The sequence below is a fragment of the Aristolochia californica genome, unplaced genomic scaffold (assembly GCF_029961685.1).
Source record: "Aristolochia californica isolate CCGP_79_NKW_82.1479 unplaced genomic scaffold, dmAriCali1.0.hap1 SCAF_9, whole genome shotgun sequence".
NCBI lineage: Eukaryota > Viridiplantae > Streptophyta > Magnoliopsida > Piperales > Aristolochiaceae > Aristolochia > Aristolochia californica.
Window position 1 is genome coordinate 37,408,152 of NW_027182290.1, and position 140,008 is coordinate 37,548,159.

General features: G+C 38.3%; 17 protein-coding genes and 1 long non-coding RNA gene across 29 annotated transcripts in view; 7 read left to right on the forward strand and 11 right to left on the reverse strand.

Moving 5' to 3' along the window:
• Window positions 1–4,533: 4,533 nt before the first annotated feature.
• LOC137941078 (probable glycosyltransferase At5g03795) lies at window positions 4,534–10,630 on the reverse strand. The gene is made up of 5 exons (XM_068786329.1): window positions 10,097–10,630; window positions 8,006–9,025; window positions 7,782–7,912; window positions 5,868–6,213; window positions 4,534–5,695 (listed from the first exon to the last, which is right to left on the reverse strand). The coding sequence occupies exons 2-5, from the start codon at window positions 8,945–8,947 to the stop codon at window positions 5,030–5,032; spliced, it is 2,085 nt and encodes a 694-aa protein (XP_068642430.1). The 5' UTR covers window positions 8,948–9,025; window positions 10,097–10,630; the 3' UTR covers window positions 4,534–5,029.
• Window positions 6,370–16,401, reverse strand: LOC137941079 (sugar transport protein 14-like). Its single transcript, XM_068786330.1, has 5 exons — window positions 16,263–16,401; window positions 15,400–15,722; window positions 14,682–15,311; window positions 14,199–14,597; window positions 6,370–7,022 (listed from the first exon to the last, which is right to left on the reverse strand). Exons 1-5 carry the CDS (start codon window positions 16,399–16,401, stop codon window positions 6,921–6,923), a joined length of 1,593 nt encoding a protein of 530 aa, XP_068642431.1. The 3' UTR covers window positions 6,370–6,920.
• Window positions 16,402–23,141: 6,740 nt separating this feature from the next.
• Window positions 23,142–27,171, forward strand: LOC137940044 (uncharacterized). Its single transcript, XM_068784952.1, has 6 exons — window positions 23,142–23,194; window positions 23,297–23,465; window positions 26,330–26,452; window positions 26,537–26,707; window positions 26,818–26,877; window positions 26,981–27,171. Exons 1-6 carry the CDS (start codon window positions 23,145–23,147, stop codon window positions 27,086–27,088), a joined length of 681 nt encoding a protein of 226 aa, XP_068641053.1. The 5' UTR covers window positions 23,142–23,144; the 3' UTR covers window positions 27,089–27,171.
• A 528-nt stretch (window positions 27,172–27,699) lies between these two features.
• On the forward strand, window positions 27,700–31,568 carry LOC137941106 (protein NINJA homolog 1-like). Of its 2 annotated transcripts, none has more exons than XM_068786367.1 (3): window positions 27,700–27,860; window positions 28,969–30,003; window positions 30,897–31,568. In XM_068786367.1, exons 2-3 carry the CDS (start codon window positions 29,082–29,084, stop codon window positions 31,406–31,408), a joined length of 1,434 nt encoding a protein of 477 aa, XP_068642468.1. In that variant the 5' UTR covers window positions 27,700–27,860; window positions 28,969–29,081; the 3' UTR covers window positions 31,409–31,568. The 2 variants fall into 2 exon arrangements, with proteins under 2 accessions (XP_068642468.1, XP_068642469.1); XM_068786368.1 differs by having other exon boundaries at window positions 27,700–27,847.
• A 3,581-nt stretch (window positions 31,569–35,149) lies between these two features.
• Window positions 35,150–35,620, forward strand: LOC137940929 (lachrymatory-factor synthase-like). The gene has a single exon (XM_068786043.1). It carries the CDS (start codon window positions 35,150–35,152, stop codon window positions 35,618–35,620), a length of 471 nt encoding a protein of 156 aa, XP_068642144.1.
• Window positions 35,621–40,009: 4,389 nt separating this feature from the next.
• LOC137941472 (E3 ubiquitin-protein ligase ATL42-like) lies at window positions 40,010–41,392 on the reverse strand. Its single transcript, XM_068786906.1, has one exon. The coding sequence runs from the start codon at window positions 41,343–41,345 to the stop codon at window positions 40,050–40,052; it is 1,296 nt and encodes a 431-aa protein (XP_068643007.1). The 5' UTR covers window positions 41,346–41,392; the 3' UTR covers window positions 40,010–40,049.
• A 2,140-nt stretch (window positions 41,393–43,532) lies between these two features.
• LOC137940930 (ankyrin repeat-containing protein BDA1-like) lies at window positions 43,533–45,122 on the reverse strand. Its single transcript, XM_068786044.1, has 2 exons — window positions 44,559–45,122; window positions 43,533–44,348 (listed from the first exon to the last, which is right to left on the reverse strand). Exons 1-2 carry the CDS (start codon window positions 45,120–45,122, stop codon window positions 43,533–43,535), a joined length of 1,380 nt encoding a protein of 459 aa, XP_068642145.1.
• Window positions 45,123–47,567: 2,445 nt separating this feature from the next.
• Window positions 47,568–50,492, reverse strand: LOC137941492 (protein RTF1 homolog). The gene is made up of 2 exons (XM_068786932.1): window positions 50,354–50,492; window positions 47,568–49,734 (listed from the first exon to the last, which is right to left on the reverse strand). The coding sequence occupies exon 2, from the start codon at window positions 49,688–49,690 to the stop codon at window positions 47,693–47,695; it is 1,998 nt and encodes a 665-aa protein (XP_068643033.1). The 5' UTR covers window positions 49,691–49,734; window positions 50,354–50,492; the 3' UTR covers window positions 47,568–47,692.
• Window positions 50,493–52,545: 2,053 nt separating this feature from the next.
• Window positions 52,546–53,904, reverse strand: LOC137940167 (aquaporin TIP2-1). The gene is made up of 3 exons (XM_068785101.1): window positions 53,718–53,904; window positions 53,228–53,478; window positions 52,546–53,147 (listed from the first exon to the last, which is right to left on the reverse strand). Exons 1-3 carry the CDS (start codon window positions 53,842–53,844, stop codon window positions 52,779–52,781), a joined length of 747 nt encoding a protein of 248 aa, XP_068641202.1. The 5' UTR covers window positions 53,845–53,904; the 3' UTR covers window positions 52,546–52,778.
• A 3,640-nt stretch (window positions 53,905–57,544) lies between these two features.
• Window positions 57,545–60,836, reverse strand: LOC137942173 (uncharacterized). Its single transcript, XR_011110487.1, has 2 exons — window positions 60,554–60,836; window positions 57,545–57,795 (listed from the first exon to the last, which is right to left on the reverse strand). It is a non-coding gene; the product is annotated as an uncharacterized lncRNA (long non-coding RNA).
• A 1,699-nt stretch (window positions 60,837–62,535) lies between these two features.
• On the forward strand, window positions 62,536–64,055 carry LOC137942116 (protein JINGUBANG-like). The gene has a single exon (XM_068787801.1). The coding sequence runs from the start codon at window positions 62,577–62,579 to the stop codon at window positions 63,939–63,941; it is 1,365 nt and encodes a 454-aa protein (XP_068643902.1). The 5' UTR covers window positions 62,536–62,576; the 3' UTR covers window positions 63,942–64,055.
• Window positions 64,056–84,857: 20,802 nt separating this feature from the next.
• LOC137940931 (AUGMIN subunit 8-like) lies at window positions 84,858–85,461 on the forward strand. The gene is made up of 2 exons (XM_068786045.1): window positions 84,858–85,301; window positions 85,378–85,461. Exons 1-2 carry the CDS (start codon window positions 84,858–84,860, stop codon window positions 85,459–85,461), a joined length of 528 nt encoding a protein of 175 aa, XP_068642146.1.
• Window positions 85,462–89,606: 4,145 nt separating this feature from the next.
• LOC137942028 (protein JINGUBANG-like) lies at window positions 89,607–91,120 on the forward strand. The gene has a single exon (XM_068787700.1). It carries the CDS (start codon window positions 89,688–89,690, stop codon window positions 91,038–91,040), a length of 1,353 nt encoding a protein of 450 aa, XP_068643801.1. The 5' UTR covers window positions 89,607–89,687; the 3' UTR covers window positions 91,041–91,120.
• A 4,831-nt stretch (window positions 91,121–95,951) lies between these two features.
• On the reverse strand, window positions 95,952–107,829 carry LOC137941736 (protein phosphatase 2C and cyclic nucleotide-binding/kinase domain-containing protein-like). 7 transcript variants are annotated; one of them, XM_068787287.1, is made up of 16 exons: window positions 107,748–107,829; window positions 104,012–107,653; window positions 103,195–103,326; window positions 102,858–103,088; window positions 102,651–102,776; window positions 102,465–102,527; window positions 101,002–101,087; window positions 100,652–100,883; window positions 100,251–100,570; window positions 100,032–100,119; window positions 99,503–99,569; window positions 98,636–98,913; window positions 98,467–98,532; window positions 97,233–97,354; window positions 96,860–97,016; window positions 95,952–96,737 (listed from the first exon to the last, which is right to left on the reverse strand). In XM_068787287.1, the coding sequence occupies exons 2-16, from the start codon at window positions 105,032–105,034 to the stop codon at window positions 96,495–96,497; spliced, it is 3,234 nt and encodes a 1,077-aa protein (XP_068643388.1). In that variant the 5' UTR covers window positions 105,035–107,653; window positions 107,748–107,829; the 3' UTR covers window positions 95,952–96,494. The 7 variants fall into 7 exon arrangements, 6 of the variants coding, with proteins under 6 accessions (XP_068643388.1, XP_068643390.1, XP_068643389.1 ...); XM_068787289.1 differs by having other exon boundaries at window positions 104,012–107,265; window positions 107,350–107,821; XM_068787288.1 differs by having other exon boundaries at window positions 104,012–105,170; window positions 105,730–107,821.
• Window positions 107,830–107,913: 84 nt separating this feature from the next.
• LOC137941738 (uncharacterized) lies at window positions 107,914–118,439 on the reverse strand. 2 transcript variants are annotated; one of them, XM_068787293.1, is made up of 15 exons: window positions 118,308–118,439; window positions 117,607–117,670; window positions 117,038–117,185; window positions 114,910–115,056; window positions 114,668–114,792; window positions 112,061–112,098; window positions 111,832–111,911; window positions 111,592–111,659; window positions 111,137–111,452; window positions 110,632–110,744; window positions 110,492–110,557; window positions 110,289–110,379; window positions 109,344–109,411; window positions 108,387–108,424; window positions 107,914–108,285 (listed from the first exon to the last, which is right to left on the reverse strand). In XM_068787293.1, exons 1-15 carry the CDS (start codon window positions 118,331–118,333, stop codon window positions 108,096–108,098), a joined length of 1,578 nt encoding a protein of 525 aa, XP_068643394.1. In that variant the 5' UTR covers window positions 118,334–118,439; the 3' UTR covers window positions 107,914–108,095. The 2 variants fall into 2 exon arrangements, with proteins under 2 accessions (XP_068643394.1, XP_068643395.1); XM_068787294.1 differs by lacking the exon at window positions 117,607–117,670 and having other exon boundaries at window positions 118,308–118,436.
• A 2,975-nt stretch (window positions 118,440–121,414) lies between these two features.
• Window positions 121,415–123,482, forward strand: LOC137940932 (VAN3-binding protein-like). The gene is made up of 8 exons (XM_068786046.1): window positions 121,415–121,681; window positions 121,808–121,897; window positions 122,045–122,113; window positions 122,218–122,590; window positions 122,750–122,923; window positions 123,000–123,049; window positions 123,119–123,176; window positions 123,264–123,482. The coding sequence occupies exons 1-8, from the start codon at window positions 121,415–121,417 to the stop codon at window positions 123,467–123,469; spliced, it is 1,287 nt and encodes a 428-aa protein (XP_068642147.1). The 3' UTR covers window positions 123,470–123,482.
• A 212-nt stretch (window positions 123,483–123,694) lies between these two features.
• Window positions 123,695–128,838, reverse strand: LOC137941269 (probable lactoylglutathione lyase, chloroplastic). The gene is made up of 9 exons (XM_068786599.1): window positions 128,550–128,838; window positions 127,532–127,736; window positions 127,323–127,447; window positions 127,070–127,134; window positions 125,343–125,555; window positions 125,019–125,066; window positions 124,428–124,535; window positions 124,092–124,232; window positions 123,695–123,913 (listed from the first exon to the last, which is right to left on the reverse strand). Exons 1-9 carry the CDS (start codon window positions 128,719–128,721, stop codon window positions 123,872–123,874), a joined length of 1,119 nt encoding a protein of 372 aa, XP_068642700.1. The 5' UTR covers window positions 128,722–128,838; the 3' UTR covers window positions 123,695–123,871.
• Window positions 128,839–133,440: 4,602 nt separating this feature from the next.
• LOC137941720 (calcium-transporting ATPase 5, plasma membrane-type-like) overlaps window positions 133,441–140,008 on the reverse strand; it is a 20,656-nt gene continuing 14,088 nt past the window's right edge. For all 4 annotated transcript variants that reach the window (XM_068787259.1, XM_068787260.1, XM_068787258.1 and 1 more), the window contains 17 exons: window positions 138,975–139,112; window positions 138,664–138,726; window positions 138,481–138,579; window positions 138,225–138,335; window positions 137,878–138,048; window positions 137,709–137,768; window positions 136,860–137,024; window positions 136,265–136,381; window positions 136,083–136,181; window positions 135,848–135,985; window positions 135,637–135,737; window positions 135,510–135,555; window positions 135,297–135,431; window positions 134,163–134,270; window positions 133,974–134,065; window positions 133,786–133,892; window positions 133,441–133,697 (listed from right to left, as the gene is read on the reverse strand). In XM_068787259.1, the coding sequence (XP_068643360.1) occupies window positions 133,660–133,697; window positions 133,786–133,892; window positions 133,974–134,065; window positions 134,163–134,270; window positions 135,297–135,431; window positions 135,510–135,555; window positions 135,637–135,737; window positions 135,848–135,985; window positions 136,083–136,181; window positions 136,265–136,381; window positions 136,860–137,024; window positions 137,709–137,768; window positions 137,878–138,048; window positions 138,225–138,335; window positions 138,481–138,579; window positions 138,664–138,726; window positions 138,975–139,112 (1,788 nt within the window). In that variant the 3' untranslated portion in view covers window positions 133,441–133,659. The remainder of the gene's footprint in view (window positions 133,698–133,785; window positions 133,893–133,973; window positions 134,066–134,162; window positions 134,271–135,296; window positions 135,432–135,509; window positions 135,556–135,636; window positions 135,738–135,847; window positions 135,986–136,082; window positions 136,182–136,264; window positions 136,382–136,859; window positions 137,025–137,708; window positions 137,769–137,877; window positions 138,049–138,224; window positions 138,336–138,480; window positions 138,580–138,663; window positions 138,727–138,974; window positions 139,113–140,008) is intronic.

Below are 140,008 nucleotides of genomic sequence, written 5' to 3' on the forward strand. Positions count from 1 at the left end.
TAAAACCTAATAACTTAAATAAAAAGAGTTTGATATTATGAGATTTTTATGACATTGAAAGATTACATCAATCCAAGAGAGATTATACAAATTTGAAAGATTACTTCAATTAATAAAAAACAATTGTTTCCTGGAGGTGGCGCCACCTCCACTTTTTATTTTTGTGTCGATGCCTCCTTCTCTTTCTATTTTTCTTCTTCTTCTCTTATTCTTTTTTACTTATCTTCTTCTCTTGGTTCCTTGGGGTGTGGGTTTCTATCTTCCAAGTGTCCTGAGTATAACCTTGTCCTCAAGGTTGAAAGTCAAATAATCATAGAAGGAATTCATCCTGGAGTATTGAAAGTGGTGCCCCTTAGATTTTTTAGAAAAAAAAATCAAATTATCACTTCTACCCTTAAGGTAATGCCCACTTAGACTTTTTCAAAATAAATATCCTTCAAATTATAATTTGTATCTCTCCCTTAGTTTGGTGCATGTGTGCTTTTACATAAATTAGGTTTTATCATTTCACCCTTCATAGAAGATCAAGTTTGCCCTTGAAACTCTTGGTGTTGCGTTCAGAACAATGCAATAGAAAGAAGAAATTACTCTGGTTACTCGGAGACCCATTCGTCATTGAAGAGATTGCAGTCATTAAGCACTACTCATCCTCTCCTATTATTCCCGTAATTGGTACCCACCATAATTGATGTTTATCGTCTTATTTTGGCAAATAGTATCTTCTTTAGTAGATGATTCTTCATAACTTGGTTGATTGCTGCAACTTGGACCGACGAACCAACTCTATCTATCGAGTCCATATCTACCAAAGATTGCTCCGATAGCTCTTCACGATAGATCGCCTTTCAATCTTGCTATTCTATTTCTAGAAGTACTGAGCTGACTCTCATCTTCTTTGTTGCTTCATTGTTGTCATCTTGCACCCTATTGAGCTAACTGAATCAACTTTGGCTATCTTCAGAAGGTTGTGCGTTGATGCTTCAGGATGACGACTTATTGATTTCGAAAACTAATCTGTTGGATTAATTTATTTTGGAAAGTCTCTCGTTGGCTCGTCTCCATGTGTTAGCTCCATTGCCACTTACAAAAATCTGTTAGTTCATCGTTGTTAATGCTCGGGATTATGTGCTATTTTAGAAACTTGTTGTTTTCATTGTTGTCTCTGTTGCTATCTTCGAAAACTCCCATAATCTTTTGTTGATCTAGAATTGATCTTGGTTGTTGCTTTGGGAGGACAAAGGAGCTGGCTAATTGATCCCGTCGTGATGTCGTTTCTGGAGATTGAAAATATTGTGATCTTGCTCTGTTCGGAAGCGGGTGGCACGGGGAAGACAATGATAAAATACCAAACTTAGGTGGTTGATTTTAATCCAGTGGTTTTCATCCGCCAAACCGAACCGCGCTTGTTCTGACAGAGACCCGATACGAGCCGAGTTAATCGAGTGAACCAACGACCCATTTGGGTTAGCTGCTTCTGCTTCTGACCCGCTTGGGTTAACTCGGTTCGGGTCAACCTAACTCGGCCCACTTGTTTTCTGTCTCAATTATACTTGTTTGGGTTTCTAGTTCTATACCTATTTCTTCCGTGACTCAACTATATTGGTCTACTATTTGACTCGGTTCCTTGTCTCTGGCTGGATTATTATTTTGAAGTATTCACAACTTATTCCTTGGTTAGCATATTATTTAGTGCACAACCTTTTGATGGGCTCCCAACAAATTATTTTATAGGTCCTTGGATTTTTATTATTTGGTATGTGTTATTGGATCCAGACCCATTTTAGTTACTACTATTGTGTCTCTTTAGCTGAGACATTATTATTGAAGAATGACTTCTCAGTTGTTGGTTTTTGTCAACATTGGTAATTCTGATGATAAAGAAAGCACATGGTGGCCCTAGAATATTATCTGTCGAGTAATTACCCTTTACTCCCCTTAATTGACATTTATTACTCCTACCATTTGAGAGTCAATGTCCTGTGGAGAGACACGATGATGAAGAAGTTTTATTATACTTCTAAACACTGTGTATAGACCCACCACCTACAGAAAATAGGAGTGTGCCCAACATACAACATGAGTTATTTGACTGGAGTATGGAACGATATCTTACGACTAGGAGTGATTTTACTCTTATTTATATTATGTTACTTGGGCCTCTTGGAAGATACCACCAGCTTGAGGGGGAGTGTTGGAAGATATGGAGGACTGCCATTTTATACGGGAAGATCCTATACACCATTTGCAGTAAGTTGGGTGTTCATGATGTTCTTTCACCCCCAACTTAAGGGAGAGTGTTGGAAGATTGGCCCAAACCTAGGAAGATCCGCATATCCAAGTGTGTTAGAAGATGGGTTCAAGCCCATAAGACCAAGGAAGGTCCACACATCCAAGAGATGTAGAATATGAGTCCAAGGCCCACAAACCAAGGAGAAGGCCCACAAGTTCATACAATGATGGCAAGATGGTAAATAAAGAGTCATCTCATAGAGATGATATTTATGTAATTAATTTAAGTTTCAAGGATATTATTATAATAGTATAATTTTATCAATCTATAAATTGAGCTTTAGGAGAAGGGTTTAGATATAAGTCCATAACCTTTTATTCCTCCCATTTTCTCCCAATGGTTGTCACTCTATTTTTCTCTATGAGCTAAATCCATGGAGTCCTCAAAATCAACAATCTTCAATCTCCCAAGTTGTGCATTTCTTGTTAAGCTTGTTTTGTTTATGCTCTTATGTTATGCTAGTTGGTGCTTGTTGAGTTTGGGAGCCAAATTTTGATGCAACCAAACTTGTTTTAGAGTGATAATATTTTGGTCTTGAAAAATAGTGGGTAGTTGTACCAAATGGGAATGTGAGTGATACACAGGTGGTGTATGAGGGTGAAGGTTTGGTTGTTAGTATGAGCGAGAATTTTCTTATTAGTCATGGTAAGGGGTATAGTTTTAGAGAGCGAGTTGAGTTGGGGTTGAGTTGAGAAATAGGACATCATATGTGGTATGGTTTATGGAAGGAATAGGGTGAGTAGCTTGGTGAAAATGATTTGTCTGGGAAATGGAGGGAGAGACTAAGATGGATGGAGAATTTGAGGGAGTTGAGTGAGTTGTATGTGGTTAGGATATTTGGTGATTCATATGAGTTAGGGTGAAGATGAAAATAATGGGGGTTGTTTTATTAAGATGTAATGTGAATGATTGGATTCATGAGTTGGTTTAGACGTGCGTTGAATTGAGAATGAAAGTGAGAGTAAGAGTTTCCGCTATTGGGGCAATGAGATGTGTAGTAGTTGGGTATATGGGTAATGTTTGGAATTGATTAAGCTTTGTATGGTGAAATTGTAGATAGATAGGATGGAATTTCATGGTTGGATTAAAAATATGGATGCGATGGGTAAGAAGAGTGGAGCAATGGCTTGAGGAGGGTGAGTTGGGTAATATTTTGAAAAAGGAATGTGGGGAGGAGGAGATGATTCTGGTTGATTTGGAAAAATTTAGTGGTGGTGGACATGAAAACTTACCAACAATAGATTTTGTTGAAGTTTCATGATTCATTGCTCGGTGAGAAGGGGAAGCAGGTCGTTCAATCGACGATTCCATGAGGGACTCGAGCACGCTTTTAATATGTCCTTCTAGGCTAGTAATTTTTTGCACCAAACTTTCTTGACTGATTTCTTGGTCGATCAGAATTCCAAAAGGCGTATTGCAGAGTCGAAGGTCTTTGATTGGGTATATAATTTGTTATGTAAATATCTGAAATCAAACCAAATGGCGTATCTCTGTTTTGTATTTTTTTATGAAAAATTTGGAGATCTGATCAAGATTCTTGCTGCAATAGAGAGTCTTCAATGCGTCTGACATCGTCGTCCTTCTTCCTCTGCCTCCAACAGATCCGCTCTTTGTCGGTTCCTGGTCGATGTGGACTTCAACTTAAGAGTTGAAATTTGCAAGATCGACCAAGAACTACAGAGCCGTATTACAATTGTTGATGTCGTTTTTCATAAAAAAAAACCAATGTGCTTCAGCAGATGGTGGCCATCGTCTCGGAGTATACGCACACAGGATCGCAGAATGAGACGAAAAGAAAAACCTCCTTCAAACTCAGAACACCATACTGCCACAGCACTAATGGCATCCATGTCAAGATGATGACTTGCACACAACGCTCCAGAAAACTATTACCCAGGTGGAAGAGATATCTTAGTTACAATAACTCTCCTGCAAACGTTGCTATCATCGCCATTATCCGCTGTTAGAATAACGGGAGTCTATGAGCTAAGTCCCACAGAGATGAACAGTTGAGGCTGCTTTACCTCCTTCAACGACTGCTCCCCAACTCCATCGCCGGCCATGTCCCCGGCCACAAACTGAACCACACAGAAAAAATAAACAACAACAGAACCTCTACGGCTAGTTTAAAATTCAGGAAGAGGTGCCTAGTGCCTACAACTACTAGTGGCGGCACAGACATCTGTCATAGCCATTATACGCATGTCAAGCTGACCCACTGAGCCTCTGAGAATCATTCTCCATGAGAGCAAGTAAGCTGTGTTGAGGCTCGAGTCTCAACTATGTCCTGCTGACTGATGGAAAAAAAATTACAATGTCGTTCGTATAGTTTCTATTTTGTGCTAGACTGCTTCTGTTACATTCTCTACACTAGTAACAGTAAGAGTATGAAGTAAGCGGGAACGTAGAAATACTGAGTGTAAATGAAACATAACCCACAATTTACAGCTCAAAAAGGACGAATAATTTCAACTTGAAGCCTGTAATATACAACAAATGACTGATGCAAGGGGAAAGGCAGCTGACCAATGCACCAGTTCTCTTTTCAACTTCGCTCGTTCCAATTTTTTGTGATTGACTGTGACGAATAGGTGATTATTTAGCACATACAGTTTTCCTTCTTGGGTGCTTTACTTCTCCACCTTCTCGGGCTTGTAACTAACAGGAAAGACTTCTTCCAGGAGGAGACATGGCTGAGAAATCATTCTTCACTACTATCGGACTTATGATCCAAACCTTTCAAACCCTTATCTGATTCAATCTATTTAGCCAAATCGAGTGAAGAATCATATGGAATATGTCATACTTGACGGGAGGATTGTGCCAGAGGAAATGTCGTTGCAATTTCTTTACTCTCATTTGCATGGTGAGGTACCTTTCATGTGGTATAGACAGAAGTATGTCCCTCAAGTTGGGAATATCCTTTTCTGCAACAAAGACTGCAAATGCTTCCCAGTTTAAGACCTCAAAGAAAGGTGGCACAAAATTGTCTGAAATGATCACCGGAACACACTCATAGAAGATGGCTTCCACCACTCGTGGGCTGTTGACTTCGTAACCTCTGGGACAGATGCAGAACTTGCTGTTCTTCATGTAGTGGATGTAAGTCATTTTACTTCTAACACCACTAGGCATCGGCCCAAAAATCTTCATGTTCGGATCTTTGTTCTCCCAGTACTTTAGTAGGACTGGCCGAACCCATCCATGCATGTTCCCAGCAAAGAATGCAAGAAATTGTCTCTTGGAAGCAGGGTTGCCTCCAAGGTCTCTGAGTGGGTCCCGTGCAGATCGCACGTATGTCTCTGGAAGAGAAACATCTTTCCCAATTTTGAAGCCTTCATACAGATCTGCATTGCAAAGGGCTCTGATAGCACTCACCAGATGCGGCTTTGTTTCATATGGTGCCTAAGAGGGAAAAGGTGATCAGAAAAGCTGCTAGTCCTTCCCATAACATATTCATTACAGCATGCTGGTAGGCAAAACTTTTAAAAAATTACATGTTCCCAAATTCACGTAAAACAGATTTTTTTTAATCATTTTTCTGAAAGATGGTTTAAAAGATAAAAAATAAACTTACCCAGTCATGGCAAGCCACAAGAAAATGATCGGCCCCACCAGTTCTATACCAGAAAGGATATTTTGTAGCTATAGTGCTCGCATATTTCTTCAAATATTCTGCCATATCTTGTTTGATTAGTCCACGCTTGTGTAGAGCAAACTCTAGCAGGCGGGTGCTAAAAGGTAAGTAAAATAGGTGAGCTTTTCTAGGATCCTTCACAACAAAATTTTTATTTCTTTCCATCAACTTCATGAACCATCCCTCCGAGGCATAGATTCCTTTGAGTAGTGGAGTGTGGAATATTGGTTTTTCTCCATCTTTGTACACATAGACCTTGAGTATGCGTTCCATCAATTCATAGCTCCTGAAAGATGTAGAGCAGCATTGGAATTATATGCTAGTCAAACAAGTATTATGGCCTCTGTTAAAAATTTGAACTGGTTAGACTCATCTCTCTTGACAACCACAAAAAAGTAGTGTAAAAAGCATGTCCAGCATAGAAGATGAAAATTGAATAGGAGTAAACCAAAAAACTTTAAATTATGTAGCTTGAATTTCATAACTGATAGGAAAAAACGAAAAACTTCATTTCTCCATGTATAACTAATGCCAGCTGTTGTTAGTTGTGAAGTTGCCTCCACCTTCTACTGACAATATGCTATCTCAAACCACACTAATTTTGCATTGGCTTCCAAAACTAGTTCAGGAATCACAAAGCATCCAAATGGTACAAATAGGATTACAATTTTTCAATTCCATAGTAATTGCTTAGCAAATCCTTCTTTTTTTTTTTTTTTTCAAAACTCTTAGCAAATACAATTTCGGATTGTAAATTCCCCAAGCAAATGCTCATCAGGCTTTGTTAGATATAATACATTTAATCTTGGAAAAATTAAGTACCATGAAATGGAAAGCTTGATCTTCCAACTTCCAAGTTACCGAGGATTGTTTGCTGCAAAGAAGTACAACTCTAGGTGTTGTTTCAGATTACCCTATAATTTGATGGTAGATAGGAATAGGTCACTCTTTATTTTTTACTTTCACATATTTTCGAACTTGGGTTTAAAGTTTTTATTTCAAAAATGTAATTACAGGGCAATATTTGTGTAGTCGTATCAGAAATGGATCTAATAAGACGGTATGAGTCTCTACTTGACAGGGATTTGAAGGAACCTGATGATAATGCATTGAAAGGACATAGCATGCGTAACTCAGCTGTCTCATTAGAAAATTGCTCTAGAGAACCTTACATAACTTTTCCCAGTGCTAATGAATAAAAAGTTTCAAAGTTACTCATTGTCATTAACTTTGGACTTACTTGCCAATAGAGGTAGGATTACATGTAACAAGCTTAGTGTGAAATAAATCAATCCAAGGAAAAAAAATTAAAGATCAGACAATAAGGAAACCATGAAACCTTATAAAGAGGTGAAAATGCCTCCACAGCATGAATTGCCAGTTTATTGCTGGCTGACATGATTCAAAATGCCCAATCTCATTTTTCTGAAGTTTCCATTAACTAATAGATCATAAGCTGGAAAGATCCTTCATGTAGGATGCAAGAGTAAAGCACCACAACATTTTGGAAAAAAAAAAGATAGACCATAGAAGAAAAGTTTTTTTGATAGGAGAAAACATAAAATAAAACAGTTCTAGAAAGCAATTTGGTGATTCACTTTCAGTCTGAGCTGTTTTGATTCAACAAATCTGTACAATGAGTTATATGGTGTTGCATGGCGGATCCAGCCGATGAGAAGTAAAACTAGAGTGCAAATAAGAATTAGTTATCTGCAATTGCAGGAGAGCTATTTGCAGAGGTAAATTACTGATGAACACATGAAGCTTTTCCATATATTACTAAGTCAAGCATGATAAGCTAAATAAAATGCTTCACACAAGTTATTTTACAGTAGCACTAATTGATACGCTCACCTTTTAAATTGGGAAACATTTCGAAAAAGAGGCGGATAAAGATCAGGATCATCTTTTACAATTGGAGCATTCTCAACCTGTGCCTTTGCAGATAAAATCTCCCTATCACGCACTGAAGACCTCAGCGGTTTCTGGAAATAAAAGACAATATTGAAGGTTAAGATTTCCAGTACATCCAAGAACATCTATCCAGTATATAGAGTTTAAGCAATCTAAATGCTGACCATTGCACGAGATAAATGGCTTCGCCGAAGTATGTGGTTCATCTCTGGGATTGATCTAATTCGTGAACCCCTATGCTTCATCTTTGATATTGGAATATCAAATAACGTCAAATTTGCCTCTGAAGCAGTCTGTGAAATTTCTGTGTTTTCACCCCTCGATAGCAATGTTGTTGCTCCCTTGCTTGTTGAAGACGTGTGAGGGGGAGTCAATATGACAGGATCACTGGAATATACGTCCAAGTTCGCTGTGACATTCATATTAGAAGCTGTAGTTGCCAATGAAACTGGAGAAGGTTCAAAGCCCTTCTTTGAGTCAATCTTGGTCAGCTCTGATGTCTGAATGGTTTCTGACAAAACACTAGTTTCTGGTTGTTTACCACTGTAAAATGAAGTACTAGCTTTTGGTAAAGAACTATTGCTTTCAGAGTCTCCAGACTTATTAAGATTCGGTTCCCGAATTTGCTCTAGTAAGAGAAGGTTATCCATTTCGTCATCCTTCCCCGGCTGAAAATCATTATCCATGTCTTCGTCCTCATCTATATCAAAGTCCTCCAGAGCTCCTTCCTCCTCCAAAAGAAGTCCATTCCCTAGCTTTACATCCATTTCCTTGGTTCTATTAATTCCCTCTGAATCTCCCTCCATGTAAGGAGACTCAGATTTCCTTATTACGTGATTAACTACTGATGACTTAGTAGAGACATCTAAAGGGTGAAGCTCACTGGATTCCAAAAATTTAGGAGCAGATGCTCCACCTAAGAAGCTGTTTTGACCAGGCATAGGAAATTTAACATCAACAGCAGGAGACACAGAAACCTGAACGCTTCTATGGGCTAGCGTGAAGGACTGAAAAAGTAAGACAATACTACCTATTATTGCCATTAAGAGAACCAACTTTCTTGTTTCCATTTGACAAAGCTTTTGCAAACGGACCAAATACTCCATTTCTGAACTACTTGAGTGAAGAATCACTCAAATTGCTGAACACTTGAATTCCCATGTCTTCCAGCTCCTTGCAGTTCTCTGTAACCAATAATAGAGTTAGTCTGGGAAATTATCCTACCCAAAGATACTCAGACAATTAGCCTTTTGATTATGACTGTTGCTTAAAAGAACTCAAGCAAAACATATACAAAAGCATATAAAGCAAAGAAATGAAAAAAGATGAATGTCACTGACTATTCATAGATTCGACCAGTGAATGGTACTAATCTACAGCACCTGCAATTTGTTTACTGATTACAGATATTCTGGCCTTCACTGTTCAGGATACAAACTATCCAATGGAAGCTTAATTTCTAGAAAATGAAGTAATAGTGCCATATAAAAGAAAAAACGGAAGAAAAAAGTGCATAACGGCTAGAAACATTAGCCGCTTATATATATACAGCCAAAACAAGCAGCGAAATTTTCATATAAAGAAACCATAAAACAGATCTTGTCAGGCAATTATTTCGGAGAATTTCAGTTTCATTCATTTCACATGTAGCTCTGTAAACGGAAATTCTCTAATCCGCATCCTTCAGCCCCAAACACAGGCAGACTTGTTGACAGCGGAAACGGGCGGGCAGAGAAGTTACTCAAAAAAATTAAAGACGAGATGATGATATGGATTCAGTAGCAATAATCAAATAATACTTGTAAATGTAAAAGTTGAGAAGGATGCGACCGCGCGGGGCGCAACGCGGTGGTGAAGGAAGGGGAAAGGCAACTTTTATGTATTAGTTCTGCTACTTACGACCAAGTAAGCCTGTAAATTGAACGCGATAACAACACTGAACACCTATGAACTAGCTCATTAACGAAACCTAAAATCCGCAAAATATTAAAAGAGTTGGGAAAACTTTGAGGAAATTCATTGGCGCTCTTTAAAGCATTGAAATATCCAGCTAGCTTAAGGCCTAGCAAAGGAAAACGAACTAAGGTTAAAGAACTCAGAAACATAAGAACAACAGAAAAAAAAAAAAAGAAGAAGATTCAAGCGAAGTGGCAAACAATCTTCCAGGCACCACAACGTTTGATCTTTATCACGGGCTTAGAAGATAAAGTAACATTTTAACATCGTAAGTCTCTCGCCGTTACAATTGAGCGCACCTCTGATTTAGATCACGCCATGATCGAACTGGAAGGAGCTCCACGGAGACCCCGACCATTCCTGTCAGTGATTCCAGCTCAGGGAAAACCAGGTCTCACCAGTACCTCCAGCCTCTGCAGTGCTGGTAAAAAAACCGGAAACCAGGTGCCACGTTGGAGTTGAGTAATCCAGATAGTCTACAGGTTTGTGCCATTCGGCAGTTTTAACTTTTCCACGGACCAAAACACCCTTGTCCCTGTCGGCGGCCAATGTTGCAGATGCTGACCACCTGCATCTTCAGCTGGTTTCCGAAAACAATTATTAGAAAAAACAACTAAACTTTCGAATCACTTGTAATTTAACCAGTGCAGGAGCCAATATTGGGGCAAAGAGAGCCAAATAATTCATATCAGCGGGGTGGAAACCATGGAGCTGTCAAGATCCATCAAGGTCTGCTTTCTCCAGCAACATTACTTTAGTCACTAAACTATACTTTCTCACTAATGGTGACCTATAAACTATACACAGGTGATCACTACAGCTGCATCGTCTTCAACTTTTCTACGGAAAGGAGAGGAGAGAGAGACCATGTCACGGGCAAATTTATGACAGAATTTATCTTCAATAAAAAAGCTTCAATTACTCCATCTGTCGAAGAAACTGAATGTGGCATTACATTAACAATAAATATATCACATGTCTTGCATCTTTAAAAAATGGAAACCATTATGGATGTTAGGAAAACCATGATGATTCTCAATTCCGCCACAGGGATTAATGTAACTCCTTCCACTCCATTATACTCCTATTTTAAAATAAAACAGAAATGATGGTATTATTGTAAATATAATGAGGCTATGATATTCATGTAAATAATGTCTCTTTGAACAACAAAAAACTACCTAAAGCTAACATCGGTTGGATTTAAGTCTATCCTCGTTTTCCTCTTTTATAATTTTTTTTTTTTTTTTGTTATATACAGTTACTATTAGGGTTTACTTTAAGTCCATGGGTCTGGTAAAAGTCTAATTATGTGTGAGTGCAATTTTTTTTCTAAAATTTCTAATTGAATTGATTAAAATTCAAGATCCATAAAAAATCTTAGGACTGGTTTTCAAATTATGGGGGAATCAATCTCAAAGTAACTCAAATTGGGTTCAATTTAAAATTTTGACATGTGATTGGGACCATTTGTGCTGCCATAGAAAAATAAAACGATGGGAAATTCATTTTTTGCTTTGACTAATTTTTTCACTTAAATTTCCTTTGACCAGTTTTTTTGCTTTTGTGTCGTCATAGCAAACAATAGGGAAATTAGTTATGGTGTTTATAATTACACTATAAATAAATCATTTTATGCATATTAAAAATAAATAAATGATCAAGAATCACTTTAGGGATTAGTCCAAAATGAAGTGAGATGAATTACTCCCGTATTACTTAGTTCATTAGATTAAGGGGGTAGTGTAGAATGGTTTTCACTTCAAGTGAATCGCATCAATTCATTCGCTCAGGCAAAAAATGGGGAATTTAGATTCGAACCTGTTTTCCGAATCAATATCAGCGCCCGCTGAGGAAGACGATGGATTAATTTTTCCTAAGTTAGGAAATTAAACCATCGTCATAAAAATAATAATTTATATTTTTTATTTACATAATAAGTATTTTTTATTTTTTTAATATATTTATTTTATAATTACTATATTAAATTAGCGATTTAATAGTCATAATTAAAATATTTTTAAAATAAATATTTGGTAAATTGTTTTGGTTTAATTATCCCATTGTTATAATTAATTAAACCAATAGTTTTAAATTTTGTGACAATATATTATTAATTATTAATACATAAAAAATATTATTTTATTGATAAATATATTTATTTATTTATTATATTGTTTTTTATTATTTTATTAAATTAGTGGTTTTTAATGTTAAAACATATCTTATGTTATTAAAAATAATTTATTTATTTATTATATCCGCTTATGTTATTTTTTATTTTTATTTATTTATTTTTAATAATTTATTCTAGTCACACATAATTATTGTATTAATTTATAATAAACTATAATCATTAAGTAATATAATATAGTTTTTCATTAATTAGGATATTAATATATTATAATATTATACTTTAAATCAGTTATAAGTGTAGTAACCGTGTTTATTTTGGTCAATTATCTATTTAGGTATATGTTCTATTTAAGTATATTAAAAGAAGTTACTCATTCTCTTGTTTGTATCATACTTTTCATTTGGGAGCACTTACACTGGAATCTGTTTTCCAGTGCACTTGAACTCGTCTATACTAACACTCAAGGATGAGTTGAAGTTGAATCGATTCATTTAAGATGAATTGAATTATTCACTTTACCCCTTTTAGGGGGGGTTAGTCCACAATGAAATGGAAATGAAGTGGAAAATTGAATTGAAGTGAGATGCATTGCTTCCACTTCAATTCATGTTTGGGTCTTAGTATAGACGAGTTCAAGTGGCTGGAAAATAGATTCCAGTGTTAGTGTCCCCAAATGAAAAATATGATATAAAAAAGAGAATAAGTAACATTTTATAATATACTTAAATAGAACATATACTTAAACATATAATTAACAAAAATAAGCATGGTTACTACACTTATAAGTGATTTAACGTATAGTAATAGAATATATTAATATCTTAATTAATGAAAAATTATATTATATTACTTAATGATTATAATTTATTATAAATTAAAACAATAATTATGGTTTAATTAATTATAACAATTGGATAATTAAACCAATTAATGATTATAGTTTATTATAAATTAATATACTAATTACGTGTGACTAGAATAAATTATTTAAAATAAATAAAAAAATAAAAAATAACATAAGTGAATATAATAAATAAATAAATTATACTGTAATAATATAAGATATAGTTTAACATTAAAACTCATTATTTTAATAAAAATAAATAAATACATAATAAATAAATAAATATATTAATTTATCAATAACATAATATACATTTTAAATATTATTAATTAATAATATATTAACAAAAAATAAAAACTAATGGTTTAATTAATTGGATAATTAAACCAATTATGACTATGTTTAATTTTTCCTAACTTAGGAAAAATTAAATATCGTCTTCGTCTTCCTTTGCGGCGATCTTGGCAACGGCGACGGAGGCAACGCTCCGACGGTGCGCCGAGAGGGAGAAAATAGGGAGGCCGAGAGAGAAGAGAAGCCAGGAGGTCGAGGTGCTTTGGCCTCCCGTGCTCTGCAACGGAGGTCGAGAGAGGGAGGAAGGAAGGCCGACGAGGGGGGGGGGGGGGGGGGGGGGGGGGGCGGAAAGAGAGGGAGGCCGAGGGGCTCTACGACGAAGGTGGGGACAGAGGGAGGACGGTTGACGGGGGTGGGGGCAGAGGGAGAAAAATCGCGGAGGCGGGGAAGAGAGGGAGGCCAAGGGGGCTCTGCGTCTAGAGAGGAGGACGAGAGGGATAACAGAATAGCGGGGAGGGGGGGGGGGGGGGAAAGCAACGCGCGTCACACGTGGAAAGCTGATGATTCGCAAAATAGGTAGGAAACAGCTTTCCCCCGTTTTTGCCTAAGCGAATGAAATGGTGTTATCTCACTTCAATTCAAGTCATGAAGTCATTCTGGACTAACGCCATAAATGGGATGAACTAAGTAATACGGGGGGAATTCATTGTGGACTAACTCCCCCTTAGTGTTTCATGAATTTTTTTCATAAAGTTTTGTTCTTATATATAGGAAACTCATTTTCTATCATTTTTAACATTTCTTAAAGGTCAAAGAAAATCAAGAGAAATTTTTTCCAATGAACGGTAATTTTTTCCAATGATTTTCTTCTATTAAGATAAAAATTGCTGAAGAACGGTAATTTTGGACGAAAAGAATCAGTCATATTGAAGAACTTGAAACTGTCTAAATCTTGATTCAGAGTTCCCTCGCTTATAGAAATCAAATACTAAACGCAAAGGGGATTTCAATTGCTGATCTTTGTACCACTTCGGTTTAGCGACATTCTCAAGTAGTGGGTATCCTACGCCTATGTGTGTCCCTCTGGTTGCCGGCCTCGTTCCAGTCTTTCTTCTTCCGTTAGCACAACGTTCTTCCAGATAGGATGAGACTCCCATAGAAAATGCATCTCCTCTATTGGAACTCGCTTTGTCTCCGGCAGGAGGAAGATGATGAAGAGCGTCATAATTATAATCAAGCAAACGAAGAGGATGAAAATCCCATATCGAAGGTGACACAGTGCAGCGAGGAAACACTGAGCAATTGCGGCTGTGAAGAACATATTGACGCAGACGACGATACTCTGCCCAGCGGATCTGGTCTCCAAGGGGAAGATTTCACTGGGAACTAACCACCCAAGAGGCCCCCATGACCACCCATAAGCAAGGCAGAACAAGCAAGTCATGATCACTAGCACGATGCCATCAGTTCTGGGGAGCATTTGCCCGTGACCGAACTTAGTTGCCAGTACACCAGCCACAGTCGCCTGCATTTTTAGAAAAGTATTCGATAAGCTGCTCTGTTGTTGTACGCGGAAGCTTTAAGAGAAGAATGCCGGAGAACTGCTTACCATTGCTATTATCATTTGACAGCCGGCTTCGATGAACATCGCCCTCCTTCCTACCCTGTCCACCAACGCCATTGAAACAAATGGAGCAACGGCCAGCATCCCACTGGTTAAAATGGACGAGAAGAGGGACGCGCCAGATCCAAAACCCAAGCTTTGGAAGATGACTGGAGCGTAAAACAGAATGGAGTTGTTGCCTGAGAGTTGTTGGAAAGCAGGGATTCCGAAGGCGCCAATGATCAACTGGGGCCGATTTTTCCTCTCGAATAGGTTGCGGAATGGATGCTTTATTGCATGAGCAGCTTCGCTCGCCTCCACGAGGTCAGCGAGTTCTGCAGCTATGTTTTCTGTGCCTCTTACTTTCTTAAGAACCGCTTCTGCTTCCTGTAATCTCCCCTGTTCTACGAGACTGTTGGGAGTTTCAGGAACCATAAGACCCCCCAAAAACATCAGCGATGCTGGCACCACGGCTAAACCAAGGGACAGTCTCCATCCCCATGGGTGTAATTCCGCTGTAAAATAGTTGATGATGTTCGCAACCACGATGCTGAAGCAAGTGGTGAGCTGAAACAGCTGATTAACAGCTCCTCTGTGTTTGGCTGGTGCCATTTCAGACAGATAAAGAGGAACAGACTGCAAATTTTAAAAAAAAATTATGGGATCACCCTAAGAGCAATAGGTTGGATATCTCTTTGATTTCTCAATATTTTGGATTACTTACTTGATTTCCAAAACCGATGCCTACACCAAGTAAGATGCGGCCGATAATGAGCATGGCAATGTTAACAGCAGCAGCATTAACGACTGCACCCAAGAAAAAGCTAGTTGCAGCAAACAGAATACTAGCTCTTCTGCCCTTGGCTCTGGTCAAATGTGAAGCTCCAAACGTGGATACAAGTGCAGCAAAGTAGAGCGAAGATGTGAAAAGGGTGAGCATCTGGTTGTCATATTTGCAGTAATCTGTTTCGTGGAGGTGCTGCTGCTTCCTTCTGAGTACTTTTGGGAAAAAATCTTTCAAAAAGTCATCCATGGAAGTCACTCCACCTGATAATATTGCAAAATTAAAAATCGTAATCCATAATGCCAGACGTGTCGAATCATTATTCGAAGGAGCATCTCATGCAGATTTCAATGGTTTCTTCTATAAACCATTCTAATGTCATCCAAGAAGAGAGAAGAGAAAAACATCCCTCGTATCTCCATCAGTTTCAAACGAGAAGAAAGAAAAAATTGCCCAAGTTTTTCCTCTTATCTAATTTTAAAGACAGGCCATGAACCAAAACTGGTTAAAGAAAAATACAACCGTGCCAGCAATCGCCTCAAAGACGAACAGATGAGTCGAGTTTGCATCCTTAGCGGGAGAAAATCGAATTTCGAATATCCCCCCTTACTCGAAAACCAAAACATGTATCCATTTTCACGAACCACCGTTACCTTTCAGATCAAGTTCACCAAAAACAAAATCGCAGAATAATGAAAACATGCAAGCAACAATAATAACGGGACGAATTCCACAAAATTTAAGAAACATCGAGAAAAGCAAATGACAGACAAAAAAAAAATCGAGGAAACGCTGAAACTTACCGGAGACTCCAAGATCATATCCGAAGAGTGACCCTCCCATGGATGCAACGATAACAGTTAATACGAAATACCTTGTAACTCTTCCCTCGTACTGCGAAGCTCTTTTGCCCTTGTCGCTACCGACAAAACCACCCGCCATTGTTACACTCCTCCAAGCTGTTTCAGATCAGGTTTCGCTGATCGAAAGGAAATTTTTAATAGAATCGAACACCCAGACACTGAAACAGACTCGAGAGTAAAAAATAACAAAATCACAGTCCGAAAACAGACAATCTTGTTGCAGTCGACCAATTTCGTCGGCTGACTCGAACAAGAACAAGTAAAATTTCAGCCTATTTTATAGTAAGACGATTTATTAAGTATATTGGATAAGAAAATGGCACTTGATTTCAAGCCCCAAAAATGGTCGTATCCTATAACAGGCCCCATAAATTGGGTTTAAGAATCACAGGAATACGATCGTGGCGACCGAAAAAAGAGGATTTAGTTACGAAGATCATGACTCCTTAACAAAAAAAAAATGATAATAGACCAAGCAAGCAAAATATCCTCTCTGAAACTTTAAATTTCTAAATAAACTCGGGGAATCGTAGAAAAAAATCATTTGTAGGTTGATACCATACAGCCCAATTTAGAACTGATTCCGAGCTGAATCGGTCCAGGAGATTCCCTTCAATTAAAAACGGTACCGCCGGTAAAGACGAGAGAGCGTGGATTGTGAATTCGGGTCCGAAGTGAGACCCGAGTAGACGGGTCCAGTGCCCTTGTGAACCGACTCATAGATTAAAAGGGTAATTAGTAACTAATTTACTTATTTAACACGAATATTAAAAAAAAAAATTCCGAAAATTGACTAACTACATCTGATTAGACTACTAATTAAAAGGTCATTATGTTTATACCACTTTGTAGTCTCATTAGTTTCATAAAGTAATATTTCAGATTTACTTAAATATGAAAATATGGCATCTTAGGCGCCCTTCCTTGAAAGTGCAACATCTAAGGAGTTGAATTTAGAAATTAGTAATATATAATGTTACTAAAACGTCATTATATGTCTCATGTCATATAATTTATGTCCAACAGGTTAAAGATGAAACCTCAGTTATCTAGTACATAATTGAGCTACATTTTCACCTATGAAGTCCTCTCTAAACTTTTTTTTTTTTTTTTTCACATTTTTTGCATTTTTTCAATAATTGGAGTGTTTCTCTTATGGAGATAAAATAATTGGGTTGGGGAACCATATGATACACATGCTATGATGATGTAAGAGTGGCATGTTCGAGCCGAGTTTGATTTAATATTTCGAGCTCGAGCCTAAAATTGTTATCGTGCTCGAGCTTAATAATTTTAACCATGTTCGAGCTTCAATATTCATTTAAATTTTTTTTCAAAAAATACAAGTCTCTTGTTCGCGCTCTAACATACATTTACAACTTTTCAAAAAATACATGTCAAATAAATTATATATAAAATTATACATACATTTTACATAAAATTGGGAATGACCTCTACTTAAAATTGGGCATAAGGGTGGCATCGAATCCAGCTGAATCCGAACCTTATTCAAGTTGAGTTTGATTTAAATATTTTGAATTTGAGCTTGACCAACCCTAGCCTCGAACCTAAAATTGTAATCGAACTCGAACCTAATTATTTTAACTGAGTTCGAGTTAGAGCTCTAGCTGAGTTCGAGTTTAACCTAAATTTAATACTCTATGTAAAATATATGTCAAATAAATTATATATAAAATTATGCATACAATTAACAAAAAAGAATGATAGGGGAGGTTCAGGATTGAATTTCGATAATAGATTAGAATGCACTAATATTAATCTTTTTTATTCCAAATGTTGTCTAGCTTATTTTGTAATTTTTGAATCTAGCCATAAATTTACTATGGCCTCCTTAGTGCCCCTAGTTGAAAATTTATATTATAGGAAAAACTATAAATGTTTTTCCTATGATACATATTTCTAAAAAAATCTTTAAATAAAATTCTATTACTATTAGTGACTTATTAAAAAATTACAAGAAATACTTTTAAATTTTCTTAGGAAAGTTAAATGGAACTTTTATTGCCTCTTCTAGGGAAATAAATAAAAATTAATAATCAATATAATATATTACTATACTTATCGATAAATTTTTAATCAAATAAAATGTCAAACACAAAATTGCTATGAAAATTGCCTCATGCTAAAAGTATTATAGCATCAACTATCAATACTTATTCAAAAATTTTCTATACGATTTCTAGCCCATCTTGGTAAGAAAATCTTACTTAGAAAATTATATGATTTTTTTCATAAAAAATTTCATTTAGAAAAATGTTGTTATATTAGGTGTATATAACTAGATGAGGGAGTCGACGGTGACAGAAGCGGCCACAACAACGGCCGGAGGGGTAGACAATCACGAGGGGAGGAAGAATTTTTCTCCCTTCGCTCTCGCTCCCACTCCGGTCCTGACTCCCCCGAATCCCGTGCTGACTCGTTAAATTAACGAGTCGACTCGCAAACTTTCAAGTGGAACCTCGATTCGATCAAGTCGGCTCACGAGCTTTCGAGCGGAACCTCGATTTGGTAAAATTTGGCTTGTTAATTTAAACGAGTTAATCCCAGATTTCGAACTCTAGTTGAGATTGAATCGAGTCGAGCTAGAGCTGCTCGCAAGGCTCTTTCCGAAGCCCGGACTGAATTAATATTATTGTATTGATCCATAGATATTGCAAATTTGGATTGGCTCTCTTTGAATTTTATATCTTATTTATTTCTATGTAGATCGGAACGATGTAGATTCTATTGTAGATTGAAATTTCCCAAATTTCCTCGAATACGAAAATTTACTCTTTAAAAAAACTCAGTTTGTCTGCCTTCGTACCGTCAGACAAACACAATGTCCAGAGATTCGAACAAAACGAATTAAGAAACAGCAGGCGGGAGAGAAATCCTAGACAGGGAGTCCGCGCTGCCTAGTGCCTGCCATGGATAAGAACAGCATTCCCTCGTTTCTTCTACTTTCCTCCGTCCCTCACCTCTCTCCTTCCTCTCTTCCTTCTTCATGGCATGGTCGTCGCCTTCGCGTCTCCCGACCTCCCTGCATACACCCAGGTGTTTCTCTTTATTTCCTCCTTTCACTCTGAGCGCTATCAATGAACTTCCTAATCTGTAATTTTGAATTTCATCTTACCTGCTTCTGCACTTTATGGAAAATGGTTGTCTTCTTAGCGTTGCTTTGTGATCCAATGATGTTACTTCTTCTTGAATGCACATATGGACTCAAGTGGATACTACACCCCCTGCCTGTGTTGTTCTTCCTAGATTCATTCTTCTTTTCTTTTCGATCTTTTTTCTTTTCCTTATCATTTGTTTTGGTCAATCTGTGTGCTCCTTTTGCAATTTTTGACGCATTCCAGTGTTAGTTTCCCTTATACTGCCGAAGTTTGTGGATTTGGACGGGTTAATTTTAAGTCCCTTTTACTTTCTTCCTTACCAGCGATTTGGGTTTTTGCTGGAAAACATAACTTATCGCTTGTGAATGACTTCACTGTCATAGAATGTCGAGAATTATTTTGTCCTCAAAAACCTCTTTGTGGGCTGCAATGTGATAGATTGTCCTGATGCTTCCTGTACTCTGGTTAAAAGACTAGTTTTGTTCCCCTGCAGTGGCCGTTGCAGGACGCATAAAGGAGAGAGGTCGAAGCCCAGTTTTTCAGACCCTGTGTTTGGATTTTCTTCGTGGGTTTTGCAGCTGAAGCGACAGCAATGTTTTGTTGTATCACGAAACTCTACCGAATTCAAATTCCTATCCGACCACACTGGAATGCCTTCTACATGGTATTATCAGGGGATGTCATATTCAGATTTATCTGCAAGTCCCCTATATACAGATTGTGTGGATGATATGGGAGAAAAAGACTTTAATAGGATAGATTTTCTAGTTCAGATTTTGCATCATTCTGCAAGTAGCTTTACGACCGCAATACGAAGTCATAAGTTAGCTTGGGAAGATGCACAAGTTGCCAAGGCATGGATTGGTGTGGACGTGCATGCCTGGCACAAGCGTCTTGCTTATCAGGTATTGCAACTCAAAACAAGTTACAAGGATCGTGTCTCTTTTTGAAATTTGGCCTATATGTCTCATTGAAGAAGTAGCAAGAGAGTCTCATGTGGTTTCCGAATAATATTTTCTATTAGCTACAGCAGTCATGATGGTGTTATATTAATTTGTTTTGTTTAATTGATACCATTGTTATCTACACTGGGCACCCATATTATTGTTCACAGATAATATTGAGGTCATCCTTGAAGAGTTCCTGAATTTATTTTTCCAGATAGGTTTTGAGAAACCAATTCTAATCTTCTCAAACAGGCAGCAGTATATGCATTGCTACAAACAGCAATTGGATCATGGATTAGACTTTACAATGACCATGAAAGAGATCTTGACTCAGTGCAGAAAATGTGAGTACATTTCATTATCACGTTGATATGTGTAGTTGTGTACTGTGAAGATGATCTATTATTAATATAGAATACATGCTCAAGCTGAGATATTACATTATTAGAACAGAAAACTTGTGTCATTTGTCTTAATTAAAATGCAACATTTTGGTGTGAAGTCATGCATTTCTGTTCTGATTGCTTATCTCCATTTTTTCTTTTTTCCTTTAAGTCTCTTCCCAAGAATAAGCACACTCCAGGACCACGTTGAACATCAGTTGAACAGGAGGAATACCAAGCTGGTGGAATGGTTCAAGACAGAGCAGCTGCCCGTTTTAGCAGGACACTTTTCTCCTCTTCTAGGGAAATGGTCTGCTGATTATTCCGAAAGGTTTTATCATGCAGCTTCATTTTTGCTTTTTATACTATTTTCCTTTTCATTAAATATATCATCTTTACAAGAAACTTAATCAAAAGTTTGTGACTAATATTTGATTGTGGGCACATCAGATTCCACTTGAGTCCTGGTTTTCCCTGAAATTGTTTATTTTAAAAGACCCTGATATTGGTTTTTGTGAATTTCTTTTTGAGTTGATAAAGAGGCATGTATAAGGAAATTAACTTAAACAACAAGAAATCCCAGTGGTGCTGCAGTGATCATTCTGGCTATCAGCTGTTGCCTTGCAATCAGAAAGTTGGGTGCAAGGCGTATCTCTTTTCCCTTGTTTACTTCATCAATTCCAGAATTAGTGGGAAAGCTCATGAACTTAGTACATGACCTTGTTCCATTGGATAAGTTGCACAAGCTAGCATCAGTGGCAGGATTTGAACATGAGTTCTTCATTCACTACGGTTCAATCTCGCCACACTGTAATGCAAGTGAAGATGTTCTTTTTTGGATGAGTTTGGTCCAGAGAAAACTTATTTTTGCATTCCAGAGAGAAGGGTTTGTTGCCAGCCTGGAGAACGTCTATGACCCTAAGGTCAGTCTTTTGATTGTTCAATATTTTCCAGTTCTTGCATGACTCCAATCACTCTTAGGGATGTCAAACAATGTATGAATCATCATAAGAAACAGCTTCTTTCTCACTGGAACAAATATCACAATGGTGGGAAATTTTGAACTATTCTGCTATAGAATCTATCCAAATTTAGAATTAGCCCACTGGGTTACATATTTGAATAAAATGGCTGAATTCAATTCAACAAAACCTACTTCTCCATCCTAATGATATTACATGGGGAACTATAAAGGACAAATGTAACATGCAGACGACCTTAATATCATTTGCAATTTTTTCTGCGAACCTGTCTTGCCTTGGTTCTCTGAGCAGTTTGTTGTATCTGATATCAATGTTTTCTTGAGGTCTAAGTTTTGTCCTCATGATTCTTGGGCTACTTGGATGATAAAATTGGAGTGTGACTGACAGCCAAGCTGTTGTTGAGTATCCCAATTTCTGCAGTCATGATCTGACTCCACATCTCAATGACTTGAAAGGCCAAAGTAATTCTTGAATTGATTGTTGAGTGACTGAATTATGTCTTGAGATGCTTGGAAAATGGCATTTCTTCTTATTCTGTAGTTTATCATGAATTTGAAGCAGTTCATGGTAAATGTTTCTATGAACAAGGTAATGTTATTTGCTTTAGTCAGTGCTAGTTTCCTTTTGTTTCTTTGAACCTTGTGTGTACATTTGACAGATTCTTGAGAGTGATATTGCTATACTTGGGCTTTTTGCATATTTGGGGAGAAAAACAAGGCTATTCTTATCTTATATGGGCATAAAGGATCTTGATGAGCCTGTGAAAGATTTTCTTAGGTAAGTCTGTGGAGAATTTCCTTGGCTGATTGTGTGCACACTTTTTGTGTATATCCCAACTTTTATCTGCATCTTTAATTATGCTGTACTTTATCTAGTGCTTTCCTGCAGTTACTTGGAGTGTGGTAGCCTTTTTATCTATCCAGCATTGTCCTCTGTATCTGTTTATCAACATTTTATAGAGGTTTGTCTTCAAACTGTCACGGCTCAATCTGTGCTAAAAGTACACTAGCTTAGGTAAAAACTACTGAAAATTTCCACTTTCGTAGTCTTGGAATCTTATGGTTTGTTTCTTATAGGTAGTTACTGAAGAAATTGGATGGTTAAATTTTTACACTGCTGTTCCTTCTGTGAGTTGTCAAGTTAGAAGGAGAATGAAACAACATGCTATTCAAGCAGAGAAAGAGATTATTTTCTCCACTGTTTTCAAAGTTTGCTCAGACCTCTTTTCAAGATTTGCCCACTTCAGCAAGTCAACTCAGCAATCCTTAAGTCCAAATTTGGTGATCTTTTTGCTTAGAAGGTTGCCTTAGTGAATGCTTTCTTTTTGGTTATGTGACTACATTCCTATAAGATGTTCATTTCTTTTCCTGCTGAAATGTGCAGTCAAAATATGCTAAATATTTGTCTAGAGGATTACTGGGCTTCTTATGATGGATCATCGTAAGTTCCCATCCTACATAATGTCTAAGCTCTTTTCCGTTATTACTAATCAAATTAATGAATTCTTACGTTGATTGTCCTGATTATGGCTATATTGAATAGTGAGCTCAAAATCATTGAAAGTGGTGAGCCTGAGGAAAGAGCTTCTGTTGGAAATCATGAAATTGTAAGTTCAGTTACATCAGTTGAAAAAGCACAATGGAGTCCAGTGGATTTGGCAACTGAGCATGCAACTGGACACGTTTCCAACCACATAGCTCAATTCTGTGAGGTACATCCTGATGTCGATTGATCTATTTCACCAACCATTAACTCTGATGTGTTTCGTGCAAAGTGGTAGGAAACCATTCTGGAAACAACCTTTTCTAATTTTTATGAGTAACCTTTGGGCTTTAAGGGAATATTAGTTGAAACCTCACATAAAATCATTTATAAATTTTTATGCGAAAAAATTAAAACTTAAAGCATGTGGTCTAACTATTTTTTAGTTAAGGCCATGAGTTTGTTAGAACTAGTCAACAGATAGTGTTTAATAATTATTATCACGAAGAATTGTATGAAATTGTATAATATGGAAGTAAAGGGAAGAGAAGGAGGGAAGAAGAAGGGAAAAGAGGAAAAAGAAGGCTGCGAAGAGAGTAGCATCCATTAGGGGTCAATTCGATCCCTGATCTCTTTATTAATATCACTTAAGTAAAAAAGAAATCAAAGGACAAAATTGCTCTTAGTACATGCATCGACTGTCTACAGCCATATAAAGCTAAATATGACACAGAAAACAGAATTAGATTGATGTATCACTATCCTATGAACTTCCTAGTCAATAGAAATCACGAATATACATGTGTAATGACCAAAATTCACTTGACTCCATATATTCATATACTCCCCCTCAAGCTGGAGTGTAGATATCATACAGTCCTAACTTGTCACAAAACACCGAATGCTGACATCTTCCAAGAGTTTTCGTAGAGATATCGTCAATTTGTTCAAATGTTTTCACATATGGTGTAACAACCTCCCCTTGCATTACAAAATCTCTAATAAATGCCAGTCTACCTTGATATGTTTGGTCTTCTCGTAAAAGTTTGGAATGGTAGATACAAAAATTGCTGCCTGATTGTTACACTTCTTATACTCCCCCTCAAGCTGGAGTGTAGATATCATACAGTCCTAACTTGTCACAAAAAACCGAATGCTCACATCTTCCAAGAGGTTTCGTAGAGATATCGTCAATTTGCTTAAATAATTTCACATATGGTGTAACAACCTTCCCTTGAATTACAAAATCTTTGATAAAATGTCAGTCTACCTTGATATGTTTGGTCTTCTCGTAAAAGTTTGGAACGGTAGATACAAAAATTGTTGCCTGATTGTCACACTTCATAACCGTAGCTTTTGTAATGTGAGTCCTAACTAAACAAGAACTGATGTCACCTGCATGAACTCACTCGTTGTATGAGCCATTGCTGTAGACTCTACCTCGGTGTTGGATATGACTATTACATTTTGTTTCTTACTCTTCCAACTAATCAAGTTATTACCAACAAAGCGGTAGACTTTCAAACTATCTTGGATCTTGCATAATTAGCATATTAGTATCTTAATACATCAATCTTTCCTTGGGGAGTGTATAACAAATCCTTCCAGTAGTTCCTTTCAAATATTTCAGAATTCTGTGAGCAACTTCTTGGTGTATTTTGCATGAGATCTTCCAAATTATGGTTAGGGGAGAAATTGCAATGTATGTCAACCACAAGAGTGTAATAATCCAAATCTATGCAATTGAAATAGCGTAAGCTATGAACCCACCAAGAGTTAGGGTTGACATCAGTCAATGAATGGATGACGCAAGCAGTATTGGGGTGGTGCACTTAGTGTAAAAAGGGTAGAGTTCAACTCAATAAACCCTCATGGGGCAGTAACCAGCCACAAAATTGTTTAATATACAGTAGGAACCATCAACCCTACGGTTATGGCAGAAGAACTCAAAAGTTCAGATTTTTACTGACCAATCAACCAAGGAATTGAAGGATCCCTTCCTTGGAGATCGTTGGTTTCAAAGGAGAATGATTGATGAAGCTTAGAAGCTTCCAACCAAGATTTATTGTTCTGATACCATGAAAAAGTACAAAATTGAAGAGAGTGAGGAGAGGAATTGAGAGGAAGAAGGAGAGAGAGTTGAGGGAAGAGAGAGTTCTCAATGACTCTCGTTGGGGGTTGTGCTTGATTCCCATTCTCTTTTATTAAGTGGATTGAAGCCATATTACTAAAATTCCCTATACACTTAAAAATACTTAAACCACTTATATCTCCCAATATACATATTCAAATTACATGAAAATAAAACTAGAGACTGATCTAATCATGTAGAATAAGATGGTATAAACTCTAGACATAATAACTAATGTGAAAAGATGAAACTCCTTTAGTAGATTTTCTAACAGTACTAGTACCATATTTTACTTTGATGTTGTATCAACTTCTGATTGGATGGATTTAACATTAAATGAACTAGAACCGTGAAAAATAAAAGTTAGAAACATGAAAAAACAAATGTGAGAGAGAAAAGTATCCAATTAAACAATTTTTTAATTACCATGGGAAAAAAGGATTCCATTAAGAAGACTAATGAGGGAGGCAAGAGTACAAGCAAAAGAATTGCAAAATAGAGGTTAAAAACAGAGGACAAAAAATCCTCAAAAGGAATGCCAAGGAATGTCAGAGGGTGAATGATGTTCCTAAAATGAGGTGCTGCCGGGAAATCCTCTTCTCTAGCCCAAGAAACATCTATGCTAGTCTTCGATTTCATCAAAGCACATGAAAAAATGCCCAATGGGGCACTTTTAAGCATTAACACGTTAATATTTTACGTTTGAAGGTGCAAGTTTGAGTTTGCATTTTTGAAGGTCTTAATCCACTGTTTTTTGTTTCTTATAAATTTCTAGATATTTTTCATTCGTCCTTTAACAAGTTAGAGAAGTTTTCCAACAGTTGCAATAATGTTTCTTATTTTCTGTTTCCTATAAATTTCACTCTGTTTAGTGTTTCTGTTTTCAATCCTGGCACCATGAACTGGTATGAGGTCCTATTTGCTCTATCCGTTTTGTTGCATATGAGTAACTTCTACAGCAGGTTTCTAGCAGGGATAGGATGGATGTAGCAAATTCTAGGAAAGTTCCTTCCGCTGTGGAATCTAAGGTTGGCTCTCAAAGCTGGGTCAGAAAATCTACTGAAAAGATGATATCTGCAACTTTGGTGAGGTTATTGACTCTACTTGTCTATCTAGTTGAGAACTGAATCAAGAACTCACGCTCTGGAATGTGGTGCTGTGATGGAAAGGATACCTATGTTGGAACGCGGTTGCTGTTCGTAGACATGTCAGTGGCTACTGGTCTCCTGTGGAAGCAAGTTTGCCGGCAAACACTTACTCATAGGGAGGCGAAGAAGTTAAGGAGAACACTAGCTGATGTTGCTTCAGTGATTCCAGTTGCGATTCTTATGTTACTTCCTGTGAGATTTTTGTCCTCATTCATTCTAGATTTCATGGTTTAAGAATTATTTGTTGGACTAGATCTTCTCAGTGGAAATGCATTTTGAATATGTTGCTATTGTTTTACCAGTTATCGGCGGTCGGTCATGCTGCTATCTTGGCTGCAATTAAGAAGTACGCACCTTGCCTGGTAATTCATACGAAACTTTCTCCTGTTAAAATAGCATTCTGGATCAAAATCAGATCAAAATCACTTCTTTGCTAAGACTTGACACTTTTTCTGAAAAAACTAGATACCTTCTCCTTATTCCTCTGCACGCCTTGACGTCATAAAGCAACTGAACAGAACGAAGGATATGGAATTGCAATCTTTGAGCAACCTCGAAGTTTCCTCTTTGTAATTAAGAAAAGCCATCTTAAGCCTATCCCCATGTCAAATAAACTGTTATTTCTGTTTTATCAGTCCGTTCCGTGCAGAACTGCTCAGTACACTTGAATCATGAAATTAAGTGTATTCCTATCCCATCCTATAATCGGTTTGATTTCTTATTTTTGTCTTTTCTGGGCCTTAGTCACTTAAGAAATTTTTTTTTAACAAATAAATTCAAGATATTTGTATCCACTAATCCATGTGAAATTATTTCTTAATATTAATTAAAAAATATGAAAAAATTTCTTTGATTTTTTTATGTAAATTAAAATTACCCTTATTAACTTGTTTTTTATGCCACTGGGAATTTTATCAGTAATTAAATACATTATACTTTTACATTATATAAAAGAATTGAATATTTATATTCAAGGAATGTAAATTAAAAAAAAGAAAAAGGTTAATAAATGGCACAGTTGTTTTATACAAAGACGAATTTGATAGCATCCCTTATCATGAACATGAACATGAGCTTAAACTCATGGGATGGGATGTACACGAGTTGAATCCATCCCATGAGAATCACATGCCCAAAAGACAAATTAGGGAAAGAAGATACCAGAATAGCGAGAACTGCTCTGTGACTCTCTACCCGATAAATAATTTAACCAACATATTCCTTCCTTCTTCTCTCCCTCAAACCAGAAAAGGTAAATGGTCTTTGCTTTTCACCGCGCCATCCTTCTCTCTCGTTTTTGGAATTACAGATCTTTCGGCTGTTTCTGACTAGGTTAGTGATTCAGGTGAGGAATCTCACTTCTCGTCTCTTAGTTTCGTCCCATTTTTTGTATTTGAATTGAAAAATCAGGAAACTTGCGATTAACTGTTTGAGTTAAGCAGTTTCTGGGATAAAAATTTTCCACCAGCAATCGCCACTTCTGCTGGAATGTTGATTATTTGGATTAGGTTAGGCTTTGATATGTCTATTTGGTTCCTAGTTTATCGCTTCATATGGTTAAGAGTTGGGACGATCTTCGTATGGGTTTTGGGACACCAGGTGGTACGTGTAAAGTTTTGTTGGCGATTCGATTCAGTTCAGAGTTTTTTTATGGTCCTTGCTTCGTGGATTGACTTTTTTTTTTTTTTTTCCAAATAATTTCCACCCGCGATCGGGACTTTTACCGGATATTAATAATTCTAAGAGAAATTGGAAGCACGCCGTGTAGCCTGTTTTGCTAACTCAAAAATTATATTTATTTTCATGGTCGCTGATTTAATGGTAGTCAGTAACTAAGAACGAAGTCTAGTGTTCTTTAAATTTCCTCGAGTATGCTCAAGTGTTTGCTTTAATGGAGTTTCTTCAGGTACCATCGAAGCGAGGTGTCGGATGATGACTATAAATTTCTTTTTCTGTTTTGGTTAGTCTTTTGGGAAGCTCTTTGATTACTATCAATTAATATAATCTTAGTTCATGATCTTAGTTATATTTTGACATCAAAGATTTAGGTGGAAAAAGTCTTTAGCAGAAAAAAACAGCATTAACGCATTTCCATCTTGCAACAAAAGTTTCAAGTTTTAAAATTTTCTTTCCAGAAAAAAACGAGAGTAGAAAATATGCTCTTTTTCTATGTTATTGAATGTTGAAACTTTTCTTTTTATATGGCTAAAAAGGTTTCAACTTTTACTAACGTGACAAAGGACCTTATGATCTTATATTCTGAATCATTTTTTGAGTGTTTGGGTTCAGTTATTTCAAGCTTTTCAGCATTTCTGTAGACGTTGAAATGACAAGTGCAAATTCAACAAGATTTGTCTGACATATTTCATTACTAATAAGATTCGTGGATTCAACCTGCAGTCATTTGGTTTGTCCTCGTCAAGTTTTCTAAACTAATGCAGTTTTTTCTGCAGGATCTATTTCATGACGGGTTCTTGTTATAAGGGTATCCAGCAATTAGGGCCTGTCTTTTGAAGAACTCAATATTGGAAATAACCTTGCTCAGTGAAATTTCTTTCCGCTTTCAATGGAGGATGAGAATGGAATTGAGCTAAGCTTAGGTCTTTCATGTGGTGGTTCTGCTGGAAAAGCAAAAGTTAAGGATGGGTCTTTGGATCCCAAGGCAGAGGAAGGTGGTGGCAACAAACAAACTAGTGGTGAAGGCACATTCAAATTTTTTTTCACCTCTTCAGCTGAGAAGCAGGATCCAAGTGCACCAAGAGGTGATTCACAAGATAATTTCTGGATGGACCTTAAAAAGCTCCCTAGTCAAGGGGGAGATGCTTCTACTGATCAGCATGAGACGAGCTCAAAGTTGAGTAGATATCACCAGGGCTTGTGGCCAGAGGCTTCATCTAACAAGCGCAAATTCCCATACGAGGAGTCCCAACAGAAAAAAAATCATGAAGAGGAGGTTGAATGCATTGGAATTGCAGTGAAAACTTCACATGTTTCAGTAGCATTGGGAGATGGTTTGTCTGCTGAAAATGAGGATGTTGCAGAATCAAACTCAAGGGTAGTCTTACAGCGCAAAGAGATCACCAAACAGTATATGAGTGGGGGATCCAATGGTTCCAGGTTCAAGGATAAGGAGGGCTTTGTTGATGCCAATGCTACAGATTCCCAAGGACTGAAGCAGTTCAGTGTCTCAGGAACTGAACAGGCTAGTGGGCCTTATGGGGTTTCCCAGTTTCCTCTCCAACCAACTTCAGTAATTAGTACATCTTTTACGCTACCTGTGAAAGTTCCACCTACTCCTGCCAACTCTTCATTTGTGCACCTGGTGCCATCTGCCAACAGTGAGACACCTATAAACCAGTCCATGAAGTCGAACAACTTCCCACAACCTTTTGGATATTCTGCCATCCAGCTTCCAACTTTGGAGCACTTCTCTGCCTATGCTAGCCAGGGTCTGGGTAATGGAATTCCAAATGTAGATCGTCATGAAGGTGGGTTGAATTTATCACAATATTGTCATAATCACCCAGATTTACGTTAAGTGTTCTCTTATATGAAGAAAAAAAGTCTTTCTAGATAGGGGATTGGGTGGTTGTTGCTGACATCTTCAATTTTCCTTCTTTCAAAAGTTCATAAAATGGAAACTTCTTGCTCTCTCTCTCTCTCTCAGTCATTCACACAAACACAGAAAAAAAAAAAAGAAAAAAATTAGAATATATAATCAGGAAGATGGTGCCAATCAACTTGCTTTACTTGTGTTTATATTGATTCTTCCGAGGAAATGATTGAACAGACACAACAAAAGAAAGTAGAATATAAAATCTGGAAGATGGTGCTGATCAACTTGGTTTACTTATGTTGATATTGATTCTTCCAAGGAAATGTCTAGATGCCCTACTTTAGAAAAGACAGATTGATATGATGCTGACATTTCAAAGGTACCGCTAGAGAGTCCTGTAAACAGAATTATTTGTATGGTAATGGCCATTTGACCATGGATGAAATTTTGGTCATTGAGCGGTTGTCTTTCTGCTATTCAATTTGCTAGTCTTAATTGCTAGGGTAGAAGCTGGATAGACTTTTGGATTGTGTGCATGTTTGCAGTGAGTCTCTTTGGATGGTAGGCTCTGGTATGGGTAATGGGCAATATTTGCCACATTTACAGCAAATAATTTACACGTTTCCAATGAGGTGTCTTGGATTCACATCTCTCTGGGGCATGGTGTCTGTAATTAACATTCCAAAACAACTGTTGACCCATTATTCACTGTTAACACTTCATTTTTTTTTGTTAATGGACTGGTTTCTCTTTTCTGATGACCATGACTTGCATATGGTTTGGTTGTGGTTGAGATTATGGCTCTTACATTATTTGTGGATGCAGCAACCCATCAGGTGCCTTATAATTCAGTGGAATCTTTCCCCAGTGAAGGAAGGGTGGTCTCAGAAATAGCAAAAGCTGCTGGAAAACAGTGGAACACGGAGGAGATTCCCACTTGTTTCTCCTCCCATGCAGAGGATGAATCAAAGGGGATGCATGCAATCTTCCGGCCAAAGGAAATATCGGATCAATCATCCTATGAAGGCTTTCCTTATGAAGGCTCTGCTATAAGGCCAGGAATTGCTGCTAGTGTGAAATTTGGTGGATGTGGTTCATGCCCTGATCTTCCGTGGGTTTCTACCACTGGAACAGGCCCTCATGGTAAGACGATTTCGGGGGTCACTTACAAGTATGGTAAGAACATGATCAGAATTGTTTGTGCTTGCCACGGGACACATATGTCACCTGAGGAGTTTGTTCAGCATGCTAGCGCCGATGCTCCTACTCCAGAAAACAACACAATTCTGTCTTCATTCCATAGTAGCAACCCTGCTGCATCGGCAGCTCAGAGCTGATTCTTCCTCCCATAGTCGATCTTACTGAACTGTTAAATCTTGAAATTGCTCATTCATATATATAGACATCTTTTGTGCAGTCCATTTGTTACCCATGTATGAGACTTGCATTCTGCGTCATGCTTGTTGTTGTATTATTTCAGTGTACTTCTTCTTGGCATTCTTTCTCTCACTCCCATCTCCCTTCTCTAGAGTCTTACGTAAGAGAAAGATATTTTTTTATGCTTTATTTTTTTGTTGCCGACACGGAGAACTGAAACCTTATCCAAGCTTCAACTGTCAAGTTTTATTAGGAGATTCCCGGGACAAACCAATCTAATACTTATCATCCGTAGGTATGACCCTGTCTAGTTTTTTTGAAGATTAACTACTGTCCCGCTTTCATCTTGATTTTGAATAATTTGTTCTTGAAAGCAGCAAGGTTTGAGAGCTCTACGGCAGATTCATGTAGGAAGTGATGTTGCCATTACCGTCAAGAACACTTCGAAAAAATGAGGAGAGATTCCTCTAGCCTAAAAGATGTAGGAGAGAAAGGGCCGAAACCCCAGTCCTCCCTCTTCTTTTAGTAATAGGAGAGGATCATTGTCGCAGTCTTTTTGCTACCTCAAAGAGAGGGGAGGATCATTGTCATGACGAGGTTTGTGAGTCCCACTCCTATCGTTTAGAAGGGCAAGGGCAAGTAGATCTGATTATTCTGATGCTAAATATGACTAATCGCAAGCATTTTAGATTGCCTCAATTGAGCTTTGGATCATCTATTCAATGGCTTCTTCATCTACAACATTAGTAGTCGTCCAATTAGCCACTTTTAAAACTTGACCAAATGTAGAAGAATTTTACTCGGTCACACCATCCAATGGATTCTAAATGCCCAAAAACCCCCAAAATGTCTCATAGATTGTGTTTATCAGCCTTGAAATTTTAAAATTTTCAGATAAATCTGGACCTCGATTAGAAGAAGAGTTATCATCTTCTTGCTGAAACCAGACGCCGCTGAATTACTCCCTAAATGTCCCGACTTTTGTCTGTCTTTGTGAACCACAAATTATACCTTCAAGAGGAGACCGGAATCCTCTCCCTCTAATGAGCATTTTCTAACTATTTATTATTTGATTTTCTATGTTGGGTTTTTTACATCCTTATTTTACAGTATTTCTGTGAAGTTCCAGCAAGAAATTACCTTTTCTGGCCGTTTCTTCCTTTGTTCAACCTCCTACTAGCCACCCGTGTAACTACTGGTTCTTTGCCCTTGTTAAACTCAACTGAGTCATCGAATAGAGTTAAAGCTAAAAGTTATCTAAGTGAGTTTAGGGGTGGTATCAAACCGAGCTAAACTCAAACCTAAATATGTTTGAGCTTGGTTTGATCTAGATACTTCAAACTCAATTTCGAGTTCCATCCTATATTTAAAACTGAAAAATTAAATAAAAAGAATATTATGATGAAATTAGTACCATTGAACTGCAAACTATCACTGAGGAGTCTAAGACTTTACTATAAAACATATTAATGTATACTAATCAGCTTAATAGACCCAAAAGAAAAGGCAAACACCTCTATTAATTGTATTTATTCTAGTAACAAACAACAATATTATATGTTGAAGGATCCAAAAGGGTTGAATGATTGGTCGTCTTTGGGGTTTGAGGTAAATAAGAACTACTATAAACAGACTAAAGAGGGAAGAGAGAGATTAGAGTAAACGGTATTTTTTTTAAAATATTCATGTTAACGAGTCAGGTTCACGAGCTAACAAGTTGAACTTGGCTTGTTATACTTAACAAGTCTTATTTCAAGTTTGAGTTTGAGTTGAACTCAAATAAAAACTGAACTGAGTCAAGTTTTTTTTCGAGCTGAGCTCAATTGACTTACAAGCCGGTTTGGCTTTGTGCCACCCCTGAATTGAACTTGGTCTCGTTCGAGTTATTATACAGCTTGACCAATTTTGGCATAAAGTCAGCCAACTTTCAGATCTATCGGAGTGAATGGCGAGTTATGCAATTAATTAATCATTTTGATTGTCTAATAAATAATGTTTAAAATTTTTCATTAGATGAGGAGGGCAATGTAATACTTTTGAGTTTAATGAATTTTATAGAAACGCAATTTAGTGACGAAGTTTTCTTAGATATAAATTTTTTATAAAGGAATTAGTTTTAGATATATTTCCAATATTTTAGTGCTTACGAGCATGAAATCCATGAATCAAAGGTTTCCCTGTTGCTGCGTCACTGTGGGTGGATTCGCCGGCAAGTAGTTGCCAATCCAGAAACTAAATCACATATGATTCTTTGTGGCGGTCCTTATCCAAGCTTCTGCGAGCATTTTTGTCCCTCTCTGCTCCCAGACTGCGCAAGTTACAGTAAATCTTATTACTTTTGCGAGCTAAGCAATTTACAAACATGCGAACTGCAGATGAGAGCGTCGATTCACAGCTTCCGTTAAAACTTATTCGTTAAAATACCCAACTCACCAACCACTGTCGAGTGCAAACCGCAGCCATGGTGATGACCTAAGAGGAGAGAGAAAAGTTTCTGCGACTGAGTATGTAGGTAATTAACGTCGTCCCTTTGATTTGGAGCCAACTATCTGTACATAGAGGAGAGTTAGAGACGGCAGAAAATTTTCGATGGGCTGGGGGGGGGAACCACGTAACAGTTCCAGTTACAAGATGATGGAAAACAATCAAAGGGTCAACTGCTGTCACTACATTACCCACAAAAGTATTAATTTCCCGAGCTTCAATCTGAAACTAGGGTTTGCATTATATGCACTTTTATAGCATATGACTTGAGAGGACTCGTCTTTTTCCATGTGTAAAAATGGGAGGATCCACTCCGGATCAATTCTCTTTGTTCCGTTTCATTTCGATTAATGGTGGGATACCACTGTTGGATAAGACAAAGAACGAGGAGTAGCATCTTCCCTTCTCTGCCTTTGTTGAAGATTTCGAACATCTTAAGTCATTGGCTGAGCATTTCTATTTCTTCCATGGTGCATCAACCGGAGAGAGCAATTATCCACACTCAGCCATGTCGTCTACCTCTTTCCTGGCTTTCCGAGTCCACTGCTCTGTGGATAGGCCTTCTTTTATTAGAGGAGTTGATGGTTCCAAATTTCCATTTTCTTCCATGATTTAGCGCAGAGCGAGTTTTGCTCAGGAGCTACCTTCGTTGCTAAAGGCGGCGGAGCTTTCCGATTAGGCTTGGTGGCACTCTTAGACGGGGATCTAGATGCCGGATCCTGATGGATCTGTTTGGCCCGCTGGCGAGTGCCGACCTCGGTCCATTAGAAGAACCAGAAGAACCGGTCAAAGTTGCACTGATTAAAGCTCGCAGCTGCCTCTCTGCTTTGCAGCTGAAATTGTACCTCTTTATAATTTTTAATTAGTTCGGAATCTTTTTCCATCGGTCGGTGCGCCCTCGAATCCCTGCAGCGTTATCCATTTACTTGTCCTTTTATCCAACCATCCACAAAAGGGTACTGTCGTCATTTCATTTAATTTCCGGAGACTTCTTCTGACCCTTTTAAATGAACATTTGACGACTCTCATTAACAAACCGCGTTCCCCGGTCAAAAGATCCAGAAAATTCGTCGAGGGCAATGTCGTAATCTCACGTTCAGGGTGGCCTATTTAAGGAGGCTACCGTCGTCTACATTCTTCACGCCCTGTCTCTTCATTTGGCTCTCTACCTCTGCATTCTTCAATCTTCTGGAGTTCTCCATCTTCTCTCTTGACTAATGGCTGCGGAAGACAAGTGGCAGGGAAAGGCTACAGCCAAGGTCCCAGGCGTCTCACCGGACAAAGTTTGGGCGGTCATAGACGATTACGCCAACGTTTACAAATATCTCCCAAGCATCGACGCCACCACCATTCAATCCGGTGAGCCGGGTAAACTCGGTTGCGTCAGGCTTTGCAGTGGGCCTCCCATCCCCGGTGGCCAGGAGCGGTCCTTAACCAACGAAAAATTGGTGGCGTATGACCCGGCGGAGCGCACTCTGAGCTACGAGGTTGTCGAGAACAATATCGGGTTCAAGGATTTTGTGGCCACCATCAAGGTGTTGCCGGAGGAAGACGGTAGCACCATTGAGTGGTCTTTCGTTACTCCGGCCATGCCGCCGCCCCATTGGACTGAGCAGAAGGTCATGGGTTACATTGGGTACAGTGTGAACCATATGGCACAAAAGATCGCCGAGGAACTTAAAGCTTAATATGTCTTTTCTCTTATGCCTCGTCGTTTTCTTCTTAAGCTGGGTTGGAAAGGGTTGTCAATGGCTGTAGGCCTTTCTTTTTGTTATAGTAGTAAGAAAATCCCTTAAATAAATTGCTTGTATGAACACTTCACACTGCGTCCTTTCTCTGCGATTATTACTCATCTTTTTAAGCTTTCTATCACTATGGTATAGAGTGTAGAGATCGTTCCGGAAAAGAAAATTAAGTGGCATAGTTGTGTGATGGGCTGGTCCGAAAAAGTCTCAATGGTCGATGGATTTGACGGATTGGGAGCAATCTTGGCAAAGGAACAAGAAAAAAACAGCAGCAAAACCAGACTTTCGACCCAGTCTTTTTGGTTCACGAAGCAGGCCACTTAAAAAACAGGAATCAGGAGTGATCGCAGATGGATGCTAATAACGTCGTGTGATCTCTTCACGATTTCATGTGCCAAATTTCCTTTTCTGTATTAAATAAAGATAATATATATTCTGGGTTCGATTCATGGTGTCATGTTCAATCAAGAGGAAGGCTCTCGAAGAAAATCAGAGAGAATGAGAGAAAAATAGGATCGAAATCCGAAGAGTCCGCTCTCCACAAAAGCGGGAATGAAGATGAGATATATCTTCATTCTTCTGTATAGACCATCGTTCCATCGTCCCGTTTTAGAGAAGATTTCTTCTGTTTTATAATATGTGGTTCGTGACATATTTTTCTCTTTCTTATTTTCTGTTTTATAATCTTTGGTTCGTGACATATTTTTCTCTTTCTTATTTTCCAGTTGTTCACTTTCTAAAGTTTTCTGTGTTTAAACAAATGTTTTTTTTCATTAACTGAGATTTGGTTTATGGGATGTTAGTGTGGACGAGTTTATATGCACTTAAAAACAATTAGTGCTCCGGTAAATAAGAGAATTAGTAACTTGTAATAGTATATTTAATTAAAATAATACTTAAATATTAAATTAGGTAAAATAAATATTATTATTATATGAATAACTAATTTAATGTATAACTAAAATATATTAATATTAATTAATTAATTATATATTATATTAGTTAATGATTATTGTTTATAGTCCCCTCTAAATGGTGTTTCCAATAATTGAAACCCCAAATTCCCTATATAGTCCTCTTAACTCCAAATTTTAATATCACAAAGTTTAGAGACTCTTATCTAAAGAAGAATTTGGCTAACATGAACTGAGTGCATAAGAAAAGTTAAAAATCAGTGTCCACCTCTTAAACTGGTTGAGATCCAATGAAGAACTGAGTTTGGAGAATGATTATAAGAATGACAAACTGTTAGTTAATAGGTTCCTTTGATAGTCATCTCATAACACACAAAAAGGAAATAGCACAAAAGACGAATTCTAGACCAGTGTGACCATCAAATAAATGCATCAAATTTTACTTCATGTAACAATTAAAGTAGAAAGCCATATTTATATTTGACAGGAGCCAGTGAAGGCTTATGTATACAAAGGCTCAATACCTCATAGCTCACCCTCAGTTTGCAAGAAGCAATTTAGAAATAGATGTATAAATAAGGAACTTCACTCTTGTCATTTCAAACCTCTGAGTGATTGATCAAAACCATAGCCATATTAGGAAGCAATGCGATACAGCTGATCATATCCTACCAGGACTCTAGCACCAGCCATCCTTGATAGTATGTTTGTAGTAATTCCTCTAAACAATGCAGTCGGACCTTTACAAGAAATTTTTTTCTGGAGGGCATGATACGCGTTATGATATTTGCATGGTTGGCCATAAGTAATTCCTCTAAATCCCAAAATTATGCACAAATAACCCCAAATTAGGTACTGAAATTAAAATTAAATCAAATACAACACTAATTTAATCGAAAAAAATTAGGGTTTAATCATACCTTCTTAAATTTTGGGAAAATCGAAGCTGAATGGAGCAATTGTTGCATAATCAAAGTAGAAATTAAGCAATTGATACCCAAATATCAAAATCGAAGAAAATCGAAATCGAAATGGGGAAAATCGAACGAAATTGGAAGATATTTTGGGGGAAAGAGAATAGCAAGAGGGAGAAGGGAGTGGGAGGCCGAAAGGGAAAAGAGAGGGAGAAGAGAGAGAGAAGAGATGGAGGTCGAGAGGGATAAGAGAGAGAGGGAGACCAGAGAGCGAGTATGAGAGAAGAGAGGGAGCAGAGACCTCAGGGGTGCACAGAGATGAGAGAGGGGGTGCGGGAGAGAGGGCGAAAAAAATGAAAAGGAGAAGACCAAGATACGTAGGTTGCAGAGCGAGTCTGAGAGAAAAGAGGGAGCAGAGACCTTGGAGGCACAGGGAGACGAGAGAGGGGGTGCGGGAGAGAGAAAAAAAAATGAAAATGAGAAGAGAGTGAGAGATGGGAAAAAAACGTGAAGGTTCGAACCCCAACGTTTATTTCATCTGGATGATTGGCAAAAAGGGTCAGAAACCAGATTCCATAAATTATAACGTGGAAATAATGTCCAGCTTCATCTTAGTCATCGAGATGATTTGTTGTCTGCCACTTCACTAACGACGTCAGGAGATGAACTAAGTAATACGATTGAAGTTCATCTCCTGCATGAAGTTGACTAATCCTCCCCTTTGGCAAGTGTTCCTTTGATATGAGATGGTGGGTGGAACCCCAGGGATTGGGTTATGAATTTCTCCTAATTGTATGACCTATGTCTCATTTCACTATTTATAAACAATAGAGTTTGGTAGGAGAGCAATTTTATCCGATCAATTACCCGAACAAAAAAAAGGTTTCAGATAATCTGGACACATAATAAAATAATTTTCACTTGTTTCATTCCTACCCATTTCCATCCCTGGAGTCGATATTATCCATGGTGAGTCGGTGACTTTGTCTAATAGGAGCAAATGATTATTATCTAATTGATAAGAGAATCAAAAGAAACATCAAATGATTATTATCTAAAAATGAAGTTTCATTTATAATCATGTAGGAAATAATCACTCAGATCTCTAGGCGCTATTCCTAACTAGTTTGGGTGGTATGAATTCCATCTTTACAAATATTGCTTATTTGGTGAGACATTTCCAAAGGAGCTGGTGAGACCTAAAAGCTATACTCTCTCTCTCTCTCTCTCTCTCTCTTCGGAAAGACACATACCTGTGACCAATTCCTCCCAATTTGTGCTTTAACGTGATTCATCTTCGTCTTCCCGAATAAAATTGACCAGACATTAACCCGGAGCGTGAATGAACATGTCATTGATGGTCCCACTTTGTTCTACCTCCTAACACTTGTTATATATATGTCTTTGTCCAATTGGTCTTCCTTCAATTGAGTAATAAATAGATGACCCATGATATCGATTTCTCATCTCATTAAACTAATTCAGGACAAATAACTTATTGTCAGTAGTTGATAGTCTATTAAACCCTTAAACGTGACAAACGTCATGTTTCTACCGTGCCCTGGACCATTACTTTCTTAAACAATATTTCCCACCACTCTTGAACGAGGGAGAGTGACCCCACATCCACATAGTTGACCGACGGCCCTAGTTTCAACGATTACCCTCTTCAGGGGAGATGCAAGCTATCTGAAAAAATACGGAATCGATTATGAATCCGAGTTTTTTTTTTTTTTTTGAATGATGAGTGGCTCGTGAGAAGCAACTCCAGATCGATTTTCACGTTTTAAAAGTATAGGTTCTGTCGTGCGTTCAAGAGTTTTCTTCAGTGGATGAAATTAATTAAACAAAGAGAGAATTGGAGAAGACGAAGTCAGGAGTGCAAACTACAAAGAGTGGATTCCTTGGTTGAGGAATATTGGGACCCAGTGGGAACAAAATGCCAGAGTTTCGCGGCAGAAAACAAGCAAAAGCAACAATTCAGAATCTGCCACAACTGCTCTTCTGAAAACCAGGTAATTCGGGGGAATCCCGTGATGCTTCTCCGTAAACCATTGCAGAAGTATCATGGGAACACCAAAAGTGCACGTGATTAAGGGCAGAATGGTTTGCACAGACATTGCTTCCATTAATGAACTCATGCTCAGCTCTGAATTTTCGGTTTCTGGGTTGTTTTTATTGTTTGATTGGTTCAGAATTTCAGACATTTGGATTTGGGTATAATACCAGAAAAGAGTAAATACAACGGCACAAAAGCACCCATGGCACTGTCGAAAAAAGATACTTCGTCTGTAATTTAATGAATTCCGAGTTGTACCCAGAAGCAAAATATTGGAGCATATCTGTCAGGCTCTGCATTCAATGAATCATTAACTTTGGTTTAGATTTGTTTGTTTGGAAGTTACTCGGACATGGAGATTCAGTCTCATAAGAAACTCGGAGTTTCTTTTAGTTCATGAGAACAAAATTATAGGTTGAAAATAATTTATGCGAACATCCACTCATCTACAAGAGCAAAATTTTACTTCTTTCTGACCTGAAATTTTAAACAATCAAATCCTGTCCCGACTCGGGAGGTCGACATCTTCTTTCCCTGCCAGCCAACCACTGAAGGGTCCGTCTAGCAATCGGCAACCATAGCTTCCGCACCCTCTCCTCTTTCGCATTATTGGGAGCGCTTGCAGATTCTCTAACTTTAATTTTGACCCCTAAATCTGGAAATCTCGCCAAATTCGTAATTTCGGACATCGATCTCTTGGCTGATGGATCCAAATTATAGGAGGTTTTACTGGAATTGTCATCTAAATTAGACGACGAGGGCAGCCCAGTTGAAGCTGACGCCGAGTAGCTTCGGCTGAGGTTGATGACCTTTCTCTCGAGCTGCCTTTTCTTCTCTATCTCCTCTTTAATTTGGAGAATTTTCTCGTCGTTTGAAGGCTCGAATTCCATGGGCACTTGTTTAGCCGTGAACCTCTCGCTCCTTGATTCCATCGAAGAAAACCGCCTGCTGGAAACGAGATTAAGCATCTCCGAATTCAGAAACATTAGGTCAGAAGAATTCACATCGCTCCACCGGTTCTTGAACACCACATCCGAAACTATGATCTTGTGTTCGTGTTTGTCCAAGAACTGCTGCTTCTCACCCCCTTCAGGGATCAACAATTCTTCCTTCTTTCCCTTGTCGATGATCTTCCTGAAACTCCCACCGACACTGAACCTCGAAGAGCCGCCCTCGTCAGGCTCTCTCTGGACGAACAGCTCGACATTCGGCTCCTCTCTCAAGTTCGACGGGTCCCGGGAGAATCTCAGACTGTGAGAATACTTGAAGATGGTGAGGTCTTCCGGGTCAACCTTGTACCGACAGAGCGGACAACTGGAATGGTTCTCCAGCCACCGATCAACGCAGTTGATATGAAAGGCATGCTTGCACTTGGGCAACAGCCGAAGCACCTCCGAGTCTTCGAATCTAGAGAGACAAACCGCACACTCGAGGCCTTCTTTGGATCCTTTGAGAGAGGAGAATCGGAAGAAGGGGAGAGACTCTATGACGGTTTTGTCGATACCGGAGAATCTGGCTCCCGGGTGAACGAGCCCGTTCTGTGGGTCAGGCGAGTTGTTGAAGAGCTCGGCCGCTGCGGCGTGGCAGAACTTAGCGTACATGAGGAGAAGGAAGGTCAAAGAAAACATGATGGAGAGGACACCGATGACAATCGCAATGCTCGGACGGAAAGATCGGGGGACGTCCATAGTAGGGTCGCCGGGCCCGACGGCCTGGCTCTGCTGAGCTGCGGCATCATTGAAGAAGAGGAAGAGGAGGAAGAAGAAGAGAGAGAGATTCATGAGAAGGTCAGACTGATTCCCACGCAGTTGGAAGCTTGTGTGACGAGCATCTGGGCTGAATTTGGGAGGGGCCGGTTCTGCTGTGCGTTTTATACGAGCCAGTGGACCGTGGATTCTGCTCGGCAGAATTGGTTTTTTAGTCTTCCCTAGAAAAGAGTTTTCTTGTACAAGTGTTCTACGTTTGTTTATAAATTTTTATTTTTATTACTCATCTATCGGGGGAGGTGGTGGTGGGAGTAAGGCAACATAATTAATCACCCATTGACTCTCTATCAGGTTCTTTGCCTCTTCTTCGTTTTCCATTTTCATATCTTTAACCATTTGAAACAGGACTGATGGTAAATCCCATTAATTTTTAAACCCATGCATGAATTCCTCCCTGCCAAAGTATTATTGCTTTAGTCAACTCCTCAGAAACAGGGGCAATTGGGTTGCTGAAGAACCAAGGCATTTCAGTTCACGAGTCACGACCTTGATTCGTTGAGTAGAGTTTCTGGAAATGAACTCTTTCCAGCTCTTTTCATCGTAAATCTCTCGCATAAAACTGTTTATTCTTCTTTGGTAGTATCCTGATCAGACGATTTGGATGACCCATCCTCAGCAACTCGCAGTCTGATCAGGATACTACCTGAGGATTTCATTAGGTTTATGGCATCACCCAGAAGGGGAAATGTCGGGCACCGATTATCAGACAAGGTAGTTCTCTATTAATTAAATGTAAAAGTATCTTTCGAGATGCTGTTAGTCTTGTGTTTTCTTTGATTGCAGCTGCGTCTGCTAGAGGAGGAAGACAAATTGTAGTCGGTCTTCCTCGCTCAACTAGTGGAACGAATAACAGAGGTTGCAGCGAGTGGAACGAATAACGGAGGTTATAGAGAGAGGAGAGAAGTTGTCCGTATAGGGGACGACGAGAGGAAAAAAGTTGAATGCCGGAGAGAGGTTGCAGAGGAGGCGACTGAAATCGCCGAAAGTCGCGAGCAAGAGAAGAGCCGAAGAGGTTGTAGAGAGGGGAGAGAAGTTGCCGAAGGTTGTTGGTGCTGGGGACGGCGAGAGGAAGGGAGTCGAATACCGGAGACAAGTTGCACAGAGGGCAATTAAAATCGCCAAAGGTCGGTTGCGAGCGAGAGAATTTTTTTTTCTCTGAAGCTCTCGTTCTACAGAACTTCCTTCCCGATAGTCCGAACCCTATGTAATTGAGAGAGGAAAAGTGAATTCAGAGCTCGACCCATCTGAATTTACGTTTCTTCCCATTATGCTTAAAACGGGAAAAAATGAAATACATTTGTATTTAACTATCCCCTACACTTACCGAGTGAACTGCACACTAACAGTTATCCTGAATGTTACTAAGTTATTTCAATTTTTGTTCTGATTTGGCTGGCACGAAGGCCGGCACTGGTCTTTTCATTTTTGTGTTAGGTTTTAGTTGTCCTCTCCTTTAGAGTCCTTTGCTTTTGCCACCGGCGTGGGTCTGATTTGTCCTTTTCCTTTTCTCCTTGGCCCTAAATTGAATTTTAGTTGGGTCTGTTTTTCTACGAGGGTGGGGGTTATAAATTGCCTTTAATTCCACCTATATATAGCAAGACAAGATACTACGGAGCACTGCCTTTCCCCCTTTTGTCTATGGTAGAGGAAAAGGCACTGTATTTTCTGCAGCAAGAAAGGATCACTGCTCCTCTCTACATGAAGGCGTTTGCTACAGTGGGCAGCTGAAGACTTCCGCTGTTACAAAAACATGTGACTGGGGAAGAAGATTCCTAATTTTTTTTTTTCGTTATTTTTAATCTTTTTAATTAAAGTGTCATCTTTCGACTCAACTGATGATCAACCCATATTGAAGCGATTCCGATCACTTCATCAAGTCAGTGACCAGATTTGACTTGTACCAAAAAAATTTGAGAATTCGTTGGCAGAAATTCTACGAGCGGAAACTTGCAAAAATATTTTGACTTCTGCCAACAAATCTACCAGCAGAAACTTGCAAGCGAATTTTGCCAATGAGTTCTTCATCTGGCATTCAGCGACCGGTGTCGAAGTTTTAGTATCACAAAAAGAAAATATAAATTTACAATTTATAAGGAGAATTAAGAAGCTTTATCTCTAACCACGAACAGCCAGTGTTGTGGTACAGTAGACCTATAAAATAAATTATAATTTCTCATCTAAGAGGTGCTTATTTTCTCACTCCTATGTTCCTTGTCGATTTCCGCCGGTTTCAATGTCGCCCTTCTTGACTGCCCAAGTTCTCTCCACGGAAAGCTCTGATCGTTTAAGCTTTCCCCACAGAGAGAATGCTACCACGGTAAAATGGGATAGCAGAATGAACGCCAATAACCCCAACCAAATGGAGAGAATATAAGGAATTTTTCTCAAGATGTTCTCTGACACCGTAATGACTACTGTCCCAAAGACGAAAGCCATAGTCATGGACGACAAAGCAATCCACATAGCGATTACGAGCAGCCACGTTGTAAACCGGGTTTTGAGTGGCAACCCACTTACCAGCATGAGAATTACTGTTAAAGATGCAGCAAGCCCGATCATGTCGAAGTACATGAAAAATTTGAAGCTGTTGAAATTGACGTCGTTTCCAATTGCCGTCCCAGGTTGAACTTCTCCGACGGCAGGCGAAGTTGGGTTGGGTTTGCTATCCTGCCAAACGCTTCCTGGAGGATTAAGTCCTGTTTGGAAAGTTACAGTTGCGATCAGAGTCGCCACCACCATTAATGTGTTGTGCATTTCCTTATGCCAAACGTCGTCTCTTTTGTACCAGTTGTTCCAGGAGGCCTTGAGTGCGGCCTTCATTGTCCATGGTGTTTTCGAGCCGGACCGGACTCTGTTAGTTTTTTGGCCTCTTTTTGCTCCTGCATGGAGAAGCAACTCGGTGATCTCCCTGTCCCCGGATTCGCTCGGAGTTTGCAGCAAAACGTCCAAGGGAGTGAAGTCATAACCATTCTTGGCGTTCACGTCTACGTTTGGCACATCGAGCAGTACTTTGACCATCTGAAAGGAAAACTGTTAAAAACTGAAAACCCAACAGCAAAGCACAGAGGAATTCATCAATTTTAACGTGGTTCGGCCGGAAGAAGCTCAGTAATGAATAACAGTTCTTCAATTAATCTCTCAGCCACACTTGCAGACAGAAATCTGTGGTTGAATTGCTGCTGGAAATCACGAATATAGAACGAGAAACAGAGACAAGCATAAATTCACCTGAGATTGTTTTCTGACCACTGCAAGGTGCAAGATGGTGTTCCCATTGTCATCCTGCAAGTTCACGAGCTCCTCGTCTTTTTCTATCAAGAATTTAGCTGCCTCGATCTGGTTATGTTTCACGCACAGATGCAAAGGAGTCTCTCCAACGCTAGTTACTTCTTGAGAAAGTATCTTCTTCTTCACCAAAAGCAGTTCCTTCAACACGTCGATCTGCCCATGGATCGCAGCCAGGTGAGTTGAAGTCCTTCCCTGCTTATCTCTTGTGCTAATAAGAGACGGCTCGGCTCTGATTATCTTCTTCACTAGGTTCCTATACCCCCTGGTCGAAGCCAAGTGCAGAGGATAAGTGCCACTCTCGTCGTAGATTTCCGCCAGCCTTGGTTCCCGCTCTAGAAGCTCAACGGCGAATCTGGTATGTCCCCGCAAAATTGCAACGTGTAGAGGCGTCTCCAGAAGAGAACCATCTAGTGTTCTTCCCAGTAGGAGAGGATCTTCCTCCAGCAGCTGACGGAGGGCTGCAGCATCTCCCTCAAGAACAACCTCTCGAAGCTTTTGATTCATACTGAATTCCGGTTGCAGGACGGCGAAGTTGGTAGCTCATATATATATAGGACATTACAGCAGAAAATATAAAATCCTGGGACAAAATCTTGACTGAAGAAGAAGACGCAGGAGGAAGATCAGTCATCCATGATTTTTCGCGGAAGACGCTCATTATCAACGTGCCTACCGAATTTCGTTTGCTTCTATGTAGCCGTGATGGGTTGAGGGGCTCTAGTATCTAGAGATTGAATGCATTAACCAATTAAAAATTTTGAGGAGGAGAAAATCAAAATGGTAATTTGAACGGGACAAAATGTGGAAAGGTTCCGGCGGCTGATCGAGTAGTAGACTTGACTAGTTCACCTTTCGTCGACTGGTCTCCGTAGAACACTAAAAGACACGAAGCTTGCCGCTCATTTAATAAAGGTTTTTTTTTTTTTATCAAATTACCCATTTAAAAAAAAATGACACGTAAACTTGGACGGATTACGTGTCACCACATCATCCATACTAATACTGTGTAAGTAAATAGATACGTCATCTGCCATGTTACTATTTTGACACGTTATCATCGTCATTAAATAACAAAAAAATTGAATAAAAAAAATTTTGATTTTAAAAATCAAATTTATGAATACACTTTTTATTAACTGATTTTTAAAATCAAAATTTTTTTATTCATAAATTTGATTTTAAAAAAACAAAAAAATTATTCAAATTTTTTGTCATGATTGGCTGCTGACGGGGAAGAAGCGTTGCATTATCGAGAATCAACTTGGCTCAACTGGAGGACATTGTGGAATTGCTAGTAGTATTCGAAAACTGCAAGCGAAAACGCATCAATCAGTTCATGACAGAGATTGAGAAAGCCATGACTCGGTCAAGTTCACAGGCATTCAGTGAGTTGCACCCGAGTTGGCTTTCAATTTTATTCACTGGGCAGAACGTTGACAGATGGCGCAGGCGTCTTGCCAAACAGTCACCTCATTGTCCTGGACGTCATAAATTTGATTTTTAAAATCAAATTTTTTTTTTATTTTAATTTTTTGTTATGACTTGATATCTTATTTAACAGATGACGTGTCAAAATTAATTCAAAGTGACGTTATTTATCGAAATAAATTTTTAAAAATAAATAATTTAGTAAAAAACCCTTTAATAAAATGCAGGATTTGAAAATCTTTCAAAGTTTGTGGCTCAGTCAACTTACCACGTCACCGAAAACTTTGCAAGGTTCATCTTACCCTCTGCTCCGCTCATGGAAACCGCCAATTCAGCATCTCTTGCGTCGCCGTCGGTGCGTTTTCTCGGATTCCTCAACCAGGAGCCCCCGGAACAGGACATTCACCAGCGCGACCTGTAAGAACTTTCCAGACTCGGCTAGCCGCAAAAATCGTCAGATGCCGAACCAGAGCGCGGGATCGCCACGGGCGAGATGGCCCGCGCAGCAGTGGCAGCAGAAAGCGTGGGTCGAACCCGGGCTTCCTCTGCACGAGTAAATGGTAGGAATAGAATGGACTATCCGTTCCCCACCACCGACCTCCTGCTTTCAAGTCTTTCCTGTGTTAGTACAGTTGTACTAAAGACCGAAGTCCTTCAATCAACCTCGTAAGTGCAAGGGCTGCCACAAACCAAGTCGTTCCTTTTCTTTTTTCCGTTTCCCTTCTCCTCTCGTGTTTTTTTTACCGGTTGCTGTTGAAAACATTATTGATAGGCTAATTGCCGATTATAAACTCATTAGATGCTGAATTTCTAAATACTTCAACTCGGTCAGGTAGAGTCTTAATTCAATATGAGGCTCGTTTTTTAAATATAAAAGACAATGATGTGGTTACCCCATTAATACTTAATTGATTTTAACAGAATAAATATTTCATTGTTAATACTTTAATACTTTTACAAGTTTTCCGTTTTACTGTTCATTAAACGGAATAAAATCAGATAATAACTATTTCTTACCCAATTTGTATTAAGATACTACTATAATTTTCTTACCATCTTCCAGTGTTATGAATCTTTTCTTCCTTCTGCATCTGTACTCCGGCTCTGGCTCTTCTTCTGCTTCTGCAAGTTTCTAAGCAAGAAGGTTCAGCTATGTGAAAGCCTTTTACATTCGTTTTGGAGGCTAGAACTCGATTCTCGGAAGTGGTATATTATTTTATCTGATTTCACTACAAGTAGCGGAAAGGAACGGGAGGGTAAGTAGTTCCATCCCACCTCACACTGCAAGACAGCAGAGGCAAGACCGACGGGTCGCTTTTCACCGACTCACTAGAGTCTCTCATTCTGTTCTTGCATGCTGAGAAAAAGGCAGAGAAGCCAAACACCCTTTTGGCACAGTAAAGAGGATCTCTCTCTTTTGGTAACAGCAATAGGGCGAGCTAACCACCCTCCCCCTTTTCTTGCATGAATGGCAGAGCAGCAGCTGCCCTGCCCTTCAATGAATTCAGTGATAACCCTTTTTATGGTTCAGATTAAATATTAGGTCGATGCACTTTGTACATTTTTTTGTAAGTTGTCTGAGAGGCACGTAAAGCATAGCTAACAAATTGAGTACAGAAGTTAAAATAAAAAACAGGAATAGATTATCAGAGCAGAGCTCTCCGGCGCTTGTAGTCACTGACAGTCAGAGTCAAAGTATGCCATCTTCCATCATTCTCCGGCACCTGAAATCCAATGGTTGCTTCCATTTTTTGCTTCCGAGCAATGAATCCCAGATGAGCACCCTGAGCCCCCCCAAATTTCTGTAACCCAGCCAGTGATATGGGCAATTCAAAGTAATGCAACGAATTTGACTCGGTCCCTTGGTCCACAGGTGCCTTTGTATCCACCAGCTTTCCTGCACCTGCTGCGGCTTCCAAAGCAGCAACAGTTGCAGCCTCACCAGCAGGCCCCGCCTCTGTGCCATTTCCAAGCCCTAGCCCTCCTATAGTACCTGTTTGTCCATTATCTGTGACAAGCCCATTATCCCCTCCATCAGGCTTGGATAAGTAATAATTCCTAGACCTTGTCCATCTCCTCGAGAATGGATCATACCCTGCTTCCCCTGCTTTCAAACTTGTGTTCACAGGCTTCAACTCAGACGCATTCTTAAAGTTCTCTGCACGGTTCTTTCTATTCATCTCTGCTAGCCTAATAGCCTTGGCATCCTTCTTTGCTTGCCGAGAGGCTTCCAGCTCTAGCAGCCGAGCCAGAATCCTTTCAACCTCAGCTTCATCATTACGACTCTGTGCTATCTCCATCTCCTTCTGCAATCGATCTTTCTCAGCTGCAACATTTAGTGGCCTGGATGAAGCTAACTTTTTCTCCTGCACCATCTGCTTAACAGTTTCCGCTGAGTAGACATAAGTGTTTGCAATTTTCTGTATTGCGTCCTTCTTTTCAAGCACATAGTGTCTAGGTACCATTCGTGCTCCACTTCTTTCCACTTCTCGAACCCATTCCTCAAACTCTTTCAGTGTGGGTGGTGAATCAGAGACCCTGGCCATCTGCCACCTGGCAGCTGAACTTTCATTTCCCCATACACAATTCAAGTACTTGTGGGTGGTTCGATTCTCCAGCTTGTACTGCCGATCTGGCTCAGATGCATCCACATTGCGAACCATGCAAAGACGATAAATGCTCTCCCTGTTCCGAGACATTCCAATACCGACTCTGACAAAGCAACCAACAAAAAGCTCCTCAAAGAAAGGTTCCATAAACCATTTTGCAAGTTTTGATCTTCGAACTGTGATCTCTTTTATGTCCTCATACGTCGGTTTATCATTTTCCTCATCACTCTCCCCCAGGTCACTGCCCTCGCTTGACCCATCTCCACTGTCACTTCCACTTCTGCTTTCGCTTCCACTGGAATCACTTTTGGGACTAGCAGGCTTTCGTCTGAGAGGGGGAGAGTAATATCTAGCATTGTTTAGACCACCAACAGTGGAATCCCTCAGTCGATTGCGTTGCCCTTCTGAATCCTGCTGCCTCATCCATCGCTTCGCTCGTAGTTCATTCAATGCATCATCTTTGGCAGTTTTACTGGTTTTAGCAGCTAAGCGGCCACGAGCTGGCACTGGAGGAGGAGACTCCTTTCTACTGCTGGATTGTGGGGCCTTCTTCTCGCTGTGCTGGGTCATTGAAGATGCTCTTACCTTTTGTTTCAATTTATTATCATCTATTTTGCTTGCTCGTTCATACAAGATCCTCTCTCTTTCAAGTTCAAACATCTTTGAAAGGGCTTCCCTGTCTGCATCATCCTTGTAAAGATCACTTCCAATAGAAGCACTGTCAGAGTCATCATCAATACCACCACCCCTCCGATGATGGTGGTCATCATCATCATCTCCCTGGCTGCTATCCCTATCATCTTCCTTTTCAGAAGGATCCAGTCTCTTCTTCAGAGGAACTTGAGATCCAGAAGGTCTCCGACTTGCAAAGCCTCCTGATTCATCATCAGAGTTATCATCCTTAGAGTCACTCCCATCATCAGAATATGAACCTTCCTGACGCCTTCTTGGTTGAGCCAGAGAAGTAAGGGGCTTTCTGCTAGACGCACTGGTTCTTCCTGCAGCCTCAAGAAGCAAGTTTTCCAAGTCTGCCATGACCTTCACTCTTAACCTTAAATTTTGAACATGCTTCGAATTACCTACCATGAATCATTACAAAGTTTATTAATAATCAATGAGAAGAGACACTAAAACTTGCATCCTCGAATTCTGTCAGAAACACGCTTTGCATAGCTCCAAACTATTAAAAACATGCCTCCAGCATTTCTACAGGAATGCCTAGATACTTTAGCTTTCTTATAATGACACATGAAAACCAGATCGCAAAATGAATATTGAACTTCTATAAAATACAAGGAGCTCATCTGGTTGAGGTTCCTCCACTTCTGACCTTAATTTGGTAAGATTCATCCTTAACATGTATCGCTCTCTAAAAGAGAGTATTTCGGTGGAAAGTAGGATTTTTTTTTTTCTTCCTATTGAGAGATTGAAAGTAGGATACATACTAATTAGGAACTGTACCATATACAGTTGACATCTAAGACCAGCATACGACGGAAACAACAATTTCTTTCTTACAAGTATATACTCCGTGAAATTCGCTCAGTAATATAAATAATCTACAACGAGACTAGAAGACCTAGAGGAAGGTAACTTTACAGCTACTGCAATTTGAAAATCAAGCATGTCGTATGGAAGTGTCAAAAGGAAAGATTGTCATAAGTGGGGATCAGGAGACGGGATCGGGAGCCTATCTACCAAATCAGGAAGATGAAGATTAGGGGCAAAGAGCCACAGCGCAGACGTCGGCGGCAAGGGGAAGAATCGACAAGGTTTGTCGACAACGTTCCGTCGAAGGAAAGTGGCGGAGACAGCAGCCCAGGCGGCTCCACAGATGGAGGTGAAGACCGATGAAGACGAACCGATGTGGACGTGGAACAATATATATTGGGGTTTACAATACTCTTTCCGAGTTTTAATATGATACTGAAGCGTCAGCAGCGTCAGGCGGTGACGCCGATCAACCCGGTTGAACCGGAAGCGGAGATCTGGGCGTAATTCGCCGTTCTTGGGGTTGGATTTTCTGGGTCACTCCCGGTCGGTTGGTCCGGTTCTTACCTATATATTCTGTCGTCCCAACGATTAGCATGCGAACGAGGCCGTACCAAACATTTTCCTTTCCTTCCATTCACTTCAAAGGAGCTTACACATCGTATTAGAGTAGTTGTTGTTAGCAAATCATTGTACAAAGAATATGAAATTTACGTTTCCTAGACAACATATTTATTATTTAATTATATTTTTTATTTTTAATAGAATAAACTGAAATTAAATGCTTTAATTTTGTTATGTCCATTAAGGAATATGGGCCATAAATATAGGCCAATTGAGTAGATATCATAGGAAATTATGAGAACCCTATATAAGGAGACATATATCCTGTTATGGTCTCCAATATGCTAAATCACACATAGTTTCTCTTCTCCCCGTTCGGAAGAGAAACGAAGGTCCCATTAAGGAACTAAAGAGGTTTAGTTGGAATGGATCTAGGTATTTATCCAGAATTCTAATATTCTGACATGATATAAATTTAAGATTACGGTTTTCTAACATATCCTCTACACATAAAAGGCATTTAAGAAAACCCAGGTTCAAATAAGAAATTTAGGTAGTAATTTTAGTGAAGTTGGGTCCAATGCCTATGCTAAAATGAGGCCAAGTTAATTTTTTTTTCTTTAATTAATCTATGTGAGACTATTCCTTAACACTCTCCCTCAAATATAAACCCTCTTTTATGGTTCTACACTTAGATAATTTGGGTCGAGGCTTATGTATGAGCACTTAGTTTGATACCAAATTAATATACTAAAAACTCTAGAGCTAAGGGAGTGGGCAAATTTGACCATGACCCAATAAATTGATTTAAAGAAGACTCATTCATTTAATTAAGGATATATACAACTTGAGCAATAGATGGTTTGGGTTTGGTTTTATTTACTCGACTAAATGAACATTTAGGTTGGATTTAGGTTATATACTTAGATCTTCTTTTAGAGAAGACCATTTGATCTGGCCGAAGACCAAATGTCAATCGGAGAACAAAAACCAGAAGAAAAAATACATGACAAACAACTCTTCACTCTCTTCATCTTCTTTTACAAAGACAAACAATTCTTCACTTTCTTCATCTTCATCTTCTTCTTCTTCTTTTACAAAGACAAACAACTCTTCACTCTCTTCATCTTCATTCTTCTTTTACAAAGACAAACAACTCTTCACTCTCTTCATCTTCTTCTTCTTCTTTTACAAAGACAAACAACTGTTCACTCTTCATCTTCTTCGTCTACAAATCGTCTACAAAGACGGACAATTCTTCACTCTTTTTGTAACTCCTATTACAGAGACAAACAGCTCTTCTTTTATTTCCAAACAACTCTTTACCGGAGCGGTATTCACACCGTATCCGTTGGCTTTATCCTCCTTTTTCATGGCCTGACCTATCGATTCAAGCCACACATTCACTGACAAAGGCTGCCGCATTCTAGTCTGTCAAAAAAGTGGCTCCAGTGAGGAGACCCATCCATCAATGGGACGCTTATCGCTGGTTCTAGACTGGTGTGGCAGAATTTAGAGCCAAGCCTTTGGACATATTCATCCACGAAACCCAGATTCTGGTTATACTGGCTTTCTTTTTCGATATACTAATCAATCAATGTCCTGGACCAGCTAGAGATATCTCTCAGTCTGCAAATTTTTCTTTATAATAACATTTCAAGGCTTCGAGACAAGACTGTTTGAGTAATGGTGGGGTAGGTTGTCAACTGGAGGAGCTGCGCCAGAAGCATTGGGTTTCTGGGATACAAATGGAGTTTGTCCGCTTGTTATTCACTCGCATACTCCAGAGACATCTAGATCACACATGCGTTCTCCATAATTTACGGACCCACACGTAAAGATAAAGAAAAGTAGAATATATGAACGAGGTTGAATTTTTAGCAAGGGAAAGTAGCTGCAAATTCATCACCTGGAATGCAAGCATTCAGCTCTACGGATACTAATTACAATCCACTAAACACGGCCACGATATAGAGGTAAAAAAAAAAAAAAAAACAGAGAGAGAGGACGAAGAGCTGAAAACAGTTCTGCTTCTCCCTCTCTGTTATTCGAATAAAATGTAGTGAACTCAGAAATCGTTGGTGAGGGGCGTGTGCTCGGAATTCATGAATACGTTGCCGTAAATGAGACCGGCCAAGCCTCCACCGACAAGAGGTCCCACCCAGTAGATCCAGTTGTCCTTGAAATCCCCACTGGCGACTGCTGGTCCGAAGGAGCGGGCAGGGTTCATAGAACCACCGGAGAATGGACCGGCGGCCAGGATGTTAGCACCCACGATGAAGCCGATTGCAATGGGAGCAATGGTGCCCAAGGAGCCCTTCTTGGGGTCGGCAGCGGTGGCATACACAGTGTAGACCAATGCAAATGTGATGATGATCTCCATGACAACTCCTTCTGCTGCTCCCACTCCGGCTGCCACGCTGTGGATGGGAACCGCCTGCAACACAAACCCATTCGAATCTCATTTTAGCCTCAGTGGTTATCGTTTTAGCCTCAGTGGCAAAGTTCCTCACTTACCATGCCTCCTGTAACGGCCTTGAGGAGGAAGGAGGCAACAATGGCACCAACAAGCTGGGCAATCCAGTAGAAGATTCCGGTGAGGATGGTGATCTGGCCACCCAGAGCCAAACCGAAAGTTACAGCGGGGTTAACATGTCCGCCGGAGATGTTGGCACCCACCGATACAGCGACGAAGAGCGCGAAACCATGACATATAGCAACTGCCACGAGCCCTTCTGCATCTAGAGCTGCTCCTGCGGTCAACTTGCCTGCAGCCACCACCACCACCACCGATATTAACTAAATTAACTAGCTTTTCTTCTTTTACTTACAGAATTAAGACCGTATTTATCATGTGGAAAAATTAAAGAGGAGGCCAGCAATGCCAAGTCTTGTAAATAGAGAATGAAGGAAAAAGAAAAGTCAAATGTGTATTTAATACGTAAAAAAAACGAATCAGACAAGGAAGTGAAGATAGAAGACACTGGAGGCCAGGAAGAGTATTCACTGTAAGCAATGGCAGAGCCGACACCGGCAAAAACGAAGATTAAGGTGGAGATGAACTCTGCAAGGTAGGCTTTCAAGGAACCGATACTGAAGGAGTCATCAAAGCGCCCAAACGCTATCCCAGCCATTGGATCTCTAAAAACAAGCTTGGAGACTCGTCTAAAGCAGAGAAGAAGGTGGATCAATGCAGTGCTCCTCCACACCCATATATAAGCACCTCCCAATAGTTGTGATATATGTCGCCAGTGCACAATTCAGATATGGAATGAAGTGTAAAAACTGACCAATCCCGGAAACGCAGCTGGAGCCATGTGCTTTGATGGAATCGTCGAGAAAGGAATAGATGAATAATTATTCGTCCATGTGACCGACCGCAAAGCCATCACTGGGTCACCCGATAATTGTCAAAAAGCAGAAGAGAGACGGTCCCCTTCTCCTCTCTCGTGAGGCGTGACCTGAAATAGGAAAGGAAAGAAAGGGGCAAAAGATCGATCCATGACAGTGATTGGAGCCAATGGGGGGCGCCGACCATGTCTTGCTGATCATAAAAATATAAAGGCTGATGGATTCGTTTGGAGTTATCGATCAGTTGTTTAGTGGCCGCCTCTGGCCTTTGATTGAGAGTTTTTGAGTGTTTGATTCAACGTGGAGAAGAGATTATTTTTTCTGTGTTGTTTTAATCTGATCGGAGATGGATTATTTTTAATCTTTTCAGTTTTCTCCACTCGTTTTGCCGCTGCATGGAATCAATCTCAAGTGAAAGGTATAGGAGTATAACGGTGGGTCCTGCATAAAAGGATAAAGAAAAGAAACGAGGGTGAGAATGGATCCCATGGAGCCTGCAGTGTGGGCCCAACGGTATGATGTCTGGATCCTCCTGTCTTTTCCTTGGATTCGCTTCGTTAGCGATACTGGCGCCTTCAAGTAATGGGGCCAAGGTGAAAAGTGGACTAGACGCCAATTGTGGCCCATCCGCTAGGGCCCCAAGTACATCATCAGCATTTGTAGAGGCATCACTTCATTGCTCTGTGTTGCCTTTTAGCTCAGCCCGGCTCGCTTTTGATTGCTATTTTCATCACAATCAAGACAGCCATGGGAATCGGGCCCCAAGTACATCATCAGCATTTGTAGAGGCATCACTTCATTGCTCTGTGTTGCCTTTTAGCTCAGCCCGGCTCGCTTTTGATTGCTATTTTCATCACAATCAAGACAGCCATGGGAATCTTCATTTCCTAACTAATCTTCTGGAACATCCAGTCTTCCCGTCTTATTAGCATATTTCTCCATTGTGTTTTATGTTGCGAAGCAGAGAGAGAGATCAGAGAGGAATAGAAGAGCTAGTGTAAGGCATAACAGAAATGACAGCCTCTGTCCTCTCTTCCTTGATCCACCCTTCTTCCTCGTCAGAGTTTTCTGTCAAGGGCTCGGCGTCTCTGGCGTGACCCTCGACTTTCAGGCTTGATGCCAATGAATAGAGCCAATCCTGATTGTTGTTGTATGTTTATTTCCATGCTAAACTATTTGTTAGTGGGCTAGTTCCTGGAACCTTAAGCTGATACCTTTGATATCTTGTGATATTCACCCAATGGCTTGATGACTTTGGTGGTGCAACTTACATATCCTTGGTTGCAAGAAAATTAGAAAACAATTCATAGACTTAACTACCTGACCTTACATATCCTTGGTTGCAAGAAAATTAGAAAACAATTCATAGAGTTAGCCACCTGACCGATAGACATCAGATTTAAAGGAAATTTAAGAACTAATAGTGTAGATTGAGGGAAAAGAAAAGGTGTAAGGAAAACATTTCCAACAACCTATATTGGTGAAACTAACCCATCAACAAGATTAACATGCTTAACGAGAACAAACTCCTTTAAAATAGAAAATAGATAACATACCTGACATGTATTTTGTGACACCAGAATCAAGAACCTAAGATGGAAAATAAGACACTGAGAGTGCAAACATACCTGCAGGAGGAGTCGTATGTGCCAAAGATACAGAGGGAATAGATAATTGTGACATACGTTGAGAAATCTGTTACTGTTGTTGTTGAAACAATTTTTGTAATTCACCATGTGGGATTGTAGTTCCCGACCGTGGTATTGTACCTTCATGTGTAAGCATTTGCCCATGCAAGTTTTCCAAATTTTATCCAACATCTATCTAAGTAATGATTTGTGCGTCCATATTGAACACACTTAGGCTCACATTTACCATCTCTTCGATTTCATCCTCTATCAGAATTATCTCTACCAGTCCCTGTGCGTCCCTTAGACGTATCAGTAGAATCATATGTTGTAGCTAATGTATTAAAGGCAGTAACTTCACCTACTTTAGTATTTTTTCCAACTCTAGACACAACAGTATTTTCAACTCTCTGTACTCTACTAAAGGTAGTAGAGAGGTTAGGTATTTTATCTTAGGCCAAAATTTGTGCCTTTATACTGTCAAATTCAGCACTTAATCCATCCAGAAATTTCGCCACAAGAAGTTGAGTCTACTGTTTTCGGATTTCCCTTTCATCTGTAGTAAAATGATGAAAAACACAATTTCCAACTAGATACTCAGAAAAGAACTATAATAGTCTGTCACAGTTCTGTTACCCATTTTTAAGCAAAAACAACTCTGCATATAATTCATAAACCCTGGAAAGATTGCTCTCTTGTCCATAAAGAGCTTCCAAAGACAACCACATAGCCGTAGTTTCAAAATTCATAACTTGGCTCCTAATATTAGATTCCATGGCTCTGTTCAACCTTCATATCATCATCCTGAGGAACAGGAAGGTCATCTCTAACAAGTTTCAGTTTTTTCCTGCCCTTCAAGTACATTCTAATATATTTGGACCAAGAAAGGTAATTATCACCATTCAACTTTTCAGAGGTAATAGTAATAATATCTTTACCATCTGGATTATATGACTCATTTGCTAGAAAAGTAAACCTCACTAGAGTCAACCATATCAGATAAATAAGAATAGCAAACAAATGAAGTAAACCTTCCAGAAAGTTCCAACTCAACCAGCTCAAATGGGCCCAACAACGTAAAATCACAATTAGGGCAAATATAAGATGTGCACAGATAAAAAATCCAACAAGGAGATCAAATTGAGAAGATAAAATGCATCGGAACCTACGCTGGATTGACGTCAGCAATTGCATAAATGATGTCAACAGTCACAGTTCTGGAACTTTGGCACACACCTTTAGGTCAACATAAAAAAACCTCTTTTGGCAGTTTAGAACTCTGTTCTTAGAACAATAGAACCAATAACCATAGGGTTATGGCATAAAGAAAAGGAGAAAATATTGAATTTTTACTAACCAATAATCGAAAAACTGGAAAAAAGATTTATCCTTTATGTAGACGTCTACTTCAAAATGGAGAAAAACTTACAACAATCCTTCCTAGATGCGATCTAATGCTCTAATACCATGAGAAAGGTAAGAAAAAAGATGGTTGAAGAGAGAGAATGACAGGGAGAGAAAAGTGGGGAAGAGAAAAATTGAGAAAGAGACTGAGATTGGGGGGCTTGCACGTCCTCTAGCCTCTATTTATATCTTAGGGTTGAGTTCAATTTACTTCATTGCCCATACTTTAAGTGAAAACCCTAATTCTCTATATCTCCTGTTCTACATGTCCTCTTCACATGAAATTTGGTTCATAGACATAGTTTGATCTTTAGAACAATATTACATCAAGAAATATAAATAATGATAAGGTAAAATAACCAAAATGCCCATGTTCTTGTTTTTCAACAAATCTCATAACTATCTATTTTGAAGGTAAAAAAAAAATTAATTTCCAAACAAGAGAACAAGAAAAGCATCAACCAAGTGTTAGTTGTGTTTACAAAAAGGTTAATTTAGGAAGGAAAAGGAAAAAGAAAAAACAGCTACCTATTGCATACCCATCTTGGTTGTTGAATGAATTTCATCATCTTGAAATCGTAGAAAATAAACGACTTTGCTAGGAATCGAACCCAAATTCTCCAATTAAACTGGTGCCTTATCCATTAGGCCACAAAGTCTGCATTCATGCTTCCCAACTAGTAGATTTCTCCAACCCCAATGCTACAGTGATAGGAAATTGCATCATTTTATAGTTCATAAAAGCATTCTCGTAGAAAGTTAATAAACATAAGTGATGCTACCTTTTCCCATTCACTCTAATTTAAAGTGGATTTTCTAGAAAGTGATAACTAGCCTTGATTGCTAAAGAAAGAACTCGATATTATAAAAAAAAAAAAAAACAAAAAGGCTAAAGAAAAGAAGCTAAGAATTGTGTCAATAAAATAGTTTCATGTATCACAGCCAAAACAATCTTAAAGTTACGAAATTTATTTCTATGATATAGATTCTTGTAAGATGCCCAAAACACTGATCAAGCTTACTAGATAAGTTCTATGAACTACTACCTTACAACAAGCACCCTTTTTTTGCATTGTTGGCAGTAAATGAGAACAACATAACATAGCCTTTTAACTTTTTCTCCAATGGCAGAATTTTAAATATGCAATGAATTGTATAACATCTTACAAATATAAAAAAGTTAACCAAAATGAATACCAAATGAAGACCAAATGAAGATGATAATTAATTATGAGCTTGCGATGAGGGGATATCTGAAAGTAATCACTTTGAAAGTTCCATATAAGTTTCCTAAAAAAAAAAAAAAAAAGTTCCATACAGACTCACAAAGCTACCTTGCGGTATGACCACCTTATAACTCCATTATTACGGCATATCTTCATAAAATTCTTCAGGTTACAAGATACCTCTTACATAGAGATAGATCATGTTAGCAAAATAATGAACATTCTTGAACTTCAAAGGGCATGACATTTATTATAAAATTACAGCATTTTAAACAGAAGAGATCATTTCAGCAGCTCATTCACATGCAATTTTACAATTTTGACAGTATGCTTATGCATATTTGTTCAAAAATTATTTTGCAATAACTCATACATCCATTATCTTTTTCAGTAGACTATTTCAAATGCAACCAGTTTTGGGATTGTTTTCCTTGTTTATTTGTGAAATTCTAAGTGAAGAAAAGGAACAAAATGTAGAAGCTCTAATCACAACCTTCTGGCCAGAATTTGGAATACCAGAAGCCATTTGATCTCAGGCCACTAAAGGCCCACTATATTCCAGTATCTTACAACCAGTGCAACCAATTCAGACTTGACATCAATATTTGGCCAGTATAAAAGTTTATCTATTTTATAACAATGACATGCATTTACCACAAGATGGCAAACCATCATTATTACTACCATCAGAGCATTGATCCAACTGTACAGAGGTTTCTAAACAAACTCTCCTCTAGTCTGACCTATAATTTTAAATGCTTCTTGCTTCTGAAAGCCCAACAAGAGAGTAGAAAAACTGCTCTTGGACATGATAAACTGTCGTTTACAAGAATTCTGTTTAAGTATATTTTCAATCTTCAAAAGACAATTTCAAATACAAATAGAACGTATATGAAGTGTACCTGGTGAAGAGCAAGAGAAAATATGGGTTTTCAAGGAACGCCAAAGCAGTATTTAAAATAAGAAAACATGATCCCGTGAGAGATAGGGGCAATGAAGGTTTCAAGAAGGAAAGCAAGAGCAAAGTTGAACAGAGAATTTGAAAATACAGACAAGCTTTACACTTCATACCCCTTCTCTTTCCTCAAGGATTATCTATCCAAAAAATAAAGACAAATGAATAGATGATTAGGAGAAACCCTATATGCTCTAAATTGTAAAAATCAAGATTTGGGTGAAGGAAGAAGAGAAATTGAGAGAAAAAGAAGAAAGAGAAGAAAATTTCTCTGAAGAGCCTGGAGAGGCTTCATTGGGAATCGTGTACAAATTCTCAGATCCTCATAAATAACTATCTTGGGGTAATAATTACATAAATGCTTATATATATATTTAATAAACCTTAATCTCCTTATATCTCTCTAACTATACATCCTATGTACATGAAAATTTAGCCACTCACATAATTTAACATAGATTCTAAAGATTCTCCATGAAACTCAAGTGAGGCCTAGCCAATAATCTTAACTTAATTTAACAAAATTGCAAATAACCAAAAGGAAAATATATACTCCAATCATACACTTAATTAACGAAATAAGGGACTTCATAAAAGAAGAAAGCAGCTTAGACAGAGCAACAAAAGAATGCCTCCTAGTATTCACAAAAAAATGTTCAGCTGAAAATAATTTCGTCAGAATGTTCTATTAAATCATATGAGCACATTCAATCAGTTAACACGAGAAATTATGGCAAAAAATAAGGACATCCCCATTGTTTATGGAATTTACAAAAAAGGCTGGAAGTTGGCGATTGAACAAGGCTCATAAATGCCCCTTTTTAATTAGCACAACACATCTCCGCAGTCAGCCGAGAATCCTCGGAGCTGGTAAAACTGAAACTGCCAAATACAAAGATACATTTTACAAGCAACCTAAAACCTCACTCTCGATGTACATCACGTTTAAAGAAAAGTTCACTCCCACGCGTATCAAAAAGCTCAAACTATAAAGCTTTAGAACGCAGGTTTCTCGCAGTGTTGTATAAAGAAAGACGGAGAAGTCGCCCGAACACGAAAGCTCTACCATTATAAGCCTAATGTGAGGTCGTATACACTCAAAATGCAAATACTAGTTCGTCAACAGCTCTCGTGCAAAAAAATAAATCTAAAAACCCACATGAAATAATCATCAAACGAAAGGGAAAAGAAAACCCAGAAGAGGATTAGAAGATGACAACAAACCAGTATACAGTCCAGCATCCTGACGACAAACAAAAGGTAGAGCCAGAAATTTTACCCAGTGTATTAGTCGCCTCGGCTATGGGTAGCGAGAAGTCAGAACGGGAGGAAGAGGTGAGGGCCGGTGTGGACGAAGTTTGATGGTTGCGAAGGTCACGCCTGTGGAAGGAGACGGATGAAGGGACTCTCGCCTATGTGGGTCGACGGGGCTGAGACGGCGAAGGGGAGGAAAGACAGAACAGGCTGGGTCGATGTGGATGGTGGATTGAAGGAAGCCAATCCTTGCCAACAACCTATAAACTATAAACAAACAAATGTAAAGTTGAGTTTTCTTCGGCAAGTTTCCTCGACAGTGAGACTTGTTTCAATGTACTCGCAGATATGCCGGATCCTGATGACCGCATTTATCTGAAAAAACTGGCATACCAACTTAATTCCTGCAAGGCTGCAACAACTATTTACCAAACAATAAAGTCTTCATTGACCCGTGGAAGGTCGATGCCAAATACTCGTATTATACCTTAAAGTCTTATCCTCATGGTCTCATTGATTCATAGCTTTTGATGTCATAAACTTGTCCCAGCTGCTGCAACAGTCAAATAAAATATGGTGTTAAAAATGCATTGAGGGGATCCAATGCATTTTAATTAAAATTTATACATTGGTATATAGCATGAAAATTTTGATAACATAATCTTTTCTTATAATTACAAAAAAATGCGATTTTGACAAATATTTGTATTGAAAGAGTTGTAGACCATCTTGATTGATCAATTGTTGGGTTGTATGATATGTTATTATATTTGACCATCCTTCCTCTTTCAGAGATGTCACCGTTCTCTGAAAGTGCTTTCTAGCTTCCTTCTTCTCTGTATTATGATAACTGTTTATTTTGGGTTCCTATGAAGTTATCTCAATTTGTCACAGTTTTCATATATCTATATGGAAGAAGCTCTTTGGGAAGTGGATCCCAAATGAAGGGAGTGCAGTAAATCCAAATGGAGAAATGGGTAGAGTCCCCGATACATGCACGGACCTTTTTTCTGAATTTTGACAGCTCGTAAGGCTGGAATCCATTACTTTTCCCCCGTCTGTTAGTCTCTCCGTCTGCTATGCGACGTTAAATTTGAAAGTTTGTTTGAATGCTTGAATTCCTCTTCATAACATTGGATGGTCACGTCTTGACTTGCTGCAAGCGCACCGTTCGTTCTATCAACTCCGGCAACAAGCGTTCGGAATCGTCATCGCTGATCAGATTTCCCATAGGGTGAAGGATAAGTATATCTAAGCCAGTTCTTCCACCTTCCGTCCAATGTGCATGGCCTTCCGCAATTATTTCCAGATCAGATTCTGCAGATTCAAGTATGTCCTTGAAAGCCTTAATTAAGAACCCATTGATTTTGATCTGAAAGCATTTGTGAGGGTAGGACCGTAGAACGGTAGAAGACATGCATCAATTTTCTTTTGTTTCTTTCTTATGTAGGAAGCTTTAATTGAAGTGCCGAAACAGATAGGAATGTCTTCCAACCATATCGTTCCAAATAGAACATAACGCGCTACCTGGGAAGGAAATGATTTCATGTTCTCGTATACTGATCATGAAGAGTAAACAAATGGTCGACTTTCGTGCTAGCCAGAAGGTTTTAGATTCGTTATCTTTGACATGGAAGCTCAACAAATGGTCGACTTTCGTGCTAGCCAGAAGGTTTTAGATTCGTTATCTTTGACATGGAAGCTCTGCCTAAACATACTAGCGGAAGGTCAAACTGCACGAAACGTAATACTTGATTGGGTGTATTTATTCTGCTTGAAAAGTGACTGACTCTGCGTTCCTACTCAAATCTATCTATTTAAATGTTATTACGCTTTAGCAGGTCGGTGAGTTGTCCTACTCAAATGCATCAATGCCTTGGTAGCGAATTTATTGTCCAGCCCACCTACTTCTTTCCTATTTTGTTCATCGTTGCCTTGCTTGTAAGGCTTCAAATGTGTATAATACAAGGAGCTCCCGAAACCATAGACTATACGCTCTCCCCCTCCTCTCAGCCGGTCGCCTCTCTCTGCCTTCATCGTAGCTGCCCATGGAGCTGTATAGCAGGACGACTATCTGGGGATTGGAAGATGACGAAGCCAGGAGTGTTAAGCTTTCTTCTCAGCCACTCACCTTGAAGAAACTATTTGAGAGTAACTTGCCAATAACCCCAGCAAGGCTTTCTTCGGCCAGGCTTTCTTCCGCTTCCGCTTCCGCAGTCTCCGTTGTGCCTTCAAGCCCCGAGTCCCCATGGGCACTCTCTCCTCTTCGAGCCAACCCTTCGCCATCCTTGCTCTATCATTGCATCGCCACTCTTCATCGCCTCGACGGGGCCATCTACTCCATTGCCATCTCCAAAGGCATGGTATTCACCGGCTCCGCCAGCCGCCGCATTCGAGTCTGGCGGCACCCTGAATGCTTGGACCGAGGGTGCATCAAAACCAGCTCCGGACATGTCAGAGTCGTTTTGGCGTTTGACACCATGCTCTTCACTGCTCACAGTGATCACAAGATACGAGTGTGGAACGTCTCTGTGTCAGATCGCCTACGGTCGAAGAAACTGGCCACCTTGCCTCAAAGGAGCCACCTCCTGGCCTTCCCAAGCAGGCAGACCCGTCGACAACATAGGGATGTCATCTCCTGCTTGGCCTACAACCACGCGGAGGGCTTGCTCTACTCCGCCTCCTGGGACAAAACAGTGAAAACTTGGAAGGTGGCTGAGAGGAGATGCGTGGATACGTTCGTGGCCCACGACGAACGCATTAACGCAATTATCGTCAACCAAGAAGACGGATTTGTATTTACCGGTTCCTCTGATGCATCCATTAAGATATGGAGGAGGATTTGCGGAGAGTTATCCCACTCTCTCACCATGGTGCTAAGGTTCCAGCCCTCACCAGTGAACGCCCTGGCCCTGACTACTATCCAGGGCTCATGCTTTCTATACTCGGCTTCCTCCGATGGCCTGATTAACTTCTGGTGCAAGGATTCCATGTCGGGGAGATACCAACACGGGGGCTTCTTACAGGGTCACCGCTTAGGGGTTCTCTGCCTGATGACTCTAAACAAGTTGATCTTTAGTGGGTCGGAGGACACCACGATCAGGGTGTGGAGCAGAAAAGAGGGAAGCAGCTTCCATGTTTGTATGGCTGTCCTCGAAGGCCACAGGGGGCCGGTCAAGTGTTTAGCTGCTTGTGTCGAGATAGAGGAAGTGATGATGGCTTTCCTGGTCTACAGCGTGAGCTTGGATCGGATGGTAAAGGTTTGGAGGATCAAAGTTTTAGCTGGAAACCAAAAAATGAGCGAGGGTTCAGAGAACAGTGATGCGCAGCAGCAGATCACGTTGGACTATGACATGATCAGTCCCGTGCTATCACCGTCCTGGATAGAGAAAAGGCTACAGGATGTCAGTTAGGGCGTGTTGTAACATCGCGGGGAGACGTTAGTGTGTGTACCTTGTAACTTTCACATGATCTTTTACCGTGTACTTGGTAACTCTGATTAGAAAGCATATCCTAGTCATGTAGAAGGCAAGCTTTGGATATATAACACATCTTTCTCACATACATTATACGTATGCGTGCATGCGTGTGCGATATATAATGAGACACCAAAACAGACTGACAATAGCCCATTTATAGCCTTTGGCATAAGTTGGGTACGTGGATACAATGGTGCAATTTGACGTATGTAATAGAAACTGCACTATAAAGTACATGTTTGTATTAATGTGCACATTGTAAAATATAGTGTAAAATACTTGTTTGTATTAGTGTGTATAATGGAAAGTGCGGTGTAAAGTGCAGAGAGATTATTTATTAAATAAAATATTTTGATATAAAGTGCAGAGAGATTATTTATTAAATAAAATATTTTGATATATCTGACTTTTAGAAAATTAAATTAATATTAGTTAATAAGTAAAATAATTTAAATATAAAAATTAATCAAATGCTTAATTTTATATTATTAAAACCATAATCAAATTGTAATTTTGTAATATCTAAATATAAAATAATTATATAAAAAGGATATTATAAAATATTTATTAATTAAATATATATTAGTAATATCAAAATAATATTAATTTATTAACATAATTTATAAAAATTAAAATATTTACATAAATACTTACTTTTATAATATCCAAAAACTTAATGCAATTATTATATTAAAAGTGTTTAAATTCTCACTCTTAAACTAATGTATATACATGGTTATATTTGTTTAAATTCATTACCCAACGTACTACACAAACATCGTAATAAAAAAAATAAAAAAATACAAATATAACTCAATCACCTAATTAATATAGAAAAGCTACAATTATACATACAAAATACAACACAAAAAATATTTAATGGAATTAAAACATAATAGTCAATAATTTTGCCACATCTAAATTACTAATATATCTAAAAAATATGATGCTCTCGCAGATTGTACTACAGACTCACTTTGAATACTTCTTTGAGTGTCCACATCATCCTCAACATGATCACTACTATCATTGTCTTCATTTTCATTCTCATTGTGATCTTCACAATGTTCTCCACCAGAATCATCACTCGAATCATCTTCAAATAAATCCATGTAATCTTCCATGCATATATAATTATGCAATATACAACAAGCAATCACAACTTTTACACTGAGTTGCAGAAGTTCTATCCCCGACATTTGTTGGTGCTTTGCTTCTCGGAGGAACCTCACTTGGAGACTCTATAACGTTAGGTATTGGGATCTCTCTAATTGCATCATCTTCATCTATGTCCTCGATCATTGACCATTCTGCAGTATTTGGAATATTATCTTCTGACTCAATGCTTGTTTGATTTGTTGTCCCCATGACAATAGAATTTCCAACAACTAAAGTTAAATTTTCATATAGTGGACAACCTTCCAGCCTATACTTATCGACTTCTTTGTGCTCTTATATGAAAAGTTATCACTTAAAATCCTGATTAATAAAGCAAGAAACATAACATTCTATGTTACGTTTACAAACCTTTATGTAATCTTGCCACACTGTCTTACTTGCGGTAATTTTTTGGGTTGTCGGATCCTACCCAATGCCACTAGTGTTGAGGCATGTTCTCACCATCAGATAGATTTTTTTCCAAGTCTACATGCGGTTTTTCAACTATTCAATTGTCTTTTAGTTCGTTATGTACAAATTAAACATACAGATAGTCGTTGAAAACTTTATATTTCCAGACTCCATTAGGTAATTTGTTACCCAAATGGACTTGCTCAATGAGCAAATCAAGCATTTTACTGTCTTCCTCGTATGTCCATGTGTCATATGCTCTCTTTGTAGTTTCATCCATACTGTCTTTACATTTCATCAGTCCAACCATCTAAAACTCATAACAAGTAGACAATAAATCAAGAATAATTTGTTCTTCAAAAAAAGTAAAGGAGAGGGGAGGGGGAGAAGGAAAAAAGGAACGAAAGAAAGGGAGAACTCAAGTTTTGATGTAAGAAAAAAAGATACATCCAAAATGGAAATGCACAAATGTAGAGAGAGATAATTCAGATGTCTCTGTAATTTTTAAGGATTGTAAACTCTTTTTAGTTTTTATATATTAGGTTTTGCAAACATCGGGAAAAAGGGGAGGCGGGGGATTTTTAACTAAGTGTAGCATGATAATTCAGATGTCTCTGTAATTTTTAAGGATTGTAAACTCTTTTTAGTTTTTATATATTAGGTTTTGCAAACATCGGGAAAAAGGGGAGGCGGGGGATTTTTAACTAAGTGTAGCATTAATCATTTCTTACAAAAATACACCCCCCCCTTTTAAGGATTGTAAACTCTTTTTAGTTTTTATATATTAGGTTTTGCAAACATCGGGAAAAAGGGGAGGCGGGGGATTCCCCCCCCCCCCCCCCCTCTTACCTTACTACTTAAAAATAGTAAATGCCACTAAAACATGAAGTAACATAGTGATAAAGAAAAAAAATTGAGGCTAAAGAGAATTGAAAATTGAATACAGAAAGGGTTAGTTGTTTAGCCTTGTCTCCCTATGATGGGTCATTTGAACTCATGCTTACATACATGGCTCAAGAAGAAAAGAGTACTTGTTGATAGTAACTCAGCATTTATACATTTTATAGTGCTTGCAAATATATTCACACTACCATAGATTACATACAGAGGAACTGAGCCCTACAATCTTACTTCAGTGGAGACTCCAACTTAAACTCTCAACTCCAAAGTCAATCTAGGTCTCATACCATATACTGCAACCATTTTGTTAAAGCATGACCTACCCTCATCCACCAATCCGGCATGGCTACATGCATTCAGTACACTAATAAATGTGACATCAGTTGGAGCTATGCTGATTTTTTCATCTCAAAGAAAAAGCTAAGTGCATCATTAGCCCTACGGTGCATAGCCAGGCCTCCAATTATAGCGTTCCAAGTTACCACATTTCCTTGTGGTAGAGCCTCAAATAACTTAAGGGCCTTCTCAATATCACCACATTTTGCATATATATGAATAAAAGCAAAACCGAGCACCTCGTCTAACTTGATCTTATTCTTTTCTGCATAAGCATGAAACCACTTACCCAAATCAAGAGACCCTAGACGTGAAAATGCGAGGAGGTCATCAGCTAGTATATATGCTTTAACAAAATGGTCACGGTATGTGGATTTCTTATAAAAAAATCAAAAAAGTAAAATTGACGTAACACTGTAAATTAAAAACGAAGGGGATAACTCATGTTGAACGCAAAGGGGAAGGCAACCAAATCAAGAAGAATGATTCTGAACCAAGTAGAAAGAACCCTAATTTCTGTCAAATCGAGTGAGAGAGGTTGCAGAGGTAGATGAATGATTCCGAAAATTAAAATGAGAAGCAGAGGAACGATTCAGAAATAATAAGAAGAATAACCATTGATTTCCAGGAAGAAGGGTTTACACTAGTTTCTTTTGTATCGAACTGGAGAGGTTTCAGAGAGGGGAGAGAAGTCGTCGAAGGTCATCAGTGTTGGGGACGACAAGAGAAAGAGAGTCAGCGAGTGCCAAGGAGAGGTCGCATAGGGGGCGATTGAAATTTTCGAATGTCGCGATCGAGAGAGGAGTCAATTTTTTTTCTCCAAAACCTTTCATTCAATAGCCCTTCAGACAACCCGATGTAATTGATGGAGGGAAAGTGTATTCAGAGCTCGACCCCTCTGAATTCACTTTCCCTCGGATTATGCCTAAAACAAGGGAAAGTGAATTACATTTGTAATTTACTTTCTCTCCCAACTTACAGAGAGCACTAACTGATTTTAGCCCCTTGTAAGTGACGGCAGGAAAAAATTGGTGTTTGCATCCTCTGAGAACCACTTGAAATGAGCGCGTTGCTTCTAATACACGAGTTCACTAATGAGCGAAGACTTGCAACTGCCATTGGATGGCATAGATCTGAGTCGTTTCAACAATGATTGGCTTCTAGACTCCTCATTTGAGTCTATAATAACCACCTGAGCAAAGGCGGAGGCCCTCTCAGCCGAACAGGTGGATTGATGCTCTGAGGCCCATGAGCGCAAAAGGGGCATAAGCATCTTGAGTTCCAACAGGATGGACCAACCACTTAGTCTAATAATAACGATCTTCTTCCAAAAAGACTGGATAGAAGAGTCAAAGGTAGGATATTTGATCCATGCATTGTTAAATCTGAACAGTGGGGGGCCCTAGATGTTGAAGTAAGTATCCACCATGATAGGCCAGTGGTCCAAAACTGCATGAACGAGAACTTTGCTTGTAGCATTGTTGTAGAGTTGAAGCCAATCCTCGTTGGTGAGGAATCAATCAAACTTTGACATAACAGGGGGTTGTCTTTCGTTGGACCAAGTGAAGGTCTTTTTGGACAGAGCAATCTTGTCGAGATCCTAGCAGCCAATGAAGTTGGCAAAGTGTCTCATGAAGGTATTGACCTCCGAGATGCCAGAGACTTTCATGGCAGACAAGCGGACATGCCTGTCAAGGGGCCTGTAGGCATAGCAGCACGACCTATGTCAGAGCAGTTTGGGGGGGACTGTAACTCCAAAGGATGGGTGGAGTTTGGAGATGTTGCTCCCAATGCGTTATCAGGCTGGGGAGGGGCATCTTGAGAATCATCGGTAACGGAAGAGGCCATAAGTAGGGAGTCTGCCATAGCACTGATGTCGATCTGGACCCAAAATCGGGTGTTTCAACCACAATACATCTGAGGTGCTGGCCTTTGTAGGAGCGAAGGGGGTTGATGAGGATTCGGGCCTCATCAAGATGGTGCCACTCAAATAGTGGCTCCAAAGCAATGATAAACCCGAACTCAGAGATGATGCTTGAGAGACCATTGACTTTCATAGTTGCTGGAAGGCATTGAGGGAAGCCACTCCGAGATCCCCGTGATGCCCGAAGGGGTGTGAGGTGAAAGGGCAAGGGCCGCCGTTGTCTCCCACTGGGTGTAGAAATGCACAAGCCAAGTCCGGGTGGTGAGATAGAAAATATTGGTGTGTATGGAAGGTGTAATTTATCTTTTAGCTACTAAAGGATGTTGGATTTGACGATTTCAGAACTGGTGTGGATGACAATGCATCATGCTAGTACGGGATACCTATCGCGAAGAAGGGTTGGGCGAAGTGAAGTCGAAAGATTTCTAGGGGTTTGATAGGGGGAATAGGCTCTAGTTCAGAAGGCAGTATTGGTTCAGATTGTTCGAAGGGGAGACAAGGGGATTGAGCCCAGATTTTGGGTTCGGGTGAAGGGGGGAGGGGGGAGAGGATTTGGTATCAGTGAGGCTTAGGAAGAAGAGTTGGGAAGGCTTGCCTGGTTTCACTGGGGAGACGACCTTTTAGCCGAAGTCGGCGTTGGAGCTGTTAGTTCTTCCCAGCCAAATCCAATATTCGTGCTCTCTGGAACATAAAATAAATATAATATTTTATTAATAACATAAGATAGATTTTTACGTAGTATGTATTAATAATATATTTTCACAAAATTAAAAATCATTAGTTTAATTAATTATAAAAATTGAGTAATTAAAAAAATACTTGATCAAATGCTTACTTTAACAATATTTTATTTACCACTCTTAAATCAATAATTTAATACAATATTAAATAAATAAATATATTATTTTATTAATTACATAAAATAGAATTTTACGTTCTATAAATTAATAATATATTTCCAAAAAATTTAAAATTATTAGTTTATAAATTATAAATTAGAATAATTAAACAAAAATAATATCCAGGTATCCAAATGTACACGAACGATTGATATCAATCTGTGTAATTTTTGGGTGTTCGCTCAACTTCGTCTCTCTCAACCCTCCCTCTTTCTATATTTCTTTCCACCGGACGCCATCTTTTCTTCCCTCCTCTCCTCTAGTCTCTCTCACTGACACTCTCTCTTCGGCTCTCTACTTCCACAGAAGCGGGCCAGAGCCGAAGTCCTTTCTTGGTCTTCTTTTTCATTTTTTGGAAGGAGGATTCAACCCGAGGTTTCTGTCAACTGTGTTGTCGAGGACCTACCAGTGTCGAGAGTGTGTGCGAGTGCGAGAGGGAGAAGGAGAGGGTACAGAGAGTGAGCGTCAGGAGAAAATTTTGCGAGCTAATGCGCGTGTGTGTGTGTGTGTGTGGGGGGGGGGGGGGGGGGGGTGTTAGTCCATAATGAAGTGGAATGAATTCCCCCCGCATTACCTAGGTCATCACAAATAAGGCGTTAGTGCAAAATGATTTGAATTGAAGCGAGATAACACCGTTTAATCTCCTCAGGTAAAAACGATAGAAAACTAATTCCGCCTTTTTTTCCAAATCATCCACTCCCCACCCCCCTCCCGAAACTAAAAATCCCTCTCATTTCCTCTTCTCCTCTCCTCTCGCTCGGCCTTTGTCTCCTAACAAATTTTTTCGCCCGACCTTCTTCTCTCGTTTTCGCTATCTCTGCTCCCTCTGTTGGCTCTCGTCTGCTGTCTCTGCTCCCTCTACTTTCTCTTGTTATCTCTCGTTTTCGCCCCATCTCCCTCTCTTGTCTATTTCTCTCTCGAGCTTTCTCTTCCTTCTCCCTCTCTCGTCTCTTTCTCTCTCGAGCTTTCTCTTCCTTCTCCCTCTCTTGTCTCCCTCTCTCTTTTCCCTCTAGGCCTCCATCTCTTCTCACTCTCGGCCTCCCTCTCCCTTCTCATTCTCACTCTTCTCTTTCCTCCTCCCCCGATTTCCTTTGATTTAACCTATTCCGGTTTTGATATCCTTCGATTTCCTTCAATCTTCTTCGATTTTTGACAGTTAGGCGTCGATTTCTTCCATTGGGCTTACATTTCCCCATTCGGCGGTGATTTTCCCCAAATTTCAGAAGGTAATCTGAAACCCTAATTTTTTTTCAATTAATTTAGTGTTGTGTTTGAGTTAATTTTAATTTTTGTGCGTAATTTATCTTGATTGTGGCCTAATTTTTGGATTTAGGGTTAGGTTTATGGAATTTAAGGTTCAAATTCGTGTTGATAGGGTTTAATTTCGGGATTAGAGTTGGGGTTTGGGACTTTTAGGTTTTTAAGGTATAGGGTTTAGTCTTTAGGTCTGGAATTAAAAAAAATAGGGTTCTCGGTTTTTTGGGTGATAGTGTTTTAAGTTCTTAGGGTTTAGTGTTTGGGGCTTTTAGGGGTTTTAAGGTCTAGGGTTTATGGTTTGGGGCTTTTAGGGGTTTTAGGGTTTAGGGTTTAGGGTTTATTTTAATTTGTAGGTTTCTCGGTTAGGGTATAGGATTTAGGGGGTTTAGTTGAGTTCAAACAAGGCTGATGATGTACGGTTCGTAGTGCTTGCGAAGTCATATGGGGCTCTACCAAGGGTGTTCGGTGAATTTGGACTTGATGAGTTAGTTTTTGTATTGTTCTAGTAATCTAGAATGAAATTAGTTTGATAAATTTTGAAATGTTTTAGAATGTTGTTGAATATGTTTGAAGTGCTATGGAATGTTTATGCCATGTGGTGAGGAGATTTTGGAGTTATAAATATCCACCACATGGTCCAATTCAAACAAGGCTGAGTCGCCTACACGGGTGTCCATTAGCCAACGAAACCCGACCCCCATCAATGACAATATATGGTTCGTAGTGACTGCGAAGTCATATGGGGCACTACCAGGGGTGTTCGATGAATTTAGACTTCATAAGTTTGTTTTTGCATTGTTTTAGTCATCTACAATGAAATTAGTTAGATTAATTTTGACATATTTTAGAATGTTGTTGAATATGTTTGAAGCGCTATGGAACGTTTTTGCCATGTGGTGAGGAGATTTTGGAGTTATAAATATTCACCACATGGTCCAATTCAAACAAGGCTGAGTTGCCTACACGGGCGTCCATTAGCCAACGAAACCCGACCCCCATCAATGACGATGTACGGTTCGTAGTGACTGCGAAGTCATATGGGGCTTTCCCAGGGGTGTTCGGTGAATTTGGACTTCATGAGTTTGTTTTTGCATTGTTCTAGTCATCTGCAATGAAATTAGTTAGATTAATTTTGAAATATTTTAGAATGTTGTTGAATATGTTTGAAGTGCTATGGAATGCTCTTGCCATGTGGTGAGGAGATTTTGGAGTTATAAATATCCACCACATGGTCCAATTCAAACAAGGCTGAGTCGCCTACACGGGCGCCCATTAGCCAACGAAACCCGACCCCCATTAATAACAATGTATGGTTTGTAGTGATTGTGAAGTCATATGAGGCTCTACCAGGGGTGTTCGGTGAATTTGGACTTCATGAGTTTGTTTTTGCATTGTTCTAGTCATCTGCAATGAAATTAGTTAGATTAGTTTTGAAATGTTTTAGAATGTTGTTGAATATGTTTGAAGTGCTAACTCTTGCCATGTAGTGAGGAGATTTTGGTGTTATAAATATCCACCACATGGTATTTTGTTATTTGTTGGTTGTGTTTCTGTGTGTCCCTAGTTACTACGACGAGTAATGGTTGTCTGATAAAAATTTTTCCATGAGAACCATCTCAAATTTAGATTATAAATGGCTGGAAGAAAACAACAAACTCCTCGATCTTATGACATTTGGACCTTCGATGATGACAACAAAATGCTCGATCTGTTGGCTGAGCAAGTCAATATGGGGAACAAGATGCCCAATGGGGTTTGGAAGCATGAAGTATATTTGGACTGTGTTAATAGGTTCAATGAAGACACAACTAATAAAAAAACTGTTGAGCAGCTCAAGAATCGAACAGGATCATGGAAGAAAACTTACCAAGCAATAACAAGCTGTCTGAACACTAGTGGGTTCGGTTGGGATACAACCACACATCGAGTTACTGCATGTCATTCTGTATGGCAAGACTATATCAAGGTCAGTAAATTATGATTGACTATAAAATATTTTGTATGTTTTCCACATTACTAGAATTCTATGCCAAGTCGTCTAAATGATGTTTTATCCTTGTAGGAGCATAAAGAAGCTGAAAAGTATAGACAACTAGGCTGCCCTCTTTATGACAAATTGGCTTTGGTAGTGGGAAACTCAATAGCCATGGGGAGAGCAATTCAAACTGACGAAGATATGTGCAATGATGTCCAACATCAGGAAGAAAATGAGCGAATGGACATGCTCGAGGATGTTGATTTAGGTAGAGATACTCCTTCGCCATTCTTTACAGAAAATGAGTCGGCACCTGATCAATCTCCAAGTACTAACCCGTCAACTTCAAGTCGTCGTAGAAAGAGACTGCAAATGGCCACCGATGATAGTATTATGTTCGCTGATACAATGATAAAAATTGCCACCCTATTGCAATCTTTACAACCTAAAGATGATAAAACCGCCGGAGAGAATTGGTATGAAGCCCTCACAGAAATCCCGAACCTGTCAGTAGAGATGAAATTTTGCGCTCCTCTATTGTTAGATACACCAATGAAGAAGGACATGTTTACGAAGCTGCCAGTGTAAGAGTGACTTAATTGGCTTAAATACTATGCTGGTGAAATATAGACAATAGTTTGAAGTACACTATGTATTTTGGGACGATTGTTTTGAAATTTAATTATGTTTTTTTAATTATGACTTTATAAGACATATCATTGATAGATTATGAATCTTATTATGGTTAAGATTTGGGTTTTCATGATTGTTGTGTTCTTATTGTGTGGATGAATATTGTGGGTGTGTGATTGGAGATGGTTTTATATAGGTGTGATTGAAAATAGGTTATGATTGAAGATAATGGTATGTTTTTGTGTTTATGACATTTAGGAAGAAACATGAATTATTGTTGTAGTCGTCATTATGGTTGTGGTGATTGTATTTGCAGGTTTCCATGGAAGACAAAAATAGGAATACCAGAATGATTTTATTGACATGTCTTATATACATGATGGGAAGATATTATCTCAACCATAGGTATAGACGTACATTACGTCCTCGTGGGATTGGTGGTCTGATTTATTTGCAAAAGGCATTATCAAAATCACCTGTTAAATTTTGAAAAGTTTACAGGATGAATCAAATTGTGTTTAAAAAAATGGCAGAGATACTTTATAGTAAAGGGTTTTTATCACCTACAAAGACCATCTCAGTGGAAGAACAACTTGCATATTTTCTCCTAACTATTGGTCAAGGACAAGCGTATAGTGTCACAACAGAGATGTTTGATAGATCAAACTGGACTATAAGTAGGTATTTCAATAAGGTGTTGAATGCTATTATCAAACTTCGGCCTGATTACATCAAACGGCCTTCAGAACGGACTCACTCGAAGATTTTAAACAATCCAATGTTTAATCTGTATTTTAAGGTAACATCACTTGGCATCTAATGAACAATTTTAGATTAATATTTAGAGTTATTTGTATTAATTGAAATGATATAATTAGGATTGTATTGGGGCTATTGATGGAACTCATATCAAAGCAAGCATCCCACTTGAAGAACAACAAAGGTTCTGGAACAGAAAGGGCTATCTCTCACAAAATGTGATGGCAGCATGTACATTTGATATGCAATTCACTTATGTACTTGTTGGATGGGAGGGATCAGTAGCTGATTCCCGTGTATTGAAGGACGCATTGACTCGCCGAAATAGAATCTATGTACCTGAAGGTAAATAATATATTATTATGTAGTAATTTTTTTATTTTATCTTTAATTATTTTATGTGAAAAATATTTTGTATTGTAGGTAAATATTATCTAGTCGATGCTGGTTATGCAATTATGTCAGGATTTTTAGCTCCATATCGAGGAACTCGTTATCATCTACAAGAATTTGGAAACAACCTTCCTAGAAATAATAAAAAGCTATTCAACCGAAGGCACTCATCTTTGAGGAATACTATTGAACAAACTTTTGGTGCTTTAAAAGCTCGATTCCAAATGTTGAAAGTCGCTCCTCCGTTTTCTTATAAGATCCAGATGAAAATTGTAATAGCTTGTTGCATATTACACAATTATATACGTAAAGAGGATTATTAGTGGTTGTACTTTATTGCATTTTAACATGTATGTTGTCGTTCGTATCTACTAAACTAGTAAGTTGATGATGTTAAACACACAAACTCGTTGTTAAAAATAATTTACTCTAATTATATTCATTGTTGTCATTTTATACCTTTTCGTCACGTGTTTTAATTTTATTTATTAAGTATTTGTATACTATATATTATGTTATTGCAAAATAATTTATTTATTAATTATATTTATTTATGTTATTTTAACTGTTTTATGTAATTTAAATAATTTATTCTAGTCACACGTAATTAGTATATTAATTTATAATAAACTGTCATCATTAATTGGTTTAATTATGCAATTTCTATAATTAATTAAATAATTAGGTTTATTTATTATATTCATTTTTATTAATTTTATATAATTTATTCTAGTCACACATAATTAGTATATTAATTTATAATGAATTTTAATCATTAATTGGTTAATTATCCAATTGCTATAATTAATTAAACCATTATGTTTATTTACTATATTCCCTTATGTTATTTTTTTATTTTTATTATTTTTATATAATTTATTCTAGTCACACGTAATTAGTATATTAATTTATAATGAATTTTAATCATTAATTGGTTAATTATCCAATTTCTATAATTAATTAAACTATTAGGTTTATTTATTATATTCACTTATGTTATTGTTTAATATATTTACTTATGTTATTTTTTAATATTTTTTTTAATTTTATATAATTTATTCATGTCGCACGTAATTATTGTTTTAATTTATAATAAACTATAATCATTAATTGGTTTAATTATCCAATTGTTATAATTAATTAAACCATTAGGTTTATTTATCATATTCCCTTATGTTATTTTTAATTTTTTTTATTAATTTTATATAATTTATTATAGTCACACGTAATTATTGTTTTAATTTATAATAAACTATAATCATAAAAGGTTACTCATTCTCTTTTTTATTTAGAAAAGGACACTGGAATCTGTTTTCCAGCTGCTTCAATTGGCCTGGACTAACACCCAAACATGAGTTGAAGTGGAAACAATTCATCTCACTTCAATTCAATTTTCCACTTCATTTCCACTTCATTGTGAACTAACCCCCCCTTACTTAGGAGTGGGTTTATGTGAATGAAGTGGTTCATCTACTTGAACTTGGCTCCAGGTGCGGCATTAATGGGTTCAACAATATAATCAGTTACACTTTCGCTCGAACCCGAAGTGCAGTAACACCCCCTAAGTCAACCACTTGATTTCCGTCCTAGATATGTTGCACCATGCACTCAACCAGTGTTAGATAGAGTCGCAGTCCCTAAATAATTGTTGAAGCTTGGTGGTAAAGGTACTAACGGTCAAAAGATAGAATCTCGCATAATTATTAACACATTTAAACCTTGCCGTAGTGCATGAATCTCGCATATTTTGGCTCGAGGAGCAGGATTTTGATACGAAGCTAAAGGTGTAGGCCTCGTGATTGCGTATAATGAGTCCCACACTCAACCACAATTAGATTAACAAACCAACAACACATCAAAAAGTTCCCTTTAAGCGGACCAGTTGGAGGTAAGTAGACTCCATTTTTTTAAAAACCTTGACACCTCTGGAGTACATCTTTAGATATGTATTGAAGGAACAATGTGTCGTCAAATCTTCAAGCAGCTTGGCAGAGTAACTTCGTTCTGACAAAGAGTTTGATATTGGTGATTTGGTTTTTGTCAAGCTGAAACCACATAAACAAACAACCTTCGCAACCAAATCATGTAACAAACTGAGGAAAACGATATTATGGGTTGGCAAAGAAACGAACTCCTAGTTTGTCGATATACTCAATATTAGCAATACGAAGACTTCCACCTCAGCAGCACCAGGCCAACTCAGCAACAACAACAACACTCGACTCTCCACCTCAGCAGCTCCTCCAGAAGAATCTAGAAGGTGTCAACGGGCCATGCATTCCAGAAAAGTCTAGAATACTGTATCCTATGTAATGTACTCTAGAAGAGTCTAGAGTACTCTCTATATTATATAAATACATCATCTTGTAATCAGATTTGGATGAGGGAAACAATTTTATCAATTTATCCATCGTATCTTCATCTCTTTCAACACTCAAGAAAGACCACCACATTCAAAAAAAAGGTGTCTGGTTTTATATAAAACGTGGATTGGGAAGTATCTAATGTACATGACAAGTAGGGGGGATCTACTTTGCCCTATGTTTTTGCAAACCATTTACAAACTTTTCAATCACAGTTATCTTAAACAAGTGGCAAAAATTTAATTAAGTATTTGAATTAAGTGTTCTTAAATAAAGGAAATACTTTAAAAGAGCTTAAATACGTAAACATATTAGGAACTAGACAGTGCACCTTCAGTATTCCAATAGATATTTCCATCAATTAAAGCCTCCTCAGTGATTCAAACAATACAGAATGAGACTGCATAAGAAAATAAAGAGATATCTAGTTACACTCTAGGAGAAGAAGAAACCGAAGAAGAAGAAGAAGTCGGAAGAGAGAAGAGGTAAGAAGAGAGAAAGAGAAAGAGAGAGGGAGGATTTTTGAGAGGAGAGAGTGAAAATGTTGGAAAGAGGATTAAAAGCATACCCTAATCCTTGCACTTAACATCTATTTATAAGAGTAAAAGTAAATTATATCAATACCCTTTACACAAAGAAGGTTGGAAAAATGACAAGAAAGAAAGAGATTTTACATCAATACCACTATAAATAAATTATATCTTCTAACACTCCTCCTCAAGTTGGGGGAGAGAAAATGTCATAGATACTGAACTTGGCACATATAGTAGTCTGAATCTAGGATGTGACGGCCTTTGGAAGGATATCTACAACTTGCCCCTGAGATGAAACATGTTGAGAAGTATGATGCCAACTTGTAATTTTTCTCGTATGAAATGGCAATCTAGCTCAATATACTTGGCTCTCTCGTGGACGATTGGATTGGAAGAAATGTGGATGACTGCTTGGTTGTCACAATGAAGTTCCATAGAAGACTCTTTGTGGAACCCAAATTTTGTTAGGAGAGATTTGATCCATAAAAGTTCACTTACTGCATGGGCCATAACTTTGTATTCTGCCTCGACATTGGACCTTGCACCAACATTTTATTTTTTACACTTCTATGTGACCAAGTTCCCTCCAACTAAAGTGCAATAACCAGAAGTAGATTTTTTATCATCGGGTGAACCAGCCCAATCTGCATATGCAAAGCCTTCAATATTGGAAAGACTGTGACATTTATATAAGAGTTCCTTGCCTGGAACTATTTTTAAGTATCTAAGAACCCTCTCCAACGATTGTCAGTGAGTAAAATGTGGTTTATGCATATACAAACTTACCACACTTACTGCATGTCAAATTTCTGGTCTTGTCACAGTGAGATAAATAAGTTTTTCCACCAATCTCTATTTTCCTATATCAACATCTTCACTAGAACCTGCACATAACTTTGTATTAGCATCCATAAGGGTATCGACCGATCGACATCCCATCATTCTTGTATCCTCAAGTAGATGAAGAATATATTTCCTATGAAAAAGGACAATACCATGCTTAGATTGGAAAACTTCAATATTGAGAAAATATTTGAGAAGTCCAAGATCTTTTGTTTAGAGTTTGCTACATATCTTCTGTTTGCCTTCCTTTATACTGTCTATATCACTACTAGTCAAAACAATATCGTCCACATAAACTGCCACTAATATGATTCCCATTGAGTTATTTTTTATAAATACTGAATGATCTATTGAATATCGGTTAAATCCAAACCAAAGCTTCACTTGGCTAAAATTGTCAAACCAAGCACAAGGAGATTGTTTTAAACCATACAAGGTTTTTTACAATCTGCATACCGACTCCCCTCAATCACAAATCCAAGTGGTTGATGCATATAAATCTTCTACTTAATTTCACCATTGAGGAAAACATTCTTCACATGAAGTTGATATATTGACCAAGAAGAATTAGTAGCAAGTAATTAAAAATTATATACTGAATTTAACTTGGCCACAGGGGAGAAAGTTTCCTTGTAGTCAACTCCATAACATTTAGTGTACCCTTTTGCTACAAGGACTTTGAGATCGGCCGTGAAACCATCTAGATTATGTTTAACAACAAAAACCCATTTACGACACACAAATTTCTAAATGGGATGAAGTGGAACCAAAGTCCAAGTCCGATTCTCATATAAGTTAGTCATTTCCTCTTCCATCGTTGTCTTCCATCCTGGATGTCTCAAGGCCTCCTAATATGACTGAGGAATAGATACTAAATAAATAGAAAAAATAAAATGGCAACAAGAAGGAGACAAACAATGGTAAGAAACAAAGTTAGATACAGAGTGAAAAGTAGATGGCCTAGTACAAATTTCGAGGTTCCTTACAAAGAGTAATAGGCCTAATATCAAAAGGTGGACCTAAAACAGGAGGGTAGAAGGAGAACTTACCTCAAGGGATCCGTAGACACCACAAGCATAGTATCGGTCAATGCTTCAGGGGGTTGTAGGATGATATCCGCATCAATGGGCATAATAGGTTTAGGGGTTATAGAAATTGAAGCAAGACTCTGAGGAACATCCTTGGAGGAGTAAAATGATTTATCTTTAAAAAATGTTGCATCCATGGATACTAAAAATTTGTGAAGAGAGGTGTCATAATGAATGTATTCTTTTTGGGTGGGACAGTAGCCCAGAAAAATACATTTAATAACCCGTATATCTAACTAAGTGTTATGTGGAGATGTGGTATGTACAAAACAAGTACAACCAAAGACCTCAAGGGAAGTGAAAATAGGACCTCACTAGGGAATATGAAGATTTATTATTGAGTACGGAGGATGGTAGCCTATTAATGAGAAAACAAGTTGTGAGAATAGCATGTGGCTACTAAAAGTATGGCATATTCATAGAGTAAAGAAGGGCACAAGCTGGGGGTGTCATTTCTTTCTTTCAGCTACATCATTTTGTTGAGGGGTGTAGGCACACGAAGTTTGATGAATAATGTCATTATCCTTATAGAAGGTTTGAAACTACCTTGACATATATTATTTGGCATTATCGAAGTGAAGTACTCATAATTTATGACTAAATTGATTTGAGACCATGACATAAAATGATTTAAAAATGGAAAGAACTTCAAATCTATCCTTGAGTAAGAATAACCATGTCACTCTAGTAAAATCATCAACAAATGTAATAAAGTACTTAGCTTGAGAAATATTGGAAATATTCAAGGGTCCCCATACATCAGAATGGACCAAGGACAAAGGAGCAACACCTTTAAGTTTAGCCCAAGGAGAGTAAGTAGTTCTTTGGTGTTTGCTCAATTGACACTCATAATTCAATTTTGAAAGAGATGTGAAGAAAGAAACAAGTGCTTGAGTTATGATGTGATGGATGCCCTAATCTGTTGTGCAATTGTTGTGCCTCTCTCTAGGAAATGGAAGATGTTGTCACTTGAGAGAAATTTAAGTAGTAGAGACCCTCTTTTCCATGGCCTCTACCATTCACCTGTTTCATCGCCAGATCCTGAAAAACACTAGAAGAAGGGGAAAAGATAATGGAACAATTAAACTTCTTGGTTAACTGGTTTACAGACAATAAATTCAATGGAAATTGAGGAACAAAGAGGACATCATTAAGGTGAAGTGTAGGTGTTGCAGAGGTGGATCCTATCCCATGAACCTTAGTTTTGGATCCATCTGCTATGGAAACAAATTTATCAGGTAATCATCGAGACAAAGAATGCAAAAGACTCACATTACTTGTGAGATGCTCGGAGGCCCCAAAAGACTCACATTACTTGTGAGATGCTCGGAGGCCCCAAAAAACTCACATTACTTGTGAGATGCTCGGAGGCCCCAAAAGACTCACATTACTTGTGAGATACTTGGAGGCCCCATAATCCATTATCTAAGATGAAGAAGATAAAGTGGCAAAAACCATACTTGAGACTATTGTAGTAGCAACAATAGTCGAGGAAGATGTGGGTGTGGCTACCATCATAGTTTTCAACCTCTGCAGTAGTTCAAAGTTATCATCAAATGTTGTTTTCTTCCCTTTACATGACTCGGTTTTTTCTTCATTTTTTTCACCATTATTGATCGAGGCTTGTTTGTCTAGCACCCAATCCGGTTTGCCATGAAGTTTGCAACATGAGGATGGAAGAGGAAGCTGCGATTTTGCTACCTCTAGATACAGTTTAATATTAGCCAAACAAATAGAAGTTGTTAAATCTTCCTATTGCTTCTCCTTAACTGAAATATCATAAGAGTAAAGCTGAACAATTTTCCATTCCTAAATAAATCCTCTAAACCAAGCTAAATAGTCATGAAAATTCTCCCCATGTATTAAACATTGTCTGAAAGACATCATACATTTTTTTGCAAATTGTCGGTACTAGAATATAGTTTTGCACAAGTATCCCGTATTGGCATAGTTGTTTCAAGGTGGACAACATAATTTTCAACACATTCTTCCATACTATTTATAAACCAACTGATGACAAAGGTGTCATCATAGAACCATTTATTATAAGGGTATTTTTCTCACCTACGGGTGGAGATGGTTTGGTCAAGTGTCCTAAGAGATCTCAGGTGATAAGGAACCTCTTGACCAATTCAGACCAACTCAAATAATTTAAGAATCCTCTTACGGGGATAGAAGTGATCTTAAGCAAGTCACTTTTTAAAGTCATATGCACATAATCCTCAGCCATAAAATGTATCAACTAATCAATGAGGAAGATATGACAAACAACTTTGCATGCAAGGTATCAAACCGAGAGAGAAGGGAAGTCAAACATAAACTTAAACTAGAAACTTAACTCATGCATGCACTTAACCAGAATAAATCGCTCCACGTGCTAGCCCATGCAATCTAGAAGGCATCACATATCATTTTTAATCAAAAAAGAATCAAGTAAAAAAAATATCAAGTCAAATCACCAAATCTTGCTCAAAATCAGGATATATCCAAAGAATTAAACTTTCCTTCTTAAGCCCATGCAACACATGTATAAAAAATATCAACCTTTGACTTTCCTTTTGCTCTTGATTATTTTAAGTATGAAATCTCATAATAGAATCCAAATTAGAAATGTCAACCAAGAAACCATCAATAGAGGAGAACCAAGAAAGACAACTAAGGACAACAATGTTCTATGGGCTATTCAACGAATTCAAGAATGGTATTGAACAACATAAACCATGGTTATAGTAGAGAACCAACTAGGCTTGATCCAGAAATAATTTTTTAAAGATCAAATACAAAATCAAGGTATAAAAATTGGTCATTAATCAAAACTGGCATGAATGAGAGGAAATCGAAATCCAAAAACCTCATGGTGATTCATATGAAATAGCAACACTTAATCTTCAATTAAATAGGAAGAAAATATTTATTCTCAAACCTTCTTCACAAGATTAATAGTTAATAATCATCTAAAAAAAAAAGGATACTTATCTTGAATGAGCACGAGTTGCACAACCTTGCTCAACCGAAAACTCCAACTTGATATGTTGATGAAAATCATTTAATTAACGCTTTAACCGAGGGAATTGGGATCCTAAAATTTTTGCTCCAACACTATATTTATTTTAGGATTCCATGATGATTAATAAAGAACAAAACACTCTAGGAGTAGAAGAAACTGAAGAAGAAGAAGAAAAAGTGGGAAGAGAGAAGAGAGAGAAAGAGAGAGGGATGATTGTTGCGATGGAAGAGTGAGAACGTGGGAAAGAGGATTAGGGTCATAAAAGCATACCCTAATCCTCCCCCTTAACGTTTATTTATAAGAGTAAAAACACAACAATTACATTAAAACTATTTACACAAAGAAGGGTGCAAAAAGGACAAGAGAGGACAAACTTGTACATCAATGCCACTATAAATAAATTACATCTTCTAACAACCATTATGCTTCAAAAAGGAAAAGGTGTCGCTTTTATCGAACAACACCATGAGAAACATAGTCAAATGCACTCAATGCAAAAAGATTGTTGAAAAAGAACTCTTATATCTTAAATCTAATAGTAGTGCCACCTCTCACCACATGGCAATGACAATCCCATAACACTCCAATCAGCCAACCATAAAAAAATGAAAATGACCTTCATAAGAAAAAAAGAAAAAAAACATAGATGAGATATATAACTGGAGTCCAGTTAGCTTAACTACCTGGAAACTAGCCACAACTTTCACTAAGAACGCCTACATAAGGTAAAATTTTAAAATAACTGATTATTACATATAGAATACCAAAAAATAAAAGATGATTAACAACAGTAATAGTTAAATTTCACAAATAATGAAAATATTTACCTTTGATTGCTACTTTCTTGAGTGTTTGTTTGGCCAACAACTGGTGGATTTTGACATTTTCTAGCATTATGCCTTGGTTGTTTACATCTACCATAGAAGTAGGTACTACTTTCTACTCTATCCATTTTTTGTATATATATGAATAGAACGTGGTCGACTAGGTTAACTCCTTGCAATAGGTGGAACAACTCGTACACACGTATCATATTAGTGGAGTCTATCACTAGGATGAGTGAAACCAATTGCATATATTTGTCTATATGCCTCTCTTGTATACCAAGGACCACACAATTTAATGAAATTATAATTGATTTTTCCACATACTACAATGGCTTGGACACAAGGAATTTTTTTTCATTTGAAAGTGGTGCATGTACATGTATAATTTTTCAAATTAAGCTGATAAGAGTTTCCTTGAGCCACATAGACATCATACACACCATTATGATACTAAGATACCCGAAATTATCTTGTTTGATTCACATTATTTCTTAGAGAAGCATCAACAAAAGGAGTACAAAATGATGTCATTTTTCCCGTATTTTGATATTTTTTTTCCAAAAACTTTATTCAAGCTATAAAAGGTTGATGCCACCAATGCTTAAATGAGAAGACTTCTAACACCTTTCAAAACTATTAAAGCTCTTAGACATATTAGTGGTCATTTGTTATGGACTCCATAACATCTAGAGTAGCAGGTAGACGTAGAGGGTGACTTATGTAATTTTCTTATTTTCTCTGTGCATGGCCATCCATTCTTCCATGGATATTTCTCTTTTCATCGCCATCCATTCTTCTGGGGATATAGAATGGTTCATTGTGCTGCCGCTCTGGTACCAGTTGATATACCTGAATCTAACACAGGGAGGAAGACGATGAATAGGAAGGATCGTTGTGAGGTTTTGAGCTTTTGAAGGAGCTCTGCCTTAGGCCTCGATTTAGGAGAGAACCTGATCCAATTAATCTACTAAAAATGTTTCCTCTTACATTCAAATGACGCCCTTATAAGGATCAGAAACGTCCCTTACACAACCAACGTAAAGCCATAGTTCTAAATGGAAATTACATCAATGCCACTAAGAGAAAATAAGAAAATTACATAAGTCACCCTCTACGTCTACCTGCTACTTTGGATACTATGGAGTCCATAATTGGATGATGCTCGTCCACTGTTTCTCAAAATTCTTCCACCAGTGCCTATTGCAAAAAAAGAAAGACCAGCAAGTGATCATGCATTGAAGTCTTATGCAAATGTGGTTCATAAACAAGTTGAAAGGCCAGCTAGGAAGGCTACCCCTAAGAGGAAGAGTACACCACTGAGAGGGAAGAATGCCTCCAATCAATCAGAGAATTCAAAACCTATTGAGATTTCACAAAAGCTAGTAGATCAACATAGGTGGCCAAGCAAATTGAATGGTAAAGTTGGTGCGGGTGCCTTAACCCGGGGCATGGATATCTTTGATAGAGCTTCCAGGAGTGCTTTGTCATTTTCAATGTGATTTGTTAATGAACGTGCAAAAACAACATTGACTATCCAAAGACTAATGGCAGGGGATTTTCTCTATAATGTGTGGAATGCTACTTCAGAACTACGAGATTATGTCACCATGAAGAGGATCACCCTCCAGCAACTCAGGCGGGATATGAGGTTGGATTCACTACTTATAGAACAAATAACCTACCTTGTTGATTGGGCTGTAATGGATAGAAAGCACTCAATGTCTTTGGTTGGGGCTACTGACGCATGGGAACCATGCACTCTCCACCTTCCTGTCACTGATGGGGCGAGGGCAGATGTACAGATGGTGAAGGATTCAATTAGTTCAGTTGTTGATGTTATGCAAGCCATGGGTTCCTCAATGTATCATTTATTGTCAAGGGTAAAGGAGATGAATTCTCTGGTGTCGAACCTTGCTACCGTAGCAGCACTGGAGAGAGTCATGCTCGACCAATGTGGAGACCTATTAGCTTCAGCAACAACAATGCAGGTAGAGGAAAGTAGCCTAAGAACTCACCTTATACAACTCAAAACAAGTTATGCCTCATGGGATCTATCTATCTCAGGCACTGAATGCTTGTTTACTGGCCAGGGAAATCAAGAATGTACACGAGAATTATTTTGTTTCTCTTGATCTGACTGGAATGTAAGTGGGCGAACCAAAAAAAAAAAAAAAAACTTTCGTTTCTCTAGGTGAATACTCTAGTTTTTTAGCCCAAAAGGCTGACACAGATACCACGGTTGCCACTTGTGCAAGGGTGGCGATGTCCGCACGGGCCCGCACACCTACCTTCGATCTTGAGGGCAAGCTCGCTCTACAGGAGGGGAGTGATGTTATGGACTCCATAACATCCAGAGTAGCAGGTAAACGTAGAGGGTGACTTATATAATTTTCTTATTTTTTCTTAGTGGCATGGATGTAATTTCCCTTTAGAACTATGGCTTTACGTTGACTGTGTAAGGGACGTTCCTGATCTTTATAAGGGCGTCATTTGAATGTAAGAGGAAGCATTCTCAGTAGATTAATTGGATCAGGTTCTCTCCTAAATCGAGGCCTAAGGCAGAGCTCCTTCAAAAGCTCAAAACCTCACAACGATCCTTCCTATTCATCGTCTTCCTCCCTGTGTTAGATCCAGGCATATCATCATCACACCAAAATGAACATTGCCATCATGTACTGGTGACCAGAACTGAGGACTCAATTCCGCCTATGTCAGTAATTCCTTCGCCCGATCACTTTGTTGTCCAATCAACTCTATGACATGATAAAATTTCATGACATTTGCCTTCTTTGCTACATACCATATGAGAGCACTCAAAGTATTGTTTTTGAACATCTTGAAATTCCCAACTATATGATGCACACAAAAACAATGAAAACAGCTTAGAGGTTGAAATTGTTTCTGGACTGCCCTTCTCAAACCCATTCATTGATCTGAAATTAGAGTAATGGTTCTTCTTCATTGAATAAAAAGAATGATCTAGACAAGCTAAAAACCATTCCCAACAACTTTAACTTTTTGATTCAACAATAGCAAAAATTAGATAAAAAAAAATCCATTACCCCCGCCAAGAGTAGTACCAATCAACAAGCATACAAAATATTTCCCATATAAAGTGTTCTATCAACACTAACAAGAGGTTTACAATATTGGAACCCTGCAATAGATGGCTTAAATGACCAAGATTCACATCTATACATCCTTTCATGGCCAAATTCATCAAAACACAACATGTGTTCATTACCCGGATTCTACTCTTTTATTGTGTTTAAAAATTTGTGAAAACAAATTGTATGAGTCAACCCTATCACTAAAAATTGCTTTTAGAGTCTTGCATTTTGCTCTCTATCTTTTCCCATATGGGACAGAGATGTGATATTTATCTTTTACGATTTGTCAAACATTTTCAAGAGTCGAGGTAAATTTTGTCCTCACGGTTGGCATAATGACCTTACAAATGAAAGATGATGTACATTGTTGATGATCATAACAAATAGATGTATTAACACATGTGTGATCTCCACGATACTTTCTTGTCTTAAATTGATAAATCATTTGACTATATGATACAAAAACACTCCAAGAACAATCATCACAAACACATTTAACTTTATAATCGTGTCTAAAACATCTATTATTCCAGGAACATCATTGACACACCTACTATTGATCTCCCAGGCATCTTGATATATAGCCAGGTACCCAATTGCATATGTTTCTTCAACTCTGCAATATCTCATCTACCTCATGGTCAACGACAATTGACATACTTCTATTAACATCACTATGAATATTTCTTAAATCAATACAAGATCTCATCTTGTAAGCTATCACTACCATTGTCACTAGTAGCCCATAAACATAAATATTTATAGGGATACAATTAACATCACACATCTAACAACGTTTGAATAACGAAGGGACATATGAAATTATATGGGTGAAGATGTTCCACCCTCGGATAGTGATGCCATAGGAAAGGGGTTCAAAGACCCCACTTCACGCTCTTGCGTATTAAACTTATATAGATGGTAGTTAGTAATTAAAAATAAGTCATGTAAACTTATTACAATTCGTATTATGAATAGACAAATATAAATACTTAACCCTCTGTATCTTCAAATATACTTGGCAATTCTTGGGGATAGGATGTTTCACCAATAAAGTCCCGATTCCTAGTATCCTCCCTTTAGCGAGCTCTTTGTCTTAAAACCTTTATTTTTTTCAAGTAAATTTCTTCAATCATAGGTTAATTACTTGAAGCACAACTAAATAAAGTAGCCAAACTTTGATCATCTTCCATATCAAAGATAGTAAAAGCCTCGTGACCAAGTGGAAGTTTCCCCCCTCGACCGTCACTCACAAAATCAGAAACAGAATAGAAATTAATGCTTACTAGAGAGAACACCGCCACTGGTGCAGAGGGAGAAATGGAGAATCACCACCAGGAGGAGGGATTGACCTTTAGGAGGAGAGGGGAAGCGCCTCATGAGAGAGGTAGCGAGAGAAATGATGAGGAGAAAAGAAAGGGAAAAAGGAATAAAAGTGGGTAAGACTGACGTGGTCTAATGCTGACTTGTATGCTAATGTGGTAGCCTATGTGGTAATTTGATGACATGGTAGAAGTTTCCTTGGTTGAGGCTAGGGCATGTTGATACGGTGACACATGGTGGTCAATGCTGATGCGTCACATTTGACTTTACACATAGGCTATAGATGGATCAAAGTTGGGTATTTTTAAAATTAAGTTTGTGAGTTGGTTATTTTGATAAATATTTTATTTAAATTGGTTATTTCAATAAAATTCCCGAAAAGCAACATTACGATGTGCCATGCGGTGAAGCCACGTAGTTACGTTTCCAACGTTCATAATTTACTTTCTGAATTCATTCAAGTGGCCGGATGGAGAACGTCCATTATTTTTAATCTTTTTTTGTTGAGTTTTCCCTTTCATTCTGGGAGTCTCGAGGCGTCTCAGTCCCAAAGACCAAAGCAACAGCGGTAGGGAAAATGCATGCCTGAACCACGGATCTTCTCTTGCATTTAACTATGAACGCTGAAGGATGCTGTAAGGTCTTAATTATAACAGAATTTGGTTTTCGCGAAATGATGTTAATGTAAAAGGCTACTCTCATGTAGTGATGGTGATATAATTTGTCGACTCTCCTGCAGCTTGGATCCGAAAGACTGTACTTCAATAACACAAGTTTAATCCTTTCTCCACATTCATCGTTATCAATTACGCAGTACAAGTCCCTATATAAGACTTAAACCCTGACGAAAAGTAGGACATATATAAAATATAAGTTTTACTTTTCATGTTAACTTAAGCGGGACGGAGATGGAAACTTAGAATTTTGATTTTTAAACTGCACCTCAGAGGCAGATGAAACACGGCATGAATGGACAACCCTGAATCGTTTTCGTGCTTAGATAATCTCAAAGGACCGCAAGAACGTCCCTTGATATTTAAGGCCTAATGCGTGGAGGTGCCGACCGGAGGGAGAACATTTGTGATACTGATTATGAGACTTCACCCCGTTCATTTATAACCTTTTTGACTACAGAATCTTGATCGTCTTCTTTAAAGAGAATAAAACCCGAGAGCGATTTTCGCTGCAAGAAACTAATCAAGGCCGTGGAAAGCAAGATTTGGTGGGCTCCGCTCAAGAATTAAGGTCTCGGCGAATCGTTCGTCACCTCTGGTCAATCATGTACAGGTTCATTCCGGTTTTATAAGAAGAAGTAGAAGGGAACGAACAAGATTTTATCAGTGGAACTGACAAAATAGAAAATTGGTCCCCGCCTGTGAGAGTGATGGTGATAAATAACCACCCTCAAAATTTGGTATAAATATTATTACATGTGCAGTAAATGATCATGAATCTTTAAGGGCCTATTTGAAGCAGAGAATATTGGGAGAAAAGAAACTCTTTTTTTTTTTTCTTTTTCTCTTTCTCTTCTCTCTCCATTTTCTGTGCTCCAAAACACAGGGAAATGCCGGGCCATATATTAAACGGATAATAAATGCGACTTATTAAGCCCCGGTCCTCAATTTTACCTTAGAGGTTGAAATTTGAAAGCGCAGAGTGGTTGGGTAAAAGCCGGAGGTACCGGGGAGATAGCTCCTCCTTCTGGCTTTCAAGTTTCTCTTCCGTGATTCATGACAAGTCCTAACTACACGAATTCCATGAATGCTTTAACAGTCAAAGCCAGCTAGGTGCAGCTTCAAAACGTAGCGTTGCAACTCATACGAGCCCGTACCGGGGCCATTACTTAGCTTCCTCCGGTTTCTTCTTCCTTCTGGTGGAGCTCCTCGTCAAGCCTTTCCTTTTTAACTCTCGTCTCGCTCTTTCTCTATCTTTAACCTTCTTATGGATTTTTATGGGAAAAAGACTGTTTGGAGTTTCATAGATGAGCAACCCAGGACGCTACAGTCTCCGTCGCAGCTCTCACTCAGACCAACCCCCCACCAACCGCTACCAGACTCTGACGTCCCACTCAGTCCTGCGCGGCTCTCCTCTGCTTCACCCTTCGCGCCTTCCAGTCCGGAATCACCATGGGCACTCTCTCCGCTCTGCGCCTCTCCCTCGCCTTCCCTCCTCTACCACTGCATCGCCTCCTTACATCGCCTCGACGGGGGTATCTACTCCATCGCCATCTCCAAAGGCATGGTCTTCACTGGCTCCGCCAGTCGCCGTGTTAGAGTTTGGAGGCAGCCGGAGTGCCTGGAGAGGGGTCACCTCAAGACCAGCTCTCGAAACATCGGGGCCATCTTGGCGTTTGATAATATGCTCTTCACCGCGCACAAGGACCATAAGATCCGCGTCTGGAGCGTCTCTCTCTCCGAACGCCTCACATCCAAGAAGCTGGCTACTCTACCCAGGAGGAGCAATCTCCTACCCTTTATGAGGACGCAGCCTCAACACCAACAACACAAGGATACCATCTCCTGCCTAGCTTACTACCACGCCGAGGGCTTGCTCTACTCTGCCTCCTGGGACAAAACCGTGAAGACGTGGAGGGTGGCCGATAAGAGGTGCATCGACTCGTTCCAGGCCCATGACGACCGTATCAACGCTATCGTGGTCAACCAAGACGACGGGTTTGTCTTTACTGGCTCCTCCGACGGGTCAATCAAGATATGGAGGAGGATGTGCGGAGACATCTCCCACGCCCTCACCATGACGCTCAAGTTCCAGCACTCCCCCGTGAATGCACTGGCCTTAAGTACTTTAAGGGGCACCTGCTTCCTTTACTCTGGTTCCTCCGACGGCCTAGTTAACTTCTGGGAGAAAGAGTCCATCTTCGGGAGATATCACCACGGCGGCTTTCTACAAGGCCACCGCTTCTGTGTTCTCTGCTTGACGGCAATAGACAAACTCATCTTCAGCGGATCAGAGGACACGACCATCAGGGTTTGGAGCAGAGAAGAAGGAAGCAGCTTCCACGTTTGCCTGGCAGTCATCGAAGGCCATCGAGGGCCAGTCAAGTGCTTGGCTGCATGCTTAGAGATTGAGAAAGTCATGATAGGCTTCCTGGTCTACAGTGCAAGCATGGATCGAACAGTCAAGGTATGGAGGATTAAAATATTAGCTGGTAGCGAGAGGGCGACTGTAGAGGATACCGAGGACGAAGACGTGCAGAAAAGCATGATGGTGGATCATGAGATGAGTCCAGTATTATCACCTTCATGGATAGAGAAGAAGCTACAGGGAATGCACTAGGGAGTTTACTGTAAGCAGGATGTAGCCGTTTGAGGTTTTTGTTACATTGTTAACTCTTTAAGCAGGTAATGGTAGCTGTATTGTACTCGACATAGGTAATGTTTTCCTTGATCCCCTTCTTCTTATTTAATTGCACGATCTTGACTTCCAGTTTTATTACATATATAGAACAAGAGTGAAGAACACAGTACCTCAGTACATAAACCAGTGAAACGCAAATATTTATAAATCCAACATACCAATAACTGTAGTAGCCAAGAACCAATTAAGAGTATAAGTGCTACTATTACCATCCAAGGTACTTTGTTTGAAGAATTGTCCTTGACCTGCCTTCTGCTTTTTTAGGGTCTGAGTACTTCTTCATGTAAATTATGAGAGGTTGGAATTATTCAACAAGAAAAGAAATGTAGAATCTGTAAAACAAAAGAAAAATTCTAATTAAACCACCCCAAATAGAATTCATTCACATGAAAGCGAGTAGGTTCCACTTGAGAGATCAGGCTCAACTTACTGTTTCAGACACTCTATACTCCATTATTTCAGTAAATCTCAACCCAATTCTCTGCTTACCTTAGTCTTTTCTTATTTGGAAATCCATTAATGGGTTTATCCGCCTTTTCACCAACTATGCAAGAGATCACCTTCACACTGTACCTGTTAAAAAGCCTGGGAATAATAGATAATTAGTATGTATCGTTTGGGATCACTGAGCCTGGATGCTTTATAAAGTCCTTGACAATTTTCTGACATGCCTCTCCCACATTTGTTGATCGTTGACTTTGCGAACTTCAGGTTTAGTCTCAAGCAACAATGGGTTGGCCTCGGCTGCGTCATTCCATCTCGACCTTATGCCTTGCAAGAAGAGGCCGAAAGTCATGTAGAGATTGCAGGCAGGAACTGGCCCTGGATTTTGTGAAAAGAGGGGCACATATACGAATACCTTCACATCAAACACTCTTCCTTTTCTATAGGCACCGGTGAAGGAGGAGCATGTGAAGTTGGGTCCAAGGCCTATCCCAAAACGACTAGCCTTCTTAGGAAAAAAAATTCCAACTAATAAACTCAACATATTTGTTCTCACTAATCCACGTAGAACTATTCTTTATCACTCCCCCTCACGTGTAGGCCCTCTGGGCTCTTATATGTTGATAATTTAGGTGGAGACCCACATACGAGTACCTATTTTGATACCATGTCAAGTTGGCTCCAAGGCTTATCCCAAAATTACTAGCCATCTTAGAAAACTTTTTTCTCAACTAATAAACTCAACATATTTCTTCCTTAATAGAGCGCCCCTATCTAGTGGATGACTCTCAAAAATAGGGAGGACAAAGATAGTGCCCACTCCCCTCTTCCCTTTCTGTCTCATTGTATGTATAGAGAGGAGGAGGAAGGTCGCTACCCCTTGTTCTCCTATTTTTTGGTGTTACAATTGGTGAGGGATCCCTAGCACTTCCTGCTACCACTCTTATGTTGAGGTAGTATGGGGAGAGAGCCCCCTCCTTATGTTTAGAAGAAGAAGGGCAAGGAGCACCCTTAGTACTTATCTAAGGATTCCTATGGAAGAGTAGATTACATCTTACAATCCTTTAGGTTGTGTTTGGAACATAGAAAGTGGAGAGAAAAGAAAAAGAAGAGAAAAGAAAGAGAAAGAGGAAAGATAACAAAATGAAATAGGTTTATTTTCTCTTGTTTGGATGCTCATGGAAAATGAAAGAGAAATATAGTTTATCTTGTTTAGATACACACAAAAATGGAAAAGGAAAGAATACTAGTAATATTTAAAAAAATTATGATTAAATTTTCTCTCAAGTTTCTATTTCTTTTCTTTTCTCCCCAAATTTCATCATTTTGTGAGAGAAAATTTATTAACTAAGAGAGAAAGTGACTTTGCCTCTTATTTTCTTCTCTCAATGATTCTCTGTCAAACAATATAAAATATCTTTTTCTCCCCTATTCTTTTCTTTTCTTTTCTTTTCTGTGGGTTTCAAACAGACCCTTAGTGGATTCTAAACTTTATTTAAAATAATTTTTTTGGTTTTCCTCCACTTTTCTGCTTTTTGTTTCTCTCTTTCTTTCTCTATTTTTTTCTCTTCTTATTCTTCTTTTCTTATTCACTTCCCCTTTATTTTATTTTTGAAGCAGAGTTTTGAAGTCAAATTTTTAAAGGTCTAATTTTTTTTTTTCCTGAACAAAAGCCTTCCTGACTCTTTGTTTGACCCAGTTGATTATAGATTATTATAGATGTGGATCATCATCATAAAGAAAAAAAAAATCGAATAAGCATGAATGACAACCAGACAACGACAGCATCATCGGAGACGGTGATGAAGACTCTGGGAGAAACTTTGGTGGAAGAGGAAAAACATAACGAAAGAAGGAAGAAAGGATCAGGTGCTGCTAAGAATGAGTGGTGATGGTAAGGAAGAGGAAGAGAAAGACGAGGAGGTGAGGCGAGAGGCTATCGAGCTTAGGCAAAGGTGACAACGGGGAGTAGGACAAGTAATGGGTTAGGCAAGCGATTAGACGAAATGAGAAGAGAAAAAAAGAATGGAGAACGAGAGGCGAGTGATCGAGAATAACATCCGCATTGATTAAGATCGAACGGCCAGGATAGCCATTTCATATTTTTTGCACGAAACTAGGTTTTGAACATGATCATGCAGTTTTCTCTCTCTCTCTCTCTCTCTCTCTCTCTCTCTCTCTCTCTCTCTCTCTCTCTCTCTCTCTCTCTCTCTCTCTCTCTATATATATATATATATATATATATATATATATATATATATATATATAATAGAGCCTATAATTATAATAGTTAGGAGAGAATTAAGGGGTCAGAAAAAAAAATACATGGATCGATCCAAGATAGATGTTGGGTGAGATTGGATTGGGTCGGACACGGATGTGACAAGCGAACCCATTCCACCTAGTCATTACTACATATAATACGTGTGGGTGACTGTTTAATGCGTTGTAAATCTTATCTGATGCACAGAATCGTGGCTTCTGTCCTGATTACGTTACCGTATTTCACATGGGCTCTTTTTATTGCAATACTGACTCCCGAGCCCACAAAATATATACATTGATTCTCTTCACCAGTTACAAAGCTTCATCCTCTTTGGCGATAGCTACGAGTCTGATGTTCACCACCACAAGACTCCTGCCCCACCCCCGCTGGCCAAATGCCCGCCGGGTTCATTGACGCACGTGCTCCGATATCGACTCATCTCCAACCGGCACAGATGGTTCCGTAGACAGTAAACAAGAGAGAAGATCAGAAGCATCTCCTTTATCACTCCATCTCTGCTGCCAACGGGTGCACTACTAGTACCGCCTGTAAAACGGAAAATTCGACCTGTCGTGTCGTACTCGACAGAATCATGCACATGTCTCACAACCTGAAGTTTTGAGAAGCATAGCATGCCTCCGGTCAAGTATTTGAGGAGAGAAGACACGCGAGAGAAGGCCGATCAACTGGGCTATCCAGTAGACGAAGGATCAGAAGATGGTGATTTGACCGCCGACGTCGGGCTTGAGATGCCTCCGGAGATGTGTAAGCCGGAATATTAGAATGTAATTTATTATTTTTTTATTTTTTTATTATATAATATTTGTAAATTTATTGTTTTACCCCTCGATTGTATAAAGTTGGGACAGTAAAACAGTAAATTCATAATCATTACATAATAATAAAATAATAAAATAATAAATATCCCCCGCCGTCAACTGCACGATTGAATCAGCTCCACCGATATATAACTACAAATCTTCGCGCCTTCTTAAGGCTGCAGCGTAGTGATTCGTAATGTACGATTCTTGGTCTGCATGAATTAATGGAGCCACGGCCATGATTTCTTAGGCACACGTTCAAAGAAAAATACGGAGCCTCTGCTGAAGGGACCCGGAGGATTCATTAACGTCACCACGGCAACATAACATACATATATATATATATGACATTCATGAACAGGTATGTAGAATTGGATTCTCATAGTATTGCCAAGAAAAGCCTACTTCTCTCCCTATTTATTAGGAACAATATTTTAGAGCACAGCTCATGTAGTGACAATTGACAGCTCAAGTTCGCATTTCTTCACGAATTTATTGTCGAGGAAGAACTCCTGGATCCCCGGCAGTGTTGTCCTTGCTTTAGGAGGAGATGGATCTCATTTGAAAGATAGAAATCATTCATGGCTCGTATAAAATCCCAAGTCATGTTAGTGTTTTTTACCTTCATTAAGAGATGATATCCCCTGTGAAAACTTGGAAGACCGGAAACTCCACCATTCGGACTGCTTCGTTTCTTTTTCGGTAATGAAAGGCTACAGGGTCTTCCACTGGATGAGAAACACCTGACAAAGCTTACAGAAACTGTGTTATTATAATCGGGTAAGGGAGGTACGTCACGTTGTTCATTTTCAAAGGTGTCTGCTTTCTATAGTGACAGATGTAGTGAAGACGACGAACACTGGACAGACGCTGGAAATAAATGTCTTTAATGAGAGTGAGGCCACACAAAGCCACTGGCTATGGATCTTTGATTTTCCCAGTTACCCATAAAAATGTCTTTCCCGCGATTATGGGTGGCATCCGAGCCGAGCTTCAACTCGATCTGAACCTTCAGCATTAAATAATACCCACCAACAGCGGAATCAGAGGCTGCACTTGTAGTTGTCTCGTGTTACAATGACGATTTTAAAGAGGAGAAGAGCCAGGCAATCGACCGTGGCCTTCACCTTGCAAAAGAAAAGAAACGTTCAAAGACGTGATATTAATTTTTAGTGTTTTTTTACGGGTGCGACTTGCTATAGTTATTGACCGACTGACCAGAATAATAGTATAAAAAATCATATCAATGGTTTTTCACAAGATAAAGTAATGTAGGTCGAAAGCCAATTTATATCAAAGAAAAAAGCTTCACGGAAATTTATATCATTGCAGATGCTTACTACATTTTCAGCCTGAATTAATCCACCAATGTCCCAAAGCATTACATCTAAATCCGTACTAAAAAAAGTGCCTGCAAAACTAGAAAACACACGGGCAGGCTCATATTATAAAAGAAACTAAAAAAAGTCAAAAGCTTGACAGCCTGAGCAATGCGCAACTGAAAATTGCTCCCTGGGAAAGCCAAGCCAATCTACATGCCTATTTACAAGAAAGAATAACAATACTCTAAATCCACATGCCGCAAGAATGGCTCTCAAAGGTTCCAATGCTTGATATCAATCAGCATAGGCTCTATTTCCTTTAACAGTATAAAGTCTGAGAAGTACTTCTAAAGAAAGCTCAGGAATGCCATCCACTTCAATCTGGGAATGACATCTGGACTGGTCTAATTTGTCCTCGCTCACAATGCGAGTCCAGTTCCTAAAGATCAGGTCCTGGCGCGTCTGGCAAACCGGGGGAAGCAGCAATCGAAAAATCGTACTACTCTCCCATCTCTTTTCTTTACCAATCTTCAAGCCACTCTGGAGTGTTCAGCAAAGGCACATCATGAGACGGAGACAACAAGACTGACGAGTCCTCGGCATCGTTCTGCAGATGGTGACTTAAACGAGATGTAATTTCTTCAGGAACAGGGAAGCTCCTCTCTTTAATTCTTTTCCAATCAACACATGAGAACCACTGGTGATTCTTGACAGAATCAGGACCCTCGCTCCCAAGCCTTGAGCCCTCATTGACTTCAAGGAGCTGATAAATATCATAGAAGATTGATTGTTTGAGCCAATAGAAAGAAAAAAAAAATCTAATCAATTCACTTTGTGCTCATTTAGGAGTATAGAGAACAAGAGCAGGTTAAATTCAAAGAAAACCTTTGTAATGAGATCCACCACTTCGGGACTGAATGTATGAGGAAGAGTCTGTTGTCCTCTTCCAATTTTTGCAAAAGTATCAAGCTCACTCTCTCTCCATGGCCCAAATGGCATTTCAACTTGCAGCATAAAATAGATTAATACACCCAATGCCCACCTGCCAAACACGATATATTAATAAGAGATTATCAGTTGGAGACATTATAACACTTCCCTCAATGAAAACCTTCACTTAGACTTGGTATCCAGATTTGCTCTACCTTTATATGCTAAATGATGTCTAGAACCATGTTTTCAGGTAGGATGCTTCCCATATTAAACAATAAAGATAATACACTACAGTACGTAGAAATTTCACAGTAAAGGATCTTACCAGTCAGCAGCAAAACCATGACCTTTCCCTTGTACTATTTCTGGAGCCAAAAAATCCGCCACCCCAGATATGGTGAAGGTTCTCTCGCTCACTAACCTTTTCCCAAATCTAAAGTCAACAATCTACAATTCAAGAACAGCGGCACAATACCGAGATTTACAAAAGAGGCAATTCGCAAAAGTTTACTTCATTCTTCAAAAAAAAAAAAAAAAAGTTTACTTTGTAAGTCTAATACATATCATGAATTGTGACTTTGTTGGTAATGATAGAAGGTACCGATTCAATAGAGACCTGACCATGAATCACGTATTCTGAAATAATAACAATACTTCATATTTTGTAGGTACCTTATGCATATTTTAGCAAAATAAATTTAACAAACATTTTGTAGGAATTAGTACAAGACCAAAACCTCCTTATTAAATGTAATATGGTAGCCGGTAATAAGACAAAACGCTAGCCAAACAAAATAAATTATAAGTCCCTGATTCAACAGTAGCATCAACATTTGTTCGTGAAAAAGGACCTTTTACGACACTTTTGGAAGATCTTATGAAGTTATACAGAAATTTTGTCATGGAGCTTTGAAGGAGCATAAATTCTGCCACAACTTTGTTACTAATCCTGTGGGCTCTCTGCCTACAATTTATGACCTGAACCACAAATTGTTGTCCCAAATGATTGGAATCTTGATGTCCAATTCGTTTGTGATGATGGGTCCCACCTTTCAACATGATCATGATTGCTGGTCAGATTTAACAATCTTTAGCCGTCCATTTTTTCATGCCTACAATTACTCATACTATTTATTCAAATATTTCACTGTTTTCCATTACATTCTCGGTCTCTACCTTAGCACATAGATGGAAAAAACGTTTTAGTAATAGGGGGGTACAAGAAAATTTCAAAACCAAGAATCTATGGTTTAACTTCAAGGTTCAAGGTTAACTCCAATAGTGCTTAATATACTCTCAAGATCTTATACAAATATAATAATATTTTACCCTATAAAAGCAGACCAGAAAGGGTCAATTCAATCCAACCAGCCCAATCCTTATATCTTAACATGAAATCAGTGTGATAGAATGTGACAGATTCAGTTCACTCCTAGTTCTATAGGCAGAGGGACCAAAACCCTATTTGAATACAAAATTAATGTGAGATCTTTTTTAAGACCAAGTAGTAACCATAAATTAAAAGGTAAAAAGATTAGAAAGACATTTTTGGATCCAACCTGTAGATAACCTGTTTGGTCAAGCATCAGGACATCAGGTGATACACCTCTGAAAAGAACACAGCTCTGGCTCCCAAAACAAGATGTTAGTAGCTCCTTTCTTATTATATGAATTTGAAAAAGTATAATCTCTTCAAAAATTAAAGAGAAAAATAGTTACTAATTCTACCTTATGCAGTTCTTCTAAAGCAACAACTACAGAAGCTGCACAGAATCTTGCAGAGGATTCATCCAGAGGTGTGCGAAGTATGGAGGCCAATGGGCAAGCCAGGCATGTATTTAGCAACATTCCTGCATACATTCGATCAGCTAAGGTGTGCATAACCTGTGGTACAGAACTTGATGGGCCCAAACTCATCATTAGTGATTTCTCCTTCAAGACCTGTCTCTCCTTTCCAAGCTGTTTGACTCTTCTCTTGGAAAATCTTTTCAATGTAAGTAAATTTTCTGGAAACCAATAGAATGCAAGAAGAATGGGATGAGCAAGCCGTGTATATGAAGTTAACAGTAAGTTCCATAGTTTTAGACAGAATTTAAAATATTGGACAATCTTTTTTTCTTGGGCAAATAACAAGGAACCCAATACAAGAGAAAGATATTAAGGTTACTCCCATCTGTCTACCACAAATGCATTATAGAGATTGGGGTAGTTTAAACATCCTATTCTATAGGCATTTTTCAGTCAATAAGACCATTTCTCACTGAAAAAGGGATTTTCTGAAAGCCATTTCTCAGTATGAAGATACAGAGTACTAAATCAAGTAGTATACCCAATATATAGAGCAAAGGATGAACGACAATGTCTCTAAAAAAGAAGACAGCAGAACAAATATTCTTTCTCACAGAATAGGTGATAATACAACATTTTTCCCTAAAATTAGCTTGATAGTAGAATGTTTACAGTGGGAAAGCACTTTAGGACAACCAATAACTGATGATTCAAGGCATATAGTAACATCATATGAAAGTGAAGGAGAAGAGAGGGAGAGAGGGAGAGGGAGAGAGAGAGAGAGAGAGAGAAAGGGTCATATTATACCTGAACCTTTCACAAGAACTAGTCCAGTTTCACAGCAATCAGTTGAATATACAACTGTTCTCCATTCCTGGACAAAATAGGCTGTCACATTTTCTTGCAAAATATTAATCTTCTCATCTTCTTCAGAAAAAAAAAAAAAAAAGGTTGTCACATGTTAAGAGACAGATTAACCCAATTGAGCTAAAATGGATTTCAAGTCCCAATTTCAAACCAACATGTGGACAGCCAGAGAGACCTAATAGAATATGAAGTTGATTTATCAGGTTCATAATGAGCTTTGACTCAAATAAATGACAAAAAGATGATGGCAGACCTTCATATAATTTACCAGAGGGGGCAAACACTGCTAGCATGCACAATATTCAAACCAAATACAAAGTTAAGCAGGAGCTTCTATGGTGTTTCAACTGTCACAATTGACCACATTTTGACTTAAAAAATAAAAAAGCATCCATTGCTTTCATTATAAAATAAAAATATTAATAAATTTCCAACAACAACAACAGCAACAGCAATAACACACTCTTACCAAATTAGATAACTTCAATTCGGAGGAAATTTGCATGTTAGTATCTGAACAACATCTATTAGAAGAACCCCAAGAATAATCCTTCACCCTGAGAACAGAAATTGAGATGTAGGTTTTCAGGGAACTTGGATTGGGAAAAGAAAATGACAATTGGATTCTCATGAAAGACAAAGGAGTAAGAATTATGAATGAGAAATAATATTTCACATGATGACATACTTGTGATCATCTTGAGAAAGTTTTCTTAAAGGGCCTACGGCAGATTCAAATTTCTCCATTGTAAGAACTAAACACACTACATGACCTACTGCTACTGCAGTCAATGAGCCAATATCTTCACCAATAAGTGTCCATTCACCAAAATAGCTTCCCTCTCCCTTCTCCACTGAATGTTGAGTATCACTTTGAGTATGATCTTCCACTTTACTATTATCATATAATAGACTGCATAAATTTGGCCTTCTTTCTAGAAGATCTGCATCATATGACAGTCTCACCTGACCCTTCTGAATAAGGTATAACCCTTTGATATGTTCATTCTGCCAAAAGAATATAAAAAACTAAATGAAAAAATCTAAATCAGTTACATAGAATTTGATTTGCATAAAATGGCATCATACTCGATCAAATAGAGTTTGGCCATCAGAAAAGGACAGCTCCTGAAGCAAATCAGCAATATGACTCAGCTGCAAGATTGTAAGTCGCGAAAGAAGTTCAACTGATCGAAGCAACTTAAAAGATGGTAAGTTGGAAAACTCTGACATCAGAATTCCACGGAAGTCTTCCCTTTTTAAAGCCCAAAGGGTTCCAGAGGTAACAGCACGCACAGAAGACTGGAGTGGTTTGTTATACCTATTAAAACCATGGAATAATGGACAAAATAGAGGGATTCACAGGTCAATTTCTAACATTCAACTGGAAGCAGCTAGACAATAGAAACAGAACCAAAAGCAAGAGTTACGAATCTCACATTAGTGCTAGCTCTCCAAAGGAAGATAACTTGTCAGCAGTATAGTGATGGAGGACCCTCATCTGTTTCTGCTCATTTTTCTCTTCCTACAGTTTCAGTCTCATAATGCATTCACAGATAGTAAAGATAGTGTAGCTTAGAAGATGATAGCAGTCAAAAAAGCACATCAATTAAGCCAAGTGAACTGTTCAGTAAAATTGGGTTTAAAGGCAGCTGTCTATATGATGGCACATAAGGGTGGAGACGGGCATATTGTTTATTGCTGTTTATCAAACAGTAGAACAAGTAATTGGATAAATAAACGAAATAATAAAAAATACTTAAAATCTAAAAATTCATAAAATTATAAAGGATACATAATAGTATAAAACAATGTCACTCTAAAATATAACAAAATCTTTAAAAAAATTAGTTGGGTAAAATTACATAAATACCTAATTCGGTAAAATTACCCAAAAAACCTAATTGGGTATTTTATTTTCTTTTTTCATTCCATTCAATAAGCAGTAAAGGAAAAACCAGATAAAATGGTAAAATTGGCACTCCTATTAGCAAACCCCAGTTTATCCATAAGTACAATTACTTTGTGAATAAAGAAAGAACCTCAAACAATAAAATGTTAAACTAGTTTCTGAACAGTAAGATATTTCCAAACTCATATCCTAATAGTAGAGTACCAACCGGATGCTTATAATCATCATGTTACAAAGGTTGTGGACACTTAACCAGAGGGGTAAAACCAATATTATAGAAAAAGGGGCCCGGTTACTAACCTGGTGAGGTGATCAGGACCAGTCAAACCAAGTTCAACTGGGTTTAACAACCAGTTGAACCAGTTGTTAAAAAACAAAAAAACAAAAAATGAGGGAAGAAATTATTCCCTCAGTCACAGAGGGAGGGAAGCATTTATGCCAGCAGGGTGGGACCACCAGCATAAAAAGTGGGGGAGGGAGGGGCAGAGGAAGGAGCTCTGGAGTCCCTCCCCCTTCTTTCTGTCGGCAGAGCCCTCTCCCTTCCTTTCGTCCAAAGGGGGAGGGATTGCCGCCCTCCCTCGCAGTGTGCAAGAATGCTGCACGCCATGGAGGACTACGGCCCCTGCCTTGCCCTCCCTCTCAGAGTGCAAGAACGCTGCACACCGGGGGTATGACTACAGCCCCTCCTGCACCCTCCTCGTCAGCCAGCAGTGTTTGGAGGACAGTGGTCCCTCCCCACACTCTTCCCCTTGGCTGCACACAAACAGGGTATCTATCTACATAGTTGAAGAGTGGAGGGCAAGACCAGTCCAACTAGGAAAGGAGTGGTTAAAACAAGTTACAGAGTTTTTTTTCAAAAACAACTAAGCAGAAAACAGGGAAAGAATATACAAGAAAACAGAAAAAAAAGAAAATTACAGTTTTCTTAATCCATCTCTTTATTACATGAACTTCAGAATCATTGCCCAATAAAAATGAATAAAAGAGTACCTGTGTGGCTAAGACCTCAAACTCCCCACTTCCTACAACATAGAAGCAATCACCTTCCCCACCCTGTGATTATAGAACCATTTTATATTTTCAGAAAAATTAATAATTATTTTGAGGAAGCTGCAAAGTCAATCTCAGTCCTAATTATACATAAAATGCAACGAAGAAATAAACAAGGACAACTACCTGGTGCACAACTATATCCCCAGAATTGACATCAACCCTTTGCATGCAATCCAATAAAACATGGCACTGGGAATCAGTAAGTTTCCTGAAGAGGAAATGATCTTTCAACGCACGCTCTATATGTGCCTGAATTGAACTAAATTAGATTATGTTTTCCAATTTTTCCAAGAAACCATAAAAGAACAAACTTGTAGGAGAAAAATCTACCTCCTCTTCCCAGGTCTTCCTATGAAATGCAGATGGAGGGGCCCAAACATGAACATTATCAAGGGAGGATTCAATGGCTCTCAGACGAGCCCGGGACAAATCATGCCTTCCCCGATGATTGTTCCTGGAAGAATTCCAACCAATCGCAGAAGGAGACTCAGATCCTGTTGATTCCAAAACTTGGTTCATGGGCTTTATGTCAGCATTAGAGGCTGTTTGAGGAAGATCTCTCTGGCACACAATTGAAAGAACAGGTCATTTGATGTCAGCTTACAAGCTTTAGTAACAAAATTAGACAAACAACACTGATCAAATAAAGAGCAGACTAGGTTCATACAGAGGTTAGCCCATTGATGTGCACAACTATGATTGTGATATCATCTGTACGGGTTTCATACTGTAACCAAACTCTGTACGATTCTGCAACAATTGCAGCGCATGCATCTCGTGGATCATTATACTGTGCAACCTGAAATTTGAAGTTAAAAACAGGGTAGTAATAAGTAGTTTTCGTTGAATAAATTTGATATAACTTCATGCAGAACATAGAAGTTTGAGACTTTGATCCTTCTGTAGAAGTGTTATAAAATAAATACCCAGCCAAAGGAATCATGTCTCTCAAATTTTCCATCACTAAGAGATCCATGGGCAATATAGAGACTTAAATCCTCAATGTATAGGAACTAGCATAAAACTCATACCTGTGAAACATATACAATGTATTATCCTTCACATGCATGAATTTGATACATATATTTGCACCTCCTTTCTGTCATTTATTTTAAATAAGAAAGCATTTCTTTCTCCCTCACCACTTTTCAGCTACTATAGCTGGTTTTCAGAATCATAAGCATGTGTTTCACACATATATTCATGCCTCCATTCAGCACATTTATTTCAAATCTGAAGGCATTTCTTTTCTCCTTCACCGCTTTGCTGCCACTGTTTGTTGGGTCTCAGAGGATAGAAACAGATAATATTCCAGAAGAAAGCCTCACATTATCTGTAGTTACATCAGCTGATGACAATTATTGTGTCCATAGCAAGAGAAGAAGAGAACCTTCTTTTGCATGTTTTGAAAACATCACATTTCAGAGTGATTGCATCAGAATCATCTGACAGGCAAAAGCAAATGCATGAAAAATTCATCTTACCATGTCAACAACAGTTTGGCTGGAAAGAAACTCAAACACCCCATCACTAGCAAGCACAAAGAAGGGATGGTTTGGTGTGAGCTCAAACACAACAATCTCAGGAGTTGCAACAACTCCAATTGTCTCTGCAATAGAATCGCCAATGCTCCTTGTGAATGCAGTGCCAGGGTACATCCCATCTGGCACCCACAATCTTGGAGGATCACCATCATCTGCTTCTTCAGAAGTCCAACATTGCACATCCGGATTCTTCAGCCCCTCAATCTGATCTAAAGTAAGAACCCTAGCTCCGGATTGCTTCACTCTCTCAAGCTCATCTGCATGGAATGGAGTCTGGTCTATTGAAAGGTCCACGGCCACAATGTCCTTTCCTCTCCTTTCTGCAATGACAGCCCTAGAATCACCTGTATTTGCAACATAAATGGTCCTACCACGAACTAATATTGTGATCGCTGTGGTCCCACTCATTGAGTCATCCAAATTGTCTGCACGTAGCTGCATATTTGTTGTCAAGAATGCTGCATGGGAAGCTTCAACTGCGTCAACATGAAATTGACTATTTCTTAGCAAATTTTCACATAGCTTCTGTTTCACAAACTGCGAGCATTGTGCTCCATACTCCCCATGCCCATCAAAAACTCCAAAGAAGTGGTCGTTTGGATTTGTCCCAAATGGAGTGTGTATGCAGTAACTGTCTTGATTTGCCTTATCAAGAGCATCAGGGTAATAGCCTCTTTGGGAGAGATAAGAGTACTTCAGTTCATAGTTTGCAGATGGAATCCGAACTGTTCGGGAGCCTTCAGGAGGAAGAAATTGAGCAGAAACCCTTGAAAGCCGACTTATAGCTAAATCAGAGTTATTAGTGAAACTTAATTGATTTATCTCATCAGCATCTTGTTCATATGAAGAATCAGAAATTGCTGCATCCCCAACTGTTCCAGTATGCATATGGTCCTTGTCCCTAGTATCTCTAGGGGAAAAAGGCATATGACCTATGCAACCTTTCGAATAAAAACAGCCCATTACTTAAAAGCACCATGAAAAGAACCAGGGCAGTAGAATTTTAAGAAGATTCATCAGATTCAGACCAACAGTCTCCAGTTCACTGTAGATAAGAGCTTTACAAACTTCAACCACTCTAACCTGGTTTCAGAAAGTCCTAGATTCACAACAAAATCAGTCAATCACAACCATTAGTGTCGACCAGTAAATTTGCAGTATGTGGTCTTTTTCATCTTTTTCTACATATCATAGAACTGAGGCAAGCATCTAGACTTCCATGAAAAACTATTAATAGCGATTCTGGATACTATAAATAAGTTGAAATTTAATAGCTAAAAAAAAAGGCAGAATAAAATCCATGAAAAACCAGATAAAGAGTTCTAAAAATTCGTATATATTACTCTCAACAGAATAGAAACACGTTAGTACCTATCCGCAACACCAATATCCGACCCAAAAACCGTAAGTCAAGAATTTCAATCAGATTCAAGATCCATAGTTTCTGGCGGTAGCAAGAAGAGCGGGTCACTATCCGAACAGAACTAATTGATTCGAGAGAGAACGAAACGAATTTCAGAAAACTTGAAATAGAAAATTATCATCAGCAACACAGCGCCGCTGATGCGTGTCCACTTGTAGCCTTGCAAACCCACTTAATCAAAGGAGTGCGACTTAAATTCCCGTAAATTCAAGAAAATCCAGGATTTGATAGTTACCGTCAACAGTTCCTTTTGACTCTATCGTTCTTGATCTAAGCGACCTCCGGAACGGAAAGGAGAAAAATCAAAGAGAAAGGAAATGTCAGCAAGTAGACTTGTCGTAGAAAAGAGAACAACTGAAGAAACTTGTTAACTGGGAACTTCCCACGACTCGAGAAGCAGTGAGAGCGGGACCGGTTGGAATTCGGTAAGAGAAGAAAACATCACTAGATAAAAGAAACTGTCAAGACAAATTTCTTTTTCTTCATTGCTGGCCGGTCCTTTTGAGTGGGCCTAAAGTATGCATAGGTAATGAACCGGTTCACCTCAAGCGATCACCTTTCGGTCAGTCGCGCGAATGACACAATCTATCTGGTTACCCGTCGATGGATCATCGACGGTCCAAATTTCAAGATGCCCACAAAAATCACAATGCCCGAGTCTGACGTGGAGCCGAGGGATTAGGATACGAGATGAGTCGGTTCATTAAAACAGCCGACAAACCGGAACCGGAACCGGAAGTAAGAATGTTTTCAAAGATGACCAGACCGCCGTTTTTGTTGGAGCATGGAACATGTCACGTTCTGACATCATTCTCGCTCTTGGCCGCGCCTTCTTCTTTCGGCAAGATTTCTATCGGCTACAATTATTCCAGACTTTCTTCTCAATTGCAAATGCAACCTTCCTTCCCGAACTCCACTCTTGAGAAAACGACATCTGTTGAGTAGAATCGCCCACGCGACTGATAAAGGCTCGAAGTTCATCCGTGCTCCATTCCAGTAATATCCTTCGGAACTTCAAAAATGCCGTCCAACACTGCGGCTGTCTGAGGTTGCTGCGCAAACATCTTAAACTTTCCCTATAAAAGATCCAAAAGGAGTAATGAATCATTGTACGCTCCTGCATTCGAGTCCCGAAAGCTGGTCTCACACACGTGAAATGACCGAACAGTAGGACGGTATAGGGCCCTGCGTTTACGGCAATTGTCCACATTCCATGCATTACGGCGATTCTTCTTCGAATCGATCTGCACACTCCTGGGGTTACCTTGATAATTGGGACGGGCTACCGTCAACTTCGTTAACTTTCAAGGTTTTTGGCCATTGGCTGGGTGCTTTCATCTTGCTGGAATTGACACTGGAGCAATCTCTCTGCAGAAAGTCAGCAGAAGTGGTTATTAGTTGAAATACTGAACTTCACCCATGTCGGCGGCATCTGGATTCCAGAGACTTCCTTGCCGAGTTCGCACAGCCTTTCCTACGAGCACCTCAAGGGCATTGGTGACCATTTATCCGTCTTCTACTTCGGACAGGACTTCTCGTAAGCCTTCCTAGCCTCATCCTCAACATCTTTACAGGTAGTTCTGATAGAAACCTTCCAGGAGAGGTATGGCCATGTCCCAAGATCCAAACAAATACCTGCTGAGGATTGAGTCAAAGGATAATCACGCCGAGATGCCACAAGTGCGTCACATCTACCATCAGAACTAGCCAACCAATATACGAGGCCTTTTCTGTTTGTCCGGATGCGCCGTCTTTCTCTTTCTCTCGTATGCTGTTGCTGGACTAGAGTGGGTTACGGCACAAAGAGGAAGAAGTTTAAAGAATTTAATTCAAAGCAATGGAGTTGAGGACTTACAGGCTGCGTGCAGATCATAGACATACAATTTGGTACTGGAGTCTGGAGGAGTTCTCGCACGCTTGGTGGAGGCGCTTCAGACATCGCAACCTTAATCAAAGCTTGACTGGACTCACCAACATTTGAGTACATGGACCACTGACTAGTTGTCGTCCAGTCATGTCTAGATGCTTCTCACTGATTGCTTCTTCACATCACATGTGGGCAACAATGTCCACGCTTCGATCCTCTAACGCCTTTCATCTGTCTCGTTCATGAACAGATAAATTTGAATTTCTGCCATGGTCCATATTTCGCGAGTCCACTGAAACGGTTAGTTTTATACTTTTTTTTTTTCCATCTCTTCTGGGATTAAACTCTAAGAAACCATGTTTCATCAGTGGAACTTACAGCAGTACCTTGATTCTTAGTGGAATACCTTGGGTCGGCTCACATTTTTTGGCCCAAATGTGACATATCATGTCTCTTCCTGTCTACTACAGATTGGATTCCCTCACTTACAACCTCATTGGTTCGCTTAATTTGTAAACTTTCACAAAACGTCCACATAGAAGACTGTCGCAATATCCAAATAACTAGTTCGGTCAAATTTGAGCTAATCAGAGAGCAACAAGTTGAGATGCTGTACAAATTTAACTTACACAAGACCAAGAGCACTCGACCTCTTATGCTTTGGCATTTTTCAATTTATAGGCTTAAACTCTGGTTGCCGCTTCCGGCGTTCTTACTGGCAGAGAGAAGGAAAGTCATCCAATAGTCATGCTTTCTGGGAAGGGAATTGAAGCACAACAGTGATAGTACCCGCTCTCTTCAAACACAAATCTTTGGGAGAGATGTGCCTCAGGGATAATATACTCACCCCATTCCTGTGAACCATATTCTTTGAAGATTCCCCTTGCATCAAATGAGTCGAATCTGTAATTATTCTTCATCTTTCTGTACATTTCTTGCAATATCCAACCATTGTACATTAAATCAATTCAGGCAGCCAAATAAAAAAGCAAGACATATGTCAAAAGTGAGAAGCAGAAGATTACCCTTTCCTGTGTCTTGCGTTCATCAGAGTGGCATGCAGCTACAGATCAATGACAAGAACAATCAATCCAGGCATACTAACAGCTAAAGTTTTCACAGAAGCTACAGAGCACTGTATTCGTAGGCGGAGCAGTAACATTAGGAACATTAAAGCAAAAAGATACAAATTACGGTTAAGATTTCAATTTGACATTTTCCATCTCCATAGAAGCTCCAGCAAGAAGCACACCAAGCAACTTAAACAACCAGTTTTCGAGGAAGCATGATGATCCCACTGTTTAGGCTGTGTTTGGAACATAGAAAGTGGAGAGAAAAGAAAAAAGGAAGAGAAAGAAAGAGAAAAGAGAAAAAAAAAAAAAAAGTGATTTTTTTCTCTTGTTTGGATGCCCATGGAAAATGACAAAATGGAAGAGAAATATAGTTTCTCATGTTTGGATATACATAGAAAATGAAAACGAAAAGAAACTTAATAACATTTTAAAATTTTGACAATTAAAATTTTCTCTCAAGTTTCTATTTCTTTTCTTTTTTCCCCAAATTCCACCATTTTGTGGGAGAAAATTTATTAACTAAGAGACTGATTTACTCTCTTATTTTCTTTTCTCTCAATAATTTTATGCTGTCAAACATTAGAAAGAGAAGATAAAGTTATTTTCTATTGTTTGACAGCAGAAAATCATTGAAAGAGAAGAAAATAAGAGAATAAACTTAATCGTCAAAATTTTAAAATATTATTAAGTTTCTTTTCTTTTTCATTTTCCATGTCTATCCAAAAAAAAGAAACTACATTTCTCTTCCATTTTCTCTCTCATTTTCCATGGGCATCCAAACAAGAGAAAAAAAACTTCTCTTCTATTATCTTCCTTTTCTTTTCTCTCCACTTTGTGTTCCAAACACAGCCTTAGTCTCTCACATATATATATCACTAAGTTGAACTATAACAATTCATAAAATTTTACCTTTAACTTCTGATGAGCATCCTTCTCCAGAACTAGACCCGCTTCCAAATATTCATCTATAATAACTTCTAAGAAAGTCTCTAAGTTAAGTAGATCAGTTATCCAACACATGCTGCTAATGTGATACAGTACATCAAAATGTGGAAAATCTAACTAAGAAAACACTAAGGAAGAAAAATTTTTAATTAAAAATATGAATTTCCTATTTTAGGACAAGTTCCAAGAATAGAAAGTTCTAAATTAGAGAACTTCTCTATATTGCACCTTCCAATTTCAAGTTTGTTGAAATTAGAAGTTTTATTGGACAAACAACTTGTCAATTTAATGGAAAGAATTACTCACATAGCAACTTGTAATTTTGGTTTAAAAGCTCAGAGAGCCATTTCAATTATTAGTTTCCTGTTTTTAGTTTGGGTCTTTATTTCTAAGTTAAGGGAGTATAAAATTAGTAACTAAATAAATTAGAATTTATTTTCTGTTATGAATTTCTTTCCAAGCAAGTAAATATAGATTTAGTAAGTCCTAATTAGACTCTATTTCTTTTTTTTTTAAAATGAATTAGACTCTATTTCTTAGAATGAATAACATAAGAGTTTCCTATTTTATTGATTTATATGCCTATAGAAGTCCATATGTAACATGGAAATTAGATTTTTTCTATTGAATAAAATTTTGGATTTTTTCTCACTTAGATAAAATTATACTCTTGTGTTTTTTTTTTTTTTACTATTTTTCTTAATAGCTGCAAAAAACCTACTTCCTGTTTTTCAAGTTATACCCATTAAACTTGAATTCAGATTATAGCTTTCTTAGTTGTTGTTAAAATCTTAAGTTACTCTTGCTCTCTAGAAAGCATGCAACTTGTTACATGAATCTACACCACCGTGTTGTGTCGTAATGATTACAAAAGAATATACCTATGATCACATAATAGAGTTTGGATACGGCATGCATGTAATAAACGATCTTCACCACCAATTTCCTCAACTGGGGCATACACAACACGGGCCTTAGCTGGTGAACCTTTCATGCACTCCTGCAGCAATAAATATCATGATTGCTATCAGCTCCAAAAACATTAGATAAAACCAAAAGACAACTGATTAGCACCAGAAAGTAACAACTTATTTTGGAAAGAAGAGACTTACTAGTCCTTTAAGCCGTATAAAAAGTGGTCGTCCATCCAAAGCATCATTCACTTTCGTGGAGATTCTCTACATGGAAAATGTAAAATATAGATGTTTATTGTCATACGATAGTGCCATATACTTATGGTAGAAGACATTACCTGAAGAACTTCTGTAGCTGCTGCAACACGTTCCTTGTTCCACAACTTCAGCATGAGGACAGTGAGATGAAATGTTTTTGGCTTAATAAATATGGATTTGTCAATGCCCTTGTCTGTTTATCAAGAAAACAATTACAAAAGCACCACATACAGATGTATCAGGACAAATTTCTTATATTTTTTGTCTCGGCTCTGAATTAGATGATAATTCATCTGAAAAGGTTGCGGTAGCTGGGATCAACTAACCCAACCCAATTTCTCAGTTGGGCAGTTTGAATTCAGACAAATTTGGAGGTTTGGCCCAAGAATTTCAAGGGACCAGAGTTAAACAAATTCTCCTTTAAGCAAGCTTTCTATATATTTGGTCCGTTCAAGCCTTCAGGTTTCCACTTAGTGATTTAGCCAAAAAAAAAAAAAAGGGCTTCAGGTTTCCATTTGTTCAGCAACACCAAAAGGGATAGAGCTCATAAACAAATTTCATTTTGCACACACACTCTCATCATACCTGACAAGATGGATCTGGCTGATTTGGACGCATCATTCTTTCCGATATTTATCTTCACTTTGACTTGGTCAGTATCATCTTGAACATTAAGCTTAACTGCAACATTCGCTTGTCTTACTAAACGGGTGTCACGATCTTCATCAGCATCATTTGAAGTATTTACACTTGAATTAAAATCAAGATTCTTTTCCAGGTAAGAATCAGGAACTCCCAGGATGGCATTCTGGAAATCAACAAGCTTGCCAACCAGTTCTGGGTGGATAGCTAAGGGAAGAGAAATGAAGTGCGAGTAATCAAGACTAGGGCTCTTCACTGCCTGCAGTAGCAAAAGAAAAGTATTTAAGAAAATAACAATGACTTTGCAGAAGGAAATGTACATCTGCAACATTAATGTTCCTGTAATTTCAACATGGAAAACAACAAAAAGAATTTCTTTGAAATAGCAAATAGCCAACCTCAGCAAGTACAACTTGAATTTTTTCTTCGGCTTTAATAACAGCTTCAGCAGAAGCACCTTCAACCACTGAACAAGAAGAGTTGTGAGAACCAAATATTGTAAAAATATCTTTTTCTAACCATGACTTCCACATAGTTGTCATTCAAAGACCTCTACAAATAGCTCAGCTCCTCAGGTGAAAATTGTGTGGCTTAAATTAATCCAGCAATAGAGAATAAGAACTCCAAAATCTGTTTACCAATAAAAGTCTGTTCCTTGGATGATGGGAAAATAATTTTTACTCTGGTCTCTCTCTCTATTTGCATTTGTGTGCCCCCCCTGATGCAGTAAATGTGGAAGTATGAGCTCTATAAAAAAATAACATTCCTTGCGCTACATATGAGCATTCTGACCACCCACAATATAACCCAAGATAAAATATTTGCAACTAATAATTGCTCTGAGCAAGTTACAGATGAACGATATACCCTTTTCCTCTTATGAAACGAATCAAAGAAGCATCTACCTGCCAAAAAAAATCCACACTGTCATGCGATGTGAAGAGCAATTGTAATGAAGAAAACCATTCAGTATCATGCTATGACTTTCAAGAAATGATTGAAAAATGCCAAAGCTGCACTTCAAGCAACAAATCAAATAACCATTATTAGATAAAAAGATGAAGTCACTGCACCAGACGTCACCATATACTGACAACTTTCCAACTAAGGTACCATGAAGCAACAGTTAGAAGCACTGATGCCTAAGTAGTAGTGTATTTTGTCTGTGTAGTCGTGTATATCACAATGCAGAGTATGGACCTAAACCTACCTAATTCATAACTGCAACAGAGTTTCCAAGTATTTTCAAAGACAACCTCATGACTACTGATACAAAGAGATTAGATCACAATTGAGAAAATCATCCAGAAAGTCATTAATTGGGATTGTCTCCACAAGGATTTCAAGGATCTCTCTAAGGGTATAATCCACGGTAATTGAAGATTGATTACTTCCCTCTCTGTTCCTCATCATCCAGTGGTTGTTTCTCACCCCCAACTCCTTCAAATAGAATGAAACTTGTTAGAAGTTGGGTCCAAGGTCCATCCAAAAATAACTAGCCAAATTAGGAACTCACTTTTCCAACTAATACACCTAAGATCTTTCTACTCCTTTTTCCTTGTAGGACAATTCTTTCAAACACTCCCCTCACATGAGCTCTCTTTTCTAGCTCCTATTGCATGTGGACAATTTGGATGGAAGCCAACACCTGAGCATCGGCTCTGATACCCTTTTAGAAGTTGGGTCCAAGACTTATCCCAAAATAACTAGCCAAAGTTAGGAACTCTCTTTCCCAACTAATAAACCCAAACTCTTTCAACTCATTTTTCCATATCGAACAATTCTTTCTAATAAAACTCAATTTGGATGGGTACCGTCATTGAAATCTATGGTCCGCTGGTTTTGGCACGATATTCCACATTCATGATGGAACCATTTTCACCTCCTTTTCAGGGCTCCATGCAATATTCAATTCCACAACTACTGAGCTTCAAGTTTGGTTACATGATATTAGAATTTTTTCACTCGACTTTCAGTGGGCTGCTTCAAGTTCAAAGCGGCTCAAAATCTGTGATCAGCTGGAGTAAGAGTAATCTTGATACCTGCCAGAGGTGTTGTCACACCTTTCATGAGATCCAAGACTCATCTTGTGACGGTATTAATGTACCCCATTAAGCTAATATTTTTGCTAGTTACCTTAAGTGAAGACCTTGTTCCCCAAGGCCATCCCAAATGTTTGAGAACCTCATGCAGGTTTTTACCACCGTTATCATCTTTCCTCCACCTCTCACTTCCAGATTTCTTTTTTGGCCGCCTGAGATATTAAACCAGGATAACTAGGCATCCAGTAGATTCGTCAAACCAAAAGTAGCAGTGCAAAAACCTGAAGTGGCTATGACAAGATAAAGAACTGACTGCTATTGCTGTTAATCAGCTCTTGTGAATTATTTAGTAGGACCACAAGAAGATTTTAATACATAAACAATATGAATCAGATGATAAAACTGAAATCTATTCAGAGGAGGTAGACTCAAGGCCGTAAAATGCAATTCTCAGCGTAAAGAATCTAAAGATCCCCAACACTAGACGACTCTTGAAGGATAATTTCCTCCAAAATTCTCCCACAATACAACCGGTAAGCCATCATAGAATACGATATCACCATGACAGCTTGAATGGACCAAATTCCTTCATGAATCTGATTCTGTCCATTTATATACTCAAAATTGAACCTATATAATTGAACTTTCTCTAAATGCTTGCCCCTACCATGATCAAGGAACCATTTAAATCAGATGATAAAATGAAACAATTCTATCACTTCATCCAAAGAAATAACTAAAATAAGAGTAAAATATGTGCACTAGTCATTCTTAGCTGTCAACTAAAAGGCAGAAGGCAAAAGAACTAAACACTCAGAGAAAGACACACCTAGTGTGGTTAGAATTTGCAAGAGACGGTTAGGTTTCACTTGCGTGGGAAGGAAGTTCAATAACAAAAACTGTTTTAGAATTTACCAAATGTCTCTGCTGTCATCGTGGCTTGCCAGAACCCATTTTTCTTTCCCCTCTTTCAGGCTACAATGTTGCTACACTGTGAGACTCCTATCTAAGGACATTTGACCATCAGATTACCCAGTTGCAGAGAAGAAGTGTCAACTCAACTACACACTTGTTTAGCATGTAGCTTTTTTTTTTTTTTTGAGAGAAATACTTGTTTAGGATATAGTTAAGTAATTGTAAATTACTAAGAAGTTTGTGAAATTAGTGATAAACTTATCTAGAAAGGGAGAATGAGCAGTTCTATATTGTAAATGCTTCAGATAGTTTAGCATTATTCTTTATCTTTTTTTTGCAGAAATACATTGCCTGTTATCCAATGAAAGACACATAACTATCAAATTACAATCAAGTCCACTAAGGCACAAAAAGAATTGGAATTATGCTGTCAAAAAGAAGCTCAGACAGCAAATAAAAGTACTGTCACCATAAACAAAATCCAGCTTTCACAATGCAAGAGCCAGTACCAACATACATCAATACATTTTGAATGCTTCTCAGCTACATGGATGAAAGAATCATCACTTTCCAAGTCTCTGTCCCGCAGATTTTCATCTTTACCTTGCTTGTCACAAATTCTCTCACTGAAATTTGGATCAGCTGCACAGATTTGTTGTTTTTCCACAGTTAAATTCAGAGAAATTTCAACAATATTTTCTTCCAAATCTCCAGTCTGCTAATTAAATTCTGAGGAAGTAACAAATACTTCAGATGTACCAGCCTTCTCAGACAATGTTTCAGCAACCTTTCCAGAACTTTGTGCGTCTAAATGATGAGAAACGACAGGATCCACTTTTTCCAGTTGTAGCGTGACATCTTCATTAGAAATATCAGACTGGGTCTTCTCATTTGATACCAAGTTCCCTGCAGTATACAGAATTGATTGCTAGCTTGAAAATTGAGAAGTATCCAAGAAAAACAATAAAAATAAAAATTTCTGAATTGCACCAGAGATAGAAATAACAAAAAACATAAAAAATAAAAAAATAAAGAGAAGAGGTTCTGTGATATATACTTCACAGCTAGTAAAAAGGTAAGTAGAAAACAACTGTACATCATAATTATCATCAAAGCCTTGACTCAACTCTGCAGCAATGATGCACAGGGATGAAAAACTAAAAGTTACACAAAATAAAATTTATAACATTTACTTGATGTTCAGCCTCAATCACAAAGATCTAATTAAAGAAAAGTTTGATAAAAAAAAAATAATTCATATTTCAACTGCTTTATGTCAAAAGGAAAAATAATGTGCCAAAAAAAGTGATAGAAAGAAATTTGAGCTTTCACTTGACATATTGTAATTCGTTTATTATTATTTCAAACATAGATATGGCCTGCTGAGCAATCAACTTACAACATGAGAGCAGGCAAGATAATAAACCAAGCAAAATATCTGAATAGACTCCTTTTTTCAACTGATCCACCATTGACGGATGCCTAAAGAACAAAGAATTTCATTAAAATACGTTAAAGTTGGGCTCAGCACTCCCAAAATATCTAGTTAAAATTAGGAGGCCTCTACCCAACTTTTATACACAGAATCTTTCCAGGCCAAAACCAACATGGTTCTGTTCCCTCACAATAATTTTTCTCACTCTTAAAGAACTAAACCAAGAAGTGGAGTACGTGACAATAGTAGGATAGTGGGACTTTCACCAACGCCCTTCACATTCAAACCTAATCAGAAACTAGTTGAAGATATGGAGAACATATACACATGGTCAACAAAGAAAATGAACAAGCCACAAGGACCATAAACATGGGCTTGGGCAGCTCTATAGCCACGTCAAAGTAGGGCTACTACTTTCAAAATAACTCGCCAAGTTAGGCTGCCTCTTCCAACTTAATAAATTCAGGATCTTCGCATGACTAAGCTTATATGGGACAAATCTTCCACAACAAACTTTTTCTTAATCTCAAAATTACAAGACTAAGACATGGAGTACATGTATGACTACAGAATAGCCACCTTCACTAACCAAGATTATTTATGAGCCAACTTTCAAACAATCTAACAGAGGAGACAGAAAAATGTATAAATTTATATATCAAACCCCAAGAAGATGATAATTTTCACAGCTACTTTTTTATTTAAAAACTAACAATAATTATTTAATGTTAAAAATGAACCCAAACTATCTCTTTCTTTTCAATAACTTAGCCCATTGGAAGTGTCATGCTTGCCAATTTCTTTTCTGTCTTTTTAATGTTCAGTTCCTTTTCAATGACAAGGAAAGGAGCATGTCTGCAAACTGAAAGATTTCTTTCATACATAAGGTAGTCAGTCCAACTACTAAGGTTGTTTTCCTCTTCTTTCAACCTCTTAATCAACAAACATAAATTCCCTAAAGAGTTTCATATCTTGAATTCTACACTCCCATTAAGATGATCTACACCAAGTCAAGACTCTTGGTCAGTAACTGTAACTCTCTATGAGTGGATCCCAAAAATACCACCAAGTGGACGTTTTCGTAGCCATCTGGCCGTGAGCTTAAAATGCATCAAAGGTGACTCAAATGGTTAAGAGAAAACAAAGACTTAACAGATTGGCTAGGATTTTAAAAAAAACAAAATGAGAATTCAGATGATATGGAGGTAAAACTCAAATTAGTTAGTCCAGGTTCATAGATGCATGCACATATAGAAACTCTGCAGAGATTGAACCAGCAATATTACAAGAAATAAAAGACAGGAAAAGAGAAACAAGTATCAAGTCCATCATTATAAAGATAAAACAGCCAAAAGCATGGTTGACCGCACAATTGGCACAAATAAATACTCAAGCACAGAAATGTGCCACTTGGAAGAAAATAGTACTCTCTTTAGAAGATATAGATTGAACCTTCATGAGATATAGATTGAGTAGAGATAGGCCTCCACATAGGTGTCACTAGTCTCCGCTTCTTGTCAAGATCCTTACGATAATTTGCCTTGTTCTTTTCCCCTCCCATTGTCCTTATACAACTCAAAGTATGAGAAGATACATACCCCTGTCAATCAGAATAAGGTAAAGCAGTACGTGTCATAGAAACTTAAGCCTATAGTGACCGCATTATCAACTTTAGCACTAGAGAAGAGAAAAAGTGTTCAATAGAGGTCTGTTTGTATGCCAGGTGCAATTGATTTTTATAATAAAAAAGGTGCAAGTGACTTTACATTCACCAAAAACAGAATACGTGAATGTCAGGAGCAATTGTCTGTCTTTGTATTTCCTCCCTCGGGAGTTTTCTTCATAATGAATCCTCTTTTCAATGTCACAAAAAATAAATTAGAAAATAACAGAATACCAGAAGTTCATAAAGAACTTCGTCCAAGAGAATGGCCAAAAAATTGAGAGTAGCAAACTACAAGAAAGATATTTGAACTAAACATCTCCTATTTATATACTAGATGGACAATAAATGACTGCACCTGAAATTGGTCTATAGGTGGCGAAATGAATGTAACATTTGCAAATTTTCTAAAGTAATCGACTCTGCAGTGCAAACAAAAAAACAGTAAATCAAAATTTTAGTTTTGTTTACACTAAAACCATGGAAAGAAGAAAAACATGGCCTTGTTGACTATATTAGCATACCTCATTTCAGTAATAATGTAAAATGAGACAAAAAGTTCAAAGGACGATCAGCACAAACAAGACATCATCCCAAAAAGTACAACAAAAAATACCTTTTTGCATGAGATATAAACACATAATTAGCAATCATGAAACAGGCGACACTAAAATATTAAAGCGAGTATATCTCGACAGTTATTAGAATATCGAAACGAATATAGTTCGACACTTATGCAATATTAAAACGAATAACGTAAGTGTAAGCGACATACATACACAATTATGAAACTGTTCAAATGAGGTCATCATTTACTGTATGTCGAGTTTCAGTAAGGAAAGTGATGCAACTTCGCATATTTTGCATCCTGTCTCAAAATCCCTCAAGACACGATAAAAGATTTCGTGTATAGTGCCTACTCTGTTAAAAAGGATTCCTTGGAGTTCCAAATACGAAGTCCAAATTACCCAGCAGAAATTGAGAATTGAAAGCTACACCGATAAAATTAAAATGTTCCTTCGTGAAAAGAAGAAGAGTCTATATTTGTCAGATGCATACCTGGACAAAATTCTACAAGCAATCATCTGCGACGATGAAACCAAAAAGATTACTAGCACTCTTGAGCATTTGCGAACTGTCCTTCACTTATAATGCGCAAACATGTCAGTTTCGGGTTTCGGATACGTAGAAGGCGTAGCGAATTGGGACAAAGGCGTCAACGGGGTTTTCCGACTCGAAGGAGAAACCCGGAAAATCCAAATCGGATCGATCGAGTCGCATCAGGACTCGTCAGGTTCGGTGACCGGATTCGGGTGAACAGAAGAGTAGAGTCCCTTCTTCCTACGAGTCAACCCTGTCTAAAATTCAATCGATCGACTCAACAAATCACAAAAATCATAATAAAAATATAAACTTATAAAATATTAATTATGTACACAAAAACTTAAGAATAATATCATATATAATAAACATTAAAAAAATATTTTAAAAATTCTTAAAAAATAATAAACATTATTTTATCTTAATAAAATAACATTATATAATAAATATTAAAATAATAAAAAATTACTTTATCTCTTAGTTAATAATTTTTTTCTCAATAAAATTTAAAATCTAAAATTCCACCTTTCGCCTTATCTTCCCTCTTCCCTCTTCCGGCTCGTCTACGACCGTGCTATTCCCTTCCGGTTCGACCCGTCTGGCGCGGTTTCTGTTTCCCAGCAAACTCTCCTTCCATCCGCGCCACCACCCTTCTCCGACGTCTTTGTCTTCTATTTTCGTATTATTGGCATTGTGCAGCATCTCTCGGTGCATATGGATGTTTGTTGCTCTCTGCGCGTTAAGGAGGTTTTTCTGCTGTCCTCTTTTAAACGAAAACAAAAGAAATATTTATTTTTCCCAATATCCACTGGAATGGGTACTTCTACGCATATGTTATCTGGATCTTCTTTCTTTCTGTTCAAGGGTCCTATACCTTTATTTGTTGAAAGGTCTGAGATCTTAATGGGTTTAGTAACTTTGTCTTTTTTTAATTAATATTTCTGGAACTCCCAAAGTAGGAAGTAAAGTTGCAGTCGTTACGTCTGTAACTATCTTCACTCTGCTTTCCATCTGTGGTGTTTGTGTTGGCTATAAATGACTTGGCATAAATTTGGGCAACAATAGGTACAAGCTCTACAAATTAGTGTTTAATTTATTTCCATTATAAACACATATATAAAAAATCCATCAAAATGTAGATCATTTTCTGATAGTTTCCTTCCTCATAGCATGGTTTGGGAATAATCTTTTATCTTCTTTAGTGTTTAAGAGACTGTTTCCTTCTTTATCTCTTTCTTTTACTTTCCTTCCTCCTTTTCCTTTCTATTTGTACTTCTTCTATTCCAAATGGTCTAACAATTTCCATTATGATTGACCGTCCAGCAGAGCTGAATTCATTTTCCAATCAATATAATGCTCTGATGGTTCCTTAAGTCATTGTTATATATTTTGCTTTTCGAACCAGACTAGGGAACCGACTTGAGTTCTTCAAACACAGGTTGGAGCACTGGAGTCGGGTCAGATCATTCTAATCTAGAACTGGATTCCAGTCGTGAGTCCAAGGGAGCTTACCAAGAATAGGAGGGAGCAAATCCGACCCTCTGACCTTAACTATCTCCCGAAAAACAGATTTAACTTAGCCGGGCTAATCAGTCGGTCGGAAAATCATGCCTTACAGAAAATCACAGAGGATATTGGGGCAATAGTTCCGCTGAAAATTATGATTAATTGAAGGGTCCATGTAAATTATATTGGAGAAGTCCTGCAACAGTAACCATGAAAGGCCAAACATGATGGCCTTTCGTCAGTGCGCCTTCAATCGGTTCCGGAGTTTACGTATTCAAATCGAGATCATGATTACAACAGTTTAAGAGAGAAGAAGTGGAGGGGGACTCATAGATGGCTAGTACTGAAAAGCAAGGGAAAGCTTGTGCCGGTGCGGCTGTGCGCGGGGCCTTCAGAAAGCTATTCACAAACTTTGCTTTAAACGCCACCAAGCGACGCGCAATGATGAGAAGCTCCCATTTATGAACCAGTAGTGTTTTGCTGCTTGACAACTTCCAGAAGACATTGCATGCCTATAACTGAACTTGGAGCTTATCAAGGAAAAAGGAAAAAAAAGCAAAGAAGCATGCTGGTGATGAGACTATCTACCCTCTGTCTAGCCTTGAGACCTAGACTTGAGGTTGAATCATCAAGGGCATCGGCCATCATTCATGTCTCATAAGATCATTGATAGCAAGATCTAAGGAAGCATGAGCCCAGCAGTAATCAGATGATATTCATCAATTTTTCTGAGTCCGCCGAACCACAATGAGAGTTTATGCAAGAATTTCAAGTAATCACGAATCACTCTTCTAATCCGAACCTTATCAGCAGAGATCCAAACGCTCTCCCGAGAATTCAAGCCACGAACCTGAAGATAAGGGCAGTGTCATGAATTAAAACCCACTTCGCGCTTACATCATTACGTAATGTTGGCTTTTGATACTTTATATGAAGACGAAAGAGCATTTTTTAAGGTCTTCTACCACTGTTTGATTAAACTGTGGAAGGATCAAGAATAATTATCGACCGTGCGGGTTGTCTAAATGAGGGTCCTCTTTTACGTCAATTAACAAGGACATCATGGCTTGTATGGGTCCGGATGAAAGATGAGATCCCGGCACTGAAAGACCTTTACTGGGGACACGGGAGAGTGGGAAGAGTGGAAAGAAAGATAAACTGGAAAAAGCAGAAAAATTAGGGTAGAAGATGCTCCAAGCTTCAAAAGGATGCTTTAAAATATAAGTAAGAACAGATAAAACAACATTTCTTTTTAGTGCAACGCTTACAAAAGGAAGTCGTATCTTCGTCTTCTTCTTCAAGGAGCTACTTCTCTTGTTTGTGTACTCTTTTTCTTAGTCTTGGAATGACTGACTTTCGGAGGAAGAAAGGTCATTTACTGTAAGGTAAGGAATGATCTGAACACTCTCTTTTGCTTGCAGATAGCCCTGTGAAGCTCTGCTTGATCAGTGATTAGATTCTCTTAGTGAGCTTGAATAACTAGATTCTGTTGAAAAACTTTGTTTGATGTTCGATGTTTCTGACAAAGAATGAATCCCTGTACTCACGACGGCAAATGCATGTCGAACCGATTGGAAAACATTGACGAAGAGAGTCCAGCAACCTGGCTTCCGTTGTCGGTGCCTCCTCCGGAAACTCCTATCGAGCCTATGGTATTTCTGGCAAGATCATGGAGCCTTTCCGCACTCGAGCTCTCCAAAGCACTCGCCGACTCGTATAATCAGTTCAAGGGCAACAAGGCTGCTCTCCCTTGCTCTCATGAATTGGAGATGCAAGATACGAGTTCCATTCCGATATCTTCTGCTGCAAAAGTCTCTCCGGGAACAGTAAGATTAATCTCATCCGTTCTCTTCATCTGAGTCTCAGCTTATGTATAAGCCATACGCACTTTGCATTTGCGACTATGACCGTATCAATCACATCGTACTAATTAAGCCTGCTTTGATGATCAGAATCAACGAGTGGTTCATTCCATACCCGCTACAATTGAAAGCCCGGGCGATGATCCTCCTATTTCTCCCAAGGAAAGGGAAGAAACAAAGGTAAGTTGATTTCATGCTTGATTCACTATCTGGTGCTAGACTAGAACAGTACGTACTCTTTGTACAGGGAAAATGAAGTTTCGTCTGAGTGTCAAGTCTGGTGTTCTTATTAGATTAGTAAGGGCAATTACTGCTTGTCTTTGCCAGGAGTGGCTTCTTCTTCAGCAAGCACTTGATCCAGAAGTTTTACGGAAGCAACGATTGATTGGGCATGGGGTACGTCTCGTCTCCACGGATCGCCGCTGATGTTAGCATTTACTATTCGACCATTTGTTCAGACGTCAGATTATATCTAATTCTTTTCTTATTTGCAATAAAAGCTTTACAAAAGCGTGGTGAGAGGGAAGACAGTAGGCAGATGGTTGAAAGAACAGAAGGAAAGGAAAAAGGAGGAGAACCGAACACGAAAGGCCCAGTTGCGTGCCGCCGTGTCGGTTGCTGCAGTTGCTGCAGCCGTCGCTGCCATCACAGCCACAACTTCCACAGCGCCAGATCCCTTGGCCGCTCGGGAGACTGCGCGCTCCAAAACACTAGCAGCAGCCGCATCGGCAGCAGCACTGGTGGCGTCCCGTTGCGTGGAGATGGCCGAAGATTTGGGGGCCAACCGTGATCAGATGTTGGCGGCCATCAATTCCGCCATTAACGTGCAGACGAGCGGGGATATCATGACATTAACGGCCGGTGCAGCAACCGGTAACATTTTTATACTCAACAGAACGAGACTTCATCGAATTCAAAACCGAAATCTAACCAACGAGTAACTGTTTACACAGTTACACGGCGAAATCTAACCAACGAGTAACTACTTACACAGTTACACGGCTAATCGATCTAACTTGTGAGATGATGCAGCTTTACGAGGAGCATCAGCTCTCAGGGCTAGACTTCTGAAGGGGGAACGGCCTGCCGTTCTGTGTCCCAGTGATGGATCGATTGAACTAGCTGGGGAGAATGAAAAGAACATGATTTTATATGCCCTGAACTTTGTATCCGCAGGAGGAGAACTTCTAAAACGCACACGCAAAGGTGTGCATCAGCTTTTTGTAAAAGCATGTTCGTTTCATTCAGCCATTACATCAATCTACTTTTACTACTCTCGCAGGAGTTCTTCACTGGAAGCAAGTTTCCATCTACGTAAACTCAAATTTGGAGGTAAAATAGGATATTTAAACTTATAACGCTTTTCACCAGCAGCAACTCTAAAAGCCAAAGGGATTGCAGGTGGTTGTTAAAATGAAAAGCAAACACATGGTCAGTACTTTTGTCAAGAAGAAAAAGAGTACGATCCCCTACTACTAAGATCCATTTTAGTGATAACGACTTGGCCTGTTCATCTATGTGATTCACAACCTATGCCCTATTACAGGTGTTGTTTCAGACGTCTGTTGCAACGTTCCTGTATGGCCTGGACGAGAAGAAGGTGGTGATAAGAGGGCCTACTTTGGTATCAGAACTCCTGAAAGACTCATTGAGTTTGAATGCAAAACAGAAGGCGAGAAAAAGATGTGGCTAGAAGGCATCAGACAAATGCTGCATTTCCATGCCAACAAAAACTGTGCAGAATCACTGTAAGTAGCTGCACTGGAAAAGCATTTGCAACTCAAGACAACTGCAGTTTTCTCTTCACAGAACCGAGCTTGAAGTTCCAATCTTGCACTAGTATCACTTCCAAGAAAAAACAGCCTGGATCAGGTGCTGCGAGAACTGGAATATACAGTATTTCACCCACCAACAAGAAGTTCGTCCAAGTTTTCAGTAACAGAAATGTACATTTAGGATGTGATGAAATAAATCAAATAAAGACAGAAAAACACCATACACACCTTTTTATGAAACTTAGTACAACTGTCAGTACATTGGTACAATCTATCTACAAGCTTTCTCTAACAGGGATTCTGGAAGAATCAATTCCGCAAAAAGGCCAGATCTGTTGGGGAAAATCCAAGCAATGCTGAGGCATTTACTGCCAGAATCTTACTCTAATTCCTTAAGGAAGTCTATGTTATCAACAAAGACCTGCAGGAAACAATAAGAAGAGAGATGTGAGCAGTGAGGTTAGGCATAGAAACCTGTGTAGCAAATGCCTGGAAGTCAAGCTAGCAGTTGGAAAATACTCGTGCTGCAGTGAGCATGGTTATCGGATAAACACTTCATCCAAGACTCAAAATACAACCTACTTCACGAAATCAAGTACCGTTTTCCATCCATCGGGGTCCAAACAGGCAGTAATTTTAGTGTTGATTCCAGGTAAAGGACCAGGTTCACGAGTGATCTTCCCCCCATGTAGCTTAATTGCTTCAGCAGTTTTATAGACATCATCAGTGCCTATTGCTATCTGTTAAGAATTGGATACCTAGTCAGATGTGTCCAACTGTATCAAAGACTTTTTTATGTAATCGAAAGAACAGCGAAGCAGGAAAATTTTCAAAAGAAATTTAAGGTAGCACACATCAATGTCAATAACGGAAAGTCCTCAAAGATTTTCATCAAAATCCGACTTCACAAATTCAAAACAAAAAGAACTCTTTACCTGTGCATAGGCATTTCCTTTATCATATTCCGTAACACCATAGTTGTATGTCAACTCTAGCACTGCATTTTTATCTTCAGGACCATATCCCATCATTGCTATTGTATACTGGTGAATAGGCAATTAAATGAATTAGTCCAAACTGTAATTGAACTTCCTGCAGCAAAAGAGCTAACGAAAGTTTTTTTTTTTTTTGGAAACATCATAAGAATGCATTCTGGATGCATGCACTATCATTGTTAATCTGGTTGTGCAATCTGCATCCTCTTGCACACCAAGGATGGATCACTTTTAATAACAATTTACATGCATGCTCTCTCTAAAATATCCAGTAGTGCACGAATCCAATCTGATCTTACAGAACTAGCTTGACAACACAATCAAACTGCATGGACATCCCACTGATTTTCCCTTGCAGCCAATAGGTGAGGACAGAAGCAAAAAGGAAGGATATTATGCATCGTTACTGCAGATAGAGCATGTAACAGTACATATAAAGTCATTCATGATTTTTTTTTCTTTTGAAATTATACAGTAATACATGCTAGTGAATAAAGATGAATGTCCCATTGATGAGAATAGAGATGTTACCTTATATTCAGGATTATCTCGCTTTCGTAGAAGCTCCATACCAAATGCCTTGAATCACATAATGAAATGAGAACTTGCAAATTTTGAATTATAATATAAGAAAAGTGGGCTTTGTAACATGAACAGGCCTTGGTCATATACATGAGAGGACAGTAAAATAGCAGTCCTATAAATATAGAAAAAGACAAATGAAAGAATCATGTAATTCATGTGACCACGCCCACATGCCCCATATAATGCATAAGACTAGAAACACTAATATATGTCTTAGATAACAATGAGCAAGTACTCCATAATAGTTAGACAATTTAGAATAGTTGTCACCTTCTCATAGAAATTTATTGAACGATCAAGATCTCCCACTCGAAGCATTACTTGACACAAGGGTTCAGGTGTAGGCCCTCTTTCCAGAAGCTCAAACTTGTAACCATCAGGATCTTCAACAAAGGCAATTACCGTCTTGCCACCTTTAACAGGACCAGGTTCCCTGGTAACTTTTCCTCCCTTAGCTTTTATAAGATCCACAGTTTTAGCAACCTGATAAAAAATCAAATACAGTCAAGCAATGGCCTCTAGAGATTATAATAAGTGAATAAGAAAATTTTCACATTAAAAATACAAAAGATTTAGCAGAAAGTTGCCAACCAAGAAAATATTTTTCCTCCCTTAGTTTTTATAAGATCCACAGCTTTAGCAACCTATGTGAAAATCAAATACAGTTAAGCAATGGCCTCTAGAGATTATAGTAAGTCAATCAGAAAATTTTCACAGTCAAAGTACAAAAGGTTTAGCAGAAAGTTGCCAACCAAGAAAATATTTTTCCTCCCTGCTTTTATAAGATCCACAGTTTTAGCAACCTAAGTGAAAATCTACAGTCAAGCAATGGCCTCTAGAGATTATAGTAAGTCAATGAGAAAAATTTCACACACAAAATACAAAAGATTTAGCAGAAAGCTGCCAAACAAGCAAATATTTTTCCTCAGTTTTTATAAGATCCACAGTTTTATCAACCTATGTGAAAATCAAATACAGTCAAGCAATGGCCTCTAGAGATTATAATAAGTCAATCAGAAAATTTTCACATTCAACATACAAAAGATTTAGCAGAAAGTTGCCAACCAAGCAAATATTTTTCCTCCCTGCTTTTATAAGATCCACAGTTTTAGCAACCTATGTGAAAATCAAATATAGTCAAGCAATGGCCTCTAGAGATTATAGTAAGTCAATAAGAAAATTTTCACATTCAAAATACAAAAGATTTAGCAGAAAGTTGTTAACCAAGCAAATATTATTTCCTCCCTTAGCCTTTATAAGATCCACAGTTATAGCAACCTATGTGAGAATCAAATACATTCAAGCAATAAGAAAATATTTTGTAGAGATTATAATATGTCAATAAGAAAAATTTTACATTCAAAATAGAAAAGATTTAGCAGAAAGTTGCCAACCAAGCAAATATTTAAGCTACATTGAGAAGAAGAACATAAGCTAAGGATCATTCATATATAAATGGAAAGCATTCATTCGTAATTGAACTGGTGAAAGCCCTATTAATAAATTATTTTAATGAAAAAATAGTAACCGAAGAGTACTTATAATGTTTAATGGATAAAAAATTTGGTCAAATCAACAAAAACTTGAAAATGTCAACTGAATGAAAATCTTGGCCTGGACAAAACATGACTCATTTGACTCTCCCAAGTCCATAATCAACAATGCCACCAAAGGGCACATTTATGACCCCAATTTGAATTATGGCCAAGAATAATACACATTTTAAGGTGAAGAAAAACTTAAAAGAATAAGAAGAAGACGAGGAGTAGGAGTAGTAATCAAATAATTTTTTTGGGAAGTTAGAAGAGTAATTAATGAATCATAGATTTGGTCAAATCAACAAAAACTTGAAAATTTTTAAATGAATGAAAATCTTGGCATGGACAAAACATGACTCATTTGACTCTCACAAGAAATGCCACCAAGAGTGCACATTTATGACCCCAAATATGAATTATAGCCAAGAACAATACCCATTAAAGTGAAGAAAAACTTACATCCTCAATGGCAATACCAAAATGGCCAAAACCAGCCCCGATATCATACTTGTCCACTCCATAGTCTGGCCAAGGTTTAAAAAGAAAATATAAATATCATAATAACATGTATTGCAAGTCAGATCATCCACAAAGCTTTTATGTGCATTCAATCATCCAAAAAACGATAGCAAGATGTAACCAGTAAACAGAAAACTGACTAAATCTTGCTAAAAGTGGCATCAGCTTAAATGAAATTATCCAGTGAACTTACTGTAAGTAAGTTCGACAACAAAATGAGAATCTTCAGGACCATATCCTAGGAAAGCATTTGTGTATCTCTCCTCAGGTATGTCACGTTTTCGCAGTAGCTTCATTCCAAGACACTCCGTGTAGAACCTGACACCGCATCATACATACGTTAGCAGTGAATTACAAAACAAGCCCCTGTAGAAAGAGGTAGCTGGTATGTTAGTCACGTACTTTATTGTCTTATCCAAGTCTCCTACACGGTAAACAACATGAAGTAATCTTCTTTTGTCATTTTTCACCCACTCCAGTGCACTTTCTTGGGTAACAGCAGTGCTAGCTTGGGCTCTATTTCCAGCTGTTCCTGCCTCTATACTGTTTCCTTCAGTTCTCTGTAACCTAGATGGTTTTACTCCAAATAATTGTGCTTGTGGAATAACTGGATTACAAATAAAAGGCATAATCACGACCTTAAACATTGTTTTATATAATTGTTAGGGAAAAAATTTAGCAATAGTAAGTAAAATTCCTTTAATGCTCCATACATCGTGTGGTGATAACTCATGAATGAAAAGTCTTGGAGAAGTAAGACGCCATGCATGAAAGAAACCCTACCGGTGATGTTGTTAAATTGTGGTAAATAGTAAAGTTTAACAAATAAAGGTACCACATGCCAACGATTGTCTTTTACTATCGGCTTCAGAAGTTGTTTCACAATCACAAAAAAAAAAAAAAAAGGAACAGTGTATAAAAAAAATGAAGATAAATATCTTTTATTTTGAACAAGGGAGAAATAAAACTTTAACCCAGTCAATAGAACGTGCCCAAGAGCACATAAGATTCCAAAACGATGAACAATTCATACCTCTCAAGCAAAGAAATATAATAAAACCAACAAAAAATCCACTGTTTCTATTTCTCAAAATATCAAATGTAAAAAATGGGTAAGAAACCAAAGTAACTCACAGACATATCTTCAAAATGATTCATCAATAGCCTCACACTTTCAGAGATGAAAGAGTAAGAATATAAAAGAAAGAATACAAGTAAACGAAAACATTCAATGAGACAATGAGAGGCACGAAAATTGAGGCTCTGAGAGGCAGCGTTCGTCGCTTCAGACACTGAAGTCGGAACAACACAAAATTCAGTTTTACTAACAAGCATATACAATTCGGAACTACCCAAAAATAAACAAAAAAAAGGGGGGGAAATAAAGGAAAATCTAGGGTTCAGACGGATTGAAACGAACCGGTGCCGAGATGGAAAAGAGCAATCCTCCGTGAAGGACAGGACGATGCGGTGAAAGAGACGCCGAAGCGCGGGTTGGGTGAGATTCTGAAGGGACACAGAGAAGAGAAGGAGAGAGGGCGAAACGAGGAGAGGGACAAAGAAGTGGACGCCATTGGAATAATCCTCACCATGGCCCTTGCTCAGTCACTCTGTTTATTTCACCCTTGTTTCTTCTGTTGCTGATTCACAGCTGCCAATTGAAGTTTCTCGGTTCTCGCCCACTATATCCTCTCACTCACGACTGAGGAGACGTTTCGTTTATTCCCATCGGTAGTTTGTTGCTCTTATTTCCAGGCGTGTTAACAAAAACTAAAAAATTACTCTTTCGTCTTTCTTCTTCTTTGACTGCGATGGACAAAAAAATTACTTTATCTCCAGTTAAATTTATTCATTCTTTACGGTTTAAACTTTGGATTTTGTAAAGAAAGAGAACATATTCTATTGGAGTGGAATGACATCTCGTTTTCTGCCTTTAACAAGCTCAGTTATTTTCTCTAGACGATGTAAATTCCACTCGTTTTCTGCACTAAGAAGGCCACTACGTGAAACACTCTTCACAAAACAAGAGATATAACTCAGCTTTTGGTTTCCCCTCTTTCACCTCCTCTTAATGGAAATATTCAGCCCATTCATTTCTTAGTGACTATGTCCATGAATTCTTGTTCACTCAAAATCTTGTTTTGCTTAGAGAAAAAAAAGGTTTGATAATAGTTTTAATATCTATTTATAGGGGTAGAGTTATTGAATATAGAATGGATATTAGCATCGAATTCATTTGTATTTGACCTTTCTCCAGCATAATACATTTTTGTTGAGCCACATAGGTCCTTTGAAGAACATCAAGATCAAAATAAATTAAATTTTTCAGTAAGTATAAATAATTTATTTTCAAATGGACTCAAAAAAAAAATAAGAAAACTCTAAGAATATATCTATTAGATTTGCTAAACGCAAGTGAAGGCAACGACCATTTGAACGTCTAGATCTTCTTCTACTTCCATTGATCTCATGAGTTTTTATATCCTCATGCACATAGCTTCAAATTTAGTTCGAAAAGAAATTCTCTGGGTCGCAACAAGTTATTACAAGAAAGATGATGGAAACAAAACCTTATGTTTCATTTTTTTTTAATATTTATGCGTGATGGAAGTCATCTTCAACCTCAACCTCGTGCAAAGGGGGTACTCGATGACGTCCACCGTCGGCCCCTTGCCAGACGTCGGCCTACGTCCTCGGTATCGCTGGTGCACCCTGCGCCAGCTAGCACTGCCCTTTCGTCGTAGAGGTCGGAGAACCTTCGCCGGCCTCCTTCAATGACCACGATTTTGTTGGCACATCCAAAGCCACCCAACGCATCTCGCACCACCCGATGCATCCCGACGCATAGTGCAGAAAGTACCTTCCTAATGCCGGTGGGCTTCACAACGCCAACATCAACGTCAACGATCTCAGACACCGAAGAGTGTACGCACAGAGCGTCACTCTCCACGGAAATGATGTCATATAAAAAAGGCTTCGAATTCAGTTCAAAAAGAAGTTCTCTATGTTGCAGCAAGTTATTATAAGAAAGAGAGGATGATTTACTAAAGTTTTGTAGCTTCTGAGAAATTTGGAACAATAGATTATCTCTAATCTGTAAGTTTTGGAAACTATCTAAACGTTTCTGGTTTTACGAAAAAATTCATGCCCACAACTTACATAATTCAATGATATGCTTATTCGAAAACACTATGAGGCGGCATGTTGTCATTGTTCTCAAGAGTTATTTGTTTCATTAGACTTTTAGGCATGTCCTTTATAGTGTGCCACTTTACAGGGAAACTAACCATTCCACTTGTCTTGTTGCAAGTACTCCAAGTTTATCTTCTGGAAACCGACTTAAGTTGCTAACTCTACTCTTAACCACAAAGCTTCCTTGATTTGGGCTTGGATTAGAATTTTGTGGATCAAGTTTATGATAGATGAGGTAGATAGTTTTTTTGTTTTTTTTCTTGAATCTTTTAATGTTGTCTTTTGCTATTGTGTAAGAGTATTTTCTCATTCTAGCTTGCTAAAGTCTTTTCAACGATATCTCAAACATCATGTGTTCCAAGAAGAACCTTCATTTTGATACTCTAATTGTCGTAATTATTGTTGTTGAGTGTCTGAACTTGGAAGAATACCACAATATTTGTCATTATACTCAATATAGAAAACTTTAGAAATTTGTTTCAAAAATTTATTGCTTATAAATTGGAATCTCTCGATGAGACAAATCCAATGCCTTAAAAATCACCGGATGTCGGATGAGCCGCCACGAGCCACCAGAATTGCTGGGTCAACTCACCGAGTTGAGCCAAGTTGGAACCGGATCGAATGAAAACCGGACGAGTCGACCACGGAGACGGATCGTTTTAATGAATCTAAGTTGATGGACCCGAAAATGAAATTAATGGGGAACCGGGTGGAGCAACCCGTAAAACGACACAGAGATCGTCTTCTTCGTCAGGACAACGGAAGCCGGAAAATCCAGAACCATAAACCGCTGCCTGAAAAACCTCCACCGGAAGAGATGCTCCGATACCAATTTGTTGGAAAAAAACGATCTCTGTTTCTCTCTGTGTCTCGATCTCTATCGTCTCTGCATCATTCTGGAATTTCGCACACAGAAACGGAAGAAGAAGAAAGAAAAGAAAACGGAGAGAGTTATAAAAAGCCATTTTCTTCTTCCGTTTGTGTGCCAAATTTCAGAATGATGCAGAGACGATAGAGAACGAGACACAGAGAGAAACAGAGATCGTTTTTTTCCCAACACGGCCTCCATTTCCTTCCCGTTAAGTCGACTGCAAATTCGGAAATTTTCTGAAAGACTCACTGGCCTGCCTTTTTTGTCCGACCCATTTGAATTACTAGCCGTTGTGCTTACTTCCATTGATAATCTCCTAAACCTTCTCAAATCCTTTATATTGTGAAAATGGTACAAGATCTCCTCATAGATTTCATTAATAGATCTTCTCGGGATTCAAAAATCTTTACAGAATCCGAACTATGTCGAATTCGACGCGCTGTGCAGCTTGCAAGTATTTGAGAAGGAGATGCTCTGAAGATTGCATTTTAGCTCCTCATTTCCCTTCTTCGGATTCTCAAAGATTTGCGTACGTTCACAGAATCTTTGGTGCCAGCAATGTCACCAAGACGCTACAGGTAAAAACTCAGAAAAACCCTTAACTGTTTATTTTTATGTTACCAGATGGATTTAACGAATCCTTCTGAAGAAGATTCATTCCCTTGGATAGTAGATCTCTGCGTTGATGCTTGTTTAGGCTCTCTAACGGGATACCCTTATTCGATTATCATATCTCGATCGAGAGCATCGTAGATTTTTTTCCCACAGAGACCTACAAGCAGACAGCAAATATCTCGATCATCTTGTTGTCTTAAACAGCATAGAATCCACTGTCAGAAAATCTGTCAAATGAACATAAAACGGAAGAGAACATTTAGATTACAATTGTGTCATATCGGTGGAGAGATATATTCTTAGATCATCTGTTGAAGATAACAGAAGAGTAACACTGACGGCATGTTTCATCTTTAATTATGTACGAACAGCAACTCCCTCCTCAAGCTCGAGCAGCTGCTGCAGAATCGATGTGTTACGAAGCAGAAACTCGCGTTCGAAATCCCGTGTATGGATGCACAGGGATGATCGAAAGATTACAGCAAGAGATTTACGTGAAACAATGCGAGCTTGCGAAGATCCAAGCTCGGGTAGCCATGTGCAAGGCTGAACAAGCTCAAGCGACCCAAAACCAATTAGGGGAGGAAGAATCCTCGTGGCCGGATGCCCTTGGAGAAGAACAGCAATGGCGGTTTGATCACAGCCGACCCTCCCATGACCTTTGCCCATTGCCCGAATCTCTCGAAATCGGAGAAGGCGGGAAGATGTTACCAGAGTCATGGACGGGAAAATGATACCAAAGAACCAGTCCTGTTCTTGTTGCTGTATGGAATTTGTAACTTTCTGATTCTTTCCCTGGTATTGAATTGCAAGAAGTGGATTTAATCATTTACGCATCGCATGCAACCAGTTTTTAATTCGTTAAGGTGTGGAAACTATTAAATTACTATAAGAATTTTTTTTTTTAAAACTTTAAATAAATGAATCAAACTTTCGAATAAATCAAATGCCAAAGTGTGAGATATTGCTTATGCTTTTAAGCAAAATGAAAGACAACAATCAGATTTTGGAGATAATATATGCATTAGTATTTTTTAATTAATTTTAAATTTTTTTAATCTAAAAAAACATTATAACTCCAGTTCACAGATTTAGAGTTATGGGAAAATTGGTAATAAATCAATCCTAGAAAATGTCTCCACAATTATCCGCTAACCAAGTTGGTAACTAATTACTGCTTAATCGCTCTTAATTTGCATTTATTCGGAAAAAAAAAAAACTAAAATATCGTTCTGGGATGGCTTTTCACTGTTGGAGCTGAATTGAAACGTAACTCTAAATGCAAAATTTCACTAGCTAAAGAAAAGAACGACAATGGCCCTAGTCACTACCATCTCAACAATATAGAAATTTGTTTTCATGTTCTTTGCTTCTTACTATATAATATGCTCATTTTAATAACATCTTTTCGTTTGTCACTCATGACGCTTAGTGACCTGTTACTATTATCTTTTTTAAGAAATTTCGACTATTCTCTCCTGTCAATTTAGCTACAAGATCAAATCGTTTTTTTTTTTTTTCAATTTTTACCGTGTAAAATAACTATTTCTGCTAAATGGGTTAGCTGACAACTCTTTCTTTAAATATTTCTTTAAATAACTATTTCAGACCAAACTGCAAAAATTTCCAATGCAATGAACACAGTAATATCGCTTGACGAGGACCAAGTACTGACAGCTGGGCTATATAAAAGGTGTAAACTTGAAGCTTCAAAAGAAGAATTACGATAGACAATTCCATGTTACAAGTAAACACAAATAACTTTTTGTATAGAATTCCGTAAATGCACACTGCCCCCTGTACAGTTGCTAATCTACCAGAATGCACACAATCCTTCTTAATGGCCATCTTATTGTTGATCACTTTCCGCTGCATCATTCCCACGGCCTGAAAGCAGACTCACATTAGGATTATTACTTTCTCTGCTTTGGTAAAAAGATCAAATTGGAGGAAGGGAGTAGGATATCGATCATACCACGCCTACACCGAAAACAAGAGCAGCACATGCAGAGCGGTGCAAAAAACTCCATTAATGGAGTTTTAGGTACGGGAATGAGCTTTCCAACAATAGCAAGAGGCCAGCTGGATTCAAGGAGAACAAGAAATTAAACTATTTTCTTTAGGCGCAAAAGTAATCGAAAGTTAAAACAGTCGGTGATCAACCTTATAAAGCCAATGATAATGGAAACAATCCACAGCTTCCAATTTAGTCGGACAGTCTTGGCAAACTTCCCAAGAAACTCGATTATCAGAATCTACGAAAGAGCATTAGCATTGTGATCAGCAATCAAGTCACACAAAGGGGGCAAATAGATCACACAAAAAATCCAGATGCACAGGTTCGATTCCTACCTGAAGTATCACAGTGATTGCAATTATTCCCATGAAAAGGCGGTTCTTAGTGATTCCCCGGAAGACATTCATCTCATCAGGTTTTCGAGCATTGAATTCATTGAAGATCTAATGACAAAACCAACAATCGCAGCTTTACGTAAAAACATGTAAACAGACAGAAATATGAAAAGGATGTATCTATGAATGAATAACATAAGTAAAATGATATTTCACTTTGAACTTATTTAAGACTGGACCAATTTTAAAATATATTGGCGTCCTGCATAAAAAACAGAAGCAAACGACAGACTACAACTTTTTCTAAGACACTCACAAAATTTTTTATTATTATTATTATTATTTTTTTTTTTTGAGAATCCCCAGGGAGAGGACTTATGGAAGTGGTATCCACCTATCTTGCCCAACCATCAAACTTAGGAACCAAGCCAGATACATCTGGCAACAGCTCCAACCTATTCTACTGACAGAACTAAGCAGGCAGCTTTGCAGTAGAACTGGTAACAAGCACGCCAGTGGTCGTGTTAACACAAAGGCTTCAACTACTACAAGTATGAATAAGGCTAATAATAAGCAAAGAGAATAGCAACTCAAATTCAACTAAGTTAGTAGCAGCCGTTTTCCTAGTTATTAATATTTAGATAAATGGGTAAAGATTTCGGCTTTTCATGCTAGATGACAATTTCAGCAGGAAGTTCTTTCTCTTTTAGGAAAAAAAAAATTTAAACGCCATTTCCTTTTTTATATAAAACAATAATGAAATTCTGAAAAAAAGTAGTGGTAACATTACCATAACTTTTACATCCTACAAACAAAAAAAATTACCATAACTTATCATTGAACAACTCAATGACAGTCTGGAAGCAGCCTGAGTTCATTCAAGAACTTCAAGTTGTGTTTACTGAACACTTTTTTTCTTTTCTTCTTTTTTTCTTTTTTCTTTTTTCAGTGTACAAAATAGTTTAGAACTAAAAAATCCCAATCATGGTAAATTTAGCGCTTAATCAACAATAGATTTCAACTAAAGTTAATTTTTCTTTCATTTCTTTTTCTTTCAAAAGCGTAATCTTCTTCAAGTTCAGCTTAACAAAATCATGCTTCAATTAGCTGAAAATTTTTGGAGACGAAACACACCTGGCAGAAGACAAATGTATTGAAGATCAAAGTATTCTTCACTTTGTCAGCATGGCCCTTGCTGTCATGCTCCAAATTCAAAATATTTCTACCCGCAAAGTTAAGAACAAGGAGGACGGCAACTTGATATAAAGCCTGCACATTAACATTTTAAATAGAATAAGAAAGAAAAAGAGACAGCCCTCAAAGGTTAAAGAGATCGAATATGAGTACCTGTACAAGTAAATTCCTCCACATAATATTTGTGATGAGGGGTTCCCTGGTTAAAACAAATGAATTTAATATCAAGGCAGAACTAGGGCAGAGTGACTGCAGCGTGAAAAATACCACAGAAACAGACCTTCTGCCAACTGGAGGCCTCTCCATAAGATGATTTGTTGGTGGTTCTGTAGCAAGTGCAAGAGCTCCAAGGGTATCCATAATGAGGTTGACCCACAGAAGCTGTATAGAATGACATCAAACAGCAGCATCATAAGAGGCACGAAATACAACAGAATTTGGAATATTTAAGGCAACTTGAACCAAGAACTAAAAGAGAGATGATACTCCACCTGCACAGCATTTAAAGGAACATTTCCAGAAGAAACTGCAGCAACAACATTTATAATAAGAGCAGCCACATTAACAGTGAGTTGGAACTGTATAAATTTTTGAATATTGGCATATACAGAACGGCCCCAACGAACAACCTATGGTAAAACATTAGAAAAATAAATTATTACCTTGATATTTTAAATACATGTTACTAGGAAAAACTTCGTCCAAAATAATGCAATTAAGACTAACCTTTACAACTGATGCAAAATTGTCATCTAAGATGATTATATCCGAACTCTCCTTGGCTACTTCAGTTCCCTGTATTCCCATTGCAAGACCTATGTCTGCCTAAAAATCAGAATAAATGAAATATAAGACAGTCACACCCACATGTCCCATGAGAAAGGAGGGAAGAAGGGGAGAGAGGTAACCTCATGCAATGCAGGTGCATCATTAGTGCCATCACCAGTGACTGCCACAACATGCCCTCTCTTGCGCAAGGCTTGTACAAGCAGGAGCTTGTCATTAGGAGAAGATCTTCCCATGACCTAAAAAGATAAGTTGAGGCAACTATAAATTAAATGAAGCATGATTACCATATATAAATGTTATAAATTTGTCACTATTTGTTCTTATCTTTTGTACACTTCAGTTTCTCAGGCTGCTGGACCAAAGAGAAGTTTGAGGATAAGAATACTTTTCAATCACATCCACACTTTATTAACTCTTATCTATGGGTTTTCGAGAGGAGACAAAAAGTAGTGATCTTTGGACCTGTTCATTAATTAAATCGGATGCAAAAGAGTAGCAAAATCTTTCCTCTATTTTACAGCACCCATTCCTACCCAACAGATTACCATTTTAAAGTAGGTAAAACATCAAGGTATTTATAATATCAACCATGTGGGAAGAAATATTTAAAATAATAATAGGTAATGATATATTCCCATTATTTTTTTATGTCCTTGCAAACAGAACGTACAAACTTGAGTTGTAGCAATTTTATTTTCAAATGACAAAACCTACCGATATTTTCTCAGCAATATCTTCTCTTTGAGTCATAGAGAGGTTGCGAAATGCTTTTCCTTCAATTAGAGTGGGTTCCCTGGCATCAGCTTCTGAAGCAATTATCCCACATTCTAGTGCAATTGCTTTTGCCGTCTGGAGGTTATCTCCAGTTATCATACGTACCTATCAGTTCACAAGAATCAGACAAGAGGGGAAAAGGATGTGCGCCATCATGCATAAATGATGATAGGCTGCATTATGTGCAAATAAGCCGTCATCAAATGACAAGATTGAAAGGGTCCCAAAATCTTAAGCAAATGATGAAAGACAAAGGTGCAACATATATGATATGTTTGCTGTTGCACCAAAATGCCAGTGAGCGCTCTTGTTATGGGCAAGCCCACAGGCACATAACAGCTATACAACAGATGAACATCGTCCACAAACCCCCATTGTACAATTGGAACCATTGATTGCATTGGTTGAATGAGAATAAAGATACGTGTCCTAGCAGAGGTAGTTAGTCAAAAAAGATTACATCAACCCATCAATCCATCCATAAAAGCAATGTTACACATTCATAGGACATATTTAACAAATTTCAGCACCTTCTGATGCCATTCAGAATGGCATGGTGCAAGCATAGTGTACAAGAGAGTGAAGATGATTACATTCAAAAAAATATAATACGAAAAGAACAATACTATGTTTCAAAACAAATAGCAATCTTTACATGCTAATAACAGAAGAAGAATTACCTTCCTTAGTAGGTCATAACATAAAAAGAACAACTTAAAGAGGAACCCACATTTGGTAATACTTAGCAACTACACATTTTGTTAGTCCAAAAAGATTTAGAGAGAAGACCTTAACACCAGCATCCGTGCATAGCTGTACTGCATCCTTAACACCTGAACGACAAGGATCCTGAACCAAAATGAAATCGTTCATTAAAACAATTGGTAGAATCACTAAAAATTCAGGCCCATAACGTTCCTGGACTACTTATATGATGACTGTAGAGGATTGCATGTACCTTAAGACCCACGATTCCGATAAAGATGAGGTTTTCTTCAGGAATCTTCCACTGGCTTCTTTCATCTTCATCTTTTGGTACAATTTCTAAATTATCAGATGTGTATGCAAAGGCAACACAGCGCAAGCTATCTGCTGCCATATCTTCAATGGCTTTCAGGAACTCGTTAGCCTGTAGCACATATTAAGTCATGACACTGAGGCTAACTTTTTTCTGGTAATTGTGAATTCAGCTTTTTGACTAAATGATCATGTAGTGAGGAATCGGGATCAAGTCTTTGGGAAGTCATGGATATCGTAAGGACATAAAATAGAATCATATGATTAGATTGAAAAGTATAATGTGACCTTATTTGAATTCATTTCTTCAACTGAATCATCTGATTTTAGCCATCGCGTACAAGCAGCAAGGACAATCTCTGCAGCACCTTTCCAGTGCACATGAACCCCAGACTCTCCCTACAAATTATGGAAGAAATATAAAAGGAAAGTAGAGAAACACTCAACATAAGAGAATAAAAATGGAGCACAAGCATGCTAGAAAGATTTTAATGGCTCCAACACTTAATTAAACATTGGAAACCTCAAAAAGAAAAGATCATACCACTTGAAGAGCAACACCACCACGCTTTTTTTCTGAGTTGAAAGGAAAGACCTGAAGCATTGTAATCTTTGATCGCTCATTGTTAAATCTCATACCCAGCTACAAAACAAAATCAACCACCATAATCAGAATAAACAAGCAACAATCAGAAGCATAGTCAACAATAACAAGAAAGAAACTAACCTTACATCCCCATAAAAGAATAGCTTTCTCAGTTGGTGAACCAGTGATCTCTGGAGCTCCAACCTGTAAAATCAGAAAAAAAAATCATGTTTTATAGAAAAATTTGGATATCACAAACAACAGCAGAAGATAAGTTAAAAGCACTTAAGGTACAAAAACATATGATTGCAAACCTCACAAACATCACTTTACAACAATAAGAAACCTGATGGTAGCTCACAGACAGAGAAATTCAAATGGAGAAAGATAGATAAACAATTTAGTCAATAATAGAGGACGCCCAGATGCAAGGAACTGAAAATGCAAATTACCTCAGGTTCAAAGACACTGCCTGTTGTATTCAGTGCAATCCCTTCCAGCAACAGAGAGAGAGCAGTAGAAGATATCAGTTGAGCTTTTTCTGGTGGATCTATGTGTTCTCCACCAATGAATGCACGAACAACAGTCATCTGTGCAATAAAAGAAGCCAACCCAACAGTTAGGACAAAGATCTGAAAAAGATGAACACAATGTTCCAGCCAAGAAGAACTAAAGCTTTCAGTAGGATATCTTGATAACAAAAATCCAGAACGTATAAGCTGACCCCAGAAGAAAAGGCAGCAAAAGCTAGCACTTTGGCTCAAAAAAAGTAGTTTCCGAACTCTAAATTCGAGACCATCCAGTCTAAACCTATTTGTGAATTTTAGGATTTTATATTCAGCAAATTTTAGTTATAGTTTTTTTTTTTTTTTTTTTTTGAGAAAGAATTTTGGTTATAGTTATTACCTGAGATGATACTTGGGTTTGGTTTAGGCCTGCTTATGTGTTTCTTTTATATTCTAACAAATACCTTGAGATCCAAGTCACTATACTTTAAAGTGGGACACTCTTATATTATTTCTAAAAAGGTAAAAAATAGAAGGAGAGAAGAAGACGAAGGAGAGAGATATGAAAGAGAGTGCAAAGACTGCACTCATTGAGGGGGGGAAATTGACCCCCTTCTCCTTTTTATTTCTCACTTAAGTGACTCAATGTCATATCACATAAATAACCCAGATGACTGATATCTCCCTATCTTACTGATTACACATCCGAATAACATGAAATCATGTTAGAAAATGCATCCAGGGTATTTTGGTTATTTTACCACTTCAGTGGTTAATTTTCTTTATGTAATTTTGTTCTACATTTTAAATTATATCAGCGGTTAAATTTTCATGTATAGAGGATGTGTAGTTAGGGAGATATAAGAAAATTAAAGTTTATTAAGTATATAGGGGCATTTTTGTAAATTTTAACATCTAGGGTCCTTGTCCTGTGACTCCGTTTGTTCATAGGTATTTTATTTCCTTTATCGATGATTTTA

Coding starts and splice junctions, on each gene's coding strand:
- LOC137941078 (XM_068786329.1), bottom strand. CDS start 8,947: ATGGAGTATTTGGTCCGTTTGCAAAAGCTTTGTCAAATGGAAACAAGA. Junction 7,913..8,005: donor GCCATTTATCTCGTGCAATG/GTCAGCATTTAG, acceptor TTTTATTTCCAG/AAACCGCTGAGGTCTTCAGT. Junction 6,214..7,781: donor AATGTTTCCCAATTTAAAAG/GTGAGCGTATCA, acceptor TACATCTTTCAG/GAGCTATGAATTGATGGAAC.
- LOC137941079 (XM_068786330.1), bottom strand. CDS start 16,401: ATGGCGGGTGGTTTTGTCGGTAGCGACAAGGGCAAAAGAGCTTCGCAG. Junction 15,312..15,399: donor GCATCGGTTTTGGAAATCAA/GTAAGTAATCCA, acceptor TAAAATTTGCAG/TCTGTTCCTCTTTATCTGTC. Junction 14,598..14,681: donor GTCAAATGATAATAGCAATG/GTAAGCAGTTCT, acceptor CTAAAAATGCAG/GCGACTGTGGCTGGTGTACT.
- LOC137940044 (XM_068784952.1), top strand. CDS start 23,145: ATGCTAAATATTTGTCTAGAGGATTACTGGGCTTCTTATGATGGATCA. Junction 23,466..26,329: donor ACATAGCTCAATTCTGTGAG/GTACATCCTGAT, acceptor CTTCTACAGCAG/GTTTCTAGCAGGGATAGGAT. Junction 26,708..26,817: donor CGATTCTTATGTTACTTCCT/GTGAGATTTTTG, acceptor TTGTTTTACCAG/TTATCGGCGGTCGGTCATGC.
- LOC137941106 (XM_068786367.1), top strand. CDS start 29,082: ATGGAGGATGAGAATGGAATTGAGCTAAGCTTAGGTCTTTCATGTGGT. Junction 30,004..30,896: donor AAATGTAGATCGTCATGAAG/GTGGGTTGAATT, acceptor TTGTGGATGCAG/CAACCCATCAGGTGCCTTAT.
- LOC137940929 (XM_068786043.1), top strand. CDS start 35,150: ATGGCTGCGGAAGACAAGTGGCAGGGAAAGGCTACAGCCAAGGTCCCA.
- LOC137941472 (XM_068786906.1), bottom strand. CDS start 41,345: ATGAATCTCTCTCTCTTCTTCTTCCTCCTCTTCCTCTTCTTCAATGAT.
- LOC137940930 (XM_068786044.1), bottom strand. CDS start 45,122: ATGAATCAAAAGCTTCGAGAGGTTGTTCTTGAGGGAGATGCTGCAGCC. Junction 44,349..44,558: donor TGGTCAGAAAACAATCTCAG/GTGAATTTATGC, acceptor TTTTCCTTTCAG/ATGGTCAAAGTACTGCTCGA.
- LOC137941492 (XM_068786932.1), bottom strand. CDS start 49,690: ATGGCAGACTTGGAAAACTTGCTTCTTGAGGCTGCAGGAAGAACCAGT.
- LOC137940167 (XM_068785101.1), bottom strand. CDS start 53,844: ATGGCTGGGATAGCGTTTGGGCGCTTTGATGACTCCTTCAGTATCGGT. Junction 53,479..53,717: donor CGGCTCTGCCATTGCTTACA/GTGAATACTCTT, acceptor TGGTGGCTGCAG/GCAAGTTGACCGCAGGAGCA. Junction 53,148..53,227: donor AGGCCGTTACAGGAGGCATG/GTAAGTGAGGAA, acceptor TTTGTGTTGCAG/GCGGTTCCCATCCACAGCGT.
- LOC137942116 (XM_068787801.1), top strand. CDS start 62,577: ATGGAGCTGTATAGCAGGACGACTATCTGGGGATTGGAAGATGACGAA.
- LOC137940931 (XM_068786045.1), top strand. CDS start 84,858: ATGGCAGGGGATTTTCTCTATAATGTGTGGAATGCTACTTCAGAACTA. Junction 85,302..85,377: donor CTTCAGCAACAACAATGCAG/GTAGAGGAAAGT, acceptor TATCTATCTCAG/GCACTGAATGCTTGTTTACT.
- LOC137942028 (XM_068787700.1), top strand. CDS start 89,688: ATGGATTTTTATGGGAAAAAGACTGTTTGGAGTTTCATAGATGAGCAA.
- LOC137941736 (XM_068787287.1), bottom strand. CDS start 105,034: ATGGGCTGTTTTTATTCGAAAGGTTGCATAGGTCATATGCCTTTTTCC. Junction 100,571..100,651: donor GCCAAACTCTATTTGATCGA/GTATGATGCCAT, acceptor TTCTTTTGGCAG/AATGAACATATCAAAGGGTT. Junction 97,017..97,232: donor CATGGTTTTGCTGCTGACTG/GTAAGATCCTTT, acceptor CGTGTTTGGCAG/GTGGGCATTGGGTGTATTAA.
- LOC137941738 (XM_068787293.1), bottom strand. CDS start 118,333: ATGATTGCTTGTAGAATTTTGTCCAG. Junction 115,057..117,037: donor TCAATCTATATCTCATGAAG/GTTCAATCTATA, acceptor TGTATACTGCAG/GGAACTTGGTATCAAATGAG. Junction 110,745..111,136: donor AGCCAGATCCATCTTGTCAG/GTATGATGAGAG, acceptor CTTGATAAACAG/ACAAGGGCATTGACAAATCC.
- LOC137940932 (XM_068786046.1), top strand. CDS start 121,415: ATGTCGAACCGATTGGAAAACATTGACGAAGAGAGTCCAGCAACCTGG. Junction 122,924..122,999: donor TCTAAAACGCACACGCAAAG/GTGTGCATCAGC, acceptor CTACTCTCGCAG/GAGTTCTTCACTGGAAGCAA. Junction 123,177..123,263: donor TTTTGTCAAGAAGAAAAAGA/GTACGATCCCCT, acceptor GCCCTATTACAG/GTGTTGTTTCAGACGTCTGT.
- LOC137941269 (XM_068786599.1), bottom strand. CDS start 128,721: ATGGTGAGGATTATTCCAATGGCGTCCACTTCTTTGTCCCTCTCCTCG. Junction 127,135..127,322: donor TGTTGTCGAACTTACTTACA/GTAAGTTCACTG, acceptor AACCTTGGCCAG/ACTATGGAGTGGACAAGTAT. Junction 123,914..124,091: donor ACCCCGATGGATGGAAAACG/GTACTTGATTTC, acceptor TGTTTCCTGCAG/GTCTTTGTTGATAACATAGA.